Below are 144179 nucleotides of genomic sequence, written 5' to 3' on the forward strand. Positions count from 1 at the left end.
TTTTCTTGTTTGGATTAACTTTATATACCGCACACTCACACGGATACCGAGCGCCTTGGATACCAATTCCTGCATTTTTACACCTACGGATTACCATCCTTCTGGAGTACGCCACTGAAATCGTGATTGGAAATCAAAAGAATCTGTCCGTGACTCTTATTTAACTTTTGTCCTGAACTTTTTTCCTGAACTTATCTTCCCGTACTTTTCCTTCTTTACCTTTCTTCTTCCACCTCCATTCTTCCACTTGTGTCACCACCACTTACACCTACATACACATTCACCACTTCCCAACATGCCTGACTTGCACTCGTTCGTCCAACACCTTCAATCCCTTCTTAGCCGCTTTCTCGCGCCCCCCCCCCTGCAATGCTCACAACCCGCAAAAAAACTTTCTCACTTTTTAAAAAAACTCGCCACTCTAGCCATCTCTCCTTCCTCAGCCGTTGCCTCCGCTATCACGTCACACCCCATGGCTTCCTCTTGAAGTTCCACGCCACCCCCTATTCCTCCCCCTTCATCGAACCCACTCTCGCCGCACTTCCAGCCTCCTCATCCGTGCTACCATCCGTTCCACCCGCTCTCTCCTTCACTCCTTTGACCACCTACTTCCCCAAGCTTACCTCCTTCTCTTCTCCCTCTGCCCTCCACTCTTCACCCAACCTATTCACGCCTCTCGCCCCACTGTGACGAATTCGAGACTCGGACGGACGTCAACCAGTTCCTGCGCCGCCTCAAACTTTGCGCCTTCTTCCACGCATCTCCGCAGCGTCACGACAATCAGGATTGCTTTTTGGAGCTGAGGCGCCGCCCTTCCAACTGGACGCCGCCCCCGGGCCAATTCAGCAGCCTAGATTCGTTTGTGAACGACTGCAACGCACACATACACGTACATACATACACTCACACAAATGAACCCACACATACATCCCTACACACACACGCACGTACAAGCACACACACTAGGTTAAGCAGAGTTACTCGCCACACACCCAAACTCTACGCATACACACACGAACACACTACAAACAACACACACACATGATAAATATACTTACACGCACACACATATACCCCTTTGTTTTTAGACCTGGTTTTGACCTCGCTGGATACAAAAAAGTGCCACTCCTTTATGACAGCTAGCTTGCCATGCCTATTATTCACCATACATACACACACACACACACACGCACGCACGCACAAACACACTTGTCATCCTTGCACACACACACACACACACACGCACCCACGCACATTCCTTGTCTTTGAAACTCTCTTGTTTTTAAAAATCATGATTCGTCTACCTTTCAACTTCTGTTCTTTCAACATGTGATCTCTTGAGCACCACCAGCAAAAATATTTTTTTTCTCTGTCTTCCCTTCTCGGGATCTTTCCTTCTCTTTGTTTCCGACGAAGAGCTCCGCTCGAAACGTTAAACCCTCCTTCCCTTCTTTCCCGAGCGTCAAATAATACTTTAATTGTTCCACGTCCTCGCGTTGGTGTGTTTTTTTCTGTGTTTTCTTGTTTGGATTAACTATATATATGTATATATATATATATATATATATATATATATATATATATATATATATATATATACAACGAATTCTCAGTTTCTGTCTAACAAAATCTTATAAGAACCCTCAAGGGTGATGTGAAACCTGGTTGAGAACCACTTCTCTAAATAATCAAAAAGAAATAATTAATAGGCCTGGAAATAAAATCTCATTCTTTGAGAACAGAATCATCGGTGGGGGTGTCAGATGACATAGTGAGTGAATATTTTATTAGATATTTATTACGAGAAAATATAAAATATCATATACTTTGAAACATTTGGTAAATTTTAATTAAAAGGAACCATAATCAGCATGCAGTCACGCCGTGGTAACCCTAATTTTACTACTATTTAGAATTACGTTATCAAATTCGTTCGTTCTTTATTTAAGACAATAGGGCGTACTTTAAGGGGAATTTGACAGCTATTTCTAGTAGACCGAGCAACTGAAAAGCGCCATAGTTCCCGACCTTTGCACGGCCAATGACACTCGACACATTTTTTTTAATGCCTTGCTCGCGATCCAGGCTTTTTGAAAGGTCTGGCAACACATTAAGCTGGTTTCAATAAATAACAAACTCAAGGCGGCGAGCTGGCAGAAACGTTAGCACTTTCGGGGTCGATAAATTATGTACCAGTTGAGTACTGGAGTCGATGTGATTGACTGTTCTCCTTCCAACAAAATCCAGGCCTTGTGTGTATAGTAGAAAGGATTAAGTAACAAACCCGTTTCCTCGCGTTCATCTCTCGGGCGTGGCTGTATGGTAAGAAATTTGTTACTCAGTCACATGGCTCCGGGGTCACTCCCACTGCATGGTACCTTGAGTAAATATTCCGGGCCGACCAATACACAAGGGAGTGCTGAAAAGATCCTGGCTTTTGGTAAAAGAAAACACAGGCGGGTCAGTTAATTATGATTTTTTTCAACATATTCCCCACTCAAATTTACACACTTATGGCTACGCTCCTTCAGTTTTTCTAAGCCCTGTTAAAAAACTCGGAAGGTTGGGCCTCTAACCAGGTCTTTTCGCTATACTTTTAAAGCCAGGAACTTTTCAGCACCCCTCGTTTATATGTATGTGTATATATATATATATATATATATATATATATATATATATATAGTAGAAATATGTTACAAAAAGAAAATATAAAATACACGTGGAAATGTAAGGGGAAAATATGAAAAATCAACGAAAATGCACATTGTAAATAAAAAAAGAAAAGGCTTTTTATGAAAGGTAACGACAGAAATATACATTTAGATGGACGGAGGTAGTAATAAAAGTCATTATTATGAGATGATTAAAAAGTCAGAAAGAAAAGCATACCATGATTTCGGCAAAGCTATTCATTGCTTTATATATATATCGAATCGGTCATTTGTTCATAAACCCAGGAAAATGCACACTCTAAATGAATCTTTGTGCAATAATATTTATATGTTTATCTCTCACCACAGCTTGACAACCAGTGTTGGCTTGTTTACGTCGTCGTAACTTGACCGTTCGGCAAAAGACACCGACAAAAATAAATACGGAGGTCGATTCATTCAACTAAACACTTCAAGGCGGTGCTGCAGCATGGTCGTAGTCCAATGACTGAAACAAATGAAAGATATACGACAAAAGGTATTTCTAATGGAGTTTTCTCTCTGAAACATCTTACATTTCTTCGTCCTCTCTTCGAGTGGTTGTAGGGTTCGAAATAAGCTTTCGCCGGTAGAGTCAATTTGATTTCTTATTTCCCGCCACTAATATCGTTGACACCTTGATTTTCTCATAAGTGGTAAAGGTAGGGCGGCTTCCTACTACAAGAAAAAAGCTTTTGAAGATTGAAAATCGGGCTGATTGTTGACTAAAATTAAGATATTTTAAAAACTTTGTGCAATACCACGATAACAGGATTACATAGATTCAAATTCTGTCATATTTTCTCATTTATAAAGAGGGACGGCGAGTTAGCAGAATCGTTACCGCGCCGGACAACACTGCTTAGCGGCATTTCTACCGGCTTTTCGTCGTCGAGGTCGTCTTTGCCTTTTGGGATTGGTAAAATAAGTACCAGTTCAGCACCGGTTTCGAGGTAATTGTCTCGACCCCTCCCACAAAATTTCAGACCCAATACTTGTAATTGAAAGAATTAAGCGGGGAGGGCAAGCAATTTTACTAATTTGTTCTTAGAGGAGGGTAAGGAACATTCAATTTCACTTGCATTTCAGTTGTATATGGGATGGGGTGGGGGTATGGAAAGCGGACGCCTCGCATTTATGAGCTTGAAAATCACTGGGATACATCCTTAGGTGTTCCCTCATTAAATGTAAATGTTTTCAACCGAAGTTGGGTAAAAAGAAAAAACCCTAATTGAATTAATATTGAGTTGTCTCCCTTGTACTTTTTTCATCACGTGAACGTTGCTGGCCTCACTTTGGTATTGTGTTGAAAACATGGCGTCGGAGATGTGTTTTAAGCAAATGCCGACTGTTCCTTTTGTTGTAACGCTACCACCGACTCCTGCCACAACCATATCTATGCATCTTGTTAAGTATTTACCACCAGTGAAACCACTTTTCTCTCCTCAAACAGTAGTATCTTCTTTGTTAAATGTTTCGTTGACTACCGCAGCAATTCTCACCTGTGTCGTTTCCTTCTATTACGCTGTCGCCGCCACCGATGTCATCACTACTCCTGCCACCATCACCGGTCAACATTGAAAAGGGACAACATCCAAATATATAATACATACATACTTATATAGATATATATCCTCCATCCATCTATCTGTTTACCACAGCAGAAATTAAACACATACATGCTCTCTTCTACTGATGTCTATCATATGCGCTACTGGTGTACACACTCTGATAGTATCTCACCCGTAACAATTTAAGTAATAATACACATACATATAAAACACACACAAATATATATTTGGGTGCCCCTAAATATATATATATATATATATATATATGCACAAAATATGATATATTTGTATATTGCACTGTCTGTATAAATATATATATATTTATATTGGTTACAAGCTCTCTTCTCACTTAATAACTTGAGTAAAAATATTTGGTTGCACTTCTTAATTTAAATAACTTTAAACTGAAAAAAAAAAGGAAACAGCGTAACTGTTTTTATCTTTCTCGCTCCAATTCACTGTTATATCTTCATTGTTATTACTTTTTTCTATTATTTATTATCCATTCTCCTCCCTTTTCTTTATCACATCTGGAAAGTTCCTTGTTAAAGATTCTTTTTCATTCCCTTAAACAAACAAACAAAAAAACTGCCTCAAGGTAAATTATTCCTTGCCTGCGGAAACTTCTAAATAAAGCGAAAGTTTTGTTTTCCAACCGAAAGCAGCATTCATCCCACCTTTTTATTTTATATTTATATTTGTAGGCGCATGGAAGCGTTTGTCATGTAATTTTTTTTTTAATCTGCTTTCAATCATTGAATTTGTTCGTGTTGTTATTGTTTTCTTGAAGAAAACAAACAAGGGATAAGAAAATCAGTGTATACCTGATAATAACCAAAAGGGGGAAAATACAAAATTATCAAAATTAAATCAACAAGCAGTTTGTTGTTAATACTGCAAGTGATAAACAATTGAAGTCAGTATTTCACTGATAAAAACGATCAAACATGGATCAAGTAAATGAACTCTCAACCCAACCTGACGATAGAGATGAGGGAGGACTCGGTCAGGGAGACGTGTCTCCTCTGGACAGAGAAGCTCACTGTGGGGGCGACGACGACGAAGAAGAGAGTGAACTTGGAACCACACACTGTGGCTTGTCACAGGACTATGGAGAAGACCGCGGAGACGAAGAACACGACAATTATGAAGAGGATTATCGTCGTTGCAATGAAGATGGTTTAGACGAATTCGAGTACGATCAGAAAATGGCCTCGATGCGTCGAGAATTCGAAGAAGCTGACCAAGAGTCCAGCTACTATCAGCCTGGTCACTTGGACTTCATTAACGACGATGAACCGCTGTCATCAGCACTCATCTTCCGACGTGTTGATTCCGACCAAATTGTGTACCGTCGCCGTCGGGCGAAGCACGTCGGCAAGTATTTGATGGGTGATGTTCTGGGAGAGGGCTCTTATGGTAAGGTGAAAGAGGTGTTGGACACTGAAAACCTTTGTCGGAGGGCTGTTAAAATCCTCAAGAAGAAAAAACTTCGGAAGATACCCAGTGGAATTAAGAATGTTAAAAGGTCGGTATACAATTCTATTTGTATTTATGTGTATTATGCATGTACTTCTGTAAAGTATGTAGGTATTTATACATTTATATATTCGGTCTACCCTTGTAAACAAGTCATATTTGGATTTAGGGAATTACTCAAGTGTGTATATGGCAGACGCCATAAAGTTATAAGTGGGGCTAATGCAGTTTCGCAGCCACGTTATAGTGTAAGCTCTATGCGGCCGGGTTCACTTTCTCTTCAATTTCCATTTCTGGTTATAATTCTTTCATTTATCAATGCCGTCTTGAAGAGGTATCGCCTTCGCATTTCCACCTTACCATTCCACATTTCTACCTGCGCACTAAAGCCCTTTTACATATAGGCTAAATCACTTTCCATCGTGGAAATGCTGAAAGAAGTTGACTTGATAAGCATGCATGTAACAAATAAATTTTAAAAGAAAAAAAAAGTATATAACTCCCCCCACAACAATTTATGTATGTTTGATGCTAAATATTTGACCTACCACCAAAAGAAAAAGAAGCCCCAAGTTTAAGATATTTATTTATTGTCCTCTGTAATTCATTTTTTTGAATTATTTTGACATGCTGGACAAAATTTTTTACATATTAAACAAAATATGTATATTCCTAAGGTTCAAAGCCAGATGAAAATCCTTTATTTCAAAAAATGTTTGTTATTGTTCAACTGGCTTATTTATATACCTTTAACCTCTTACTGGTATTGTTACATTGTGTATTGTGTAGATGGCTAGGCCCAAGGAAGCAGTAAACATGAAACTTCGTTTTTACTCGCCCCCTTTTGGGCCTTACACAATTCTGGGGGTCTGTTTGGTGTTTGTTATATTGTTACTTGTGGACAGCTTTATTTTGAATTTGTTTATCCTGAGAAGTGTGTGTCATTGCTTTATCTAGTAAAATGAGAGCTTTTTAACCCCAGGAAATTATATTCTTGTCTTTTTTCTCTGTCTCACACACACACAAAGCAAACTGTTGAGAATTGTCAGAGACAACGAATTTAGAGTAAAAGATTTTAATATCGAATCGATCTCTGGTGTTCGATCTGTTCTTAAATGGCAGCAGAGCGAGTGAAGCAGAGAAGTTACAGCTTTGCAGTTGGTAAAGTGTTAAAGTGATCGAGGGTTTATTAGTAAGGTTAGACTAGCAAGATTAACTCGGTTTTAAATCAGAATGAATTGGGGTTTTTTTTTAATCGACACTTTATCATTTAAGCGCGGATTTTTTTTTTCTTTAAACTTGTAACTTAAAAAAAAATATATATATTAAAAATATATATTAAGCATTTAAAAAAAAGAAACGGTCGTTGGATTTCTCTTCTGAACATTAGGCATTCAGAATTTTTTTTTCTTAAATGTTAAAGGAGCTGGCGTGGCTGTGTGGTAAGAACCCGACCACAGGGTTTGGGGTTCAGCCCCACTGCATGACACTTTGTCTTCTGCTATAGCCCCGAGCTTTATTAGTGGATTTGGTAGACGAAAACGTGAAAGAAGCCCGTCGTGTGTGTGTGTATGTATATATATATATATACACACACACATACCATTATTATGGAGCTGTAAGCGCAGCATGGTTGGGTAGTGAAGGAGTTCACTTTGCAACAATAAGGTCCTGGGTTCATTCTTACTGCTTGGCATTTTAGGGTAAATGTTGCCTTCTGTGACCTTGGATACACCCATACCTTGTAAGTAAAGCAGGATGGATGGAAAAACAGAAGCCTGTTGGGTGGATGGTTCCTATAATTCTATAGGTTAAGCCTCGTATTCATTGTCACACTGATTCACCTGATAATTACGTCAAAGGTGTGTATGGCTTTGGAATGCTCAACCATTTACGCGTTTATTCAGGTGCAGGTTATTCACTTCATTGAATGACTGACTCCTCATCGTCGAATGGAGATCCACCAGCATCACAATGCAGAGCTATAAAATTCAACAATATTTGTTTGTGTTGTTCGTTTCTCCTTTTCACCTGACTGTGAGAGAATTATCACAATTATTTCACTGTTCAGTAATAAATAGTTAGATCTGAAGAAAGAGGTGATGGAGGCATCAGAAACAAGTAATTTGATATAGAGCTAAACAACGATAGGAAAATCTGATGGTGTCCTTATCTAATAATAATGTTCTAAAAAGTATTAATGAGGACCAGAGCTGGATTAAGATCTTTGTAAGTCTCTGGCTGCAGGTATTATGAAGCTCCTAGTGTTGGAGGTCCCTAGGTAATATTGACAAGGATCCTGAAACTTAGTGTCACCTTCCTAAAAAAAAAGCCCTGATCAGTTAGATAATCAGCTGACGTTTAAAAGGATAAAGCATCTTTCTGAGTCATAGACTCATAAGACCAGTTTTCTGGTTTCTGTCGTGTATATATTCCCCCTGGATAGGATGCCAGTTCGTCACAGGATTACGCACTTTTGCCAGCTTAATGGACTGGAGCAACATGAAATAAAGTGTTTTGCTCAAGAACACAATGCATTGCCTCTCCCAATATTAAGTAAACTTTTGATAGATTTCTGCCTCTTCTGGTTTTTACCCTCCCCTTATTTCCCTCTGAGTCATGGTGAAGAATTTATTTACAATAGAGATATGTAATCTTTTAGTTAAAATCCATTTGACTTGGTTAGGCACCAATGGGAAAAACACAAAGGGCTCTTAAGCTTTGATCTAAAGAAAGAAAATGCTATTTCTGAAGTGTCTTTGCATGTTCTTACAGAACATCATAAGCAACATCAACTAACTTATTTGTCCTTCATTACTAACTAAATTCACCCTAACCGCATAATGTTTTTCCTTTTCTTTTCAATATTACCTTGGAACCATTGTCTTATTGTTATCAAAATACTACTTCAGCTAGCAGTACTTACCTATGACTGGCTTCTTAACATAGCACTACTCTGGTTCAATGTTTCTTTCTTTCTTTCTTCCTTTTTGTTGTTATTTATTTATTGATTATTATTATTATTATTGTCATTCCCCTCTCCCCCCTCATTCTAAGCTGCTTCTTTTAGTAAGGTAGTTCTTGAGTGTACTTTTAGCTGTCGTTTTGTGTACATGCATGTGATAAGAAAACTTGTGGTATGCGAGCTGTTCTTCTTTGGTGTCTTACTAATTAGTGAATTTACTGTTTGTTTAAGTAGAAAGGTCACTGACACAGTAAGGAAATTATTTGCTTATGATTTATATGCTGTAGAAATAATTATCCCTGTTCTGATTCATATACCATTGCTTGTAACCGGGTCATAACTTTTATGTCTTGTGTGTGTGTGTATATATATAATATATATATATATACATATATATAATGTGTGTGGTTAAGAAGCTTGCATTCAAACCATGTGGTATCTGGTTCAATCTTGCTGCATGGCACTTTGGGCAAGTTTCTTCTATAATGGTCCCTTGACAACCAAAAAAAGATGTTTTGAGTTAAATTTGGTTTATTTCCTAACATTAACAACCTTGTATTAATTTGATATTAGCAAAATATTATTGGTCACACATACGTAGTGTATGTGTTTTGTTTAAACATTCATTTGCTGCTGGATAACATTCAGGGAAGGGTCCCTACACAACGCTGAGTGTTAAAGAACCGAGTAGGTGAGACAATTTGCCCCTAAATGATCGAGAATGGTAGATATCAAAATTTCGCTTTCATTGTGTCTTATCAAAACCATGTATTCAGATCACCTTGGAATAAAGTGAATTGCTGGTCTGGGGCTCTTGTGCAAATAGAGAGAAGTCTGTTTACTGCCCACTCGGTGTCACGTCAGGAGCTTTCCTTGCATGCTATCCTGCAGCATATTGCATGGCACTTCGGGCAAGTGTCTTCTACTATAGCCTTGGGCCAACCAAAGCCTTGTGAATTAATTTGATAGAGGAAACTGAAAGAAGCCCATTGTGTGTGTGTGTATATATATATATAGTCAATTCAAATAAAGAATTCTGATGAAAATAACGGACGTGAGGCTGTGCACAAGAAATGTTCTAGCTTGACACTCAGTGAAAGGCAGGAGTTCGACGTTTCAGGTATAGCTCTTCATCAGAAAGGAGAAAGGGAAAGGTTCAAAGATGGAGAAGAAATTGCCAATGGCACACGTGTAGTTACATTGCTGAAGTATGTGTGTGTGTGTGATCCCATCATCACTTGACAACTGTTGTTGGTGTGTTTACATCCCCATAACTTAGTGGTTCAACAAATGAGACTGATAGAATAAGTACTAGACTTATAAATAAGTCTTGGGGTTGATTTGTTAGACTAAAACCCTTCAAGGCGGTGCTCCAGCATGGCCACAGTGGAATGACTGACACAAAAGATTACTAGAAGTGCTTTTATTTTATTTGTTTCAGTCATTTGACTGCAGCCATGCTGGAGAACCATCTTTAGTCAAGCAAATTCACCCCAAGACTTATTCTTTATAAGCCTAGTACTTATTCTATCGGTCTCTTTTGCCAAACCGCTAAGTTACGGGAACGTAAACACCAGCAATGGTGGTGGGGGACAAACACACACATATTATATGACAGGCTTCTTCCTGTTTCCATCTACCAAATCCACTCACAAGGCTTTGGTTGGCCCAAGGCTATAGAAGAGACTTTCCCAAGGTGCCACGCAATGGGACTGAACCCGGGACCATGTAGTTGGTAAGCCACTTACTTACCACACAGCCACTCTTGTGCTAATGTTCATAATTTAGTTTTAATATTAGCATTTTTAAAACCAACATAAAGAAAATCAATTTGCAGTTAATTTTTTTTTTTACAGCTTTAGATATATTTTTATAGATAGAATGGATGTAATAAGTAAAAAACAAAAAAAATATTTGACGAAAGTTATATATTCTGGTATGAAGATGTATAATAGTAAGTTTATTTTCAATGTTATGAGTCATGTGATTAAAATGTCGCAGAAAAGAATTGCAAGACAGATTCTTCAATATATGTAATCTGGCAGGAGACCTTGGGGTCGACCAAGAATGAGACAGTTGGATAATATCCGTTGTGTCAGTCGGTCATACTGGGGGATCCAGCTGGAAAGTGTAATGATGGTTGCTTCTGACAGGTCTCTACTCCAACAACCCTCTCAGGAATAGTATGAGAAGAAAATGAATGAATGGAGGAGTCTTTGAAGGACTACATGTTGCTAGTACATTCCATGCCAAAAATGGAACTAGTCCTCCAAATAACTGACACAGATCTTGACTACTCATTTATTCAACCCATACCAGCATGGAAAATGAACAAAAATAATTTGCTTGGGGTTAAAAGTGCAGAGCTTACAGTCTCAATCGGGCACTAGTCAATTTTTTCTCTAGTTTACCCAAAAGCAGTTCTAGCAGGGTTTAAACTGAAGGACATGATCAGACATTCTGATAGATTTGTCTAAGCCAGTTTAACCCTTTTCCATACCAGCCTGTCCCACAAACCACCCTTGGTTCTGTGATACAAACTTCTGTTCTAAAGGTATCTATATTTAAACATTCCATCAGAATATCATACTTATGTTCCAAACACCAGCTTGACACATCTGCCATATGCACCACTGGTGGTACATTTTCATAATTTGAGGAAATATTTTATTTTCTATCTTTGACATGGTTTCAAGGATATTTAAATGACATGAGTAGTAAATATTAAGCTTTAGCCCTTTTGTTATTATATTTCTGTTGAGATGCTCTGTGTTTCTTTCATTTAACTTTAAATATAACAAAGAATTTAGTAAAATAACTTAGTTATCATGAAGCTAGTGATAGGAACATAATGACTAAGGTTTGGAAGATTTTAATTCAGAACTTTTGAAAACAAGACAGTCGTACTACAGAGCCAGAGGCGGTTTCAGGCAGGTTGGTATCAAAAGGGTTGATATGAAATATTGTAAAAATGCAAAAAAGAAAATTACATTTCCTTGTAATTAAATAGTATGCAGTGTGACTGAAAATATGTGGCATCAAGTTCCAATAACAGGCCATGATGCTTAATGTGTTAATAATGACAAGTATAGTTTATTAAATTCTTCATTATTTTCAAAATTAATTGAAACAAAAGCAGTTTATTTTCATGGAAATATGGTAACAACAGGGTTAATATTGACAGTTTTGTTTCTACTGAAAGTTTCATTATTTTCCAAATGAATTGAAACAGTATATTTCAACAAAAATATGATATCAAAAGGGTTAATAATGACATTTATTTTACTAAAATTTTTCATTATTTTCAAAATGAATTCAAACTAAGGGAGTGTGTGTTTCAATATAAACATAGTAACAACAAAAAGGTTGATAATGACATTTTCTAAATTCTTCATTATTTTCAGGATTAATTTCAACAGGAATATGGTAATAAAAGGGTTAACTTCCAATGCCTAAGCTGTGTTTCAGTAGTATTTAGTCTTCTATAAAGTAAACCTCAGTAAAATTTGAACCACACAACTAGATAAGCTCTGAACATGTTATTGACAAGTATCAGATTTTAAGACTGAATCAAGTTTGGATTTTATGTATTGCATTATTATATACCTTTTATTTATTTCAATCATTGGACTGTAGGTATACTCAGCGGCACTTTGAAGGGCTTAGTAAAACAAATTGACCCCGGTATTTATTTTCTTTTTAAAGTTTGGCTTTTATGCTATCAGCTTCTTTTGCTGAACCACTAAGTTACAGGAACATAAACAAACAACACCAGTTGTCATACAGTGAGTGGGGTTAGAGAACAAACACATGCACACATGGATTTGTGTGTCTGTACACACACACATAACAGGTTTCCACACAGTTTCTTTCTACCAAAATCACTCACAAGGCAATGATTCACTTATGGCTATAGTAGATATTTGGCCAAGGTGCTACACTGTAGAGCTGAACCCGAAACCATGTGGTTGTGAGCTCCTTAACCACATAGTCATGCCTTAAGTTAATCAAAGCTATACATTTGTATGTGTGAGGGTAAGAGAATATGTAGTCCATTAAACTGAACTCTAGTACGTCTGGTCTTTGATTTATTGTGGGTTAGGGATAAAGAAGTGCTAAAATTCTGGTTTACCCTTGTGCATTAAAAGCAGAATCATAGTGCAAAAGTTATCTTTTTGTGTAAATTTTATTTAAAAATGTGTAGGCATTTTATGCTCACAAAGTTGAATTGTTTGTTTAGAATCTTACATACATTGATTAGCACTTAGTATTTGTGTGTCACATCATCTTATAATAATTCTGCTTGTCATTCCATTACTTATCCCGTTGGTAACACTTTCACATGATTAAAGAAAGAGAGGGAGAAAGAAGCGTCCATGACGTGATGTAGAGGAAATGTAATTGTAGCGCTTTCATGTGCTTAGTTGAAGGGAAAGAAAGGAGACAGATAAAGAGGAGAGAAAAAGAGGATAAAGCAAAGAGGGAGAGAAAAAAGCAGAGAAGTATCCATGACATGAGGTAGGGGGAATGTAATATTTATTACATGGTTGAAGTTAGTTGAAGGTAAAGACAGAGGAGAAGAGCTTAATATATAATTTTAGCAGAAGGGTGATGTTCTGATGGTGAGGTTAAAGAAAGGTAGAGAGAGAGATGATGACGACAGTTGTGGAGGTGGCAGGGATGATTGGATAGTGAAAAATGTCATTTTGTTATTGAAGTAAGTTTTTTATATCACCTGTCACTTAATGCATGTGCATAAGTGCAATTCCATGAAATATTCATGCTCATTTACGTGGCAGATATATGCAATTTAACTAAAGGTTGTTTCATATGTATGGGATTTTTATGAGTTCTGTGTATTAAGTCTATAAAATTGAGCATAAAGTATATAAAGTGCATTAAGTAATCATTGAATTCCAATTTCTTTCACTTTTCAATGAGTAGCGGATGAGTGATTATCTTTCCATACAGACTCAACACAGGCAACACTTTCAGGTTTTTTGCATAAAGTTTTCAGGAATAACCCAATAGGTTTACCATTAATTCCATGAAATATTCCCAGGTCCTGCTAGTCATCATCATTGTTTTAACATCCACTTTTCCATGCTTGCACAGCTGAGATGGAATTTGCTTTGGCAGACTCTCTATAGCCCAGTGCCATTCCGGTGGTCAACCCTCACCTGTTTCCAAGCAAGGCTATATTTCCTTATGACCTGGCATGTTTTTACAGACTTTTGGAAATGGACACCACTTGTATGACAGTGACACTCATTTACAACTATTGCATAACGTCAAGTAAAGTAGGCACTAGAGCATGCACGCACACACATGGTAGGCTTTTTTCAGTTTCCATCTACCAAATCTGCCCACAAGGTTTTATGTTAGGTGCTATAATAGAAGATATTTGCTCAAGGTGCCACTTTGAGGGAGTGAACCTGAAACCATGTCATTGGGAGGCAAACTTCTTCACTGCACAGCCATGCCTATGTGTGAGGGTATATATACACACATGATTGTGCCATGTACACACTCTTGAGTCTAACAGAAAATCAAAATTCAATTGCATTGTTTTTTGTTTTCTTCCCCTTTTCTCCCTCCCCATTGCTATAAATAGTATTAACCTTTTCAAAATCTACTTTTGCATTGCACAGTTTACATCACAAACTTATTCTGCCTAAAAAGCATGATGGGAATTTGGCACAATAATAATGGGAGAAACAACTGGCCTAGATACTTTGTTAACCTAGCTTGGTATCTCATGTTTCTGTCTTGGTTCTTGCTGGAATCAAAGCTGCAGGGTGAAGTTAATGGAATTGGTAATTATAGCTAGTGTGACTTGAGGGTGATAACAAGGACGTTGCAACTTGCGGCAAGACAGATTGATAATATTCTTTCAGTGAACAATTCCAAGAAGGAAAACGTTGTGCAGTTAGTTATTGTTTAGCCACAGGTGAACCCCAATTGAGCAGACCTATGATCAAGGGCATTTCAGATGTGACCACCCTGTCTTTCTTTTTCATACATGTTGGAGACACTGAACCACATAATCCAACATTTTTTTTTTTTTTAAGATGGTGTGATGTGATTTGAGGGAGATCTGACTGCAACTTCTAACAGGTTGAGTTACCATGTAGATACTCCCTTACTGAATTATCATATATCATAGTTTTTCTTAATTATAGGTTTGCTCTATGACCAAAGGTGTCCCAGTGGTACTTTCTTATTTTTGACTTCCAATTTGATTTTTACTAAAGAAACTAGAAGGCAAAAATGTAAAAATAATTGTTTTGGACAAAAATTCTTTCACAAGAAGAAACAATCACGCAGTTTCTTGCCTTGTTCTTTCTCCATAAGATTGTGATAGCTATTCCAAAAAACCTACTGATAAATTATATAATGGAATGTAATAGTTTATCTGCTAATCTTTTAGTAAATAAAAAATTGTCAATAACAGGAAAGTACTGTTCTAGCTATGACCATTCCATTTTTTTTTTTTTTTGGTAGGCAAAAATGTATCTAAGACTACAAAATTGAATGTGAGTTTTTTTAAAAGGAGTTTTTGCTGCTATTTCTAGCAGATTGAGTGACCACACAACAGTTTACTTCTTAGCTCAAGCTGGTGCATTGAATTGGATGGCAGCAGTATACAGTCAGCAACATCGAGGAATAATTGGTTTAGTCCCAAGTCATCCTTGACTGAACAGGCCTATAGTCAAAAGCATCCTGTCTGTGCCAGGATATCTTGGACTACATTATCTAATGTGTTCATTCCTCTTTTAAAACAATGGGTATGGAAGGAGATTGAGTGTGTTTATTTATATCGGGTTCTCAACCATTTTTTATCTATGGACCCCTTTGATTACTTTTTCATTCTGGTGGACCCCCATAGCCATTCAATGTTTAAAAACTAGTTTTATAGAAACCTCTTTCAGAATTCCTATTTTGTTATTCACACATTAACTTTTGTAGGGTGAACTGTGTAAAATGTTAGAGAAAGAAAAGGGACTTTAAAATACTATTGTGAATCCTCAACTTACTATTTTGCTGTGTGGAGCCCCAAAATTTTTTATATGGACTATAGTGTAAGCCAGTGGTTCTCAACCATAATGAATGCAGGTATGGTTGTGTGATCAGGAAGTTTGCTTGAAAACCATGTGTGTTGGGGCACAGTCCTACTGCATGGCACCCTGGGCAAGTGTCTATTACTATAGCTTCAAACTGACCAAAGCCTTATAAGTGGATTTAGTAAACAGGAATTTAAAGAAGCATCTCTTATATGTGTGTGTGTGTGTGTGTGAGAAAGAGAGAGAGTGAGTTTGTATTTCCCTCATCTTTGTGTATTTGCTGATTGCAAACTATGGCCTCATTGATGGTGTTGTTTGTTTCCCATTCTCTGTGTAAACATGTCTAGATTGTCTGTTTGTTGTTCAATACACAGAGATTATTATTACCTTTCTTGTCAACTTTTGTTTAACCCGGCAAACATGGCAAAATAGATATTAAAACAAGGATGATGATGATTTTTTGTAATTGTATAGAATTGGTGAGTCAACATTTGTATGTCAATCAGATTGGGCTTTTTCTAAAGTATAGGGAAACCCATCTCTGCTACTTACAGCTGTTTTTGTAGCTCAATATCAAGAAAAAAAAATCAACAGCTTTGTTTTGTAAAGGCCCTACTTTATTTGTTCTATGTTTGATTATGGCCCTTAATCATTATTATATCACAGCCTACATATCAAAATTTTCTTGAGTACTCCCTCATTTCCATCATGTGTAATGCTGAGAGCGATCAGGTTCAGGTGAGTAGGAAAGATTGGGGAAGTAGGAGGATGTCTGATAGTACAGAGCTGCAGAATACAAATGGTGATAGAGGAGATGGTGAGGGGTGGGGAAATCAGACATAGCTGTATGGTTAAGAAGTCCACTTAATAGCCATATGAGCCCATGTTCAATCTTGCTGCATAGTACCTTAAGCAAGTATCTCCTACCATATCCTCAGATTGAACCATTGTTTTAATGAAACTTGGTAGATGAAACTTTGTGCTTTTTGTTATATAATGTGTGAACTGGCAATATTGCAAAAATAATTTAGGTGTTGAGTAAAAATATCTTTTGGTTTTAAGTTTCATATTAGTTACTTCACCCCTTTTTTTTTCTTATTGAAATCAATCGTAGACTCACATCCTTGACAACTGTACCCCAGCATGGCTACACTCCAGTATTTGATTAGTTCTTATTTTATTGACCCTCCAGGGAGAGGATAAGCAAAACTGAATGTGATGGGATTTGATCTTGCAAAGTAAGGGGATATGACCAGACACAAGGTATTGCATTGTCTAGAGCTCTACTGACCATTGTCTTCAATTATAATAATCCTCCTTTACTATAGGCACAAGGTTGTTTTTTTTGTTACTTAGGATAGGGAGCTAGTCAATTACATTGACTCCAAAAGAATGAAAAGTATTTGAACTCAAAATATAAAGCAAGGGGAAGGCTACTAAGCATTTTGTCCAGCAAGCTAATGATTCTACCAAACTCACTCTCTTCAATAATAACAATAATCAGTATATAATTACTAATAAATTAGATCATATTTCATCAACCCTGGAAGGATAAAAAAACAATACTTGACCTTCGTGTGATTTGAACTCAAAACTTTGACTCATTGAACTTAATGTATACTAAGCTTGCAACCTGACATTATGTTGTCTCTCTCACCTGTCTTTTCAATCCTTTGATATTGAATATTAAATTTTTGTTCTGTAGACACAAGTAAGTTATTAATAAATATTTAATGATTGCTGTACTATTGTAATCAAAATGCACCTGGCAATTTTGTTAGATTAGTATGGTTATCATCATGATCATCATCATTTAATGCCATCTGAATTTAAATCCTACCTCAGTCAGTTTTACCTATCATCTGTTCAGGGTTCAATAAAATGAGTCGGTGAAGGGGTGGGGCAGTGTTGTCGAGAGGTAGACCCTGAAACGGCGGGCATGACTCCACTTGCTGGCTTTTGGTATGAAGAGTTTTCGACTGGTAAAACTTGCATGGGTGAGTTGTTTGCAAAACATATATTTTCTCCTCAGAAACATATGGGCTTGAGAGAAACTCTTGATGTTCTAACAATGGAAGGTTGGTGGAATCGTTAAAGCATTGAAGTTGGTAGGGAATGATATTTATTCTGGTTCTAAGGTGGCAACTTGGCAGAACTGTTAGCATTGCCAGGCAAAATGCTTAGCATCATTCCATTCATCTTTACATCTTGAATTCAAATTCCACTCAAGTCGACTTTGACTTTTATCCTTTGAAGGTCAATAAAATAAGTACCAACTGAACACTGGGGGGGGGGGCAATGTAATCAAATTACCCCCTCGCCCAAACTTGCTGGTATTGTTTCAAAATCTGAAACCAATATTTGTTTTGGCTCTTTATGTTCTGAGTTCAAATCCTGCCGAGACCAACTTTGCTCTTCATACTTTCAGAGTTGTTAAAATAAATTATCAGCCAAGTACTAAGGTCATTGTATCGACATATCCCCATTATTTAAAACTTTCAGGCTTTGTACTTATGTTAGAAAAATTTAAGTGCAGTAGATTGACAGAATTATTTGAATGTTGGACAAAAAGCCTAGAGGTCTTTGATCAGACTCTTTGTTCTGAGTTCAAGCCTCACCATGGCCAACCTTTGTCTTTCATCCTTCCAAGGTCAATAAGTTAAAATACAAGTCAAGTACTGGGGTTGTTCTAATTGACTAACCCCCATTTTGGATCTTGTGCCTATAGTAGAAAGGATTATTATTAAAAGATTATTGTGTTGTGCAACTCCGTGAAAGAGACTGAACTACATGATGCCTGTTGTTTTTTTTTTATTTAATACAAATTTCTAACCATAATTTGTCCATCTTTCAAGGTCTGTCAGATAACTACAGGCATGGCTGTGTGGTTTTGCCTTACATGGTACTGGGCTCAACCCCACTGTATGGCACCTTGGGCAATTGTCTTCTGTCTTACCCTTGGGATGACTACGTCAGTGGAATATGACAGGTAGAAACTGTTTCGAACTCCTTGTATGTGTGTGCAGTTGCTCATCAGCATCACCACCACCACCATCCGAAAGTCTGTTTATCCATGCTTGCATGGCATTGGTCAGATGGAGTTTATCAAGGCTGATTTTCTGCTGCCCAGTGTCTTTCCTTGTTGCCAACCATCACCAGTTTTCAAGCAATGTTATATTTCCCCAATGGCCCAAACATGTTCTGGCAGAATATTTGAAACGAATGACATTCATTTGCAACAATCATGCAATGGCAAAACAGATAAACATGTGTGCACTCATACACACACACACACAGCTTCTTGCAGTTTCTACCTACCAAATCCACTTACAATGTTTTTGTCTGACTTGGGCGATAGTAGAAGACACTTGCACAAGGTGCTATGCAGTGGAACTGAACCCTTAACCACACACCCATACCTGCACCTATGTTATATAAAAACTGATGCCATGAGTTGTTGTGCTTCAGCTTCCACATGTAATGTGTCCTCAGGAAACTAATCTGCAGTATAGCAGTTTAGAGTGTGGATGTGTAACACTAAATTCATATAGATGCCATAGACGCGTAACTTCTTATTGGGCAACAAGCTCTTGTATTTGTAATGTTAGATGTGACATGATTCAACAACAAAAGGGGGGGGAATGGGGTGAGGTGGGGCAGTAAAGCAGGGGAAATAATTCCCTACTACTTTCGAAGGGAGATAATTGAAAGTATGCTAAATATGATTTGTTGTATTTCTTGTTGGCAAAATTAATATGTAGAAGTATTTAAGAGAGATTATTGTAATGAGTAATTAAATAAAAGATAAAATATTGTTAAAAAAATTAATATACAGTTAATTAAATAGATAAGTAGTTAAACGACTGAATATGTAGATACGTAATTAAATAATTGATTATATGGAATAATGTTAGGGCATAACAATGGAGGTACTCAAAGAGGAAAAGCCTGCAAGATGAGGTTGTGAAGTTGCATGATATCTATACAATTACAAGGTTAAGAATTTCCATGTTATGTCCTCCAGATATGATTTGTACATGAGTGATCTTTGGTTCATTTATATACATGTACTGGTGGCATGTAAAAAGCACTATTCAAGCATGAGTGTTGCCAGTGCTGCCTGACTGGCTCCCATGCTGGTGGCATGAAACAAGCACCATTCAAGCGTGGTCAATGCCAGTACCACGTGACTGGCCCTCGTGCCGGTGGCACATGAAAAGCACCCACGACACTTTTGGAGTGGTTGGTGTTAGGAAGGGCATCCAGCTGTAGAAACTTTGCCAGATCAGATTGGAGCCTGGTGCAGCCTTCTGGCTTGCCAGCCCTCAGTCATACCGTCCAACCCATGCCAGCATGGAAAGCAGACCTTAAATGACGACGATGATGATGATATGGGATTGAAAATGAAACCAACATAATTTGGGGAAAATGCAGAAATAGACATGGATTATCTGAATAAATGAAACAAATGTGTAAGTACTTAAAAGTCTCTTATTTTATGTCATTACTCATTTCTCTTTTAATTACTGAACAGCCTAATTTTTTTGAAGTTACTAGCCAAACATCATAAAAAAAAAGAATATATGTGTGTGTGTATGTATGTGTGTAAGAAGAGAACTGACATCCTAAAACCAAGGTGCCATGCAGAAAGTGCTGTGTCACACACAAAGCATGGGTGCTGGTGCCATGTAAACGGTGCCTAGTACACTCTGTAAACTGGATGGTGTTAAGAAGGGCATCCAGCTGTAGAAACAAAGCCAAACACAATCTATAGAACCTGGTTCAGCTCCTGTCAAGCTGTCCAGTGCATGCTGGCATGGAAATGGGCATTAGATGATGATGATGATATCAAAATTAGTTTTCAGTTTGCAGATACTTTCAAGTATATTTTTTTAATAAGAAAGTGACTTTTAAGCATTTGCTATTCATTTCGCTTGCTCAGGGTAACTAAGTCTGTGTTTATACTTTACCCCAACTGTTTTTATTTTATTATCAATCCCTCTGAAATATGTACCCAAATCCAAAGATTATCCATAATTGTGAGCCCAGACACCAAAGGGGAGGTTTTTGGCAGCTCCTGAACTGCTTAAGAATAGACAGGCAGAGGCTTTCTGCACCATGTATATAGAGTGCTACAATTAAATCTTTCATTATGGGCTTAACAGTTTGGATATGTAAGTATCTACACATTTGGAGACGAAAGTCTTTGAGTGTTCAAACGTAGCCTGGCTGTAAAATGTGACAAGTATGCATGTAGTCTTTTGTTCTGTACTTGTTAGTCAGTCATTGGACTGTGGTCATGCTGGGGCAACACTTTGAGAGGTTTAGTTAAACAAATGAATCCTTGTACTAAATTTTAAATCTGGTACTTTTATTCTCTCTGCCTTTTATGCCGAACCACTAACTTATGGAGACATAAACAACCTAACACCAGTTGTTAAGCAGTGGTGGAGACACACACAATGGGCTTCTACAGAGTTTCTCACTGCTAGATTCACTCCTGGGAATATATGTAGCCCATGGATTCAAGTATATGTTTCAAAGATTTGAAAGTAAAAATATTCTATTCTTCTCTAGGCACAAGGCCCAAAATTTGGTGGGAGGGGGCCAGTCGATTAGATCAACCTCAGTATGCAACTGCTATTTAATTTATCAACCCCGAAAGGATGAAAGGCTAAGTTGACTGTAGCAGGATTTGAACTCAGAAGTAAAGATATTAAGAATCAGATAACTTCACTGTTGCAGCCCTACTGTTGCAGCCCTACATAGTCATCAGTTGAGTATGGACATACAAGCTGTGTCATTTTTTAAAAAATTTTTGTACTCCTCTTTCTGTTAAAACTTTAACAGCCTGTACCTTCAAGCATGCACACACAGCTATTATTTAATTTTACTCACACAAAAATAGTAGAGATCAAAGTTGAACAATGACAAATTTACTGGGAGAGGTTTGGCCTCTGATATATAGGGTCTTGATTGGGTCCTGTGCTATGGGCTTGGAAACAAAATTGTTTTAGTGATGAGCCTCTGTTTTGCCTCTGAATTTCAGTCTAAGTTTTCAGCTTGCTGGCTCAACTAATGGCTCCCCTCTACATTCGATAATACCTATATTATCAATTTATTTTGTTGGTAAGCTGGCAGAATTGTTAACACATCGGACAAAATGTTTAGCAGCATTTCTTCTGTCTTTTTTTACATTCTGAGTTCAAACACTCTCAAGGTTGACTTTGCCTTTTGGAGCTGCTAAAGTACTGTAAAAACTCATGTAATTTGTGCACCTGTGTAATCTACACAGGTGATTTTCAGGATAAAATTTGTTAAAAAAAAAGCTCCTACTCATGTAAAATTCGCACCCAAAAGATTTCAGAATTACCGATATAGGCAGAAGGGAAAGGTTTTCAATTTAGTTGTATTTAGCATAATTTCACTTATTTATGATTACATTTTATTAAATTTTCAGTATATAAAAATAATTTCTATTAAACAGGTATCACATTGAAAGCTTTTGAATTATGAAGTGTTTGTGTTGTTTATGATAAACTTTATTTTACATTTCTTGCCCACAAGAGATGATGTCCAATCTTTAGCATACTTGTGTATGTCTTCTAAAATCACAATCACAGGAAAAATTGTTGATAATTCTTATCAACAAAAATAAAGCTAATATATATGCACAAGTGTTGCAAATTAAGCTTAATTACCAATAAACATCAGCTTGGATGACACTTTACTCAACGAACAGAGAAAGGTGACTGATCAAACTGATTATGTAAACAGAATTCTGATTGGTCAAAAGTGCCTTCTTGTCTCAAGCTCTGATTTTCCACCAAAAGTATCCACCACGGAGTATCAAAATTTTAATCCCTTTCACACTTATAAGATGTCAAGCAAACTTTAAAATTTGTCATTACTGTTTTAGCTGGGAGACCAAAATGATAGTTTGGTAAACTGCTAAAATAAACATTAAAAATTGAAAGGAGAAAATAAACAGCTTTGCAAGTTTAACTCAGTGTTTATTGAACAAGAGAGTGAAGGTTTCTGTAGGAATGCTAAGTCATATTCACTTATTGAGTTTACATACGCAAGGATGAACTATGATGTTGCTGTTGGTGTTAGATGCAGTAAGATATGGCCCAGACCGTGATTACCAGCATGAACGTCAAACTTCAAAAAGTAGTTAACCATTGAATGGTTTAAGTAAATTTATACAGAAAAGTAAGCATTATATGGTCCAGCATAAATAAAAGTTAACTTCATTATATTTTTTCTGTAAAAACCTATTCTGACATTAAATGAGTCAACTTCCAGTACAAATGTTTACATTTGTACATCAGTTTTCAACAAAAAAAAATTTCTAAAAAGTTCTGGAAACAATCTCATATAATTTACACACCCTCTAAAGTTTATTTCTGTTTTAGTGAAAAAAGTGCATAAATTACATGGATTTTTACAGTAAGTGCTAGTGGAGTACTGAGGGTCAAAGTAGTTGACTTCCCCCTTCCCTTAAAATAATTGACCTTGTGCTGAAATTAGATCTGATTATGCTGGTGGGAGTGTGTCTCCTTGCTGTCATTTGCATGAAACTGATCTACTCAGTGGTGTGTCATATTTCATAGCTTTCGGCAGTCTTTGGTTGTGCTTCTGACATCAAATCCTTATCAGATGTTAATTAGTACATTGACAACTTAGTCTAAAATTACCATAGACCAGCCTAAACATAGTAAATTATGACAGGAAAGGTTTTAGGCTATAGAAAATCTACCTCAAGAAATTCCATCTGGCCCATGATGGTTATATATATATATATATATATATATATATACTAGCAGTATCGCCCGGCATTGCTTGGGTTTGTAAGGGAAATAATTATATAAGCATTTTTAGAGAGTTATAGCCCAAAAAATGCATTAAAAATGGAAAAAAAATTTAAGATAAATTTTTTTTTAAAATCGTTGACACATCGTAGATATTTTTAGAGAGTTACTTCCCTTATATAATAGTGAAAAAAATGCATTAAAATGGAAAAATATGATGGTAAATTTTTTTTAAATCGTAGACTCATCGTAGACGCACGCTAATACCCAGAAGGGCTCGATATGAATCACGACTATAAGATACCCGGTTTTGGTTACACTGCACCGCAAAATGTGGGAGTAGTTAGGAATCTAAATCGTAGGAGACAGACACACAACTTCACTTTTATATATAAAGATATAAGCCACGTAGTTATATACACATACTTTGTTATATACACATTCTTAAAAGAAAATGTTATTTTGAACACAACATTTATAAAGAATAAAATATTTTTGGGTTTTTCTTTTAAACGGATGCATACATTTATTAATAACTATATATAAGTGTCGTCTGTTTATACATAAACACTGTTTCATACTGCAAGCTCGGCTCGCCAATTAATACTACCAAAATTAACGACAGAAAGTAAAATAAAAACCAATTTACCTTTTCTGTATTGTTATAGCAATTCGACCGTCCGTGTGTCTTTGCAAATGTGTTGGAATGAGAAGTGAGTTGTGTTTTGGCGCCTTTTTTACTAATAACAAACACACACGTGTTTGTATGTAGTTGTTTGAAACGTTTGTGTTTGTCACTGTCATATATGTATGTGTATGCGTGTGTGTGAGGAATGACACACTCACGCACGCACACATGTACATCAATGCTTTCGGAGTGAAATGTTAAAATATTGAGTTTTCTCGAATTTTGTCTTAATTGGGGGTAAAATTGAAAGAAATTTTGTATGGCATGACCCAATGCAAGTACTTTGAAAAATCATGGGTAAACTCTAATTGAAGAAATTGTGTGAGGAGTAAATCGTTGTGTATTTATTTGTTTCTGTTTGCTGTGTTTTTTTTTTTAGTAGTGGTTTAAGGTACACTTCTCGTTTTATCGAAATAGTTTCACTTTAATCGTGCAAACTTGCAAAGAGAAAGTCGTAGAAATTAGAGTGATAGCGTGAGTGAATCAGATCGCTCCCTTTTTGTGTGTGTGTGTGTGTGCGTGTGCTATAGCCCACACTAAGAAAAGCACTTGACTCACACACCACAATGTGAGTTTTCTCTAAATTTTGCTTAATTGGGGTTGAAATTTTAAAAACTGGACCCGATGCATTCTACTCTTAAAAATGCTAGGTAAATTGTAATTGAAGAAATCCTATATTGTAGATTTCTATAAGAGACAAAGGGAGGCAGATAAAATCTGCCTTTTATAATAAGAGATATATATATATACTAGCAGAATTGCCCGGCGTTGCTCGGGGCTGAATTGCTTGAAAGTACTGTTAATGATTGCGCTGAATGATGATGATTATTCAGGCAAATATTGATATAAGTTTACGCTGGGAGATAAGGACTTAACGATCAAACGTGTGCCATTGCATTGTTTTGGGGGAACCAAATTTCTGATGAGCATTATAGGGGCACCAGCTTTAAGTTTGAGAATGTGTGGTGGTAGTCCGGGGTGCTCAAAGGAATTCAGTACCTCTATTGGATAGTTGATGACGTCCTCTGGGTCAGGAGTTGTATCGATAGACTGATATACATAGACTTCCCCAGGAATGAGTTTTAGCATTTCATCATTAATATGGTGAACAGTTTTATTCCTCGGGGCCAGTATAGCCTTTTTGCCAATCCAATCCATATTCTGATAATTAGCTTGTAGATCTGGGAACACTGCATCTCTGAGATCAGAAGGCATCTTAACAATGGTACAAATGGAATCGATGGCAATATTACCATTTTCATCCCCTGGTATTTTGCTTTCGCCAAGTGCAATGAGGGTGTGAGGAAATGCTGCTGATGTGATATTACGTCGCATATGAGCACGCATATTGGTGTGAAGTTTGAGAGTTACTTCCCTTAATTTTAAAAAAATGCATTAAAATGGGAAAAAATGATGGTAAATTATTTGTAAAATCGTAGACTCATCGTAGACGCGCGCTAATACCCAGAAAGGCTCGATATGAATCACGACTATAAGATACTCGGTTTTGGTTAAACTGCATCACAAAATGTGGGAGTAGTTAGGAATCTAAATCGGAGTAGACAGACACACAACTTTTCTTTTATATATAAAGATTTTCGTCCTAAAAAACTTTGTATGGAGTGAATGGTTACCTCTATGGAAATATATACACACACATTATACATACATGTGTGTATAGATGAATATATAAATACATTTAAATATCTTTATACACTTTTGGACGATCTTTCTGCTTCTTAGAGATAACTTTAGATGTTATTTTGCTTCAGAGCCACATTGTTTCAGATTTGGTACAAGTGGCTGTGTGGTAAGAAGTCTGCTTCCCAACCACATGGTTCCAGGTTCAGTCCCACTGCGTAGCACCTTCGGCAAGTGTCTCCTACTATAGCCTCAGGCCAACTAAAGCCTTGTGAGCAGATTTGGAAATTGAAAGAAGCCCATTGTATATGTGTGTGTCTGTTCCCTCATCACTGCTTGACAACTGGTGTTGGTGTGTTTATGTCCCCCATAACTTAGCAGTTCAGCAAAAGTGACTGATAGAATAAGTACTAGGCTTTAAAAAAAATAAATCCTGGGGTCAATTTGTTTGACTAAAACTCTTTAAGGCAGTGCTCCAGCATAGCCACAGTCAAATGACAGAAACAAGTAAAGGAATGTGTGAAAAGGATAGGAGGTGACGTTCCATTGTCACTGTCACCATCAGGAAGGCAGTGAACCATTGATCAGCCCAAATGACACTATTGTTCACAATTCTGTGATGTAAAACATATAAATAACTCCCATACTGGGTCACTATAATTGATTATTTCTTCTCCCTTTCCCCCTGTCCCTCTCCCACAGAGTTGATCTTGTCTCTAGCAGCCATCGTGCTGTGGTATGACTTTCAGTATTTAGTTCCATCCTCTAACTCTTGTGAGTTCACACACTGTCAGAGTTAACAAGCCAATAGTCATGTGCTGAATTTGGTTCAGTCAACTAACCCCACCCCCACGCTGTCTCTCTCTCTTTCTCTCCTCTTCTTTCTCTTTCTCTGTAATACAACAGTACAGCTTTTTACTTATTGTAAGAATAAATCATTATCAGTAGGAGTGGCTGTGTGGTAAGTAGTTTGCTTACGAACCACATGGTTCCGGGTTCAGTCCCACTGTGTGGCACCTTGGGCAAGTGTCTTCTTCTATAGCCTCGGTCCGACTAAAGCCTTGTGAGTGGATTTGGTAGATGGAAACTGAAAGAAGCCTGTCATATGTATGTTTGTGTATCTGTGTTTGTCCCCTGCCAACATCGCTTGAAAACGTCCCCGTAACTTAGCGGTTCAGAAAAAGAGTCCGATAGAATAAGTACTATGCTTACAAAAAATAAGTCCTGGGGTTGATTTGCTCAACTAAAGGCGGTGCTCCAGCATGGCCACAGTCAAATGGCAGAAGCAAGTGAAAGAAATGAAAGAAAGTACCCTCAATGTGGTGGCGGCAGCAGTGGCAATAAATGGTAGAATGTTAGGTCATGTGGTTAAAATTGTTACTTCCAAACACACAGTTCTAGTTTCAGTCCCACTGTGTAACACCTTTGGCAAGTCTCTTCTGATATAACTCTAGGCTGACCAGAGCCTTGTGAATGGATCTGTTGGATGGAGACTGAAAGAAGCCCATGTGTGTGTGTGTGTGTATATATATATTAATAATATTAATAAGGTTTACTATGAAATAACATATTTTGAATACCTAACTGAGAACAAACCGGTAATCATTTTGGGATAGTCCCTTATGTTATACATACATATATATGTGTGTGTGTGTCACTATCATATAAGCTGTGTCATTTATTCATTCCCAATATTCTGCGAGAACATGTCTGACCATGGAAAAATATTACTTTGCTTGGAAACTGGTGAGGGTTAGCAGCAGGAAAGGCATCTGGCCACGGAAAAAGGCTGTCTTAACTCTGTCCAACTCATGCTGGCATAGAAAAGCAAACATTAAAACCATGAGGATGATGATATGTATGAATTGACTGCTGAGATAGTTAACTGTCTTGATACCAACCAACCAACCCACCTTTGATAGTCACAGGTTCTATGCCATAAACTTGCTGCTCTAATCTTTTAGTATTTAAACCAGCCATGCATGACCAAAATATTCTACTTTTATGTTCAAACTGGCCATATTCAGCCTTTCACACAATCAGTATTCTGATTTGACAGACAAATCAGAATACTAAAGGGTTAACCCTTTTATTACTGTATTTATTTTGAGATGCTCTGTGTTTCTTTCAATTAATTTTGAATATAACAAAGAATTTAGTAAAATAACTTAGTTATCATTCTGCTAGTGTTAGGAACATAAATTGTGACTAAAGTTTGATAGAAGATTTTAATTCAAAACTTATGAAAACAAGATAATTTGTACTCAGAGCCAGAGCTGGTTTCAGCCGGGTTGCTAATGAAAGGGTTAAAGATATCTAAATTGAAATAAACAAAGTAGATCGTTAGAAAATTTCCATAAGAGATGAAAGTAGTAACTATACTGAGAAGTAATGTTTATCACCAACATGGCTGTTCCGTAGGAACTAGCCACTTTCCTTGTTGCAAATTCAGTGACCAGTTGTCACTTACTTTTCAATACATTGCAAGCTGGAGCAAACTACTGCTATCTCTGGCATACAGGTGTCCACTGCTGAGGATGAGCGCAAATAGCTTGAAACCAGATGGTCTGGTAGTCCCATTGTTGCTGGAGGGTTTGCTCCCCTGCTTGCAATATATATCAGGTGCAGATTGCATTGATAATCAGCTACAGGAGGCATCCACCTGGGGTTAAAAACGGGAGTGAAGTCAGTTCCTACAGAATGGCCATACTAAATTGAAATTGTCCATCAAAATTTTATGCTAATTTGCCCTAAACTCCAGTTTAATAGTGATGACAAATTATTTTACTAAATTTTTCATTATTTTAAAAATTAGTTAAAATAAGGTACTGTATTCTTTTCTACTCTAGGCACAAGCATGACTGTGGTTAAGAAGCTCACTTTGCAACCACACTCGGTTTAGGTTTCAGTCCCACTGTGTGGCACTTTAGGTAGGTATCTTGTGCTATAATCCCAGGTCAAACAATAATTTGTGAGTGAATTTGGAAGCTGGAAACTGTTGTGTGTGGAGGATAGGATTTCCTTCAGTCATGAATGACCATGGGATTGCACCTAGAAAGTTGTCTTCCAAGACACAAGTTTGGGCAAGGTTGTTTATGGAAGACCAGCAGTTGCCCATACATACCAGCCTCCCCTTTTCATGCCACTGATGTTATCCAAGGGAAAAGCAAGGGCCAACATAGCTTGGCACCTGTGACATTGCAGCTCATTTCTACAGCTGAGTGAACTGGAGCAACATGAAATAAACTGTCTTGCTTAAGAACACAACAGACAGCCTGATCACAGAATCGAACCCACTACCTCATGATTGTGAGCGCAATGCTCTGACTACTGAGCCATGTGCTTTATATGTATGAATATATGTGCTTGTATGTTTGTCTCCTTGTCTTCACATCATATGATAGTTGTAAATGTGTATCACTGTCCAACAATCATGTAACAGTTTCTTCATTGTCTTTTATCTTTAACTTTTATTTGTTTCAGTCATTAGACTGTGGCCATGCTGGGGCACTGCCTTGGAAAATTTTAGTTGAATGAATTGACCCTGGTACTTATTTTTCTTTCCAAGCTTAGTACTTATTCTATCAGGCTCTTTTCCCAAACTGCTGGGTTATGGGGAGGTAAACACACCAACACCGGTTGTCAAGCAGTGGTTGGGGCTCACACATACACACACACACACACACACATCTATATATATATATATGAGAGAGGATGAGAAAAAAAAATTGACACCAGAAAAACCAAATGTTACGTAATGAACTTCATTAGCTTACAGCTGTTTCTACTATAAGATGTGGTGGATTCTTGGTTTAGTACCAAGATAACATCCTATAGCTTCATCAGAGCCTTGAATATGTAATGCACTTTATTTGGGAAAGTTACATTTTCAGAATAACATTGTGTTCTGGACCATACATATATTGAGTTCTACTCCAGGTTATTAGTTTCACTATTCCTAAGTGAAATATATCATCATCATCATCATTGTTTAATGTCCATCTTCCATGCATGCATGAGTAGGACAATTGATAGGAGCTGGCCAGGTAGGAAAACTACCCTAAGCTACTGTGTCTGTTTTGGCAGGAGTTTTACAGCTGGATGCCCTCCCTAACACCAACCACGTTACAGTGTGGATTGGATGCTTTTAACATGGCACCAGCACTGGCAAGGTAACCAAGGAATTATGAGAGGGGCAGGGGAACTTGTGTCAGAAGATGAAAGGTTAGAGTGTGACAAAGAGACGGGGGGGGGCATTAGAGGAGGTAATCCAGTATCAGATGATGAAAGGTTAGTGTGTGACAGAGAAATAGCGAAGCAGAAATAGGTGTCTTGCTGTAGAGGAGATACATGGTTACCCACTGAGAGAGAGAGGTACAAGAAAGAGGCCAGAAACAAGTGTGCTGGTGTAAAGGAGATACTTGGTTACCTAGTCAGAAGGTGAGAGAAATAGTGACCAAAGGGAAATAGAGAGAGTAGGAAACAGCTAAAGTGTAAGAGAGAGCAGAAGAGAGTTGGTGTAATGCTTCTTTCTGTTTCTATCTACCAAGTAAGATCTTTGGTCAGCCCAAGGCTGTTCTAGATGACACTTACCCAAAGTGTCACACAGTGGGACTGAACCTGGAACGATGTAGTTGGGAAGCAAACTTCTTACCCTGCAGCCATGCCTGCATCTATATTAACTTATTTATTTCAACAGGTGGAAGGTTCTTTTAAGTAACAAGCAATCACAAAGAAAATAGAAAGTAAAAAAAAAAAACAAAGCATTTTTCTTTATAGCCGAAATACATTAAATTGATTTTAATTCGAGTAGCTTAAATCAAACAAGTTGATGAAATTAGCTTTTAGAATTATTCTTGTGTTGATCTTTAACAAGTGGTAAAAATGTTTTAAAACTTGTTTTAAAAATAGCCAGGCTATGGGTTAGTTTATTTTTACTGTTGTTTCCTCTTTAAAGTGTTTCTACTTAAGTTTTATTATCTTGTTAGGTTGCACGCAAGATAATGCTATTGGCAATCACCATAACACTGCTTCAAAGTAACAAAAGTGAGGCAATTAAACAGAATGGAGGGGCGAACTGGCCTATTATTAAAGAAACGAGTGGGAAATACCTATGGTTAATTATTCTTATGATGGTCTTTACTTAACAAAAAAACATTAATTTACTATTTTGTTATTTCGTTTGTGGTTTTTTTTTGTGGGTGGTGGTGGTGGATGTTTTTTATTATTTTATTTTAGTTTATTTTATTAACTTTCATTGTCATTCTGCCAAATACTATTATCTTGTTTTTCCAAAATCTACCTGGAAATTAGCCAGCTGTAGCAGTATTTAAAAAAAGAAAGAAAAGAAAAAAAAAACAACGAATAACGTATTGTGTAAAGAATATTATTAAAATAAAGAATATTCCTGACTATTCTGAAGCGACCCAGTTATAATGGAATGGTTAACAGATCATACAGGCATCAATACTTTATATTACAGTACAGTTTTAGTTAAACAGTCAGATGAAAGGTTTTCTATCTAAAAGAAATTCTTTGTCATCATCACCAATGTCCATTGTTCGATGGGTGCATGGGTTGGACAGAGTTTATCAAGGCAGATTTTTCTATGGTCAAATACCTTTCCTGTTGCCATCCTTTGTCTGTTTCCAAACAAGTTATTTCTCCATGGCTAGACATGGTCTCACAGAATATTTGGAAACGAATTACAATGATACTCATTTACGACTATCACATGATGTCAGAACAAAGAGGCACAAACATATGCGCTCACTCACATGTATACCTATACACACACATGCACACATACACATTCTTTTATTCTTTTACTTGTTTCAGTCATTTGACTGTAGCCATAATGGAGCACTACCTTCACTCAAGTAAATCGACCCCTGGACTTATTCTTGGTAAACCTAGTACTTATTCTATTGAACTCTTTTGCCAAACTGCTAGGTTACGGGGACTTAAAAGCACCAGCATCGGTTGTCAAGCAATGTTGGGGGTGGGTGGACAAACACACACACACACAAACATACACACACAGGCTTCTTTCAGTTTCTGTCTACTAAATCCACTCACATGGCTTTGGTCGGGCCAATGCTATAGTAGAAGACTCTTGCCCAAGGTGCCACGCAGTGGACCTGACCTGGAACCATGTGATTGGTAAGCAAGTTACCACACAGTCACTCTTGCGCATATGTGTATATTATTATTATCAATCTTTTATTCTTTTATTTGCTTCAGTCATTGGATTGTGGCCATGCTGGGGCACTGCCTTGAAGGTCTTTTAGTCAAAGAAATTGCCCCCCAGGACTTATTCTTTGTATGCCGAACCATTATGTTATAGGGATGTAAATGCACCAACATCAGTTGTCAAGCGATGGCAGGGGCACACACACATATATATAATGGGCTTCTTTCAGTTTCCATCTACCAAATTGACTCACAAAGCTTTGGCCGGCCCAAAGCTAGGCTATAACAGAAGACACTTACCCAAAGTGCCACACAGTGGGACTGAACCCGGAACCATGTGGTTGGGAAGCAAGCTTCTTACCACACAGTCTCACCTATATATATATATATATATATATATGTGTGTGTGTGTGTGTGTGTGCGTGTGGGGTAAGGTTCCAGCTTCATCTTGTACAAATGTCTTCTGCTATAGCCTCAGGCCAACCAAAGCCTTGTGAATGGATTTGGCGGAGGGGAACTGAAAACTTGTGTGTGTATCTTTTTGTATGTGTCTGTTCCGCACCACCACTTCATAGCTAGTGTTGGTATGTTCCTGCCCCTGTAAGTAAGCAGTTCAGCAAAAGAGGCAGAATGAATACCAGGCTTTACAAAATAAGTAATGGAGTTAATTCGTTGGACTAAAATTCTTCAAGGCAGTGCCCCAGCATGGCCACTGTCCAATGACTGAAGCAAAAAAAGACATATGTTATAAAAAGACATGCAAAACAAGCATCTTTCAGTTTCCATCTACAGAATCAGCATGGGACTATAGTAGAAGACACCTATCCAAGCTACCATGCAGTTGGACTGAACCCAGAGCCATGTGTTTGGGAAGCAAACTTCTTAACCACACAGCCTAGCCTGGAGCACAACCTTGAAAGGTTTAGTTGCTCAAATGAATCTCAGTATTTATTTTTTGCTGACTTCTAAGTTGCTGAGATGTGAACAAACACCAAGAAACAGGTGGTAAGACAGTTGTGTGCGTGTGTGTGTGTGTGAGTGAGACTATGACATGTATAGGCTTCTGCACAGTTTCTGTCTACCAAATTCACTCCTAAGGCGTTGGTCACTATTGCTTATCTTTAATAATAAATATGAAATTCTGTCTGTCCATCCATCTGGGACCCCTGTATCTCAGTCAACATTTGCCCTACATAGACATATTATACCTTTTTGGATTCAGGATAATCCTAGGATTGAAAATCTGTCTTTCATTTGGTTCTTGAACATCCAGCATTGGGATCAGGTCTGGATGAGGATTTGTTATATGCTAACAGTTGAAAATTCAATTTTTAAAAAAACTCCAAAAATTTGTGACCTTAAAAGTTTTTCATTTAAACTAATTTAAAGTAATACCATATTGGTAGGGCAATACCATATTGACAGGCTACCAATAAATGCTTCATTATTATTGCTCTCTTTAGTTTGGGGCCACAGGCCCAATTAGCCCTCCACAGGAGCTAGCTTAAAAGTCCACACAGAGTGCAGCTTTTAAGCTATTTGTGTATAAATTGATTTGTAAATTAAGCTAATCTTATTCAAAGAATACATGTTATTTCTAACCGTTGCTGAATATCGATGAATGATCAGCACGGACATTGAAGAGCTACCATAGAAACAAAAAGCAGAAAGAAAAACCCCCCACCAAAAAAACCCAACAAAGACGCAATTCTTTAGAAACTGTACAATGCTCGCCTTTAATACTTAAGTATTTTGTCAGCATTTTTATTTTTTGTTTTTCATGTCAGCATAAGTTAGTTTATAGAATTGTTTCTGGCCTTGGCTGCTCTGTTTATTCTTTGTTAATTGTTTGTATGGTATTCTGATTTTCCCTTCTGCTATCTCCAGATTACTTGAGGAGACAACTGGCGAGTCCTCTATATATTGTTGCTTGATCTGCTCGAAATAGAAGCCAAATTTCTCTCAGATCACACTGTATTAGAAAATAAAACGATAATACAGTCTTGGACATAAAAAAAAAAAAAAAAAATGATGGCCAAGGCCAGAAGATATCTCTTTGGTCATACATCTGCTCAATTAGATTGCTTTTGACCATAAACAAGATGCCAAATCTATATGCTTTGTCAATGTGCTAGAAATAACAGCCAAATCTCAGATCATACCTTACTGTCTTAGAAAATAAAATGTATTAGATAATGTAGTCCTGGGCTTACCAAAAAGGCCTGATAACCAAGGTCATAAAACAACAAGGCCCTAAGGTTCCTCTACACTTGGTTTATCTTTTAGAAATAGCAGCCAAATCTCCCTCAAATTGCATCCTACTGTCTCAGAAGGGGAAAACATAATGTTAGACAATGTAGTCTTAGATACATTGTGCTTTTGATGAGGCAGTAAGAGTAGGTTGTATGGTCATGGTTGGAATGCCATGGTTAATGATGACTAATCAGAGTGAAACAACAACAGCTGCTTTGTAAGTTCATAGGTGGCAACTTGGCCAAGTCATTAAAGTGTTGGATTGAATGTTTTGTGCAGTCTGTTCCAACTCTGTTATCTGAGTTCAAACCTTACTGAGGTCAGCTTTATCTTTTATTTTTACTCTTTCTGGGGTCAATAAAGAAGTACCAATCATGAGCAGTGATCTGGCAGAAGTGTTAGGTCTTGCAGTGTCTGTTTTAGTTCTTTGTGTTCTGACACCAACACCGGCTTCAAACTGTATCAGTCCATTTCAGTGGCCTTTCCCTTGGATAAACATTGATGACCATGGAGGAGAGGAACCTTGCATGAATGGGCCACTGCTAGTGTTCCTAAAAAAAAAAAGGGGGGAAGGAAAACATGCTCAGGCTTGTGCATACTTACATACTTTTGACAACAATTCTTATAGGTGCAGGACCTTGCTTTCCAACCACTTCGTTCCAGGTTCAGTCCCACTGCATTGTGCCTTGGGCAAGTGTCTTAAAATCTGCCCTTCATTTGGTTTTTGAACATCCAGCATTGGGATCAGGTCTGGATGAGGATTTGTTTGTTATATGCAAACAGTTGAAATTGCAAATTTTAAAAAATAAAACTCCAAAAATTTGTGAATCTACAAACTTTTCATTTAAACTGAATTAAAGTAATACCATATTGGTAGGGCAATAATATTAGTAGTATACCAATAAACGCTTTATTATTACTGTTGTCTTCAATTTTGGGCCACAGGCCCAATAAGCCCTCTACAGGAGCTAGCTTGAAAGTCCTCACAAAGTGCAGCTTTTAAGCTAGTTGTGTATAAAGAAGCTCGTCGTATATATATATATAGATATGTGTGTGTTTGTCCACCCACCACCATCACCATCCTGATGTTGGTGTTTACATCCCCATAATGTAGCACTCAGGCATAAGAGACTGATGGAATAAGTATTAAGCTTACAAAGAATAAGTCCTGGGGTCGATTTATTTAACTAAAAAACCATTTTAAGGCAGTGCTCCAGCATAGCTGCAGTGAAATGACTGAAACAAATGAAAGATTAAAAGAAAAATGTAGTCAACATTGACCAATTGTATGTAGGCCCCTGCCCTACATTGTATGTTCCATGTCAGTTAGCAGATATCTGGGTTGATTTTTCTGTTGGCACTTAATGAGTTAGAAATATTACATATGTATATGATATGCATCTTCTTGTTTAGTCTTCAGTTTAAAATTCAAACTTCTAATCCTGCCAAGATTTATCCCTTTACAGTAGCTGACCACCAGGGCACACCACATGTTTCCTGTTTTTCCTTCAGTCACAGCACTCTTTGCAATCAATGTCAGTGAGACAGAAGGAAAGGCATGCGTGTCTTGGAGAAGATGCCTAAAATTTCACCAGTTGTCTGTACCTGGTTGCCAAACTTGCTAGAAACAGCTATCAAATATCCCCCAGATCACATTTTCTCATCTTAGAAATGAGAGACATTTTGGATATAATGCAATCTTGTTGTATGTACTGTACCTAGGAAAATGGGAAATTGTTGGAATGCTTTTAAACATAAGTCTAGACCAGGGGTTGGGAAACTCCCGCAAGCCTGTTTCATCCTGCCCATAGGCTGATATACTCATAAGTACAAAATATAGTAAATTTTTCAATTATAAAATTTATACAATATTCGTATGTCTGTTTACGACATAGGTCATGTTTCCACTATGACTTAAAATGGTCAAACGGAAATCGTCTGGTAATTGCCATTTGAATGGAAATTTTGTTTTCATTATAAAACACATGTTGCTATGTTAGTACCACTCCCCTTGAGACCCAACTACACTCTAGCAGAAAAATATAGAATCTCTCATAAGTAATATAAACATCCTAAATTCAGTGGCAGCATGAATGAAGATGTTACGCATTAATTTAATGTGTTAAGTTTATCTATATTAATGTATATTGAATTATACATAGATATATACAAAATCTACACAGATATATGAGTTAGAACCTGTGATCCGCCTGCGAACCCTTTCCTTAGGAAATTTTTGCCTGCCACGCTAAAAAGTTACCCCACCCCTGGCCTAAACAGTCAGGATTGACCTTAGACTAAACATCAAAATATTGATTCAACCTTCAAAAAAATTTTTTAACTTTTGAGCATTAAAAACCAGCCAAATCTGGTCACCATGAAGACAGTGTTTTTAACATAAATTGGCCATATTTAATTCTATTGACACATTATTTTAGGTAGTCGCAAAATCTTTATTAGATTATTTCACAGATGAGAGTAGTAGGGTTTGTTTTAATTTCACATGTTGCTATATCATAACAAGCTTCCCAACCACATTGTGTGGCACCTTTGGTTGGCCAAAACCTTGTGAGTGGATTTGGTAGGTGGAAACTGAAAGAAGCCCATTGTGTGTGTCTCTGTGTTTCACAAAACACACACAGACACTCACAAATTGTAAAAGCGTTGGTAGAAGATCAAACAAGATAGCTTGAAGTATTTGGCGGCATCCTTTTACATTCCTTCTTTTGCAGTCAGTAAGTATTAGACAAAGGGCTGATATAACAGACAAAATCCTCAAAAGATTGCAGCACTCCAGGGATTGAAACTTCTAAAAGGATATCCATGTGGAGATAAATCTTGTCTAGACATGTGCAAATCTGGGCAAGATTTTTTTAAATTGTTTTTTTTTTTCATTTTTAGATACCATGCAAGCAAGTCTCCCCTCTGATATACAGCCTAGCAAAAGTGTTACTATCAGAACACATAAGAGCTGAAATGGATATTGCAAGGCATCTTGCTTGACATTCTAAACAAACCTGGTCTAAAATTACTTTTTCTAATGCTTTAGAACTCTGGCCTCTATTTAGCTTCACTGCAAAACTGGCCTTTTTTCTCATAATTTGGAACTCTGGATTCTGCCACCTCCAGCAGCTGGCTTCACTACCATCACTGACTAATCTACAAAACTGGCCTATTTTAAATGTTTTTTTGTTGTTATCTGTCCAGTTAGTCCATTGACGTGAGTGGCTGCATTCTTTGTTGTCAGATGGACATAATGCATTGCTGGAGTTGGTTTACTGTCAGTGTGCATGAAATAAAACACAGCGCCCTTTGTCTACTTATCAGTTACACTAGTTATACTAACTAGACATTATTGCTTCCTTGGCACTCTTTTTTTTCTATTAACTGAGCAAGGTCACTTTGCTAATAATGCTGTCAGGACTTCTGTTGCTGCAAGCCTGCAAGCAATAATGGAGAAATACTGCAGTCTTATCAGTTCACATATCTTCTTTTCAAATTATTATTATTATTATTATTTTCACCTTGTTTTGGAACATGTAGTTTTGTTTTCATTTCGTGTGTGCGTGTGCTTGCATTGAATAACATATTTGATGGTTTATTTTTAAAACTGTAAGAATCGCATGACAATCTCTTTCATTTTGCTGCAAAATCTAAATAGGACAAAGTTCTTTATCATCCTCATCATCACCATCATCAGCAACTATATTTAAACTGCACCAACATGGGAAAAATGGATATGTTTGGTGAGTCATCATCCTATCATCCATTTTACCAAACTGGAGTGGTCTGTGGTTAAAATAACTTTGCAACACACACACAACAGGAGTTAAGTCTGCCTTCATTTGACATTGTTTATCATGTATGTATAAATTCCAATTTTGTCAGGATTGTTCATATTGCTTAAGTCTTTCTTGAGCTACCATTAACTCACAAAACTTCTTGCCTCAGCATGTACTATCTATTTGTCTTATTTACACACACACAGAAAGAGAGAGAGAGGTGTATTAGTCTAGTTATCTCTTTATCTCTTCTGTATTATGTATATACATTAGTTACTCTTGTTGATGTTCACTTTGTCTAAAAATGCACTCAAGCACTCTCTTTCTCAATGACAATATTACTTTTGAAGTCTCCTATTAACTTGTGAAATGACTGGATGAGGGGTTTTGTGTGTGTGTATGGTATTTTATTGTCCTTGCTAATGAATTATCAGCCATTTATAAAACATTTTTTCTTCTCCCCATTCTTATGGTTTTAATCTTGTAAAAATAAGTTGATTGTCAGAAAATATAAAAAAAAAAATTAGAAATATACAAGAAACCCATCACAAAATTTCCCTGCTGTTGAGTGATAGCAATAGAAAGTTTTTTGGGTCAAATATACTCTTAGAAGCAGTCTTTCTGATTTGTGTGGGTGTATAGAAATCTTTTAAGCTTTTTCTGCTTTTTTTTTATCATTTTTCTTTTGTGAGCGCTGTCTTAATGATCATTGATGTTAGTTTATCATTGCATTCATTGTATATTGTTTTCCTTCCAAAAGTAGATTAATCTAAAGAGAAAAAAGAAGAGGAAAAAAAATAGTCACAGATTATATCTGTTGTTGTATTCTGTAACTGGAACAGCAATTTCTGATGGTATTAAGTTTGATTTGCCATTAGTTGAACTGTAAAATAGGTTGAACTCCCAACTCACCTAGGTGGGAGGTTAAAGGTGCTGCTTTCTATTTCAAGATCACCTGAGGACTGAAAGAAAGAAATTGTTGTGTTTATCTGTTGGATTACCACACTGTCAGATTACTTCATTTAATAATGTAAGGTTTCAGTTTGGAGAAATAAGTGCCTGCAGTGGGGAAAGTGTTATAGAGCAGGTGTTGAGCTCTTGGTTGGAAAATGGCTATATTTTAGATATTTCCAGACAATGCTAGCATGTGTAAAACATGTTAAAGCAATAATATTGATGAAATAAAGTTGTTTTTTTTTTTTTACCTGAGAACACCCCTGGTTCTCTGATAAAAAAGATTCCATGCTTTAAAGTAAAAAGTTAAAAACCTTCCATTAAAATTTCATAATTCTTTATTTTCCAAGCCAAGTGAAATTCTAGTTATGGCCATTGCTAGTGTCATGTAAATGGCACCCATGAAATCGTAATTGTGGCCGTTGCCGGTAGCATGATCTTTGAATGTTGGGCCTCATCAAGGCAATGGCAAGTGATTGAGACCCTTTGCGATATGCTGTACATGAGAAGCTTTATCATGCCAAGTGAAATCATAGTCATGGCTGTTGCCGGTGCCATGTAAATGGCACCCATGCCAGTGGCACATAAACAGCGCCTGTTACACTCTTGGAGTGGTTGGCATTAGAAATCGCATCCAGCCATAGAAACCATGCCAAATCTAACTGGAACCTGATGCAGCTCTTCCAGCTTACCAGTTCCAGTCAAACCATCTGACCCATGCCAGATGCTAAATGATGACGATGAATTCTTTATTTTCAAAACTAATTGAAATAAAGGTAGTATATTCCAAGAGTAATTCTTTTCTACTCTAGGCACAAGGCCCAAAATTTTTGGGGGAGTGGGGCCAGTCAATTAGATCGACCCCAGTATGCAACTGGTACTTAATTTATTGACCTGAAAGGATGAAAGGCAAAGTCAACCTTGGCGGAATTTGAACTCAGAACGTAAAGACAGACGAAATACCGCTAAGCATTTCACCCGGCATGCTAACGTTTCTGCCAGCTTACCACCTTGATCCTAGTTTAATAATGAGAAAGTAATTCTACAAAAGTCTATTCTTGCAATTGATTGAAAACAAAGACAACCTTTTTCGACAGAAATATGATAACAAAAGGGTTAAATCAATTTTGGATTATTGATAAGAAGCAAAAACTGAGTCAATAAACTACTAAAGTGAGGTCTTAGCTCACTGATTATAACTTGATAGCCTACTTATCTAAGATAACTTTCTAATATTTAAACTTGACATTGTAAGCTAAGAAAGCAATTACTAATTTATTACCTATAACTGTGAGCCAATGAGGGAGCAATTACATGATTGCTTGCTTTGCTAGAAATAGTAGCCAAATTGGCCTCATTCATAATGCTCTACTGTTTTATAAACAACAAACACTCATCATGCAATGTAGTCTCTGATATATAAATAGACAGAATGGTCACAGCTGGAATGCTTTTAACCATAGTTCTTTCCAGTGTGAGATGTTGTGAGCCATTTCAGGGTATCTTTCTTTTTCTAAGGATACAGAGGACTGCAGGTGTGTGTTGAATGTCAAGCTGTTGGCCAGTTAGTCAGTCAGTCTGACTCAGTACATTTTATATTTGAGTGATTACCATTGAGAACGATGCTCAACTTAAAAAAAAAAAAAAGACCTGTTTCGAATGCTTTAACAAATGTCCCTTAAATAAGATGGCCAGAATTCAGACATTTGCGATCTTATTGAACCCCAAGGAACTTGTAAAACCTTGATAAAAATAGTTCTTAGATCTTACAAATGCTTCTTTGCTCTGTAAGTTGTACAGTAACCCTCCCCCTTCCCATATTGAATTCTACGAGTTATGGTCACTAATTTCACAATTAGGACAAGGTTGTTTGGGATGTGTGTGTGTGTATCTTGTTTCAGTCATCAGACTGCAACCAAGCTGAGGCACCATCTTGAACAAATCAACCCCAGGAATTTTTTTTTTCTTTCCTACTCTAGTCACAAGGCCCAAAATTTTTGGGGAGGGGGCCAGTCAATTAGATCAACCCCAGTATGCAACTGGTACTTAATTTATTGATCCCGAAAGGATGAAAGGCAAAATCTACCTTGGCAGAATTTGAACTCAGAACAGACAAAATATCGCTAAGCATTTCGCCCGGCATCCTTAAAAAAAAATGTTTCAGCCTGAAGGCTGCGGCCATGCTGGGGCACCACCGCATGCTAACATTTCTGCAAGCTCACTGCCATTTTTTTTTAAAGCCAAGTACTGTCGAACTGCTAAGTTATGGGAATGTAAACATACTAACACCAGTTGTCAAGTGGTGATGGGGAGACAAACCACACAGACATACACACAACGGGCTTCTTTCAGTTTCCATCTGCCAAATCCACTCACAATGCTTTGATTAGCCCAAGGCTTTAGTAGATGATGTGCCATGTATATATGTACACATATATATAATTTCTTATATATCTCTCACATCTTTTTCTTGCTCATTCTGTGTCACAACTTTCCCTTTAGTTGCCTGGAGCTCCAGTGCTCATGCACGTGTGTGTGTAGTGGTGGGGGATGTAACTAGTGATTTTCAACAGCTGCAGAGGAATAGCGTCAGCAACCGACCAGCCTACAGATGTGTGACAAAATATGAGAAAAAATTTTGACACCTGTAGTTGTGATACCAGTGCCAGTGGCACGTAAGAGAACCATCCGTTCGTGGCTGTTGCCAGCCTCGCCTGGCCCTCATGCCGGTGGCACGTAAAAAGCACCATCCGATCATGGCTGTTTGCCAGCCTCGTCTGGCACGTAAAAAGCACCCACTACACTCATGGAGTGGTTGGCGTTAAGATGGGCATCCAGCCGTAGAAACATTGCCAGATCAGATTGGGCCTGGTGCAGCCTTCTGGCTTCCCAGACCCCAGTTGAACCGTCCAACCCATGCTAGCATGGAAACCGGACGCTAAACGATGATGATGATGATGATGATGATTAGCATAACTAACAAAAACAAAAATAAGAGCACTTGGAGAGCACAAACCTCCTCCAAGATAACACTGACGACCTCTCAATGATTGGCCAGAGATGATTTTTAAAATGAGAATATCTGAAATAACCTCAACTGCTCTCACAAATGAGAATACTAAAAATGAACCTGACCACTCTCAAAAATAAAGTAAAAAAAACCAAAAAAAATCCAGAATCTTTGTCCAGTACAGGATCGATCCCAAAATCTAATCAGCTCGTGGCAGTTATGAGGCCAAATATCCCTGAAAGTTTCATTGGAATCCATCCAGCGTTCTTGAGATATCTTATCCATGGACAAACAAACAACTGGAAACAATACCTCTGCTAAGGCAGAGGTAATAAATAGGTATGAATGTGTGTATGTGGCTATTATGAATACAACCCATGATAGACAATTGTTTCAGGTTTAGAATCTCAAATCAAGTCACCAAACAAGTATAACTTTGAAATATGTGCATGTGTTTTGTCTTTTTTTTTATTTGTTTTTGTTTTTTTGTTTCAGCTATTCAATTGTAACGATATATATGTGTGTGTGCGTTTTATAAACGTATATGATACAAATTGCAGGTGATCATAAAAATAATATACATATATAGATAGATAAGTTAGGTAGATAATCTTTTACTTGTTTCAGTCATTAGACTGTGGCCATGCTGGGGCACTGCTTTAGTCATTTGACTGCAGCCGTGCTGGAGCACTACCTTTAGTCAAGCAAATCAACACCAGGGCTTATTCTTTGTAAGCCTAGTACTTATTCTATTGGTCTCTTTTGCCAAACAGCTAAGTTACGGGGATGTAAACACACCAGCATCAGTTGTCAAGTGATGTTGGGGGGACAAACACACACACGTACATATACGATGGGCTTCTTTCAGTTTCCGTCTACCAAATCCATTCACAAGGCTTTGGTTGGCCTGAGACTATAGTAGAAGACACTTGCCCAAGGTGCCATGCAGTGGGACTGAACCTGGGACCATGTGGTTGGTAGGCAAGCTACTTAGCACACAGCCACTTCTGTGCCTATATATATATATATATATATATATATATATATATATATATATATATGATTCTTATTCTATTGGTCTCTTTTGCAGAACTGCTAAGTTACAGGAACGTAAATACACCAACACCAGTTGTCAAGCATTGGGGAGGACAAGCACAGACACACACACACACAACAGGTTTCTTTCAGTTTCCATCTACCAGGTCCACACACAAGGCCTTAGTCAGCCTAAGTCTATAGTAGAAGACACTTGCCGAAGCTGCCATGCAGTAAGACTGAACCCAGAACCATGTGGTTGGGAAGCAAACTACTTACCACACAGCCACACCTGCATTATATATAATTTCTTTTTTTTTTACAAATATTTTGAAGAAAAACGAATGGGAACTTATAACTGATTGTTTTTGCATTTTTTTCTTTGTTATTAAAATTGAATAAAATTGAACTGCAAGTAATTTTGTGTGTGCGCAAAATTGCATTGGACCCCCTGGCCAATAACTGATGAAGAGTTGGTGACCTGTGTCTGTTTGTACCCTTAAGTTTTGTTACCTTTACACATACATATATATATTTATTTATTTCTTTTTCTGTATTTCTAGGGAGATCAGTCTACTTAAACAGCTCCACCATAAGAACATCATTAAATTGATTGATGTTCTTTACAATGAAGAGAAACAGAAAATGTATCCTTCTATTCATTTGCCAGCATCTTGTATGTTTTTCTGTTTTTTCTTTCTTTTCATTTCTTTCTCAACTCTTCTGCCAGCAAGCAGGCTAGTTAAACTATTAGTTAAATCTGAGCTACTTTAATCAATGTAGTGGGCCAAAAAGTTTTTTAATCAGTTAAAGTTACACCCATAACAAAAGAGAAGTTAGTGTTAGTAACAATTTTTGTCAAGAGGGACAAAAGGAGAGAATTCTGAAATTTAAACTGATTAAAAATTAAATGGATTTAAGCAGTTAACTTTAGGTTGTGTCTAATATTCAGAACTATCTGATGATGTCTAAACTTTTCTTTTTATTATTGTCTGATATAAGGCAACAAGCTGGCAGAATCATTAGCACTCCTGGTGAAATGCTTAGTTGTATTTCGTCAGCCAGTATGTTCTGTGTTCAAATTCTGCTGAGGTCGACTTTTCCTTTCATCCTTTTGGGGTTGATGAAATAAGTACCAGTTATGCACTAGGGTTGATATAATCGATGAGCCTACTTCCCCCAAAATTTTCAAAGGCCTTGTGCCTAGATTAGAAATGATTACTGTTTAATATAGTTTTGTTTAGATCATTTTATCAGTGTGAGTTTAAAGATTGAGGGCAACTGACAACTGAAACAAAGAGCCGTGTGTTTTATATTGCAATGAGCTCAATCACTGGTTTACATCATTTATGATGTAAACCAGGCAGGACAAGTGAGCCCAGCCCACTTATGCATGCCTTTCCTCCCTTGGACACAAAGACCTGTTGAGGCAAGCGAAGTCGATATCGAACCTCATCCGACGACAGGCACCCATGCCAACCCCCTTTGCTTGCGAAGACATGTTGGGGCAAGTGAAATCGAAATAATCCTATGACTGGCACCCGGCAGATGCCAGGACCCCTGGACTGGTGGTACATAAAAAGCACTATCCAAATCGTGGCCGATGCCAGCGCCGCCTCGACTGGCTTCTGTGCCGGTGGCACGTAAATTGCACCAATCCAACCGTGGCTGTTGCCAGCCTTGCCTGGCACCTGTGCGGGTGGCACGTAAAAAGCACCCACTACACTCACGGAGTGGTTGGCGTTAGGTAGGGCATCCAGCTGTAGAAACATTGCCAGATAAGACTGGAGCCTGGTGCAGCCTTCTGGCTTCCTAGATCCCTGGTCGAACCGTCCAACCCATGCTAGCATGGAGAACGGACGTTAAACGATGATGATGATGATAACCAAACTGACAAGGGAGTGTGTATAACTCAGTTCCGAACAAATATTTTTAAAAAAAGTAGTAGAATTTCTTTTGCTTTTCTTGTTCAAAATTTACCTCCTTCATTGAAAGATGGGCTTCCTTGTAATTTCCATGTGCCAAGTTCTACTCACAATATATTGGTCAACTCGAAGCTACAGTAGAAGATAATTACCAAAAGGCATCATGCAGTGAGATTGAACCCAGAACTACTTAGTTGAGAACTGAATATCTTAGCCACTTAGCTATGCCTATTTTGTGACATTTTTTTGTATGCTTTGTTCAGATGTCTGAAATGTTTCACATTTGCAAAGGTCAGTGTTAATGAAATTCATAAGGTTCTTGACATCCACAAATTATATTATTACTTTTAATCGCTTTCAGCTGCTTGACTTTATTGTGGTTGTTATTGTTGTTGCTGCAGCTAGCTGCTATTGATTAAATTGTTTATACAAACATTTGATTATTATTAGTATTAAGGCAGTGAGCTGGCAGAATTGTTAGCACACTGGACAAAATGCTTAGCAGTATTTTGCCCCTTTGCTACGTTCTGAGTTCAAATTCTGCCAAGATCAACTTTACCTTTCATCCTTTCTTGGTCAATAAATTAAGTACCAGTTGAGTAATAGGGTCAGTGTAATTGACTATTACCCTCCCCCAAATTTCAGACCTTGTGACTATAATAGAAAAGATTATTATTATTTAGGCAATGAACTAGCAGAACCATTAGCATGCCAGGCAAAATGCATAATGGCATTTTGTCCATCTTCGCATTCTGAATTCAAATTCCGCCAAGGTTGACTGCTTTTCATCCTTTCAGGGTTGATAAAATAAGTACCAGTTGAGTACTGGAGGTTGATGTAATCGATTTATTCCCTCCTTGAAATTGTTGGCCTTGTGCCAGAATTTGAAACCATTATTATTATTATTGCATCATCAATCTAGTCCGATTATTTTATCTGTACATGTAATTGCTTCTAGTCCCTCACAGAGAGTCTACACTAACTTTGAAAAATCCTCCTACTGTCATTACACGATCATGATAACTCTATAAATAACACTCTAACATTTAACTTTTTACTAGATATGTTTCTTGTTTAGGCCTCATCTTCTCTGTTGGATTCATTTTCATCATCTAACATTCATTTTCATCATCTAACATTCATTTTCTATGCAGGCCTGGGTTGGATGATTGGCAAGAGCTGGCAAGCCAGAGATCTGCACCAGGTTCCAGCTGTCTGTTTCAGCAATGTTTCTACCGCTGGATGCCCTTCTTTATGCCAACCACTTTACAGACTGTACTTGGGTGCTTTTATTGTGGCACCAGCACAAAATTCATCTCAAACTCTCCTTCTCTGCTCTGCAGTTGTCTAACACAAAATTTTTTTCACTCCTTCAACCATAACAGGGTTTTTGGTCCTGATGAGGTTCTTTTCATTATCCTCAAGCCAGGGTATGAGATCTCTTGCCACAGCTATTTTGGTACCACTTATTGGGCATTGCTGATTCAACACTAACTTGACATCAGACATTTTAATGTTTCTCTCTCCCTCCCTCTCTTCCTCTCTCTCTCTTCCACCCCTCTCTCTCGCCATCCTTATCTTTCTCAGTCACTCTATCTGTATGTTTATATTTCTGTGCATTCATGTGTGTATGTCTGTTTGCCTACAGTGCCAAAAAGTACTTTCATCAAAACAGGTTGAATGTCCAGTCAGCCATGTCAATCATCAGCATCCTAACAGCTGTACCCAGTTGTCTCATTCTGCTCAATCCATGCTTCAGAGCCTCCTGCTGCTTATTCTCATTAAATTCATCAATCTTTCCCTCCATTGGGATACAGCCAATCTGTCAAACCACTTTACAGTATGATCCATTCTCAAAAAGGGCTCTTTCTCTGACTGACCATTACTGGCTATCTCTATCCCCTCTTCTCTCATTGTTGACAGAAACAGTCTTAAATAAATCATTTTGTCCAACTTCTGTCACTCTCTCTCTCTCTCTCTCTCTCCTTTCTCAGATACAGCTAATATGGTTTCTGCAGGACTGGTTTTAGTAGGGACCTTACCTCCTGAGAATATAGGTGAAAGCAGTGTTGCCCTTCACATGAGTACAACCTTTGATGCTTCTTGGGAACCTCCTGGAATGGTACTGCTACACATACACAAGCATGTAGTTATACTAAAGGGACAGAGGATGTTGAAATATTAAAATTACAGTGATACCTCACCATACAAGATTAATTTCTTCCATGACCAAGCTCATCTTACAATTTATGCGTTTTACAAATCAACTTTCCCCATTGAAATTAACTACAATGTAATTAATCCATTTCAGCCTCCAAAAACCACTCAATAATTTTTTTATGGGTTTTAAAACAGAAAAAGTAAAGTTACAATGTAGTTAAATGGCAATTATAAAAAAGATAATGCAAAAGAAATATGTAAACTGGTTTTATTAACTGAATTACCTTAGAGATGGGACAAATTGTGTACTCATCATACTGTAAGACAAAAATTCACACATGTCTCGGCTCGTACAGCAAATTACTCATACAATGAGACCCTTGTATTGTGAGGTTCTGCTGTATTTGATTCCCCAAAGTCAACTTTGGTCAGGTGTCAAAACATAAGGCATGGGGAAGTGGCAGGCCACTGTTAGGCAGGGGAGAAATTTCTATCATTTTTGAATGTTTGTTCTTTAACTAAGATATCACAGGTATATGGTGATGGAGTTCTGTGTCGGCGAATTGCAAGAGATGCTTGAAAATACTCCAGAGAAAAAGTTTCCAGTTTGGCAGGCCCATGGGTGAGTATGAGGTCATCATCATTTAACGTCCGCTTTCCATGCTAGCATGAGTTGGATGATTTGACTGAGGTCTGGTGAACCAGATGGCTGCACCAGGCTCCAGTCTGACCTGGCAGAGTTTCTACAGCTGGATGCCCTCCCTAACGCCAACTACTCCGAGAGTGTAGTGGGTGCTTTTATGTGCTACCGACACAAGAGCCAGTCAGGTGGTACTGACAATAGCCACACTCAAATGGTACTTTTTATGTGCCACCTGCACAGGAGCCAGTCCAGCGGCACTGGCAGTGACCTCGCTCGAGGTTTTATAATATAGATATTTCTGTTTGCTGTTAAGCTTTCTTTAAAACTGGACCAAAAAGATATTGTAGACTGGAATTCATTTCATATATTCTTTTATTTGTTTCAGTCATTTGAGTGTGGCCATGCTGGAGCACTGCAGTCAAACAAATCAACCCCAGGACTTATTCTTTGTAAGCCTGGTACTTATTCTATCGGTCTATTTCGCCAAACTGCTAAGTTACAGGGACGTAAGCACACCAACAGCAGTTGTTAAGCAATGGTGGTGGTGGGCGGGGGGGCAAACACAGACACACTAACATATATATACATATACATATATATATATATATATACACACACACACACACACGACAGGCTTCTTTCAGTTTCCATTTACCAAATCCACTCACAAGGCTTCGGTCGACCTGAGGCTATAGTAGAAGACAGTTGCCCTAGGTGCTACGCAGTGGGAATGAACTTGGAACCATGTGGTTGGTAAGCAAGCTACTTACCATACAACCACTCGTGCGCCTATACATATATATATATATATATACACACACACACATATATACATATATATATATATACACTCATACACACACATATATACATATATATACACACACACACATGTGTGTGCATGTAGATGTGCATGGCTTAGTGGGTTGCACCAGTGATCATAGAATTGTGGTTTTGATTCCTGGAGCAGGCAATGTTCTTGAGCAAAACACTTCATTTCACATTACTCCCATCCACTCAGCTGGCAAAAGTGAATATTTCTGTGGTAGACTGGCATCCTGTCCAGGGAAGAATATGTATAGGCCACAGAATCCAGTAAACTAACCTTACAAGCCATAGCTTAAAAAAGGTTTTTATCCTTTAGATACAGGTGTGTGTGTATAAACATTGAACAATGAGAATGTGCGTTCACCATCACATGGATGTATAAAATTTCTTTGTGTATTGAGACTACTATTGGTTTCATGTTAAAATATCTTAATATCTTTCTCTCTATATATATGTGTGTGTGTGTATATATATGTATATACATATATATATATATATATATATATATATATATATATATATATATAAAATTCTTTTTCTCTTTGTCTGTCTGTTCCTTATGCATTCTCAAATGACTCCACCAAATCAAATCAAATTTTACAAAGTAATAGTTGTTACACCCCATGAGTGTTGACATGTAATTTTGTATATGAGTGTGTATGTATCTGTGAGTGTATGTGTATTTGTTTGTTCATTGCTTATAAGATAGTAAAGGACATTTTATACCACGACGATGACACATCTCTATCATTCTCTCTTCATTCTGTCTAGCATTTACTGTTGTAACAATGTCTGGTACCAAAAAAATTATTTTAGCTACTTTCATTGTTTACAATCTTCTGTACCAGTGTATTTGTGAACACCAACTCATAGAATGTTAGAAAGGCTAAAAGGTCAAACAAAAACATTGTACCGGTGTATTTGTGTATCAGTAAATAACCATGGGTAAATATTTTGTAAAGAACCTGTTTGTTTAAGACAAGCAGGAGGACCCAGTTTCACTCAGGGGTGAACCTGTTTGTACCTCAGTGTGAAATTATTTTTTTCTACAGGTTTTTTTTTAGTGCATTCAATGTATCTGACCTCCAAACTCACTGCAAGCCACTCTTTTCCCCAAAAAGAATGTGGGGAGGGGTCAAAAAATTATTTCACAGCGAAACATCAGCCGGTCCTTTATCACAAATAGCTGTTACGTGGTAGTAGGGCATGCTACAAATAGCTGCCAAAATCTTTCCTTTTCTGGAGAAAGAATCCGTTTACATGCGATTTTGATGTCACATTCGTTGAAAGCATGCGAAATAACCTGGGAAAGAAAAACAAAGACCTGTGAAACAAAACTCTGTTGGTGGGAAACTCTGAGGTCCCCAACACCCCTACACTCCTTCTTTTCCAGAAAACTGTGGCTTGCAGCAGGTTTGGAGGTCAGATACATTGAATACACTCGAAAAAACTTGTGGAAAAAATTATTATTTCACACCGAGGTACAAACAGGTCCTTTACGAAATATTTACCCCCCGAGTGAAACCAGGTCCTCGTGCTTGTCTTAAATAAACAATTTTTCAACGCAGGAGGGATTGGTTTGGTGAGTTGTGTTCTGTCTTGCCTTCGAGGCGCACTGGAGTCGAACTAGTGACGGCTGATGAAGGGGATTTTTCCTTGTGTGGTTTGTCCTGTACTCTGTTTTTCTGTTGTAAAAAAATGGTTTTTCTGTTTTCGTTTCTCGTTGAGTTCTGCGTCTCTGTTTTTCTGTTGTGAAAAAGTGTTTTTTCTGTTTTCGTTTCTCGTTGAGTTCTGCGTCTAGTTGTGGTGTCCTGTACTCACGTATATGTGTTTATATATGCATGTATATATGCATGTGGATGTGGGTACGTACATGTGTGTTTGTGTGTATGCATATATTTTATTTATTACACTATTGTTTGACAGCGCCCTCGCGTCGGTTCGATTCAATTCGTTCCGTTCTTATTCTCCCAGTACTGTTTTATATATATATGACAAGCTTCTTTCAGTTTCCACCTACCAAATCCACTCACAAGGCTTTGGTTGGCCTGAGGCTATAGTAGAAGGCACTTGCCCAAGGTGCCATGCAGTGGGACTGAACCCAGAACCATGTGGTTAGGAAGCAACCTTCTTACCACACAGCCACACCTGGTGATTGTATTTTATTTAATTTAAAGCAGAAGATTCTTTTCTCTAAATAGTTAGATTAATCTACAAATTATGACATAATTTTTCTTCTTTTTCCTTTTGTGTATGTTACATTACCATTTTTTTTTTTTACATGACTGGCATACATGCTTGTGGATTGCTAAGATTACCATACGAGCATGATCGTTGCCAGAGCAACAAGCTGGCCTCCATGCCGGTGGCATGTAAAAAGCACCATTCAAACGTGATCATTACCTGCATCGCCTTACTGGCACCTGTGCTGGTGATACATGAAAAAACAGTCGAGCAAGGTCATTGCCAGTGCCGGCACACAAAAAGCACCATTTGAGCGTGGCCGTTGCCAGTACTGCCTGACTGGCCCTCGTGCCGGTGGCTTCTGAAAGCACCCACTACACTCTCGGAGTGGTTGGCGTTAGGAAGGGCATCCAGCTGTAGAAACTCTGCCAGATCAAGATTGGAGCCTGGTGCAGCCATCTGGTTTGCCAGACATCAGTCAAATCGTCCAATCCATGCCAGCATGGAAAGTGTACGTTAAACAATGATGATGATGATGAGCACATGGAGGAATGGAGTTCATCTCCGTTTTGGATGAAAACACCCATATATATATAAATGCACAAGTATTTTCAAGCACCAGATGAAAATTCTTAAATGTAATAACGTCAATATTGTTTTCTTTTTTCCTTTATTTCGTTCCATTCATCTCCATTTCATTTCCTTAGAAAATCCGAAGACTTTCTGTATCTGTATATAAATAAATTCCCTCCTTCATTTCTTCTGACTAACCTCATTATTACTAATATACTATTTTGTACACTGCAAAAAATGTTTTACATATATATGTGTTCATCTTGTATTATCATCATCATCATTTCTTGGCTAGGTCGCTTGGTTTAACACAAGAATGTTATAATAGCGCTGCCATCATCATCAACAGCTAGGCTAAGCTAACTCAGCTGAGCTTGTTACATCATCATCACTATAGTCCTCATCTGTTAGCATATCTTTATCACTACAACCATCAAAACTGCACCATCACACCTACTTTTCATGTCAGAGGTAACTTGTGCATTTGCGAAATAAGTTTGTTTATTGTGGAGTGCTTAGATTAACCCTCATGTGGCACATCAGAGTAAATCAGGCTCTTGATTCCTCACAATCTCATTTCCTTTTCTCTGTTAGTCATACGTGTGCTATCACCACTACCACCACCAACTCTCTTACTACTACTACTACCTCTTTCTCATATTTGTGCTGGCCATCTGGTCGAGTTATATTTGTCCATCTTTCTTCTCTCCTCATCATTTCTTTCCTTGTCTTCATGTTGTTTTAATATTTTTGTGCTATATATTTGCAGATACTTTGATCAGTTAATTGATGGTCTTGAATACCTCCACAGCCAACGCATTGCTCATAAAGATATCAAACCAGGCAACTTGTTGCTGACTACTGATGAAACCTTGAAAATATCAGATCTAGGAGTTGCTGAGGTTGAACATTTTTTTCTACTTGAAGTTTGATTGATTAATTTTTCTGTTTCTTTTCCAATCTGATTTTTACTCTTCATTTTATGTTCCACAAAATCAGTAGAATGTTGGAACAACTACCCTTTTTGTAATCTTGATCTCCAACCTAAGATGGAGGTTGTGTTAGAACAGAGAATACTACGTTATTTGCCTTGAGAAGGTCTCTCAAAGACTTGTGGTGCATTAAAGCACTTATAATTATGTCATTGACAGATGAGAATCATCTGCTATGGCTGTTGGAACTGCCAGATCACATGATTTCACCCTGCTATGGGTTCCTCAGTGACAGCTGTCCATCACTGACATAACAGCTGAATCTCCTGTCAACCAAATATAGAATCTCAGTATCTATTCAGGCACTGGTGTTGCAAATATCATCACTATTAATTATTTTTTAATAAACCCACTGGTTATTTGCAGTCTCAATGCCTAAATAGACACTGAGATTCTATATGACTCTGACAAGAGATCCAGCTGTTATGTTGCTGCTGGACAGCTGTCACTGAAGAATGCATAGCAGAGTGAAATCATGTGAACTAGCAGCCCTGGTAACTGTAGCAGACAATTGACATCTGTCAACAATGTAATTACAAGTGCTTTTATGCAACACAAGTCATTAGATAAATAATGCTGTATTCTATGGTCTAACACAACCTCCACTTTAAGTTGGAGACCAAGATTACTTTTTGGAATTAATGCTGTTTCTGTCATGTTTAATTACATATTTTGTACTTAGTTTCCTCGATCAATAATCATCAGTAAAATCATTTTAGTCTGCACAAGTGTGGTAGGCAGGGTGTTTGGTTCAGAAGCTTGCCTCCCAACAGTGTGATCTTGGGTTCAATCTCACTATGCAGCACCATGGGCAAGTGTCTTCTATTATGGCCCCAGGTAGGTCAAAAACTTGTGTCTGGATTTGGTAGAGAGAAGCTAGAAGAAGCCCATTGTATATGTATGTCTTTGACATCACGTGATGGTGTAAATGAACATCACCATCATATATATATATATATACACACACACATACACAAATGTGTGTGTGTGTGTGAAGGCACATGGCTCAGTAGTTAAAGTGTCAGGCTTACAACCATGAGGTAGTAGGTTTGATTCCCAGACCAAGCTGTGTGTTGTGTTCTTGAGCAAGGCACTTTATTTCATGTTGCTCCAGTTCACTGATCTGTAGAAACGAGTTGCAATGTCACTGATGCCAAGCTGTATTGGGCTTTGTTTTTCCTTTGGATAAAATTGATGGGGTGGAGACAGGAAGCTGGTATGCATGGATGACTGCTGGTCTTCCATAAACAACCTTGCTCAGACTTGTGCCTCGGAGGGGAACTTTCTAGGTGCAATCCCATGGTCATTTTTACCCTTCATATATATATATATATATATATATATATATGCATGTGTGTTTGGGTGTACCCTTGTGTAAACATCACAAAATGATTGCAACCGAGCAGCATAAAGTAAATGCCAAACACCAGTTCTTGATTATTTAAAGAAAAATTAAATGAAAAAATTGAGATGTGTATTTTGTTACATGTTTGGTCAAAAAGGATTAAAACGATTTTAACCAGTTTTTTTTTCTTTCTCTTTTCCTATTTAAATTCTTCATAGGCTGTTGGATGGTTTGCCGAAGATGATACTTGTCATGCCAGTCAAGGATCTCCTGCCTTTCAACCACCAGAGATTGCCAATGGACTTGAAAGTTATGCTGGTTTTAAAGTGGATGTCTGGTCAGCAGGAGTGACATTGTAAACTATCTTTATTTATTTATCTATTTATTACTATTACTATCATTATGCTCGTGCATGCTAATTTAGTTATCAGGTGTCTTATCTTGAGGTTTGGTGACAACAAGTCTCCTCAAATCTCGTATTATTATTATGGTGGTAAGCTAGCAGAATTGTTACTATGCTGGGCAAAATGTTTAGCGGTTTATTGTGTCCTTATGTTCTGAGGTCGACTTTGCCTTTCGTCCTTTCAGTGTCGATAAAATAAATGATAGTTGGGCAGTGGGGTCAATTTAATTGACTAGCCCCCCCTCCCACAAAATTTTAGGCCTTGTGCCTATAGTAAAAAGGACAAGGTGGCAAGCTGGCTGAATCATTAGCACACCGGGCAAAATGCTTAGCTGCATTTCATCCTTTCAGGGTCAATAAATTAAGTATGTACTGGGGTCGATGTAATCAACTGGTCCCCTCCCCACAAATTTCAAGCTTTGTGCCTATAGTAGAAATTATTATTATTATTATTATAGGAAGGCGGCGAACTGGCAGAATCATTAGCGTGCTGGACAAAAATGCTTAGCAGTATTTCACCTGCCATTGCATTCCGTGTTCAAATTCCGCCAAAGTCAACTGCCTTTCATCCTTTCAGAGTCAATAAATTAAGTACCAGTGAAAGACTGGGGTCAATGTAATCAACTAGACCCGTCCCCACAAATTTCAGGTCTTGTACCTGTAATAGAAAGGATTATTATTGTTAATAAGGCGGAATCATTGGCACACCAAGTAAAATGCTTAGTGGCATTTTCTCCATCTTTACAATTTGCATTCAAATTCTGCCGAGGTCAACTTTGCCTTTCTTCTTTTTGGGGTTCGATAAAATTAGTAGCAGTGAAACACTGGAGTTGATGTAATCGACTCATCCCCTCCCCCAAAATTGCTGCTCTTGTGGCAAAATTTTAAACCATTATTATTATTGTTGTTATTATTATTACTTCAATATGAAAATAAAGTAAGATATAAAAGACACATAAAATGGATAAGAAAATAAATAAAAGAACAAGTATTATAAAATATGAATATATACAACAAATAAATCAGTTTTGAATGGCCAGTAGATTTAAGCAAAATCAACTTATATATATTCAATAAATTAACCAATCCAATATGATGGAAAACAATCTATGCTTATTAATAGTTATCGCCAAGCTAATATGGCAGTCCATAAATATAGGACGAAAGCTGCCATTGATTAGCTCCAAGAGGCCATCGCTTCTAGCTAGCTAAGTGACACATGAACCTGTGTCCATTATAACCTTCGAACAGAGGAGGTCAGGTATCTGCAGAGTAGCCGAACCCAGTAAGCGTCGCTACTGACCATCTGTTCGAAGGATTATTTACCTAAATTCAGTGGAATACATCCACTAGTTTTCAAAAATAGAAATATTATTTCTAAGTCTCTCTAAAGGAGATAAAGGGCAAATACCCTGAAACTAGTCTGCAGATGCCTGACCAGCAAGGGGAAGTGGCTGACCTCCCCTGTTCAAAGGTTATAATGGGCACAGGTTTGTGTATCACATAGCTAGCTAAAGGCGATGGCCTTTTGGAGCTAATCAACAGCAGCTTTTGTCCTATATTTATGGACTGCCATATTAGCTTGGCAATAACTTATTAATATCCAGTACCGCTGCTGTAGTCTCCTTTAGACTATGCTTATGTTTACCATGTAAATAATACTTCCAATGCCTGCCATGATGTTGATCCTGTTTGCTACAATTTTGTCATGATGTTGAACCTGTTTGCCACAATTTTTACACATTTTCCTTTCTGCATTACTTGGTTATGGATGTAATTTTAGTTTAAAAATGCTACAAGGAAAGGTGTATTTCAAAAATTGTATTTCTTTTTATCTAATTTTTATGTGGATCTGAAATGCTTGGTGGCTTTTACAGCGTGGCATCAATGGCTCTACTTATTTGTGAAATTTTTATTGGTTTGGCTTACACTATAACAAACATCTGAAATACTAATGTCTGTTTTATCTATAGTATAACATTAAAATTTTTCTCACTGTTTTTTTTTTTAACCCTTCAGATTACTCTGTCAAATGTAATGCTTACATTATTTTGAATTAATCAGGCATTATCTCATAGCTTTGAAAATTCAACGATATGTTTGTTTATTCTTAGAATGACATTGTAGGGTAGGTATGAGAAGCCAGATCTGGCCAGTTCGAACATAAAACAGGTAGAATATTTGGACCTGTTATGGGCAGTTTGAATGCTTAAGGGTTAAAAATATCCTGAGAGAGAAAGAGAGCTTTCAAATTAATCTCTGGAACTTGCTGTCAAGCATGTTGAGTGATTTAAAAAAACAAAAAAATTTCACCTAAAGTTGTTTATAACAAATTATCATCATTTAATATCAATGTTCCATGCTAGCATGAGTTGGACAGTCTGACAGGATCCAATGGGTCCAAGAACTGCACCATGCTCCAACATCAGCTTCGGCATGGTTTCTATAGTTAGATGCCTTTCCTAATGCCAACCACATTACAGCATGCCCTGGGTGCTTTGTTTATGACACCAATTTGTTTGAGGGTGCCGGACCAAATACTTATTTTCTGAGTTCAAATTCTGCTGAGGTCAACTTCATTTTTCATCCTTTCGGGGTCAATGAAATAAGTAACATTTGAGCACCGAGGTTGATGTAATCATCTAGCCCCCTTCCCAAAATTTCATGCCTTGCACCCGTAGTAGAAAGGATAATCATTTATTATGAACCCCTTTTGTAAAATATTTGATTTATCACTATGATTAATTTCCACATAACTAAATATGTAAACCAATAAAATACACTTTTATAAGGACAGATTCCATCACAGGTTATCATGAGGTCAGTTATCTGCAATCATTTTAATCACATAAGTTTATTTCTGGATCAGGGAACAACATTATCTCTTGATTGAGGTTTAAGGAGCTTAAGAGGTAGTCTCAACATGTTCACACATTATAAATTATCACAATCTTCATTTTGTGTTAGATCTGGGTTTTTTTTTTCTTTCTCTATACTGACTTGAGTAAAAGAGATTTATAACTCTGAATGCATCAATGCCTTCACCTGTCTCTTTGTTGTTTGTCGCCTTTACTTTATTGATGCATATCATGAGGTACAGGTGTGGCTGTGTGGTTAAGAAGCTTGCTTCCCAACCCTGTGGTCTTCAGTTCAGTCCCAGTGCATGGCATTATCGGTAATGGGTGTCTACTATAGCCCTGGGTTGACCAAAGGCTTGCAAGTTGATGTGCTACATGGAAACTGAAAGAAGCCCATTGTATGTGTGTTAACGTCTCTTTGACTTCATGAGACAGTTGTAAATGAACATCACTGTCATTCAAGTGGTGTCCTTTGCTTCCAATCTCCCATAAAAATGTCTGGTCACGGGAAAATATTACCTTAGTTGGAAACAGGAGAGTTGGTGATAGGAAGAGCATCAAAGTATAGTCTCTAACTCAACAAATTCTGTTTGACTCACGCATGCATGGAAAATTGGACGTTAAACAACAACAATGATGATGATGATGCATGTGTTTGTGTGTCCCTGTCTCAAGACCTCACGTGATTGTTGTAAATGAGCTGGCTATGGGGGGAAATATAACTTTGCTAGGAAACCAGTAAGGGTTGGTGACAGGAAGAGCATCTGACTGTAGATAATTCTGCTTGACATATGCAAGCATGGGAAAATGGGCATTAAATGATGATGATCATCATTGTTACCATACATCACTGATTCGTATATGTTTTTCTTATACCTGCCATGCAACAGCCTTTTACATTACTTATATACATACATACAGATGCACACTGTTACTGATGTAAACTGAGAATTACATACACTGTTCTTTGTTTTTGTTTCAGATATAACATAACGACTGGATTATATCCATTTGAAGGGGACAATATTTACAAGTTGTTTGAAAACATAGGCAAAGGAAAATATGTGATACCTGATGTTCTTTGCCCGAGTTTAACTGACTTAATACAGGGTAAGAAAGAATTGTTTATTTAACCATTTTTTTTTATCATATTTCCATTAAATTATGCTGCTTTTGGTTCATTTGATTTCAAGAATAAGGAAGGATTTGCTAAAATAACCTTGTCGTTTTTAATCTGAAGTTTGGAACTAAATTAACATGAAGTTTTGATGGCAGGTTTTAGTTTAGGTCACTTTAAAACAAGAAATTTGTGTCATAAAATCAAGGGTGGACAAAAGGGTCAACTCTTTTGTTACAATGTTTCTGTTGAGATGCTCTGTGTTTCTTTCAATTAATTTTAAATATAACAAAGAATTTAGTAAAATAACTTAGTTATCATTCAGCTAATGTTAGGAACATAAATTGTGACCAAGATTTTAATTCAAATCTTATGTAAACAAGACGTTTGTACTACAGAGCCAGAGGCGGTTTCAGCCAGGTTGGTATCGAAAGAGTTAAAACATATCACCATCTGCAGTCGTATTTATTTTTTTCCTGAAATGATATTTTAGATGTAGGCATGGTTGAGTGGTTATGATCACTTCACATCCATGTGATTTGAGATTCCAACCCATCGTGTGATAACACAAGCAAGTGGCTTTTGCTATAGTCTTGGGCTGAACCAATAACTTCTGAGGGAAATTTAGTAGACAGAAACTGTGTAGAAGGCGGTGAGCCAGCAGAAATGTTAGCATGCCGGGCGAAATGCTTAGTGGTATTTCGTCTGCCGTTACGTCCTGAGGTCGACTTTGCCTTTCATCCTTTCGGGGTCGATTAAATTAGTACCAGTTACGCACTGGGGTCGATATAATTGACTTACTTCCTTTGTCTGTCCTTGTTTGTCCACTCTATGTTTAGCCCCTTGTGGGCAATAAAGAAATAAACTGTGTAGAAGTCTGTGTGTGTGTACAGGGAGCCCTTAAATTACCTTTACAGGCAACAAGGGTTCCAGTTGATTTCATCAACAGAACAGCGTGCTCATGAAATTAATATGCAAGTGGCTGAGCATTCCACAGACATGTGTACCCTTAACATATTTCTCTGGGATATTCAGCGTAATACAGACTGACAAGGCTGGCCCTTGTGAATTACAGGTGCAACTCATTTTTGCTAACTGAGTGAACTGAAGCTGTGTGAAATAAAGCATCTTGCTCAAGGACACTGTGCATCACAGGGAATTGAACTCAGGTCCTTATACCCTAACTCAGCCAAATACCCTAACCGTGAAGCCACTCACCTTTACCACTACACTGAAAGCTTTAATGGACGATGATATTCTACATGAAGTTTTAAACTCACTTGTTGCAGTTATACATTTATATAATGTGATTTTTGTGTGTGTGGGCACGCAGATGTGGCTGTGTGGTTAAGAAAAGTTTGTTTCCTAACTACATGGATCTGGGTTCAGTCCTACTATTAGTTTACTGGCTCCCTTATTAGTGTGTGAAGTGGTTGTATGGGGAAAAGACTGCAGAAAGAAAATTGACTGTAAAAGATTGTAAAGATTTTAACAAATTGATCTGTCTGTTTATGTCCAAAAACTATTTTATGCAAAGGTATTTTTAAAAGAAATAAATAAATGTAATCTGTTTATTTTTTCCTTATCTGTTGTAGGTATGTTAGAATATGATCCAGAAAAAAGGTTATCTATTCAAAAGATTAGAAAACATGGGTATGTGTGTGTGTATTTCGATTTACTCCTCTCTGTCTGTCTGTCTGTCTGTCTCTCTCTCTCACCTACTGCTTTCCTTTCACTTATGCTTTATCTCTGTTGCCCTCTCTCTTTTCATCACCCTTCCCTTGCTCCTCTCTTCTCATTTTCTCTTCCCTCTCCCCACTCCTTTCATCTCATCTTCCTCTTTCTTTCATTTTCCTGTCTTTCCTCTTTGTTTCTCAAAAATACAAAAATATATCCAGTTTCTTCGTTGGAACTTGTGATGACTTAAAGCAGGTTCAGTAAAGAAGCTTCTCAATGCCATTTGTAAGGGGCTGAAAATAGTGACAACCAGTGTTGTGATGTCTCAGAGTACACACTTGATTGATTTCTCTTTGTAACCATGACACTCAGTGGTTATTATTTGTTTTATTTCATTTATTTCTTCTAGTAGGATATGAAAGAAATGGGAAGTTGCTGTGAGGTTCATTCCTTCCTCTGAAAACCTAAGTGTAAAGGTACAGCTACAGCTGGAAATATAGTACCTACTGTAAATTTGATTTACTGGGATGTTATAGTCAATGATTTCTTGTCGCTGTTTAATGCTTCCCACCTATGTCATCTTGGGGCCAGTTCCACTGCAAAGTATCTCGAGCAAGTGTATTCTATAGCCCCAGGTTGATCAATGCCTTGTGAATGGTCATGTGCACCGTGTAAAAATAAATATCCAAAGAAAGGCATTAGGAAGTTACTTCTGTGTTCCAAAAAAATTCTTTGAGAAGCATGTATTCTCATAGAATTTTCATAGAATTATGGTAACCATGATCATCATCATTTATACCCATTTTTCCATGAATGCATATGAAGGAGAATTTATTGAAGCAAATTTTTCTATGGCCAAATGCTTTCCCCGTCACCAACCTGCATGTTAAGGCAATTACCAGGGACCTATACGTTTCTTTATCATCTGTATCTTCATTTAAGATTCTACAGCTAATTCCATTTATTTCTGTCTGTTTCCCATACAACTCAGTGGATTTAATGGAACCATGCTGGTGCCATGTAAAAATCACCCAGTACACTCTGTACAGTATCCAGCCTTAGAAACCTTACCAAAACAGACAATTTTAGCCTGGTGCAGCTTTCCAGCCTGCCAGCTACTATCAAACCATCCAACCATCCAAATTGGACATTAAGTGATGATGTCATTCTTCTTGGTTTTCTAATATGCATCTTTCTATTATTATTATTATTATTTCATGTTTGACTTTTGCTTTGCATTTGTATAAATTGGCTCCAAGTCTCACCCAGAGACCTCAAGAGACAACAAGTTAGAAGTTCATGTTGGTGTTATGCCTAGGGTGCCATATATTTGGTTTTGTACATATTGTTGTTCTAGAGAATGTTTAAGAAAACATAGGAAAATTGTTTGTTTTAAAATTTGAGATTACATAGACAGTATTTTACGTAGGATATGGGCAGTTCCCATGAGCACTATCATTTGAATTTCTGCCATTTTGGGGTTTCCTGGTATCTGAGCTAGGTAGCAATCAGCCCCTTTTGCTGCTGCTACTGCTATTATTATTATTATTATTATAATAATATATATATATATATATATATATATATATATATATATCAGAACAGATCTTAGTTATTCATTGAGTGTACATCTATATTGAGGGAAGGAAGAGCAGTGGCTATCAATAAATTTTGTTGACCTTCTTAGACTGGGGAGATTGATGCAGTTGATGCTTAAGCTGAACATCTGCAAGAAAAAAACATGTAGATAGGTGCTGGCGTGGACCTGTGGTAAGAAGTTTCTTGCCAGCTACATAATTCCAGATTTTATCCTACAGCATGACACCTTGGGCACCTTCTACTATAGCCTCAAGCTAACCAAAGTGAGTGAAGAGAAAGAAGTCCATTGTGTGTGCATGTGTTACTGTCTCCATGCCCTGGCATCCTGTGATAGTTATGTGGAAGTGTTACTTCATGCTTGCAGCGTCCTCCATTTCCAGTCTTCCATGAACATGTATCTGGTCATGGGGAAATATTTCCTTATTAGGAAGCAGGTGACGGCTGGTGACATGAAAGGCATCCAACCATAGAAAAGCCAATTCAACAAATTCTGTCCAACCCATGCAAGCAGAGAAAAGTGAATGCTAAAATGATGTAAATAACGAAAATTGGAGGTTCTTGTTCATTTATAAAGATGAATGCGTAAAACTAAAACCTTACTGACAACTCCTCCTCTGACATTTTGGACAATTTCATCAGTTTCTATTTTCTGTTTGCAGCTGGGTACAGAAAAATCATCCACAGACCTGTGAACGGGTGTCACTACCTCCAGCCCCAAATGGTGATACTTTACGCAACATGACTGTTTTATTATATCTTGATGTCTTACACAATGAAAAGGCAAACAGTGAAGAGGAGTTTGAAGAGGAAGAGGACGGTGATGTCTTGGATCCCGAAGGTATGTTAGCTTTATATATCTATCCCATATATATATATATATATACTTTTAAGGCAGCAAGCTGGCAGAATTGTTACAGCACAGGACAAAATGCTTAGCAGCATTTCATCCAACGGCTTACGTTTTGAGTTCAAATCCCACCAACGTACATTAAGGTAGTGCTCCAGCATAGTTACAATCAAAAGACAAACAAATAAAAAAAATATCTACTCCATTGATGAATCTCTTGGGTGTTTTTGCATATAATTGAAGTGAAACTATTATTGGTGTATGTCATCCAAGGGTGTTACCATACTTGCCATGCTTGGCAATTCAGGTTGACAAGCCCTTTAGAGGGCTTTTACCTCATGTAGAGGTATATCAGGTCTATTCTTTACTGGGTATATGAGTGGGGTGCTGAAAAGTTCCTAGCTTTGGGTAAAAGAAAATACAGGAGGATCAATTAATTATGATTTTATTCAACATACTCCCCTCTGAGATTCACACATTCATTACAGTAGTCCTTCAGGTTTTTTAAGCCCTATAAAAGAACTCTAAAGGTTGGGCCTTCAACCAGGCCTTTTGCAATACCCTTAAAGCCAGGAACTTTTCAGCACCCCCTCATACACACACATTTAGGACTGTATATATGTCTGTATGCGCACACCAATCTTGAGGGACTGGATTTGATCTTACTATGCAGCACTTTGGACAAGTGGCTTCTGTCACTGCCTTGGGTTGTTGACCCAAGCTTTGTGAGTGAAACAGGTTAAACAGAAACTGTATAGGATAGCTGTACCCCTAATTGAAAGGTCTAGCTGTATAACATAACTCTTGGGTCTACCTGAAAGTTCCAACTATCATACAAGAAGACACACACACACATGATGGGCTTTTTTCAGTTTCCAACTACCAAGTCCATTCACAAGGTTTTGGTTGGCCAAGAGCTCTGGTAGAAATCATTTAGCCAAGTAGCTATGCAGTGGAACTGAACCCAGAGCCATGTGGTCGAAAAACACACTTCTCAACTATTCAGTTATGCCAGCACTTTGTGTGTGTGTGTGTGTGTCACTAGTTTGCAGTTGGCCAAATTTGATGTGTGGCGAGGAGAAAGAGAATCCCTGTAAATGTATTGTACAATGTATGGAAGATAGATTCAAAGTGATTAGCTTTTACAACAACAGGAGCATGTTGTGAGGTTTACAATAGGTGAGAAGCCTACACATAGCAGGATACATTATAGTCAGTGTACAGTGTGAATCTCCGGTTAGAGGATGGGGTTGTATTGGGAATTCGGTAAGGAATGTAAATGAGTTATATTTTCCTTTAGAAAGGAAGTTGATATATTTATGTATGTGTAATAAAACATAGTGATTGTATATATAAATATTGGCATATTGTAAAAATTATATACTAATATGCAATATTCTAGATACCAGCTGACATACCCAGTAATTCTCGGGAAAGCGGGGCTTATCCCTTGGTTCTGTTCTCATAATCGTTTCGCTGATCCAATAACAACAATACAAAGTATGTAGCCCTTAAAATGGTTTTTGTGCATTTACAGAGAATACTGAACTGTCTTACATAGGATATTGTTTTCAGGAATTCCCAATAAGTTATGAATACCCAAAGTGTGAAATCAGTTATGTAATAAAATGAAATTAGTTACCCGATAGTAAGAATTCAAATAAAGTAGCCCTGGAAAGGGCTTTAATGCGTTCACAAAGTATATAAAACAGGAAATACCAATAAGGTATGTATACTAAAATTGTGAAGCATGTTATGTAATACCAAGCTAATCAGTTATGAGATAATTCAAAGTAAATAACTCTGAAAAGGGCTTTTGTGCATTCCCAGAGAATATTACCCTCAGGGGCACTAGTGTTGGTATATGCGTGAATAAGTGACTAACCAAAATATGTGAATCTATTGTTTAGGAAAATACTATTTACTTGTTTAAGGGTTGTACTGGATAAATTGCAAAAATAACTCTAACAGTTCAAATATTAAGAAATAAACATAGTCAATTTCATTTTTACCAAATAATTTAGGAGAATGACTGGGTTATCTCCTTTGGCTATATATAAGGATCCTTTCCAGGGGCCCTATTTTCTCAACATCCTGAGTATGCCATGAGGTTTCCCGACAGGAGTTCTACTCACGTGTCAAGTTCCATCAAAATCGATAAAACGATGTAGGAGTTAGCTAACAACTCCACAAACACACTCACAGACAGAATTTCCCACATATGTAGTAGAATTTGATTGTTTGAATGGTAAAATAGTAATATTAATTTGCAATATAATGCAAAATTGTTTGTATATTTTAAATTAACTCTTTCATTACCATCCTACCTGAAACCATCTTTGGTTCTATTATGCAAATTCATTACTTGAAGTCTCTTCTCCATTCTGACATGGGTCGGATGGTTTGACAGGTGCTGCACCAGGTCCACGTCATCTATCTTGGCATGGTTTCTATGGCCGGATGCCCTTTGTAATGCCAACCACTTTACAGTGTGTACCGAGTGCTTTTATGTGGCGGCACAAGTGCTTTTTATGTGATGCCAGCACAGTTGCATTTTATATGGTGCCTTCTATATGACACTAGCACAGGTATTCTTTATGTAGCGCCAGCATGGATGCTTTTTATGTGGGGCCAGCACAGGTGCCCTTTATAAATTCTGTTTTAAAAGGATCTGAATTAAAACCTATTTCTTTACTACCCACAAGGGGCTAAACACAGAGGGGACAAACAAGGACAGACAAACGGATTAAGTCGATTACATCGACCCCAGTGCGTAACTGGTACTTAATTTATCGACCCTGAAAGGATGAAAGGCAAAGTCGACCTCGGCGGAATTTGAACTCAGAACGTAGCGGCAGACGAAATACAGCTAAGCATTTCGCCCGGCGTGCTAACGTGTCTGCCATCCATCAAAACTTCATGCTAATTTATATTCGATACATGAGCTTAATTATGACAGTTATTTTAATAAATTTCTCATTATTTTCAAATTTAATGGAAACGAGCAATTTCAACAGAAATATCGTAACGTATTTTGCCTTTTTCGGTTTTCCATACATCATGCTCTGATATACCTGGACACATCATCAGTGATGCTTCATGAGGTCATCGAATGTTTCATGTCTTTCAACATCAGACACCTTCACCCAGGTGACCCAGCCAAGGTTAACCGAACCCCACCTTGTGTCCAGTTAGCCCTACCCCTTCCAAAGCTTGCCCCCTTCTGATCCACAGCCACCTTGAAGTAACCTCTGCTACCTCCACAGCCAATGTGATGGTTTTCTATTTGCTGACCCCTGCAATGACAAGCAGGTTCTGGGCTCTACAGAGGGACTGCCCTGCAAACTATACTTTGCTTACCACTCATTGTTTTAGCATGGCTTCACCAACTCCAGAAATCTTTGAAGTGGTGGTTTTTTTTTTTTTTCCAAACTAATATTACAGGTGTGGCTGTGTGGTAAGAAGCTTGTTTCCCAACCACATGGTTCCGGGTTCAGTTCCACTGTGTGGCACTTTGGGCAAGTGTTTTCTATTATAGTCTCAGGCCACCCAAAGCCTTGTGAGTGAATTTGGTAGATGAAAACTGAAAGAAGCCCAGCATGTGTGTTTATGTGTCTGTGTTTGTTCCCCCCCCCATCGCTTGGCACTTGATGTTGGTGTCTTTACATCTGCATAACCTAGCGGTTTGGCAAAAGAGACCAATAGAATAAGTACTAGGCTTACAAAGAATAAGTCCTGTGGGAGTCGATATTTGTTCGACTAAAGGCAGTACTCCAGCATAGCCACAGTGAATTGACTGAGGCCATGCTGGAGCACCGCCTTTAGTCAAGCAAATTGACCCCAGGACTTTGTAAGCCTAGTACTTATTCTATCGGTCTCTTTGGATGAATCGCTAAGTTACGGGGATGTAAACACCAGCATCGGTTGTCAAGCGATGCTGGGGACACACACACACACACAGATATATATATATATATATACGACAGGCTTCTTTCAGTTTCCGTCTACCAAATCCACTCACAAGGCTTTGGTCAGCCTGAGGCTATAGTAAAAGACACTTGCCCAAGGTGCCACGCAGTGGGACTGAACCCAGAACCATGTGATTGGTAAGCAAGCTACTTACCACACAGCCACTCCTGTAATAGAATAAAATGTCCATTAATATTTGTTCTTAGGTAATGGATAGCTGAATGGTATTTCATCTGTCTTTACATTCCAACTTCAAATTCAACCAAGATCAACTTCACTTTTCATCCTTCAAGGATTGATAAAATAAGAACCATCTAAGCATAGGGAGTCAATGAAATCGACCCCCCCACACACACACACACGAAATTGCCGGCCTTGTGTCAAAATTTAAAAGTAATATTTGTTCTGATATTTAATTTAGATTTTTTTTTTTTTTTTTCAAATTATAATTTATATTTTGTCTTTCACAGTTCTTGAGAAAGAAGTTGTCAAAGAAGTACCCGAAGAGAAAGTCTCGAAAAAGAAACGGAAGGGAAAAGTACGGCGCTTTACATTTAATTCTTGCAAGCAATCATGACATTTTGCTCTAGAATCTTTACGGCTACTGTCGTGGAAAACAATTTTATCTCTGTGACTGTCTTGAGCTTTAATCAGCACCTTCAGCTCTTACATTCAAGAAGTATGACTGCAACCCCAGTCACCCCCTTCTTTTATAAGCACGGGGATTCGCACTTCAAAGGCCAGAATACAACCAGTGTAGCTATTCTGCCTGTAGACAGCTTTACTTACTGTATGCCACACTGAGCTCCAATAGTCTTCTAATAATTTATCAGAATCATCTCTAATGTTCTGTTGGTATTTCCTCAGCCATACGACATGCAGGCCAGTGTTAATATATATATATACAAATGATGACTACAATGCATTTTGTATTATATGCTTTACTGGCGGATTGGCAGATTTCTTAGCATTATTTAGTATTGCTATGAAAGAAAGAAAGCGAAAAGCAGATGCACTAAACAGGTAAAAACAAAACAAAAAAATTGTTCAGTAAAATTTGTGTTTTGTCCTTTGTAGCGACATGACTAATGAAGATTCAGTTTGTTTTTTTTTCTTTGGATTTTTTTTTGCTACTTGTGTCAGGAGAGAGGGTGGGTCCCCATGTCTCTTTCTCTCTCTCAGCTTTTAAACGTTTGACCACAATATTTACCTCCCTTGGCTTGAATTTTGGATTTGTATACGAGATATATGACAAACTGTTAGGAAGAAGATCAAATTTAAAGCAAAAAAAAAACAACACAAAAAGGTGATGAAAATATTTAAAAAAAAAAACGTACATAAGATTTTTACGTTAATTAGGACTCAGAACCCTTTCTCCTCCTAATATTGACAGTAAAGTTGATCTTATTTTTTCTGCCCTCCCTTCCTCCCTCACCTGTTTGTAAATAGAAGTGTCTTTTTTTTTGTTATTTAGGTATTTCTGTAATTTTTTTTTGTTTTTTTATGTCTTGCTCCCTCCCGCAATCTCCCTATTAGAGAAACCAGCTTATTTTAATTTATTTTTTCTTACTCTAATTTTTTACAAATGTTTTTCTTTTAAAGTCACGCCTCCTGCATTCCCCTTCCTTCATCAACTGTATAGTGCCATTAATTAACTAATTAATTACATAAAATACTGCTTAGAATGGCTTGTAATGCTACTCCTATGGGCCATCTTGAATATGAAAAATGTAACTTTTTCCCCTGGCTCCCAACCATTTCCTGTCATATCTTGGTGGTGACTAATGATTTTTTTTCTTTTTTTTGTTGAATTTTCTTTACTTTTACAAGACTTTTTCCTCCCTACAGCCATTGTAGATGTCTTGTATATATATATATTTTTTTGCTTTGTTTGAGATCTCTGCCATGGGCTCTCCATTAATTCCAATATTAGTTGGACAAATTCCTGTCAGTTTTTTTTTTTGTTTTATATATATATATATATATATATATATATATATGTGACACATACACACATGTATGTGTCATTTACAAGAAGTTACATTTTTTTATTATATTTTTACTCATTGATTGGCCATTTGATGCCTGTTGTTATTTAACTGATCTCCTCCTTCCTCAAGCAGCAGCAACAGCAATTAGTACATATGAAAAAAAAAAAACTTAATTACTTTTCATTCATTCATTCATTCAAAAAAAAAAAACTTTTGCTATCTTGAACTGGGCAGAGTTTCTGCAATTTCAGTTCCAAAATCACAATGTATCACTGTAATCTGTACAATGTATCAATACAGTTTGGATATGAATTTAACATTGACATACTTTTTTGTCCCCCTCCCACTCTCTACTTATTAACAACAAAAACATATTGCAACATGATAATGACTAAGAAGTGTGTATGTATAAGTATGTATGCATGTATGTGTGGTATATGTATTGTATGTGTGTGTTTGTTTGTTTGTATGTATGTATGTATATCTATACATATATGTGTGTGTGTGTGTGTGGACATACATTTAGTGCAGATGCGTATATTGTGTTTATGTGGTTTTAAAGTTTTGTGTATGTGTACATATGCTAGACCTTTTTATAATATCTGTATATATATACCAATGTAAGATAAGATACTTTTTGTTTATTGTTTTATATGACTATACCAATATTTTTGCTTGACAAGTATGACATACATGTACAAAGACATTGTGCGTTAATGTGAATGTACCTGATGCGTTGCACATAATTACATGTATATATGCACACACATGCACATAAATATATATATATATATATATATATATATATATATATATATATATATATATATATATATATGGAGTCTGTATTTATATTCATTGTATGCAATTAAGCTTAATTAAACTTTAAAAAAATTAAGAAAAAAACATGACACATAAAGACCCTACTATTCTTTTGAGATTTCACGAACAATTGCTTTTTAATTCTTCTAAAAGAAAGAAAAAAACAAAGTGCACCAAACTTTTTGCCTGACAACATTGAGATAATGTAAAAAGAAAAAAGAAAGAAAAATATAAAAGTTTTAAAAACAAATGAGGTTTCTACTTTTTTCCACGTTACCATCAGATTTATTCCAACTACTTAACAATGTGTATAAAGTGATAATTTAAATGATTTAAGGGTAGTTTTGTCTTCACTGATTATTATTATTATTATTGCTTTCATTGGTCTGAAACCCCCTAATTTATTTAGTAAAAGGGCTATTACAAAATATTTCTGGGCTTATAGCAATTTATAAAATACATTTTTTTTATTGGCTTTAAACTGTAGCCCTTATTGGGTGGGGCCACACAGTTTTCTAAGGTGTTGTTAATTACATCTTTCCCCAGCATTTTATTATGTATCAACTTCAGAACGATGAAAGACAAAGTAGAACCAGACAGAATTTGAACTCAGAACCTAAAGGGAAGTAACCATCAAATACTATGTGCTGTTTTATCTGATGCTTTACAGATTCTGCCCTCAGCCCATCTTTGTCTCTTTCTCTCTCTCATGCACATACACACACACACACACACACACACATACATTGATCCTCGACATTTTTCTTAAAAGTTTCTATAACAAGCTTTCATGTGGAATATTTTACAGTATTGTAAAAAAAAAAAAACTTGTCTATATACAACTTGTTTTTTTCTGTAACAGTATTTTAAAGAATTACTTTTTAAGATTCCCACCTAAAGTGTCTTGTTTTTTTGTCAGTGTAGAAATTTTGTGGCAAAATTGAGGGTTGGTCTGAATATGATTGCATATTTCTGTTGAGAATTTGGAGAGTGATTTGTTGGAAACAGTTGGCTGATAAACTAACTTTACAAACATTTTGCTTGACAAATAAAGTTATTTTTACTTTGGAAAGTCTAAAGTTAAGATGGCCTTTGGCATTTTCTCAACAGCTTTGACTTCAAAATAAAAATTTTTTTAATATATCAACTTACACAATTTTTGAAATTCACTTTGGCTGCTCTTTTACTTATATATAGAATCTCTGGATTCCATTATGTTTTTTTTTTTTATGACAGCAAAATTTTGGATTTTAAACTGATTTAAGGCTCTCTCTCTCTCTCTCTCTGGCAACCTTTTTTGTGCAATTGATTGTATGTATATTTCCTTGTCGAACATGTGGACAGTATGATACTGTGCCTCTGGACTTTGTTACCTCTTTAATGAATGAACTGGAATTTAAAATGTTCTTGTTGCTGCTAAACTTGGAATTATTTCATTGTTATTACTCATTCAGTTTTCTGCTATTCTCAATAAAAAGGGATCAGTGTTTATTCAGCTATTATCATTATTATTTCATATCATTGTTGCCATCCATAATGATTTTCCTTTTCCCAAGAATTCTAGGTAATGTACACCGAAACTTATAAACATTTGTTTATGCAACATGGTGTGTATTAACTGATTACATTAAAACAATACAAAGGTGCAGGCATAGCTGTGTAGTAGGAAGATTGCTTCCAACCACATTGTTCTGGGTTCAGTTCCACTTTGTAGCACCTTGGGCAAGTGTCTACCATACTCTTGGGCCAACCAAAGCCTTGAGTGGATTTGGTAGATGGAAACTGAAAGAAGCCCATTGTGTGTGTATGTATATATATATATATATATATGTGTGTTTGTCCCACCAACATCGCGTGACAACCGATTCTGGTGTGTTTACACTCCTATAACTTAGCAGTTCGGCAAAAGTGACTGATAGAATAAGTACTAGGCTTACAAAGAATAAGTCCTGGGGTTCATTTGCTTGATTAAAGGCCGTGTTCCAGCATGGCTGCAGTCAAAATAACAAACAAATAAAATATATGTGGCTGTTTCCACCACTACTGTTTGACAACCAGTGTTGGTGTGTTTACATCCTCATACCTTAGAGGTTCAGCAAAAGACACCAATAAAATAAATACTGGGCTTTAAAAAAAAATAAACAATTGGGTTCAATTCATTTGATTAGAAAATTCTTCAAGGCAGTGCTCCAGCATGGCCACAGACAAATATAAAAGATAAGGATTATTATTAATGTAGGCTTGGGAGGGGCTGTGTGGTTAAGAAATTTGCTTTCAAACCACATGGTTCCAGGTTCAGTTTCATTGTGTGGCACATTGCCCAAGTGTCTTCTACTATAGCCTCAAACCAACCAAAGCATTGAGTGGATTTGATAGATGGAAACTGAAAGAAGCCCATCATATGTGAGTGAATGTTTGTGCTCCCTTGCCGTGACATTGCATGATTATTGTAAATGAATGTCATTGATTTTTAATATTCTGACCCATGAAAAAATGGATGTGAAACCAATGATGCAAATGTTAAAAATCATCACCATTGGAATTATTATTATGGTGATGGTGGCAAGCTGGCAGAATTGTTAGCACGCTAAACAAAATTTACATTCCGAGTTCAAATTCTGCCAAAGTCAACTTTGCCTCTCATTCTTTCAGGGTTGATAAAATAAGTACCAGTTGAGTTGTGGGGGACTGATATATTTGACTAGCTCGCTCCTCCAAAATTGCTGGCCTTGTGCCAAAATTTGAAACAATTATTATCATCATGGTGAGTTGGTAGAACTGTTGGCGCACAGCAGAGAAAATGCTTATCAGCATTTCTTCTGGATCTGTAGAGTCCGAGTTCAAATCTCACTGAGGCCAACTTTACCTTTTTATCTTTTCAGGGTTGATAAAATAAAGTACCAGTTATGCACTGGGCTTGAAATAATCAACTTGTCCTTTCTCACTGAATTTACCAACTTTGTGCCAAACTTTGAAACTATCCTTATTAGTAAGTTGGAGGGAGATAGTGGCTAAATCATTGGTGCGTCAGACAAAACAGTTAACAGCATTTCTTCTAGCTCATACCCTAAGTTCAAATTCTGCCAAGGCCAACTTAGCCATTTGATCATTTCAGAATTGCTAGCCTTGTGCCAACATTTGAAACTGCCAGGGTTGACTCTGCCTTTCGTTCTTTCGAGGTTGAGCACTGGAGTGTGAAAAAGCGGTGAGCTGGCAGAATTGATAGCTTACTGGGCAAAATGCTTGGTAGCATTTTGTCAGTCTATACATTCTGAGTTCAAATTCCACAAAGTTTGAAATCGTTAAGTCAATGAGCTAGCAGATTCGTTAGCATGATAAACAAATTGCTTTGTAGTGTTTCATTTTGCTCAAATCTCAGCAAGGTCAATTTTGCTTTTCACCAAAAAAGGAGGGAAAAAAAAAGACCAATCAAATACTGGGGGGTGGGGGTAATTAGTTTGCCTTTCTCCTCAAAAGTTATTGGTCCTGTGCCAAAATCAGAATTATTTTCTTTCACTTGCTAAAATATTAGTTTTTGTTGATGCACAGAAAAAGACCCAACCAAAAGCATTGCTTATTCAAAGTGAATTATTTGCTCTTTTCTTTACTGTCTTTCTTAACCCTTTCGATACCAATCAGGCTGAAACTGGCTCTGAGTACAAATGTCTTGTTGCCATAAGTTTTCGATTAAAATCTTCCACCAAACTTTAGTCAAAATTTACGTTCCTAACACTAGCTTAATGATAACTAAGTTATTTTACTAACTTCTTTGTTATATTTAAAATCAATTGAAAGAAACATAGAACATCTCAAAATAAATACAGTAACAAAAGGGTTAAACACTTGGTCTCTTGTCATTAAGCTTGTTTTGTAATAATTAAACATAACCTTGCCATTGGCATTTATAAACAAACTTTTAAGCCATTCCTAAGAAGAACAGTGACTAACAGCAATTAATTGTTCTCAAATTTATACAGACTTCCTTTCAGATTCCTTGGAGTTAATTATCTACTAACGATTAACATTTATTATTCCAATTTAGATAGACATTGATATCGTAGTATCATTTTTTTCTTTGCTTTTGTTAGTGTTGAAGACATCTCGTAGTTCATTGATTATAGGTACAAGTGTGATTGTGTTGTTAGAGAAGTTTGCTTCCCAGCCACATGGTTTCAGGTTCTTATCCACGGCATAACTGACACCTTGGAAAAGTGTCTTCAAGTGTAACCCCAGGCTGACTAAAGCTTGATGAGTGGGTTTCATTGACAGAACTTGAAAGAAGCTTGTGCTGAGGATGATATACTGTTACTTGTTTCAGTTATTTGTCCATGCTGGGGCACCGCCTTTAGTCGAACAAATCAACCCCAGGACTTATTCTTTGTAAGCTTAGTACTTATTCTATCGGTATCTTTTTACTTAACCGGTAAGTTACAGGAACGTAAACACACCAATATCAGTTGCCAAGCGATGGGGTGGGAGACACACACATATATACAACGGGCTTCTTTCAGTTTCTGTCTAACAAATCCACTCACAAGGCTTTAGTAGAAGACACTTGCCTAAGGTGCCATGCTGTGGGACTGAACCTGGAATCATGTGGTTGGTAAGCAAGCTACTTACCACACAACCACTCCTACACCTATATAATATTGGTATTTGTTTCTTATGCAAGCAAGAAGGTGAAATTTGCTCCTGGTTCACATGGTTTTAACTTCAGCCCTACTGCATGGTGCCTTGGGCAAGTATCTTCTTTTATAGTCCGTGTGTGTGTATATATTACTTACTTTTAACTCACTATTGTGTATGTTGATTTTTACTGTTGTATACATTTGGGCACATGGCATATTCAATTCACATTTGTAAGGTCATGAGTTCAATTTCCGGCAATGTGTTTGTGTCCTTGAGCAAGACACTTTATTTCACATTGCTCCTGTCCACTCAACTGCCTTGGCCAAGTATCTTAACCCAATTGGATCCAGTTAAACCAACCAACTTGTGCCAGCATGGAATATGAATGTTCAATGATGATGATGATTTGAAAAATTTGTGCGAAGTGCACCTTATCGACCTGCACTTCCTTAAAACATATTGTAGCTCTTACTTAACTTAATTATGGCTTCCAAGTTAAAGTTGGGGAGAGTTAAAAAAAAAAACAAAGTACCATTATTTTCATTTTCTACTTTCCTATGCCTGCAGGAGTCAGACAATTTTGTTGAGGTAGATTATACTACATCAAGCAGCTCTTCCTGTCATCAGCACTTGTTTCCAAGCAAGTAAATATTTCCCCATGCCCAAACAGGTTTTCACCGAGAACTGGAAATGAACGACACTGCCTGTACAACAGTGATACTTGTTTACAACTATCCAGTGATGAAATGGACTCCATTCAATTTCCATCAACCAAATCCTTGGTTTGTCAGAGGCTATACTAAAAGACAAACTTGCCCAAGGTGCCACACAGGGGACTGAACTAAAAACCACACAGTTGGAAGACACACTTCTTAACCACACAGCCAGTATCATCCCTCTGGAATTCTCTCCTTACAACTTTGGAAGGGAAATAGTACACTCATTCATCTCCCCAGTTTCAGAAGGCATCCGATGGCCACATGCACAATGCCTTCCTTCTTTGAAACCAATCAAAAGAAAGCAAAAAATTCATAATCAAAATAGTTTAAAGAACTGCAGTGGTTAACTGCTAGGTTTTAATCGAGTACATACATCACTTGCTTTCTCTTTTGAATTTTCTAGTTTCGCTATGCGGGATCCAAACTGAATGGCTCTTTTAGGCTGCACAGCAGTCTTAGTGAAACCAAGTTTAAACGAGCATAACCGTAGCAATAACTTTTCACCAATACCTCGCAGCAGAGTCAGGTCCACCTGGAGAGAAAGAGCAGAGGAAAAAAAAATATATATATATTTGCTATAAATATATAAATAGGTGCAGGAGTGGCTGTGTGGTAAGTAGCTTGCTTACCAACCACATGGTCCCAGGTTCAGTCCCACTGCATGGCACCTTGGGCAAGTGTCTTCTACTATAGCCTTAGGCCAACCAAAGCCTTGTGAGTGGATTTGGTAGACGGAAACTGCAAGAAGCCTGTCGTATATGCATACGTATGTGTGTGTCTGTTTGTCCCCCCCAACATCGCTTGACAACTGATGCTGGTGTCTTTACGTCCCAGTAACTTAGCAGTTCAGTAAAAGCGACCTTACAAAGAATAAGCTCTGGGGTCATTTTGCTCAACTAAAGGCGGTGCTCCAGCATGGCCGCAGTCAAATGACAAACAAGTAAAAGAGATAAATAGATATAATAAATATATATTATATCTATTGAAAAAATAATGAGAATATTTTATTTTTTTTACTTTTTCCTTATTCTCTCTCTCTACTCACCCTCTTGTACCTTGAGGGTATATCCTGATGCATCATCACCTCAATCCTTCCTTCCTTTCCTGCTCAGGTAGCCATGTATCTCCTCAACAGCAAGACACCTATTCCTGTTTCTCTTTCCCACTTTAGCCTCTAACACCTGGCACAAAGCTACCTCCCTAAATATTGCACCCCCCCACCACTTTGTGAAGTGGTCTTGTGCTGCATGTTACTTGGTGACTCCTCTAGTGCTGGTGCCACAAAAAAGCACACAGTGTACTGCAAAGTAGTTGGCATCCAACTGTTGAAACCTTGCCAAAGCAGACAATAGAGACCAACATACCCCAGGTTAGTAGGATCCTGTCAAACTGTCCAATCCAAGCCAGCATAGAACAAGGACATTAAACAATGGACCCATGGAAATTCCACAGATCAAAAATGATTAAGGGAAGTTATTTGAGAAAGAAAGGATGATTTGCATTTTATTTTGCTAAGTTATTTCACTTCCAGTCACAATAATGTATTTACAATTTTGAAATTTCCCTCTGCTAAGCACTTTATATTTCTCTATACCTCTTCAACAAACTTTTTAACTGTAATTCCCCTCTTTCTTTCATTTTTCTTTTATTTGTTTTAGTCATTTGACTGTGGCCATGCTAGAGCACCGCCTTTAGTCGAGCAAATTGACCCCAGGACTTATTCTTTGTAAGCCTAGTACTTATTCTATCCGTCTCTTTTGCCATGCTACTAAGTTACGGGGACTTAAACACACCAGCATCGGTTGTCAAGCGATGTTGGGGGGACAAACACAGACACACAAATATATATACATATATACGACGGGCTTCTTTCAGTTTCCATCTACCAAATCCACTCACAAGGCTTTGGTCAGCCTGAGACTATAGTAGAAGACACTTGCCCAAGGTGCCATGTAATGGGACTGAACCTGAAACCATGTGGTTCGTAAGCAAGCTACTTACCATACAGCCACTCCTATGCCTATCTATCTTTCTTTAACCTCACCACCCAGAACATCCCCCTCTGCCAAATATTATATCCTAATCATATCTCTTTCTCTTTACCCTTTCCTTCTCCACCCTACTGCATGTTGTTAACACTTCTCTCACCCTCTTTTCTCTCGTTTTTTGCCTCTTCCTTCAACCAACCACATAATGCATTTGGCCTTAGTATATTATTACACTCCTCTCTTCTTTCTTCTCTGCTCACATTCCTCCCTCTCTCTCTCTCATTTTTACTCCACCTCCACAACTGGAGTATAACAGGCGTATGAACAAGCAAATTATTATATAGATATTAATACATCTCTTTCAGAGGCTTAAATATCTTTTTACGGGCTTAACTAAAAGGTAAGCACACACACACACACAACAGGGATTTCAGGCTACCAAATTTTACTCCAATGGCATTGGTCAAGCAGCGGTGTTGATTGAAGAAACTTCTTAACTATATTCATATTCATGATGTGTAATATATTTGACTTGTCCTTTTATTGTGTTTGGAAATTTAGTATAGCTAAGGTGCTCTTTAAACCAAGATCTTTGGGCACAGTTAAAATTGATTTTGCTAACATTAATAGTGTTTTATTTTATCAATTCCCAGAAGGATGAAAGTCAACTTAACCAAGTTTCAAATGCAGAATGCGTGTCACCAGACTTGATGCTTTAATGGTCAACCTGTACAACTTAGAAACCAGAGAAAGCAGCAAGAACCAAATTGATGCAATAGATTCTCAAATAAAATGCTTTTAAATCTTTCTGTTTAATTCTATGAAAGAGAGAGAGGAACACACACAATGGTCATGAATGTAATAAGGTACAGCACGTATTTACTGACCACAGGGTGATGAGATTGCACCTTATTCATCATAACCATTGCGTTGTCCTTGTAGGTAAGGTATAATATAACTTTTACATGTCTCAGTTGGAGTTTTTTTTCTTGATTAGGTTCAATACTATGCAAATTATTCCTTTTGATATTAAACAAATATTGGTTTTTATATACCCCAGCTGGAAAGGGTCAGGAACAGGTGCCTTGCTGTAAAGGAGATTACATGGCTATCCCAGCTGGAAAGGGAGAAAAGGATGGTGGAAATGAGGTAATACCTTCAAGGCCCCATAGAGGTAGACAGAATGTGAATAGGGGTAGCAAACTGAAGGTGGGTAGATGGATGGGTCTGAGAGTTTGGAAAAAAAATCCACTTATATTTTTAATATGGGTAAAACTGATGTCAAAAGTCCTAGATGGGGGATATAGTTCAAATTGTGTGTGTATATATATATATATACCTCAATCTATCTACAGCAATGGTTCACAACCATTTTTTACCTATGGACCCCCTTTGAATCCTAGTCTATTCTACTGGAGCCCCATAACCATTTGATGTTTAAACAAAATCCTTTTATATTTTTATAATATTATTAGGAATTGCATAAAAAAATTAAAGTATCTTATTGTTTGTAGAACCAATTTATAGCACATAAACTTTAGCAACAAAATCATGTGGACCGCCAAGGGTCATATGAACCTCAGATGATAACCACTGATCTAGGTAAACACATACATATAGCCATATATCTTCTCTACAGAAAGACACATGTTTGTGTCCCTTTATCATATTTCAGCCTCTGAGTATGAGGCATAAAGCCATCCCCTTTCAATACTATACCTCCTCCTACTTAGTTTCAAGGTCTTGTTTTTGTGAGCTGTTTGGTGACTTCACTTGTGCCAGTGTCATGCAACAAACAAACACCCTGTACACACTGTAAGGTAGTTGGTATTAAGAAGGGCATCGAAAGTAGACATTAGAGTTCAATGCAGTCATGTAGCTTGCCAGCAGAGAAGACAAATGTGAAATGATGATGATATACATCAACATCATTTAATGTCCATTGTCCATGCTGGCATGGGTTGGACGGTTTGACCAGAGCTGGGAAGTGGCACGAGGCTCCAATCTGATTTGACATGGTTTCTATAGCCAGATGCCCTCCCTAATACCAACCACTCTACAGAGTGTGCAAGGTACTTTTACATGACACCAAACAGGCACTTTATAGATATATATATATAGGGGTAGCTTATCCTGTTCAGGCTATATTATTAGCATTATCCTGCATTTGAGAATTTAAAAAATCACTTCTTTAATTTTCTAAGACATCTCAACGCTTCTAAAGCAAACTTCGTTTGTTTGTTTACGTTCATTGTAATTTGAATTTATATATATATACATACATCATCGGAAATGCCCATATTCCATGCTACCATGGGTTGGACATGGATCCAGCAAATTGTACATTCACCCGTGTGACAGCTATGGTTTTTATGTTTCTGTATAATATAAATATACTAGTGCATGCATATACAGCTGCGTGCATGCGCACATACATGCGAGTACTGTCCAAATCTCCGACCAATCACATTCAGCTAGCTGGCATTCAATTGGCATATCAAGTTTCGGGCATTTTGATTGGGTTTTGGATAGAAAATTCACAAAAAAGTCACTTCTATTGATTGTTTAATGGCTTTGCGTGGTGACTGGGGAAATGTAAAGATGTGCACGACCACCCTTGGACGGTTTTGAATGACCATAGAAAGTGCGAGCCCGCTAACTGAAAAATTGTGGATTTGTGTAAAGGATACGCGCACGCATACAGACATTTTGCCGTTTATATATATAAGAATTTTTTGCGTAATAAGATAAAAAACCAAGGCTGTGTAGATATTAGAGCATTTATATATAGAAGGTCTTACAGCTGTTTCTAGGATATTTATTATATCCCTTCATCGGAGACGGTGTGTGTGTATGTATATATATATATATATATATATATATATATATAAACACCAGTGTCTTTGAAAGGCTTATTTCTACAAACAAAATAATCCCATTTGATGCATTTAAATCCTTAATCTAGTATTCAGTAGACATGCTTTGTGCAGCTTTTAATGATTTACCACCTGTTTGGGCATCATACAAATGAGTCGTGTCTGCACAGATAAAGCAGTATAATGAGGGGTGTCTATTTACTTTTCAGTTGTCTGTGAATGTATATATAGGTTCAAAATTCACAACAGCTGTTTCTGCATGGTTGTTGATGAACTAGTCACCTATTTCTACCCGACCTGTTTATCTGCTTAAAATTTACCTGATGATGGCATGTTTTTGCCATGATGTAATTTAAGAATGCATCAATAAAATGCTACTGAAACAGATGAGAATTTTTAACCCCACTTGTGTTCTTTTACACATACACTACATTTGGAATTATCCCTAGGTGAGATATACAGCTTATATTGGATTGGGTACTTATGTGTATACCTATGTCATCATCATCATCTAACGTCCACTTTACGTACTGGCATGGGTTAGACAGTTTGACTGGAGATGATAATGGCTGCACCAGGTTCCAATCTGATTTGGCATGGTCTCTACACCTGGATGCCCTTCCTAATGCCAATCTCTCCAAGAGTATAATGAGTGCTTTTATGTGCCAATTACATGACAACGGCATCGGCCACGACTACAATTTCACTTGACATGACGAGTCTTCTCAAGCACAACGTATTACCAAAAGTCTCAGTCACTTGTCGTTGCCTCTGTGAGGCCCAGATAAATGTGTGTATTTATATAGGCAGTTTAATACTTACAGTTTAATACCAATGAATGACAACTATAAGGAGTTGTGCTTCAATGTACTTTTGACTCAATTCTAAGTATTTAACCAATCCTGGTGTTCCACATGATATATCTAGATTCTAATGAATCCTGCAAATGATCTATATGTGTATATATATATATATATATGCACAGGAGTGGCTGTGTGGTAAGTAGCTTGCTTACCAACCACATGGTTCCAGGTTCATTCCCACTGCGTGGCACCTTGGGCAAGTGTCTTCTACTATAGCCTCGGGCCGACCAAAGCCTTGTGAGTGGATTTGGTAGACGGAAATTGAAAGAAGCCCATTGTAACTTAGCCGTTCGGCAAAAGAGACCAATAGAATAAGTACTAGGATGACAAAGAATAAGTTCTGGGGTCGATTTGCTCGACTAAAGGTGGTGCTCCAGCATGGCCACAGTCAAATGACTGAAACAAGTAAAAGAATAAAAAAGAAAAAGATATATAAAATCTCTGCTCATGGAAAGCCATTAACGTTACAAGAAATGGTTCCAACTGAGAATCAAAATCAGAGCACTGGATTAACTTGCAACCAAATCCACAGAATTAATCACCTTAACAAAGGTCTAGAGCAATGGTTCTCAACCATTTTTTACCTATGGACCCCTTTGATTACTCTTTTATTCTGGTGGACCCCCATAGCCATTCAATGTTTAAAAACTAGTTTTATAGAAACCTCTTGTAAAATTCCTATTTTGTTTTACATACATTAACTATGTAAATTGTTAGAGAATGAAACCGAGCTGTTCTTGCAGTACATACCAATACATCTAAAGCAAAACTTTTTTAGAGGCCTTTAAAATACTATTGCGGGTCCCGAATTTACTATTTCATTGTGTAGATCCCTAAAAATCTTATATGGACCCCAGGTGAGAACCACTGGGCTAGACAAAGGCTTAAAGCAAAACAAAAATACTGTCAGCAAACTTACCTTTTTATAAGCAGGTATTTCAGCAACGAAGTTGATAAATTTTTCATCCAAATAAGGAAAACGTGCTTCTCTGCCATGGTCTGATATAACACTGTAAAGTTAATGATGACTGCTACAATAATACATATATAAAACACACACACATATTTTTCTTTTATTAAAGCTTGATCACAGGGACATGAAACTCTGAGTCACAGTTTTTTGTGATGTTTTTGCAGCTTTAATAATATTACTCTACCTTCGGTATTCGAGTACTATTTTTCCCACCTTGTTTTGCATTTATGTACTTACTCGTGTATCATCAGTATCAACATCATCCTCATTTAACGTCTGCTTTCTATGCTAGCATGGGTTGGGTGATTTGACTGAGGACTGGTGAACCAAATGGCTGCACCAGGCTCCAATCTGATCGGGCAGAGTTTCTACAGCGGGATGCCCTTCCTAACACCAACCACTCTGAGAGTGTAGTGGGTGCTTTTACGTGCCACCAGCACGAGGGCCAGTCAGGCAGTACTGGCAACGGCCACACTCAAATGGTGTTTTTTACGTGCCACCTACACAGGAGCCAATCCAATGGCACTGGCAACGACCTCCTCGAATGTTTTTTTCATGTGCCAGTAAGGCGATGCTAGTAACGATCACACTCAAATGGTGCTTTTTACGTGCCACCGGCACAGAAGCCAGTCAGTTGCTCTGGGAACAATCACGCTCGGATGGTGCTCTTAGTGCTCCAATAGCATGGATGCCAGTCATCAAATTTAATTTCGATTTCACTTGCTTCACCAGGTCTTCGCAAGCAGAGTTTAGCGTCCAATGAAGAAAAGGTACGCAGAAGTGGGTTAGGCAATAACAGAGGAATTCAAAACAGGATGCCCCTGAGAGCTCCGCTATGCTGATGACCTGGTTCTCATAGTAGAATCACTACTGGAACTAGGAAAGAAATTTCGGATGTGGAAGCAAGGGTTAGAATCAAAGGGCCTTAGAGTAAATGTAGCAAAGACCAAAGTTATAGTAAGCAGAAAGGCGAACTCAGCACACACACCCTCGGGCAGGTGGCCCTGCTCGATCTGTAGGAAAGGTGTAGGTAGAAACTCCATAAGATACACCCAATGTAAGCTATGGACGCATAAGAGGTACAGCAACATCAAAGGGAAATTAACTGATAAGATAGCTTTCATGTGCGGCAGATGCACAGGGACAATAGACACCACAGATACTCAGAAAACAGATTCCATCACACTCCAGGGGTAGAAACTAGAAGTAGTTGATAGTTTCCGCTACCTGGGTGACCAAGTTAGTAGTGGAGGTGGATGCTCAGAGAGTGTCACCATTAGAATACGAATAGCCTGGGCAAAGTTCAGAAAGCTCCTACCCCTACTGGCGACAAAGGGTATCTCGCTCAAAGTGAAAGGTAGATTGTATGACGCATGTGTGCGAACTGCCATGCTTCACGGTAGTGAAACATGGGCTGTGACTGCAGAGGACATGCGTAGACTTGAAAGGAATGAAGCTAGCATGATCCGCTGGATGTGTAATGTTAGTGTGCACGCACGACAGAGTGTAAGCACCCTGAGAGAAATGCTGGACATAAGAAGCATCAGATGTGGTGTGCAAGAACGACGCTTGTGATGGTATGGTCATGTACTGCGGATGGATGAGGAGAGATGTGTGAAGAAGTGCCACTCCCAAACAGTTGAAGGTATCAGGGGGAGAGGTAGACCCAGGAAGACATGGGATGAGGTAGTCAAGCATGACTTTAGAGCGTTGGGCCTCACTGAGGCAATGGCGAAGGACCAAGATCTCTGGAAATATGCTGTGACTGCAAAGACCCGGGCTGCTTCCTGCACCAGTTCCGCATAGCCCCTGCTCATTCAAAGTACCTTGGATTCCAGAACATCCCGCTGTACTTGAGGAGACCTGTTGAGTCAAGTACATGAACATCGAAATAAATATCAATGGAAATAGTAGTTGTGATACCTGTGCTGGTGGCACATAAATAGCACCATCCAAACGTGGCTGATGTCAGTGCTGCCTTGACTGGCTTCTGTGACGGTGGCACATAAAAAGCACCATCCGAACGTGGCTGATGCCAGCGCTGCCTCGACTGGCTCCAGTGCCGGTGACACATAAAAAGCACCATCTGAACGTGGCCGATGCCAGCGCTGGCTTCCATGCCGGTGGCACGTTAAAACACCAACCGATTGTGGCCGATGCCGGACCCCCCTGGCACCTGTGCAGGTGGCACGTAAAAAGCACCAACTACACTCGCGGAGTGGTTGGTGTTAGGAAGGGCATCCAGCAGTAGAAACTCTGCCAGATCAGATTGGAGCCTTGTGCAGCCACTGGCTTCCCAGACCCTGGTGGAACCGTCCAACCCGTGCTAGCACAGAAAACGGACATTAAACGATGATGATGATATTGTTATGAATGGTTAAATTTAAGGACAGTTGGTTGCGACCTACTTTTGGAATAAATCCATTGTCCTGTCAGATTCAGGTGGACTGATTAGCTCTGGGGAGACCTGCGACCCTTACAGGTGAAAGAAAGTTCGTTGAAATACACCCCTTAAAAAGGAGGAACTGTGAGCTGTAAACAGTCGGCCGGCAGCTCTACACAGTTGGGGACAGAGCGAGTTAGTGACAGGTAGTTTCTGCGATGACAGAGAGTATTACAGAGCTAAGAGAGAGGGACTACGGTATGAGGGCACTTGGCTGTTGTTGATGGTATGTGTTTAATTATGTTTTGATATGTGAAAAAAAGAAGGAAAAAGAATGTGTTGGAAAAAAAAGAGAATGAAGGAGAGGAAAAAGAAAGAACTGTTAGAGAAAGAAGGAGAAAGACTCTAATGTATTGAACTGTATCGTTAATGTGAACGTTATTTGTTTTAATTGGATTTGAACTATTGTCTCTGAACTGTATATTGCATCTGCATGCTGTTGATTCTGTTGCTTGTATTTACTTTGATGTACCTGATGTATCACATTGTATTTGTTGTAATATTTGTATAAACTGTTGTTAAATGTAGCCAATTGCCTTCCGCCGTCTCTCCTTGTGTCTGTATCTCTTGCTGTTGTTGTTGTTGTCATATCTCCGGTCGTCGGTTGTCGTGCTCGCCGCTGCCATCCCCACCGAGTCCTCTCTGTGTGGCGAATTCTCCGTTCAACTGAGCGAGAGTGGTCCGTAACAATATATATACACAATCACACATACATGCATACACACATATACATTTATATATACATTTACAGATGTACACACACATATATAAATACATATATGGGCGCTTCTAAACAGTCATTCAATCTGTTAGAAATAGCAACCAAATTTCCCTAAGATTTTCCATCATGAAAAACCTTTAGTTACATTTTGTTTCAAATACCTGGTCAATAACATAGTTATTTTACTAAATCCTTCCAACTTCTTGAATATTGTCTATATTATTTGAACCACATAGAGATTTCCAACAGAAATATGGCTATGAAAGGGCTAAAGCATCAAGGAAAATGGTAACTTACCGATCATCACGCCCAAGGTTCCGTGCAGATATACGATTTACTTCAGTTTGCAATTCTTGTATAAGACCCTGCCAGCCATCTTTACTGAACAAAGAACAAATTTTATAATCAGAAGATTAATTAAGTAATTAATAAGAATGTAACTTTGGAACAAAAATCAAAGTTAGAAAATTACTATTTTTAAATCTCATAATGAGAAATATTCAGAAACAGTACTTTGGAGTAAAGATTGTCCTAAACCAGGACTGCTAAAGTACTGTTGTGGAATATCTCTCATTGTGAGATTTAAAAATAGTAATTTTCTAATTTATAGATCAGTGACAAGTCACTTTGAAAACTATATATTTTGAACGGGAATTTGGCAGCACCACCTCTGGCCAAACAATTATTCTGTGCTGATGAAGGGAAATAACACGGAAATATCAGTACACAGATATTGTTTTGAGCTGAGTGGGGGTGCAAGATTCCCTTGTTCGAAAATATAAGGACACAGATCATGTAATATAGCCAGCTGGAGACAATGTCTTCTGGGGCTAAATTACAGCAACATTTGTCCTAAACCAGGACTGCCATGTTATGTTGGCAAACAATCTTTACTCCAAAAATTAAAGTAGTAAGCAGTTGATATATGATTAAATAACAAAAAATAAATGGTCCATTGTTATTTCAAAATAATTCATTGGAGAGATGAAGGATACAGGCGTAGTTACAAGGTTAAAAAGTTTGCTTCCCAACTATGGAGTTTCAGGTTCAGTCCCACTGTGTGGCACCTAGGGCAAGCATCTACTACTCTAGCCCTGGGTCTTGCGAATTTATTTGGGAGAAAGAAGCCTGAAAGTTGCCCGTCATATATGTGTATGTATATCTATCTAGCTATCTATCTCCACACACATGTATATATATGGTTCAAAATTGTACAAAAGCACAAGATAGAGACAGGTGAGGAACCAATAAATAAGGTGTATTAATTTGGTAATCAGGAAAAATGGAAGAAACTTTGATGTTTTGAGCCTATACTCTTCTACAGAAAGTAATGAGAAAAGAAAATGGATGGAGAGCAGGAAAAAAATAAAGGAAATTGAGGAGAGAAAATAAATTAATATGTATGGATTAACAGTTTCACACACTGAACTGACCAGAAGGAAAGAACTAGTTGATGGCAAATGAGACAACCAATAATTTATAGAGGCAAATCAATAATGAAGACAAGAAAAGACCAAGGTACATTCACAGTGAAAATTATTAGTGTGACACTCAAAGAAAAAAGCAACAGAGTAAAAGTTAAGATTAAAAGCATGATGTTTCAAGCCTAGGCTTTTTGTTGGATATACTGGAAAATAGCTCCAGAGAAGAGGAAAAAGAAGGATGTTGTGCATTTGTCTTCCCATGTTGTGGTATTGTTTACATACTTAAAGCATAAAACAAAATAATATTTCAATGATTGACGATGCTTATATCTGCTGTAAAAATATGCCCAACTTTGAATTAATTGTCATATAAAAGTCTAAGGGAGTAAATACCTTCCTGGAAAACAAGTAAAAGTTGCAGTTCTATATTTAAGAGATGAGGAATTATGTACATTATTTACATTCGACAGATATCTGTCCAGGTGTCTTGGGGAAATTTCGAACCTGGGTTCTCATTCCTAAGGTATTTTTCGATGTTATTATTATTATTATTATTATTGTTCAGGTCACTGCTTGGAATCGAATTCGGAATCTTGGGGTTAGTAGCCCACGCTCTTAACCATTACGCCATATGCCCGCGGACAATTATGGAGTGAATATTAGGGTTTATAAATCTAATATTTTTCTATCCTTCTACTTTCTACCAAGTACAGGTTGGTATCAGGAAAAGCATCTTGCCACAGAACACTGCTTCAATAGTTTCTCATCCAGACCATGGAAAAAAACTGGACAAATGTAAATACCAACAAATGAAAACATTAAACACATAACAATTTCTGATACGAACCTGAATGAGGATCTATGTCTTGAATAACCAGCAAATAACTCATCTGCTCCCATTCCACATAAAATTACCTGAAGAAAGATGGAAGAGTCAATGAAAAACAAGAGGAAAGTCAGGCTTAACAAACTTCATTTTATTGAGTCACATAAACAAGGATTATCTTCGTATTTTTTTTATTTATTCATCTATATTTACTCAGTGCAGGCATGGCTTCCCAACCATGTGGTTTTGGGTTCAGTCCCAAGTCCCACTGTGTGGCACCTTGAAAATGTATCTTCTATTGTAGCCTCCGATTAACTGAAGCCCTGTGAGTGGATTTGGTAGATAGAAACTGAAAGAAGCCCATCGTATGTGTTTTTTGTGTGGATATGTGTGTGTCCCCCTTTGTGAAAGCACACGGCTTAGTGGTTAGGGTATTTAACTCACAATTGTAAAGTGATGGGTTCGATTCTTAACAGCACGTTGTGTCTTTCAGCAAGATACTTTATTTCACATTGCTCCAGTCCCCTCAGCTGGCAAAAATGAGTTGCACATGTCATTCAAAGGGCCAGCCTCGTCACACTTTGTATCACATTGTATCTCCCTATGAACTACATTAAGGGTATGTGTGTCTGTGGAGCACTCAGCCACTTGCACATTAATTTCATGAGCAGGCTGTTCTGTTGGTCAGATTAACTGGAAGACTCATCATAGCTGATAGAATGCCAGTTTCTTATTTTTTTACTGCCCACAATGGGGCTACACACAGAGGGGACAGACAAACAGATTAAGTCGATTATATCGACCCCAGTGCACAACTGGTACTTATTTAATCGACCCCGAAAGGATGAAAGGCAAAGTCGACCTCAGCGGAGTTTGAACTCAGAACGTGACGGCAGACGAAATACCTATTTCTTTACTACCCACAAGGGGCTAAACACAGAGGGGACAAACAAGGACAGACAAACGGATTAAGTCGATTACATCAACCCCAGTGTGTAACTGGCAAAGCCGACCTCAGCAGAATTTGAACTCAGAACGTAACATCGGACAAAATACCGTGAAGCATTTAGCCCGACGTGCTAACGATTCTGCCAGCTCACCGATAGAATGCCAGTTTCTGTCTCCTTGTCTGACTTCATGTGATGGTTGTATATGAGTATCACTGTCATACAAGCAGTGTCTTTCATTTCAAGTTTTTCCTTGAAAATATGTTAGACTATGGAGAAATATTACCTTACTTGAAAACACGTGAGGGTTGGTGATAGGAATGGCATCCAGCCATAGAAAATCTGTCTCAGTGAATTCCATGTGACCCACGCAAGCATAGAAAAGTAGATGTTAAACCAGTGACGATGATGATAACAACAGCAATGCCCCTGATGGAATAAATGAAGGGAAGAGTGTGTGCATGCATTTTTGTGTTTGTTCATTAATTCAGGGTCACAAAATATTTCTGTATTGAATGAAAATACCTCATGGTATACCTATCTGTGTTGACTGCCTCTCTTTGGCATGAGTGGTGTGGCTTTTGTCCTTCACTGACAGAGGTCATTGAGAAAATAAGTACATCATCATCATCATTTAACATCCGTTTTCCATGCTAGCATGGGTTGGATGGGAAAATATATTATTTGCGACCACAATGAGACTCGAACTCGCAATCTTCTGATTTGAAGTCAGACACCTTATCCATTAGGCCATGCGGCCATACCAGGGATTAAAAACTGTTTGTAGACAATGCCTCAGCATGGCTACATTCCAATGATTGAAACTAATGAAAAAATAAATAAATAAAAGAATAATGTTCAACAAATTACCTTAGCTCGACTGTAAAACAGCTTTCCTTTATTGGGGCCATTTCCCAGAATTCCAAGGCCTCGACTTGCAAACCATATGGCACATCCAATGCTGTCATCTAATACAGAGCACAATGGATAGAGCAAATGGGACACACGTTTCTGCCTGAAAATAATATTTCATACACATGAAGAAGATTTATAAACTTTGTAAAGTGGTTGGCATTAGGAAGGGAACCCAGCTGTAAAATCCATGCCAAAACAGACAGTGGAGCTTCGTGCAGTCCTCTGGTTTGCCAGCTCCTATCAAACCATCCAACCCATGCTAGCATGGAAGATGAACATTAATGATGATGATGATGATGATGATGTGTGAAGTAAAAAAGCTATGGATCGAGTTGTTGACACTAACCCGTCTGAGACTGTCTCTGGTCTTTTGGACATAGAATTTACCTGTTCTAAAGTGTGCATTGCTTTGTGGATGGATTTTGTAGATATCTAATTCAAAGCTTTTCATAACTTTATGTAAGAACCTGTTGCTAAGTTATATTCTAAACAGCAGTTTCACAAAGAAATAAAAGTAAAAATGAATTTCTAAAAATACTCCAAATTTTTTATTAATTTTCAAATTGAAGCAAATTCAAAGTCTTACAGAGCCAGTCATCACCTGAAATAAATATGACTTGGTGACATGTACCATGCTTTCACTAATTGTTTTAGGTGCCTGTGCAGTCACAAGCAGACATAGAGAGTCTCTTGACTCTCCCATCCTTTTTGACCCAGCTGCACATTGAAGGTGTGACAGCTGGTGGGAAAGAAAAGTTGTACCAGCACTCAGCTGGTACTCAGTTCAACTGAGTAGATTGGAGCAATGTGAAATGAAGTGTCTTGCTCAAGAACACAATGCCACAATTCAATCTAGAAATTGAACTCACAACAGTGTGCATGTATATTTTCAAGCATGTAGGAATGTATATATGTATGTGTTCATTCATTCCTTAAACATCCATTTTTCCATGCTAACATGGGTTTGAATGTTAAGTTATTTGAAGCAGGATTTTACAGCCAAAATCTCTTCCTGTCATCATGTATGACATACATACATGATGACAGGAAGAGATTGTGTACATGTATGTATGTATGTATGTATGTATGTGTGTGTGTGTGTGTATGTGTATATGTATATATATATATATATATATATATATATATATATATATATATATATGTATATGAGCAAAACGCCCCCCTGTTCAATGGATGGTGCTGAGTTGTCAAACATTTAAACCAAATTTTCTCAAAACAACTTGTCAGACCGTCCCTTTGAGAAACACTGATTTAACCTAAATTTGAGACACCATGCATTTTTCTCGCGTACGCGTAGTATCGATTGCAACAGCTGATGTACTTGTGTGTACAAATGCATGTTCCCACGGCTTTATCGATCGCATTCTCACCTGAAATCGATTTTTGTAATTTTTTTAAAGACTTATACATGCCCTGATACCGTCGGTATCTACATATCAAATTTGAGCACAATCGGATGGAGGATGCCTGAGATCCTAGAAGACACACACAGACAGAATGGATTTTATATAACAGATATACAATACTGCTGGTATAAAAAAAAAGCATCTAGTATAAGCTGTAAAGTGGTTGATGTTAGGAAGGGCATCCAGCCATAGAAAGCATGCCAAAGCTGACGCTAGAACACAATGCAGTCTCCAAATCCATTGGATCCTGTCATACCATCCAAGCCTGCCAACATGGAACATTAATATTAAATGACGATGATGATGATGATTACATATGTATGTATATATATATATCATCACCATCATCTAATGATCATTTCCCATGCTGGTATGGGTTGGACAGTTTGATAGGAGGTGGCAAGACCAGAGAGCTAGGCCATGCTCCTCTGTCTGTTTTGGCATGGTATCTATTGCTGGTTGCGTTTCCCATGAGTACATTTTTACATGGTACCAGCACTGACAGGATCACCAAGTAACTTGAAAGACAAAAAATAAAATAAAAATTATGTAACACTGGATTAAGATATCATCGTCATGGCACTCTGTCGGTTATGACAACAAGGGTTCCAGTTGATCCAATCAACGGAATAGCCTGCTTGTGAAGTTAACATATAAGTGGCTGAGCACTCCACAGACATGTGTACCCTTAATATAGTTCTCAGGGAGATTCAGCATTACACAGAGTGTGACAAGGCTGACCCTTTGAAATACAAGTAGAATAGAAACAGGAAGAAAGAGTGAGAGAAAGTTGTGGTGAAAGAGTACAGCAGGGATCACCACCATCCCCTGCCGGAGCCTCGTGGAGCTTTAGGTGTTTTCGCTCAATAAACACTCACAACGCCCGGTCTGGGAATCGAAACCATGATGCCACGACTGAGTCCACTGCCCTAACTACTGGGCCATTGAACCTCCATGGATTAAGATAGATATATATAACATGAAGTAGAGATAAAAAGAAGTCAGTGTCATACCTGATTTCTTGCAGCTCGTCTTTGGTTACATTAATCTACCAAAAAATTAAAAAAATATGTTTAATTGTTGTGATTCTTAACTTCATCTTTAAAGGTGAAAGATTTTTTCTACTGATTAAAAGAGATTATAAATATAACAATCATGATCTAGTGAGTTCAATTCCTGGACTGGGCTGTATGTTGTGTTCTTGAGCAAGACACTTTGTGTTTCACGTTGCTCCAGTTCACTCAGCTGTAGAAACGAGTTGCAGCGTCAATGGTGCTGAGGTGTATTGGCCCCCTTGCCTTTCCCTTGGATAACATTGATGGTGTGGAAAGAGGGGAGGCTGCTTGCTCGGACTTGTGCCTTGGAGGGGAACTTTCTAGGTGTAATCCCATTCCTGACCAAAATGGGGTCATCTTCTAAATGTAAATGTGGAGAAAACTACTTTGTAGGAGTGGCTGTGTGGTAAGTAGCTTGCTTACCAACCATATGGTTCCGGGTTCAGTCCCACTGCAAGGCACCATAGCAAGTGTCTTCCACTATAGCCTTGTGAGTGGATTTGGTAGATGGAAACTGAAAGTAGCCCATCGTATATATATATATATGAGTGTGTGTGTGTTTATATGTTTGTGTGTCTGTGTTTGTCCCCCCATCATCGCTTGACAACCAATGCTGGTGTGTTTACGTCCCCGTAACTTAGTGTTTTGGCAAAAGAGACTGATAGAATAAGTACTAGGCTTACAAAGTCCTGGTGTCGATTTGCTCGACTAAAGGTGGTGCTCCAGCATGGCCACAGTCAAATGACTGAAACAAGTAAAAGAGTAAAAGAGTGTAAAGAGAGTATGAAATTAAGGTTAATGGTTGGGAGAAATATGTTCTTATTAACAGCAACACTTAATGAAGAGAATTGGAGGGATCTCCATCTATTGACAAAGATGATTCAGTTATTCAATCAACCATATTACCTGCTCACTGGATTAACATGTAAGCATGGCTGAGCATTCACAGAGCAGGAGAGAGAGGGGGGAAGAGAGATTGAGATACATAAAGACAAAGTGAAAACAGGGAGCATTTCTAGTAACTTACCTCAATAAAGTTCCATTTTCTACGAGGGTTAAGTTCTTCAAGGGCAGTGTAACCAGTCAATCGATCAGGGACTAAGAAAGGGTTTTTATCAGCAGATGTTGTATGATCATCTCCTAATCTTAAGATAAAAAGGAAAGAAAAAATATATCACTGTTTTTAGTTTGCATTATCATAAAGAAAGGAAGTAAAATAGAATAAAAAGGAGGCACAGATTAACAAATTAATGAAATTATAAAATTCTAAATTTTACAGTTGTTGTTGTTTAGCCTCAGCTCAGGCCTGATCAACTGTAAAATATGACCAATCTTTCTTCCACACAATGTTGGTTTCAAAATTTGGCACAAGGCTAGCAGTTTCAATTACATCAACCCCAGTGATAAACTGGTACTTATTTTATAAACCCCATGAGGATGAAAGGCAAAGTCAATCTTGGTAGAGTTTGAACTCAGAACATAAAGACAAATGAAAGGCCACTAAGCAGGTTGCTCGGTGTGCTAATGATTCTGCCAGCTCACTGCCTTCTTCCCCATAATGTTGACCTTCTGGAACTCCCATCCTGCTCATTGTGTCTTTTCTGCAGGTGTTTAATTTGTAGTAGTTTACGCAAAATATTAATGGCATCAATTTTGCCAATCTCAGAGGGCCTGTAAAAGCCATGGGTACTGCCCCTTACTCCAGACCCAACAAGTAAAATAGGAAATAATGCCCAGAAAATAAAAAAAAAAAAACAGCCCAAGTTTTGACTCAATCCATTCTACTATAGGCACAAGGCCTGAAGTTTGGGGGAGGGGGATAGTCGATTATATCGACTCCAGTACACAACTGGTACTTCATATATCAATCTCGAAAGGATGAAAGGCAAAGTCGACCTCGGCAGAATTTGAACTCAGAACGTAGCAGTAAATGAAATACCAATAAGCATTTTCCCTGGCATGCTAACGATTCTTTTTTTTACTCTAGGTACAAGGCCCGAAATTTTTGGGGTGGGAACCAGTCAATGAGATCAACTCCAGTACGCAACTGGTACTTAATTTATCGATCTCGAAAGGATGAAAGGCAAAGTCGACTTCAGCGGAACTTGAACTCAGAACGTAAACACAGACGAAATACTGCTAAGCATTTCGCCCGGTGGGCTAATGATTCTTATTTCTTTATTACCCACAAGGGACTAAACATAGAGGGGACAAACAAGGACAGACAAAAGGATTAAGTCGATTACATCGACCCCAGTGCATAACTGCTACTTAATTTATCAACCCCAAAAGGATGAAAGGCAAAATCGACCTCAGCAAAATTTGAACTCAGAACGTAAAGACAGACAAAATACCACTAAGCATTTCACCCAGCATGCTAATGATTCTGCCAGCTCACCACCTAAGACTGAGGCTAAACAATAACCTGGGATTGAATAATTACTCTATTACTATTTTACTTGTTTCAGTCATTTGACTGCGGCCATGCTGGAGCACCGCCTTTAGTCGAGCAAATAGACCCCAGGACTTATTCTTTGCAAGCGTAGTACTTATTCTATTAGTCTCTTTTGCCGAATCACTAAGTAACAGGGACGCAAACATGCCAGCATCGGTTGTCAAGTGATGTTGCGGGGAGAAACACAGACATACAAACACACACACATATATATACACATGACAGGTTTCTTTCAGTTTCCGTCTACCAAATCCACTCACAAGGCTTTGGTCGGCCCAAAGCTATAGTAGAAGACACTTGCACAAAGTGCCTTGCAGTGGGACTGAACCTGGAACCATGTGGTTGGTAAGCAGGCTACTTACCACACAGCCACTCCTGCGCCTATAAGAACAGCAACAAAAGATTTTTTAAAATGATGTAAAAAAGAAAATAAGAAGCAGTTAGAGAATCATCTTACCCATTGTTTCTTTTATCTTTTTTTTTCTTCTTCTGTTGTTGTTGTTGTTCTGAACCAGGTGAAGCAAATGCAACATTGAGTAAATCAATAGATTTTTCTGGATCTACATATCTGTAATGAAATTATATAGACCTATAATAAAATATGCGTATGTGGTGCATACACACAAACATATAAATATACACACATTTTCATATATGTGTGTATAAATATATAGTTGTATATATTTAGTTTTACTTGTATCAATCATTAGACTGTGGCCATGCTGGGGCACCACCCAGAAAAATTTTTAGGTGAATCAACCCGTGTACTTATTTTTTTCTTTTTATAAGCTTGTTACTTATTTTATTGACCTCTGGTTTGATGATGTTGGATCACAAGTGAGATCACATTAAGGACACTGGTGGTGAAGTGCTCCCCTATGTGCCATCAAGCACATGATAGACTGAACAAGTGATTGACTAAATTAAAATAGAAACAATCATTCCATTGCTATATTGCCTGCCAACATCATCATCACCACCACCATCATCATTAGCATCACTGTCAGCATTGCTATCATCATTTTCATCATCTCCTCCCTCCTCATCATCATACACAAAAAGAAGAGGGCATCTGCTTGATCACTGGACCTTTTAGAAACAGCAGTAAATTTCTCTTAAATCACATCCCTACCTCCTTGAAAACAAAAAAAGGATACTTTGGACAAAACAGCTGCTGATATACGAAAAAGACACAATGGTCATGGTTAGAATGTTTTTCACCGTAGGTCTAGTCAATCAGCAACATCATTATTTTACCATGTTGTCATTGATTAGGTGTGGTTGTGTGGTAAGTAGCTTGCTTACGAACCACATGGTTCCAGGTTCAGTCCCACTACGTGGCACCATGGACGGGTGTCTTCTTGTGAGTGGATTTAGTAGACGGAAATTGAAAGAAGCCCATTGTACATATGTATATACATATGTATGTGTGTGTATATGTTTGTCTCCCCCCAACATTGCTTGACAACCGATGCTGGTGTGTTTACGCACCCATAACTTAGTGGTTCAGCAAAAGAGACCAATAGAATAAGTATTAGGCATACAAAAAAATAAGTCCTGGGGTCAATTTGCTTGACAAAAGGTGGTGCTCCAGCATGGCCACAGTCACATGACTAAAACAAGTAAAAGAGTATATCAGACAGATTTCACTGCTCCAAAGATTTTCTATTCCAGATGCCCTTCCTGTCACCAACCCTCACCTGTTTCAAAGCAAGGTATTACTTGCCCATGGTTGCACAATATGCTTTCAAAGAATGGAAGTGAAGGACACTATTTGCAAGAGAACAATCCTCGTTTACCACTATCACACATTGTCAAGACAATAAGATTCACAGACATATACAAACACACACACAGAGTTTCATAGAAACTGAAACTGAGCATTGTCTTACAACTTGGGTTTAATGCAAGAACTATTACAATTTTATTGAAAATCACAATGGCATGAAACTTGTGCCATGAGAAAACTTCTCATTTTCCATTTCAATCACAAAACCATACCTTCTATGACAGGTATTGAATACTTCTCTCTTGTTCATTCAACATAACCAACATCTGTGTGTGTGTGTACATCACATGCTTTTTTAAGTTTCTGGTGACCAAATTCACTCACAAGGCTTAGGTCAGCTTAGGGATTATAGCAGAAGACCCTTGCCCAATGTACCACACAGTGGGACTGAACCTGAAACCATAAAGCTGGTAAGCAAACTACTTAACCACATAGCCATAACTACCCAAACTCAAAATGCAAAGAATGAAAAATGTTGCCAACAAATTAAGAAAAACAATTTGGTACAGGGATGCTGTGTGGTAAGAAGCTTGCTTCCCAACCACATGGTTCCATGTCCAGTCCCACTACATGGCACCTTGGGTAAGTGTCTTCTAGTATATACTCAAGCCAACCAAAGTCTTGTGAGTGGATTTGGTAGACAGAAACTGAAAGAAACCCATTGTGTGTGTGTGTATATATATATATATATAAATGTATGTGTGCATGTTTGTGTCTATGTGTGTGTGTTTGCACCCCCACCTCATCACTTGATAACTGGTCTTGGTGTGTTTATGTCTCTGTAACTTAGCGCTTCAGCAAAGAGACTGACAGAATAAGTACTAGGCTTAAAAGTAAGACCTGCGGTCTAATTGTTCAATAAAAACACTTCAAGGCGGTGATCCAGCATGGCCACAGTCAAATGATTGAAACAAATAATAAGAAAAAAAAATAGAAACTAAAATCACAAATCATTTCTTTACCGATCAGCAAGAGCTGCAATAACAGCGGCGTCAAGACCACCAGAGAACAGAATGGCAACATTAGCATCTCCTAAGTAAATTGTCGGTTTGTGAAGATCAATTACTTTGGTCTCAGATGAAATATGTTCGGAATCACAGCTATTATTCTCCTGCAATGGCAGCGATTCTTCAGAAACAACCAGATGGTCTGGATTCGATTCTTCAATTGAATGTAATTGTGAAACGGAATCAGTTCCACAATGCAAATTAGAAAATGGTTCCATTACATCTCCAGAAGAGCATGTCTTGTATGAAATGTTATATTTCGACAAAGTATTAAAAGATAAATTTTTGCTACTTAATAGAGAATTTGGGATTTGATTTAAGATACGAGTATTTACAGATTGTCCTAAAAAGTCAATTAGTTTCTCAGCTTCAGTTTGGAGGCCCAAGTCTGATTTCAACAAAAAGTCTAAATAAGAAACATCTAATTTATCTGTTGGTGGATGCTCATAGTTTGAAGATGGCATGTCTTTACAAATTGAAGGTAAGAATGTGTTTGTTGTTGGTGAAGAAATTTCTAATATTTCTGGGTGTAGTCCAGAGATAATGTTTGGATTTGATTGTAAGACATCGTCAAGGTTTTCCCCAGTCATTGGCCAAACAGCTTCTTTCCAAGGATGAAGAATTAATTGGTATGGTAAGGTCTTCAAATTCAAATTTTCAAATTTCATACGGAAAATTCCTACAGCTGGAATTTCTGTGTATTTCTACCAAAAAAAGAAACAAAAAGTATAAACAAAATTATATCAATCAATATTGCTGTAAGGTGGATGATAGTGGTGAGCATGGTCTGAGTAAACGGACCTGCTCTGGGCATGCACTTGCAAATTAGAGAAAGGACAATAGGGTGAGGGTACTTTGCCTTAGTCGTCAGGGTAATGATGGTTTTGTAGGGTTCCTACAATTACCCCTTAGACATTTCACCAACTCCTTCAAAGAAATTTTCTTTGTTTCATTTTTTGCCTTTTGTTTTTCTTATTGCCCATCTTTACATATTTTTATTATGTAATCTCACACTGTATCATACAGTACCATCCTCAGTCTTCTTATACATGTGTGTGTGTGTGTGTGTGTGTATATATATATATATATATCTATCTCTATATATAAAACTGAAATGCGTTTTTACCGCTTGGATCACTTTCAATGCCACTACGACCCGTCCGATTCGCTCCAAAATTTACAGGGACATGTAGAATGAGGTGACGATGCCAGTGGGCTACCTTAGAAATCCCTATCTTAAAAAGTGTGGTTGCTAGGGGCCATCTTCCTCACTCACGTTATTTCCTATATTACCCTCTCACTCCCCTTCATTCCACTCCCGTTATTTAATGTAAGAACATTTTCACTCACTCTATCTCTTAGCTTCCCATAATTTTTACTCATGTATCTCTATACAGAGAAATAAATATTCCATCGCCATCGCATTCTATTGTCTACCTGTCAACGCGCCCATCGACCAAATACAAACAGAACACACCAACGAGCATTTATATACATGTGTGTGTGTTCTATATATAAATATGTATATATAATGTATATATACAAAGTGTATATATCTGTATTTATGTATATTAAACTTTTTAATACTTTTTGATAGTTACGTAAAGGGAACTGGTTGCTTCTTTACATTTTTTGGGTGCAACTTGAGTGCGAGACAGATAATTTTCTCTGTTAATTACGTGACCAACAGGGGTCTAACAGGGGGAAATTATGCCTACACATGAGCGCAGCGCATGTGAACATCCGACGTGCTTTGAGTCGGGAGAAGAATTGAGCTGACGCAGACGTGTTGCAAAACAAGGGAGTACACGTGCAGAACAGAGGTGCATGAGTGCAATAGGGCTTGCTAGGCTGAAATACAGTGTACAGTATTGAATATCCCAGTGATTAATGCGGTAAGGCTGAGGCTGCCAGCCAGTGCTTGAGCTATTATATGCCTCGGTCATGCAGGAACAAAAGTGTGGCATGCTGGCGCGTTGTAAGGGACAAACAACTTTCTCTATGTATGCGTGACCGACCTAGGGCCTTACAGAGATGAGTTGTGTTTACAAGGGCACATTGAGCATGGAAAACAAGCGAGAAAGGCATGTGTAGCGTATGAATGTGACAGAGATAGCATTTGTGTGTGTATTAACTATGTGTGTTCGTGTGTGCGACAGAAGTACAAACCAAGTGTATGCGGGCAAAACAAAATACAGCGCATAGGAAAAGTCTCTCAGGCTATTTCAGACAAGATGGAGTTAATTTACCAGTTCGTAGTAAAGTACATAATAGCAGTTCGTAGTAAAGTACATAATAGCAGTTCGTTCTGTAACAGGATATTCGGATCACAAGTGCAGATGCCGGTTGAACACATGTCGTGTAGTGGTTGTGGCTTCAATGCTGTGCCAGGTTACATTGGTACAGAAGATCTCGCAGGTAGTGCTGTGCTGTTAACCTCGGTGAAAATCATAACAGCGTGAAAGCTACACCTGAATGAGTGCTATGTACATATTAGTGTTGCTGGAGATGAAGGCGACGGAGATGGAGACGACGTGAAGGTGAAGGACGACGATGGTGATGGCGACGTTGAGATGAAGGCGTCGGTGGCGTTGCTGGTGTATGTTAGTGTCGTCATTGGCTGGAGCAGGAACATGACTGGATGGTCTGGTCGTCTGTCGCTGGAACTGGAACATGGTTGAGTAAGCTCTGTGTGGATGAAGACTGCGGCAGATTGATTGGTTCAGACTAGGTAGAAACTAGATTTTAGCTAAGTGTTCTATGGTCTATGACCAGAACTCGGGAAACTTGCTTGAGTGTTCTATGGACTATGATCAGAACTCGGGAAACTTGCTTGAGTGTTCTATGGTCTATGACCAGAACTTGGGAAACTTGCTTGAGTGTTCTATGGTCTATGACCAGAACTCGGGAAACTTGCTTGAGTGTTCTATGGTCTATGATCAGAACTCGGGAAACTTGGTTGAGTGTTCTATGGTCTATGACCAGAGCTCGGGAAACTTGGTTGAGTGTTCTATGGTCTATGACCAGAGCTCGGGAAACTTGGTTGAGTGTTCTATGGTCTATGACCAGAACTCGGAAAACTTGGTTGAGTCCTCATCTTATAAAATGTGGCCTCAGTAGACCCAAATGAAATCGGGTTATATTAACCAAAATGTGAAAAGGGGTCTAAATAGGGCTGGAAGGGGATTAAAATTTAAAGGAGCGGGTGTTTAGCAATTCTCTGTTACATCAAGCTAAAAAATTTGCGCCAGCCTTTTAATCGTCAATGTGTTGCCGTCCATGATGAAGAAGTTTTGAATGCTTGCCATCGTGAGTCTACTGTCGTGAGAAAGAATCAATTCAAAACTTGGTTTTTAGGGATTTTCTTTTACATCAAGTTCATAATTTTACGCCAGCCGTTGAACTGTCAATACGTTGCTGTCCGTCGTTAAGAAATGCCAGCCATGGTGACTCTACTATCCTCAAATTCTATTCCTTCAAACTTTGGTTTCCAATATTTTATTATTTTTATTCAGCTCGCAAGTTCGTCTGTCCTTTTAAATGTTAGTGTTTTGCTCTCTGCCTTGAAGCAGACCTTTCCGTTGTTACTGCCTGATATTCATGATTGATCTTTCTAAATATTTTATTTCTCAACTTACTCAAGATCTTTTGTTGTTTATAAATGGGAGAGAGATAGATAAAGATAGAGAGTAAGAGAAAGCGAGGGAGAGTCCGAGAGAAAGGAAGAGTAAGAGAGTGGGAAAGTGAGAGAGAAACAAAGAGGGAGAATCATCATCATCATCGTTTAACGTCCGTTTTCTGTGCTAGCACGGGTTGGACAGTTTGACAGGGATCTGGGAAGCCAGGAGGCTGCACCAGGCTCCAGTCTGATCTGGCAGTGTTTCTACCGGTGAATGCCCTTCCTAACGCCAACCACTCTGTGAGAGTAGTGGGTGCTTTATCGTGCCGCCAGCACAGGTGCCAGGGGGGATGGCAGCGGCCACGATCGGTTGGTGCTTTTTACGTGCCACCAGCACAGAAGCCAGTCAAGGCAGCGATGCATTCCACCACGTTCGGATGGTGCTTTTTACGTGCTGAAAGGAAGCAACAACCATACTCTTACCCGCGCGTAGAGCGGGTCACCTTCAGCTAGTATATATATATATATATATATATATATATATATATATGGTGTTACAAAGGACATCCAGTCACAGAAACCATGCTAAAACAGAGAATGGAGAACCTGGTGCAACTCCAGGCCTTGTCATCCAATGCATGCCAACATGGAAAACAGACATTAAATGATGATGATGTTGTTGATGAATGTATGAATATTGCAATCTTCCATGAAATCATGTCCAGCTATTGTCCTGTTCATGTGTTCAGAAAACTAGGGGAAATTTTACCTTACATGGAAACAGATAAAAGTTGGTGACAGGAAGAGGACCTAACAAAATTTCATCTGACTCAAATCATCATCATCATCATTTAGCATCCGCTTTCCATGCTGGCATGGGTTGGACGGTGCAACTGGGGTCTGGCAAGCCAGAAGGCTGCACCAGGCATAGTCTGATCTGGCAATGTTTCTACGGCTGGATGCCCTTCTTATTGCCAACCACTCCATGAGTGTAGTGGGTGCTTTTTACGTGCCACCGGCACAGGTGCCGGACAAGGCTGGCTATGGACATGATCGGATGGTGCTTTTTACATGCCACCGGCACGGAAGCCAGTCGGGGCGGCGCTGGCAACAGCCACATTCGGATCGTTCACTTATGTGCTACCGGCACTAGTATCACAGCTACAATTTCCATTGATGTTGATTGATTTTGATTTTGATTTTTGATTTTCACTTGCCTCAACAGGTCTTCACAAGTAGAGTTTTGTGTTTCAAGAAGGAAAGGTATGCATAAGTGGACTGAGGCCATGGGTTATGGTCTCACTTGTCCTGCTGGGTCTTCTCACGCACAGCATACTTCCAAAGGTCTCGGTCTCTAGTCATTTCCTTGGCGAGACCTAAAGTTCGAAGGTTGTGCTTCACCACCTCATCCCAGGTTTTCCTGGGTCTACCTCTTCCACAGGTTCCCTCAACCGCTAGGGTGTTGCACTTTTTCACACAGCTGTCTTCATCCATTCTCACCACATGACCATACCAGCGCAAACGTCTCTCTTGCACACCACAACTGATGCTTCTTAGGGTCTTTCCCTGTCTTCATGCTTCTAATTGCCTTAACTACCAAGGAACTGTCAACTCGGATAGCTGGTCCCTCAGTTGGGTCGACAGTTAGACCTTCCCTTGACGTTGCTGCACCTCTTATGTGTCCATAGCTTACACTTGGTGCATCTTATAGAGTTTCTACCTATGCCTTTTCTACAAGAATGAAAATAGAAAAGTGAATGTTAAAAAGATTATTATTATTATTAAAAAGTTTGTACTGGGTACAAAAAAAAATGACTCAGTACACAGAGTAAAGTGGCTGGCATTAAAAAGGCATCCAGCTGTAGAAAACATGTCTAGCAAACATTGGAATACAATGTGGTTCTTAGACCTGTCAGTTCCTGATAACCCTTTGAACTGGGCTGAAACCGGCTCTGAGTACAAATGTCTTGTTTTGAATTAAAATCTTCCACCAAACCTTAGTCACAATTTATGTTCCTAACACTAGCTGAATGATAACTAAGTTATTTTACTAAACTGTTTGTTATCTTTAAAATTAATTGAAAGAAACACAGAGCATCTCAACAGAAATATGGTAACAAAAGGGTTAAAATATATAATAGAGAAACAATTCTTAACCCTTTTGTTACCAACCCGGCTGAAACCGGCTCTGGCTCTTTAGTAGAGATGTCTTGTTTTCATAAGTTTTGAATTAAAATCTTCCACCAAACCTTAGCCACAATTTATGTTCCTAACACAAGCTGAATGATAACTAAATTATTTTACTAAATTCTTTGTTATATTTAAAGTAATTGAAAGAAACACAGAGCATCTCAAAATTAAAACAGTAACGAAAGGATTAAACTGTCCAACACATACTTGCATGGAACATGGACTTTAGACGGTGATGATGATGATGACAACGATGATAATTATCATGATGATGATGGTGACAGACAGATAAAATGTGTGAGTGTATAGATGAGGAATAGCTAAACAAAATTATCTTATACGATTTGGCTTCAGTTATATTCCTTTATGCTTGGATGGACTTAGTCATTCATTTCTAATAAAATCTAAAAACTAAGAACCAGAAAAATTACTGGTGGAATTGATATAATTGACTGAATTCTTTGTAAACCAGTGCAAGAATAAGAAAAATATCATATGTAACTTACATGCGAACCAGCTTTGATAGAACTTAAGATGAAAAAATCCTCCAAAGATTCCGGGAGATGCCACAAAAGACTTCTTCGTCCTAAAACATCACGTCCGAACCACAGTTGCTTTCTTTCAACCTTACAAAATAAGGAATCATTAAAAATAATTGAGTAGAAAATATTAAGCTTTGAAAAACAGTGAATCAATTTACATCGTTTCTTTTTTTTTTATCATAACTTTTAGCATCCAATTTTTCATGCTTGCATGGGTCAGTTAAAGCAGATTTTCTACAGCTGGATGCCCTTCTTGTCACCAGCCCTCACCTGGTTCCAAGTAAGATAAACATTACTCTATGGCCAGACATGTTTTCACAGAATTTGAAAGGTATAACTTGTACGAGAGTGACACAGGTGTGTATGTGTGTGTGTATGGGGGGGGGGGTAGGAAGAGCATCCAGCCACAAAAACCATACCAAAACAGACACTGAAACCTGGTGCAGTCTTCTGTCAAACCATCTAACCCATGCCAACATGGAAGGCAGATGTTAAATGATGATGATGATGATGACTGGTGTTTTTCAATTACCATCCACCAAAGTTATTGTAGAAGTCATTCGCCCAAGGTGCAACACAGTGGGATGGAGGGAGGGAGGAAGGTGCTATTGTTGCTTATAACAAACAGAAACAAATACTAACTTGCCAATAAATAAAAGCCCAAGGGCCCTGTAGATGTGAGAGCACAGACAAGATCTCCTCATCGGTGTGACAGTGTGACAGGGCTGTTAGCAATGCTTCAGTGTCATTGTCATCTTCTTGTAACTGAAAAGGAAAAAAACGATGACATAACAGCAATTATCACAGCAGTTATTTCTCTCTCCATCTTTCTCCCACCCCTTCCTTTATTTTGTCTTACAGTTTCTCTTTCATATATTTAGAGTAGGTGGCTGAACTAACAGTCAAGTCAGTTCATTACTTCAGTACATGATTGCCCTTAGAGATGGTGTGAGCACTGACTGAGCTATAAGGTGGGGGAGGGGGGCTGGCAGAATCGTTAGCACATTGGACAGAATGCTTAGCAGCATTTCATCCATCTTTACATTTTGGGTTCAAATTCAGCCAAGTTGCCTTTCATCCTTTCAGAGTTGATAAAATAAGTACCTGTTGAGCCTTAGAACTGATGAAATCAGCTACCCTCCCACTCTTCCAAAATTTCAGGCTTTATGTCTATAGTAGATATTATTATTAGTTTCAGCTATATCAAATTAGTTCTCTTGGCTAACTACAGGTCCCTTTTATATTCCTTAAGAAAATCAACCTTTGGTACAACACTGGTACACATTTTCTGGTGCTTGAAAAATTAATGGCAAAGATTACTCAGACGAGGAGAATTTAGCTGCTCTTTCTTGTAGACTGATTGAATGACCACATAGAGGCTCCTGTGTTAGTGTAACAAACCAATGAACCAAAAGTGAGTGGTATCATGAAAGAGAAACAATGAAATAGTAAGGTAAGGTATGGCATAGTACATAGTATTACGTGCTACATAACACAGTGGGGTTCATAGTAGAATTATTTCTTTCTGGACTCTCCTCTCATAAAAGACAGATAAGGGTTCTGCAATTTCTTGCTGAACAGCCTAAACAAATCATTTGCTTATAGTGATGAAATTTTTGAGCTGTACATTAGTTCATTCTCTCCATTGAATTGACATTACCTGTACAGACACCTGGTATGCATCAAAGTGACTGTAGAGCAATGCGAAGTGAAGCGTTTTGCTCAAGAACACAATGCACCACCTGGTCCAGGAATTGAAACCACAATCTTGTGATTATTAGTGCAACACCCTAACCACAAAGCTGCACACCTTCAATTCATGCCAAACATAGTATAATGGAATATAACAACTCACCTCTGGTAAACCATCAAATATCTCTCCATTCCATAACAGTATGTTACCATTTTGGTCGGTCAGTGGTTGCATGGTTAGCTGACCCCTTAGATGAAGAACAAAGCCATACAGGGTTGCACTGATTTCCTCAGACACACTGAACGATGTCCAGTTGGAAGCATCTGGACCACGGTGACTAATGTGTGATTCCAAAACCAAATTCTACCAAAAGAATTAAAAATATATATAATAGTGTGTGTGTGTCTATATATATATAAAATCATCATCATCATCATCATTTAATGTCCAATTTCCATGCTGGCATGGGTTAAATAGTTTGACCAGAGCTGGTAAGCTGGCGAGTTGCACCAGGCTCCAGTCATCTATTTTGGAATGGTTTTTATGACTGGATGCCCTTCCCAACTCTAACCACTCTACAAAGTGCACTGGGTGTCTTCTACATGGGTGCCTTTTACATGTCGCTGGCATGGGTGTCTTTCATGTGTCACCAGCACTGGCCACAGCCACGATTTTACATCTTCATTTGATTCAAAAACTAAATATTGCCAGAAGAAACATAAATATATAAAATTATGTATAAGTACAACCAATATGTCGTGGATGACATTAGGACAAGGTATGTATGTTTGCATGTACATACATAGTCATACATACATATGGACATTTTCAATCTACCAACTTCATTCACATGGTATTGGTCACATACGTACGTATGTGTGTGTATATGCAAGTGTGTGCACATGCTCATTAAGTTCTATCTTTACATTGAAACTACTTGGGAGTCAGTGATGTTATGTTTAGGTCCCTCATAAACAACACATCCTGTAGGTTGGTAGTTTTAGTGGTTTCAATGTGATACACAAGTGAAATAAAAATACTTTATTTGCAATATAGGATAGAGTTAGTGACAAGGGCATCCAGCCATAGAATACTACCTCAGCACTTCCCAAACTTCTTAGTCATGGCTTGGTGAATGATAAAGAGGAGGTGGCATAACACCAATCCCTGGTGGATCCCTAACAGTATACATTGCTGACTCACTGCTCAATGACTATCTCAAGCTATAACGCTAGGAACATTAATAAAACAATAACAAATTTTTATTGATGAAAGGGCTCAATACTCAAGATAGAGTCAAATTTATCCCCAAATAAATGATTGATTGTGAATTCAAATTTTGCCTGTTTCAAGACTTGTTCGCATAAAATTTTTCACATTTCTTATTTGTACCTGTATGGTTAAGGAATTTATTTTAGAACTATGTGGTTATGCTTATTGTCCGATCCCCATATACTGCATTAATATTCCTCACACTTTCTGTTGCGTTGTTGCCTCTATTGAACTCATAAAGCAAAATATGCCGAATATGCTCCTTTGTCACTTCCATTATATAAAATCGAAATCGATCAACAACAATGGAAATTGTAGCTGTGATACCAGTGCCAGTGACACGAAAGAGAACCATCCGAACGTGGCTGTTGCCAGCGCCGCTCCGACTGGCCTCCGTGCCAGTGGCATGTAAAAAGCACCATCCGATCGTGGCCGTTTGCCAGCCTCGTCTGGCACCTGTGCCGGCGGCACGTAAAAAGCACCCACTACACTCACGTAGTGGTTGGCGTTAGGAAGGGCATCCAGCTGTAGAAACACTGCCAGATCAGACTGTGCCTGGTGCAGCCTTCTGGCTTCCCAGATCCCAGTTGAACCGTCCAAACTGCACTTTTCAAAGCTTGTACTAAGAATAAGTACAACATAAAATTACTACCTGCTTTTATAGCAAGTTGATGCAAGTAGTTTATCCTGTATGCCGCCGACCTTTAGTTCATGCAATTGAGAAAAAAAACGCATTATTTATGGAATGACCCAATATATATTATGGAAAACAGGTAACAGCTGGTGACAGGAAGATGTCCCCATTATAAAAATTCGACCTCAGTTACTTCCCTTCTAAGTCATGCTAACACGGAAAAACAGGTATTAAATTAAACAAACAATATATACACATATATATTGGTTTCAAATTTTGGCATAAGGCCAGCAATTTCATAGAGACATTTGCTTACAGTTCACCACAAAAGCATGTCCAGGCTTCTTGACATGTTGTGCGATCTTTATAAACAAAAGACTCACCATTTGTGCAAACAACATCATTTGCTTCAATTTCTCAGCATAAGCGTGTCTGGGTTGTACATTGTTCAACAGACTGGAGTATTATCACCTTGCTTATAAACAGGTAAAAGTTGGTACCAGGAAGAGCATATGGCCGTAGGAAACTCTGCCCAACGTAATCTTATATGACCCACGCAAGCATGGGGAAGCAGATAACGTAATGATAAAAATAGTGCTCTTAAGAGGAGCTATATGACGAAACAAAAAGGAATTAAATAATACGATAGTTGTCTTACATTTTCCTTGCGAGAAATAATGAATGATAATATATATTCTTTTTATCAACAATATACATTTACCTTATCGTGTTGTTCAATTTTTTCCTTAGGTCCAAGAATGCAACAGATTCCACACATGGTACTCTGGTTCACTGCATTACAACAAATGGAAATTGCTAAAAATAAAATATTTTCTTAACATTGGCATAAAACTTCAAACTTATACAATGAAAAGAATAAAACTAAATTGAGTTTTCATGCATTTCCGAAAGACTTTATATTAAGTCAAATTGACTTCGGCTGGGTCACAGATCAGACTTGCCAAGACTATCATCAGCACCTTCGTTTTGTTGGTTATCGTTTAGCCCTGGGTCAAATCCGATCGAGTAAACCTATGATCAAAGGTGTTTCTGCAAAGACCAATGGTCTGCTCGTTCTCAGTCCTGGTATGGATGGAACAAGTAACAAACCAGAGAGATCTAGTTCTTTACTTGATTAGCCTCTGGTCAACTTCATCAAAGAGACCAATGACCAACAGTGTTTCAGCTACAACCATCCCACCCTTTCCCCCGCCCCCGGGATAAGTGTATACAAGGTGTCCTTCATTTAATTAAAATTGCATGGTGTGATTTAATAGTTGTTTACTGTTTCTAGCAGGACGAATAACTATGTACAGGCTCTTTTGTTAGATTTATCTGCCATACAGTATATCACCAATCTCCATCATTCTGTCTATGAATCCCCAATTCCTGAGCTCTAACATCTTGTTTATATTCCTGTAGCTGCATATATATAAATATGTATATATTGATAAAAATGGTAAGACAACAAAAGAAAGAGACCTCGATATTATATAAATACGGGAATTTATCTGTAAATGTAATAAGTAACAATTATTCGGTAGCCATGATAAAATTCCGAGTTTTATCAGGGCTACCGAATATTTGTCACATATTACATTTACAGATATATATATATATATATATATGTGTGTGTGTGTGTGTACACGTACAAATTAGAAGAACCGTATAATTAGAAATTAAGCCTTCTTAGTCGTTTCGGTTTTTAATTTTACTTCTGATGAATTTCGACATGTTATTAAAAGAGGAAATAACCCAGAGTCCGTCACACACCAGACCACTGTGACTCCTTGCTGGAAGGACACTGAGCGGAATTCTGGTTTAAGCACCCTATATAACAATTCACAATGGTACAAACACTCGTATGTAAGGAACAAATTCGCAAAAATTTTCTAAAAATTTCAAAAAGTAAAAAAGTTATCAAGTTATATGGGGTGCTTAATCCGGAATTCTGCGGGGCAACGAGGGTAACGCAAAAATGAAAGTTAAGTAAGGCTTACAAAGTTCGATCACATATGGATTTGCGTTTGTTGAAATTCGTAAATCTATTTAAGAATAATTGATAAAAAATTCAAATGGTGTTTATCAACAATAATCTTTATACGTGTAAAATACAGTCGGAATACTTGCTCTCTCTCTCTCTCTCTCTCTCTCTCTCTCTCTTAAATCCACATGTACGGCCGGTGTAAATGTTTTTGTAGACGGTGTTCTATGTGATTAAGTTCCTAATCAAATAAATAACATTTGATATTTCGTATTTGAATAAGTAATCTCATATACAGACAAAGCTCAATTGAAATCGTTTCGAGTTAAGCGGGGTATTTTTTTTTAAAGAAATTAACGAAAACAAATTAAACTTCGGTTTCAGTCGATTTATCCCCTTTATCTCAATATAATATAAGCATTTAATTTTTTTTTTAAATACAATAATTCCTCGTTTTACAATTTTTTGTTTTACGAGACCCCGGGTTTACAAGTTTTATTTTTCAAGCACAAGCTGGCAGAAACATTAGCACACCAGGCAAAATACTTATCAGTATTTCGTCTGCCTTTACATTCTGAGTTCAAATTCCACTGAGGTTAACTTTGGCTTTCTTCCTTCCAGGGTTGATAAATTAAGTACCAGTTGCATACTGGGTTGATCTAATCTACAGAGGCCCCTCTCCCAAAATTTTAGGCCTTGTACCTAGAGTATAAAAGAAAAGAATAGTATTTTGGGTGCAATTGTTCAATTGTATGATTTCAAACACAAATTTTCGTGAGTTTATTTCATTAGGTCCAAGAATGCAACAGATTCCACACATTGTACCAAGCTCTTGTAGGCAGAAATTCAAAGATCCCAGAGAAGATAGTCAAATGGAATTGTTTAGTTGAAGACTTGACCTCAGGTAAAAAAAAAAAAAAAAAGAATCACTTTGTCTCAAATGAACACAACAGTCTCACTTCTCTAAGCACATACATAAGACACTCTTAATTCTCCTCTCTCACTCCATGCAAAGATGTAACAATCTAATTTGTAGCCAACATACATAACTTATGGCTTACTCTTGGTAACAAATTTTTGTATCATCATCATCATCATCATTTAGCATCTGCTTTCCATGCTGGCATGGGCTAAACAGTTTTATTGAAACTGGTAAGCTGTCAGTCTACACCTGGTTCCAATCTAATTTGGTTTCTACAGCTGGATGCCCTTTCTAACACCAACCATTCCAAGAGTGTAACTGGAGCACTTATCATGCCACTGGCACAGGTGCCAGTTATGTGACACCAGCATCAGCCATGACTACAATTTCACTTAGCTTGACGGGTCTTCTCGAGCACGGCATATCACCAAAGGTCTCGGTCCCTTATCATTGCCTCCATGAAGCCCAATGTTCGAAGGGTGTTTTTCACATGTCACCAGCACATTCATTGAAAACATCAAATGGAATCAATTTAGCATGGGTAGCAACATGCAACCTAAACCAGCCACCCCAAACATCCATCTAACCAGTTCTAAACTTCTATTCTTTTTGTTATATGTTTTGAATTTTGCCCAATATTTTCATGTTGAATTTTCAATTACTTTTTAGTTTGGTTTACTCCTTTCTTAATAGCAAAAATTGGATCATTGATTCCTTTTGACATTGCTTACCGTAAATCCTCGAGTATAGTCCGACCTTGAGTATAATACACAGGGGATTTGTAGGGGGCTGTACCTCTGAAAAAGCTAAACCTTGTGTATAATGCACACCCCTTCTCTAACTTGAGTCAAGGAGGTCTATATAACGTCCTTGGTTTGTAAAACTGTATACAGTAATGTCCTTTATTATTATTGTATATATAACATAATACAAACGTGTTGCTTTTTTGTGCATTTTGTTTGCAGAAAATATAGAAATAACAGTAATAACGTTTAATAAATGTTGCTTATTGCAAGTTATGGATGATTCTTTTATGATTTCATTGCTTTCAGGCTTAGCTTGAGGTATTTTCGAGCCCGACATCACAAAATGTGCCTGAATAAACATTGCCGGACAGCAAATAGAGACTCGGACATTGCTTAGAAAACAATTTTCATTTTTAACCTCGTATATAGTATGCACTAGGGATTTTGACTTTTAAATTTTTGGGGAAAAAATGCGAATTATACTTGAGGATTTACAGTACTCTTAATTATCACCACTACCACTACCATCACCACCATCACCATCATTATCACAGCTATTTGACCAGGTGGAAATAGGATCCAAATTTCTCTTAAGTCATACCATGCTGTCTTTAGAAAAAGACAAATATTTAGTAAATGTGACCCTAGATCTACACAAAGGGACAGGGTTGCAACATCATGCCTGGAATTCTGTTTACTAAGGGTCTGTTCAAACAGAGATGATATGGAGTTAAACATGACCATCACCATCACCACCTTTTGTTCAATGTTAATTTAAGCCACATAAGCCAGAGTTAGAAATGGATTTCAATGTAGCATCTATTGCATGTTGTGCTATCTAAACAAACTCTAATTTCCTGAACACCTCATCTAAAGGTTTCTCTGGTCCCCTCAGAAAACCTTCCACAATACCTTTACATCCAGTTTACATTTCACCTTATAAATGTTACAAATTGTCAGTGCATCAAATAGTATACCTCATGGTGTTTTTTTCTGGTTCTCTGTAAGCTGGCAGAATCATTAGCAAGTCAGGCAAAAAGCTTGAACAGCATTTCTTCTGACTCTTTATGTTCTGAGTTCAAATCTTGCTGAGGTCATCTTTGATCTTTATCCTTTTGGGGTTGATAAAACTAGCACTAGTTAATCACTGGGATTGATGTTATCAACTAACCCCTTCTTTTCAGAATTGGCCTTTTGCTAAAGATTGAAACCATCATTATTATTATTATTATTATTTCATGGAAACTCTCAGCTTATTCTGCTGGGTATGATGGAAAATTTCAGCCAGCAGACTAAGGTGACACTTGTTTACTGATCATGTTTCAAAACCCCTGTGGAGAATTCAGATACTTTCAAGCATGCCAATCACTATTGTTATCATGTCCACTCCCTTCATCACCCACAACCTGTGTATTTCTCACTTCAATTTATTATTATTATTATTATTATTATTATTAAAAGCAGTGAGCTGGCAGAATCATTAGCACGTTGGGCAAAATGCTAGGAGGCATTTGTCTGTCTTTACATTATAAGTTCAAATGCTACTGAGGTCGACTTTGCCTTTGATCCTTTCAGGTTTGATAAAATAAGTACTGGGGTCAATGAAATCAATTTATCCCTCCTCCTAAGTTGCTGGCATAGTGCCAAATTTTGAAACCATTATTATTTACATTTTGACGGATTTTGACCTCATCTTGTTTGTTGTTAACACGTTTCGGCTGATATACCCTTCAGCCTTCTTCAGGTGTCTTGGGGAAATTTCATACCTAGGTTCTCATAACTAAGGTATTTTTCGATGTTGTTGTTCTTGTTATTATTATTATTATTATTATTCAGGTCACTGCCTGGAATTGAACTCGGAATCTTGGGGTTAGTAGCCCGCACTCTCAACCACTACGCCATATGCCCATCAAAATGTGAATAATGTACATAATTCCTCATCTCTTAAATATAGAACTGCATTATTATTATAATATTAAGAGGCAAACTGGCAGAATTGTCAGCACAAGTTTTTCTTACGTACATTGGCTTAGAGCAGTTCAAGCTAAACCTCAACCACATCAACATGACCATTGTAGGAAGGACTGGAAATGTCATGGATACAATATCCTTCTTTCTGACTCATACACAATATCTTGTTCATCCTTTGTTTCCAAAGATGATCAAGACTCCACCTCTTATTCACCAGCAACAACAGAAGACGCAGTCAATCAGAGATACGTAACTGCTTCCACTTACACTTCACCTTACACAAGATGCAACTTATGGAAGGAGCAGTACTTCATTGCGAGTCACATGTGATACCCTGATTGATACAATAAAAGGTCTGTTGGTGGATTCCTGACTTGTTTTGAACTTGGATTAGTGAAGGAGGCCTGATTATTCTAATGAGGAACATTTATACCAGAGAATCCAGGAAACCGACACTGTGAGTCCGTATGGCTCAGGATGGATCTTTATCTTGTACTGGACAATCAACCTCACACTCTCATCTGTGATTTCTTGGTTTAGTGGTAAAGTGAGTTAAGTCCATCAAAGATGACCAGGATAACCTACATATAATTCTCAATGTGCTCTGAGGTAGGTGGCCCACAGAAATGCTGATGTTCCAAGAGTGATGCACACAAAGTTTCCATTAACTGTGACAGTTTTTAGGACTGTTGAGTAATAAAGTTCATGTCAGGCCACCTCACATCTTTCCACAGGGTCTTAGAATTAAACACTGCTGGATAGACTGGAGTGTTGGAAACAGTTATTAACCCTTTAGCATTCAGATTACTCTCTCATATGTAATGCTTATTTATTCACATTGTTTTTAATTAATCATATATTATCTTGTGGTGTTGAGATTTCAATGATGTGATTATTTATTTTTCGAATGATATTGTAAGGTATGTGTGAGAGGCCAGATCGGGTTAGTTTGAACATAAAATTGGTAGAATATTTGGGCCAGATATGTCCATGCTTAAAGGGTTAATAAAATATGCAGTGGAAGGCCATTTGTGTTTCAACAAAACTCAGCATCTTCTCACAAAGCCCACATAACCCAAGGATGGAGGTCAGACAATCTATGGTCAAACTTGTAACTTCCAAACTAGGACATTTAGAGCATTGTTGAAGGGGAGACATTGTCCTGCTGAAATATTGCTTCAGTTAATTTTCAAAATAATCTTTTACTTGTTTCAGTCATTGGATTGCGACCATACTGGGGCATCACCTAGAAGGGTTTAGTTGAACAAACCAACCCCAGCATTTATTTTCTTTCTAAACCTGGTATTTATTTTATTGGAAATATGTTACCATATTTCTCTTGAAATACACTGCCATTGTTTCAACTATTTAATAAAATAACTTTGTTGTTAAAAAAAAAATGATGTTTGGAATGTAAATTAACATAAAATTTTGAAGGAAGGTTGTGATTAAATCACAACCTTCCTTCAAAATAGGAAGTTTGTATCAGAGAATCAGAAGCCAGATGGAATCACAGGCAGGTTAGGTTAAGAAGCTTCTGATAGAGAAATAAACAAAGAAAAACAACAAAACAAAAATAACAACATTTCAGGTATAAAACACAAATTATATAATTTATCTTTATTTGTTATAAACATTGATTTTCAAAAAGGAAAACCAACGAATAGAACTCATTTCTCCAAGAACTTAACACTAATCCTTTGAAAAAAAAAAAAAAAATTAGAACTATCTTAATCCTTTCAGCATCATTCTAAATCTTCAGCCAATTTCTTTGCTTGAATTCTTTCGGCACGCATCTTTAACCGTTTTTCTCGTTCGTATTCTTTCATTCGAAGTACAAAGCTGAAAATATAAACAGAAATGAAATATAAAAAAAACAAAAAACAATCACATATCAATGGACAAATATTGATTTCAAATTTTGGTACAAGGCCAGAAATTTCGGGGAGTGGATAAAATTCTTGAAAACCCCCACCCATCCACATTCTTAGTTCCTTTGTCCCCACTCACATCTACTCACCTGGTACTTATTTCATTGACCCCACAAAAGGATGAAAAATAAACTCGACCTCAGTGGAATTTGAACCCAGAATGTAAAGACAGACAAAATGTTGTTAAGCCCTTTGCCCGGATTGCTAACAATTCTACCATCTCACTGCCTTCAGTGAAGGAATATTGATTGATTTATCATTAGCTTAATATCATCATCATCATTCAACATCCATGTTCCATGGATGGTTTTGACAGGACCCACTGGGTCCAGGGAGTGCATCATGGTCCAGTGTCTGCTTTGGTATGGTTTCTATGGCCAGAGACATAAAATGCAATACAAGGAGACACAAAAATGCACACACACATATATGTATATAGGATGGGTTTCATTCAGTTTCTGTCTACTAAATCTACGCACAAGGTTTAGTTTGGCCTGAGGCTATAGTAGAAGACACTTGTCCAAAATGCCCTGCAGTGGGACTGAACCTGGAACCATGTGGTTGGTAAGCATGCTACTTACCACACAGCCACTCCTGTGCCTGTATAGGCTTTTCTCATTGTTGATGCCATTCCCTATATAGGCATAAATGTAATTTTTTTCCCAAATAAACTGCACTTCACATTCAAGTTTCCAGTGACGCTATAAGGTGTTATTGAGGCACTTGACTATGAGTCCACTGCACCTCATAGCAGAAACAACTGTAAGCTAATGAAGTTGAGAAGATAATCATTTATTCCTTTCTCATCTCTCTTTCAACCACGAAATGCCTATGTCAGTGAAAGTGAGAGACGGTAAGTCGCTGAAGATAGTTGGAAATTTCAAATACCTTAGTGCATGGACGCAAAGTACTGAAAAGGACATCATAGCAAGGAAAGCTCTTGCCTGGAGTGTATGCCATAAACTGAGAAAGGTATGAAGTTCAAAGTTAGCAAGGAAATTGAAAGTGAGGTTGTTTCTGACAACAGTAGAGTCTGTTCTTCTATACGGGGCTGAAACATGGACGCTCACTAAAGCATTGAAGAAGCTGTTGGATGGTTGTTATACGAGGATGCTAAGAATGGCACTCAATGTCTCCTGGAAGAGTCATGCAACAAACGCCGACTTATACCAGGGACTACCAAAAGTAACATTGAAGATACAGCATAGAAGGATGAGTTTAGCTGGATCAGATACACCAATGAAATTACTAAACTTCCATTGGTTGCTCTGGCAACCAATCGAAGGAAGAACAGAAGAAGAGGAAGACAACCTATATCAACAACTTGTTGGCAGAAGGGGTATAGGAGTTGAGGACGATTATGGAAGATTGAGATGAATGGGGAAAACGTGCGGAAACAGTCTTGTGGGATGACCTAGACAGACAGATCTCTCTTTCTTAAATAGAAAATACTCAATACTTACTCATCGTATTCACACTGTTCGTAATCATGTTTTTCATGATGACATCTCTGGCATAATGGGTAATTTTGTTGACGACATTTCAGCCATTTTACATATAGATGAGCACAATAGTCACGTTTCTCTAGTGGGATGCTCAGCTCATTTAACTCCTCTTGTGTTGCAATCATTACTAGAAGGAAAAAAACACAGAATAAACAAAAACATCCAAAATATAATGTCATGACAAAGCAGATAAGTAATAGCATGTAAATATTAATTTCAAATTTTGGCACAAGGCCAGCAATTCTGGGGAGGGGTAAGTCAATTATATCGATCCCAGGGCTTAACTGCTACTTATTTTATTGACCCTGAAAGAATGAAAGGCAAAGTGGACCTTGGCAGGATTTGAACTTACAAAATAAAGATGAATGAGATGCTGCTAAGTATTCTATTTGGCATGGTAATAATTCTGCCAGCTCACTGCTATAATAATAATAATCCTTTCTACTAAAGCACAAAGCTTGAAGTAAGGGGGAAGGGGACTAGTCAATTACATCGGCTCCAGGGTTTCAATGGTACTTATTTTTACCAACCCCAAAAGGATGAAAGACAAAGTCAACCTCAGCAGAATTTGAACTCAGAACATAACGACAGGTGACATGCCTGATGTGCTAATGGTTCTGCCAGATCACCACCACAATAATAATAATAATGATGATGATAATGGTTTCCAATTTTGACAGAAGGTCAGCAATTTGGTGGGGGCGGAGCAGAAGTCGATTACATCAATCCCCATGTGCTTCAGTGGTTCTTATTTTATCAATCCCAAAATGACAGAAGGCAAAGTCTCTATCATGTGAACTCGACAGAAGTGGACATACTTGTGGACAGAAGTATGGTAGATAAGATAATTAAAAACATGGAAACCGGAAAGGCCCTGGTCCATCCGGAATCATGGCTGAGGTGCTCAAAATATCTGGTATGGTAAGATATGGGCTGGTCACCCACATAGTTAATCAGGTCATTCAGGCAGGTGTAATACCCAGTAACTGGCATAGCAGCATAATTGTTAGCTGCTACAAGGGTAAGGGTGATGCTTAGACAGAAGCAGTTATAGAGGACTCAAACTCCTGGATCAGGTGATGAAAATCATGGAGAGAGTTACAGCCCAATTAATTAGGAGCAGAATTTTTTTTAACTCATTAATTACATGCTATTTTGTTGTGTCTAGGGAGAATCATCATACCAATGTAATTAACACACACACACTGGTTTGATTCCACACAGTGACCATTGTTATAGAGGCTGTGTTTGTTTGTTTGTTTGCTTGAGATTTTGCTGTGTAAGTGCATGCCCCTATAATGGACTAAATGGTCATTGTGAAGGTTGCAAAAAGCAACAAGAGCTTTGACAAACAAAAACAAAACAATCAGATATTTAGTAAATGAGTGGAATTGAACCAGTGTGTGTGTGTGTTAAATATATTGGCATGACAACTCTCCCTAGATATAACAAAATTTGTTTCAATACACAAATTCAAATAAAGAATCTTGCAAACCAGATACAAAAACGAAATTACATGATGTTGTTTATGGCTTAATCTAAGGCAGCAAGCCGACAGAACTGTTGGCACACCGGGAAAAATGCTTAGCGGCATCTCGTCCCATCTCTATGTTCTGAGATCAAATTCCGGATTTTGATATCTATGGAATGGATTTCCTCTACAGACCAATCAAGTATCCCAACTGTTGGGATCAGCACTGGTACTGCAAATGCATTGTGGGATATTGTTTTCTGCCATATTTTCCTATGTATGTGTATATATCTATATATCTAAAACTGTAGTTGTGTGAGTGTCTGTCCCCTTCAATTTAGATTCCTAACTACTCCCACATTTTGCGGTGCAGTTTAACCAAATTCGGGTACCTTATAGTCGTGATTAATATCGAGCCCGTCTGAGTATTAGTGCGCGTCTACGATGAGTCTACGATTTTAAAAATAATTTAACATCATTTTTTATTCCATTTTAATGCATAATTTTTCGTGTCGATGGCGGCGGAGTTGGCGTCCATGGTCAAACCTGCACCTGTTTGCTTCTCCCCCTTCTTCCCTCTCTCGTGAAGCTGTGAGGAAGGGAGTGTAAGGAAATCAACGTCGTAAAGCGTTGTCAAGGAGACCAGCGTTCTTTTAGAACAACGACTTCATGGCTTGAAGACACCAAAACAGAAATGGCTAAGAAAGCCCGAATCGGCATCTATAAGGGAAGTAACTCTCTAAAAATGCTTATATAGTTATTTCCCTTACAAACCCGAGCAACGCCAGGCGATACTGCTAGTATATCTATATATATAAAACTGGTTGTGTGAGTGTCTGTCCCCTTCGATTTAGATTCCTAACTACTCCCACATTTTGCGGTACAGTTTAACCAAATTCGGGTATCTTATAGTCGTGATTCATATCGAACCCTTCTGGGTATTAGCGCGCGTCTACGATGAGTCTACGATTTTAAAAATAATTTAACATCATTTTTTATTCCATTTTAATGCATAATTTTTCGTGTGTCGATGGCGGCGGAGTTGGCGACCACGCTCACACCTGTGTTGGTTCTCCCCCTTCTTCCCTCCCTCGTGAAGCTGTGGGGAAGGGAGTGTAAGGAAATCAACGTCGTAAAGCATTGTCAAGGAGACCAGCGTTCTTTTAGAACAACGACTTCATGGCTTGAAGACACCAAAATTACCATCATTTTTTATTCCATTTTTAATGCATTTTTTGCTATAACTCACTAAAATGCTTATATAGTTATTTCCCTTACAAACCCGAGCAACGCCGGGCGATACTGCTAGTATATATATATAGGGAGAGAGAGAGAGAGAGAGATTAACCATAACCCAAACGCACAAAGCCAAAAGACAGATGAGCATCGAACCATGTCTCCGTTCAGATTCAAAAACCCACTGGAATTATTCTGCCTTTCACGTTTTTCTGCTTTTTTTTTTAAATGGGCAATGAAATATTTACCAGTAGTATACTTAGGAACAATCAGTTAGGTATATTTGCTGTTCAAACATTGGATTAAACCTATATCCAACCTTTATGTTTTCGCTCTACAAAAATATTTAATAAATGCATAAGTCAACGTTTGGACAATAAAAAGAAAAGAAAATAAACACACGCAAGCTCGTAGAATTATACGCACGCGCTAAAGTTAGAGCCTCTACGTAGGCATTGGACCTGCTAGAAATATCAATCAATGCTCCCTCAATATACATTCTATTGTTCTGAGAGAAAGCAAAAGGAGAAGGAAGGAAGGCACGTTGGACAGTGCAGTCATAGATGCGAAATGATTGAGATGGAAGGAACGTGGTGATGAGAATTTCAATGCCTTTGATCAGATGCTTGCTCCGTTAGGGCGGTTGACTCGGGGATAACCGAACAATAACAACAATAGCCATAATTATCAAAGAGAAACATTCGTAAAAATAGACAGATGGTTTCATAAAATTATCCTTTGTCCACTCCTTCCTTCGACCACATTTATAGATATAAAACTCATGTACACAATTAACTCGCAAAGGTAAACAGACGAAGGAATGATCTCAGTGACAAATAAAGTGGAGAAGGTCATTGGAAGCAGTGGTTTTAAGCAGAAAAAATAACGAGTACATACCTCGCTCTTTGCGTCCATTAAGAAATCCTAAGTTTGGATCGAAAGTCGGAGGGTTTTTATGGTCCGGGGCGAGTTCTGGATGCATAAATTCAAAGACAACATGACCAGCAGCATTTCCCATACTGACAGAGCCGAGGTCACAATTGCAACACGAAGGCAAGAACGGGAGAGCTTCACAACTAAAGGGAGACAATTAACTAACACGAAAGGCTTATTTTGGGATTATATCCCTTTAACCGATTCTCTTGTGAACCAAGTTTGATAGTCTTTAATTCTAATGTTTTATACTGACAATTCTTTATTTTATAACATTGAAGAGTTACATAATCACTTTTCGAAATGCAATTCATGGTGTCTGATTATATTGTGAGTTTTCTCTTGTAAATCAATTTCTGGGAACCCGTGAATAGATAAAAAATTCGTGTTGTTTATGAATATGTGGTTGTGGTGTATGCGAGAGATTCGAAATAAAGGCACCTACCTTCTCTTCGCTCAGATGGAGATCCTTCAACGGTAATGGATCCTTCAACACAACCCGACCCGAACGCTAGAAATAGCAGCCGCTTCTCCCAACTTTAACAACGTGCTGACCCCGTCTTACTCGCTCGGCGACCTCCGTCGAAGAAAGGCAGAATCCTGCTCTACCTGCGCGCGTGTTACTGCTGCCCCTTCCGGTCAGCTCCCCAGCTGCTGACGTCATCCCACACGCCACCCTGATCTTAAAGATCACAATCTCTCTACTCCATGTCGTAGTCCACCATCCAACCGGGAGAGCACCTTGAGCGTCGAGATCTTCTCAAGCTAGGCACCTCGTTCGGTAAAATTACAGATTAACACCCGCACGATTTTCACTAAGAAAAAAAAAAAAAACTCGGATTTTTTGCGTGGAATCAAGTACCCTGACCTCCTAATATGCTGCAAATCCCATATTTTGGTCCGGAATTGCTCCGGAAGGGGGGGGGGGGTAACCCCCCCCCGAATTTTCACAAGGGAAAAAAAAACCCCCTCAGATTTCTTGCGTGGAATCAAGTACCCTGACCTCCTAATATGCTGCAAATCCCATATTTTGGTCCGGAAAGGGGGGGGTATCACCCCCCCCCCGGAATTTTCACATGGAAAAAAAAATCAGATTTTTTGCGTGGAATCAAGTAACCTGACCTCAAAAACAAAAAAAAAACCCGAATTTTTTAGATACCTTTCTGCTTTTTAAGACAATAAAGTGTTATTGGAGGGAAATCTGGCTGCTATTTCTAGCTGCCTGAATGACAACATAGCGATTTACAGATAAATGAATTAATTACTATTTTAATGAATTAATTACTATTTTAATGAATTAATTATATAAATTAAATAATTCTTGAAAATTAATTAATATTAATAATATTTTTTGAACAAAGTAAATAATTTTTAAAACTTGAATAATAATTTTTTTTTACACAAACGCGAACGTATATAACGCGCAAAATTATTCCGTAGAATTTATCAAATTAAAAAACGCAAAATTAATATATTTTTTGAAATTGCAAATTATTTAGAATATAAAAATATACAAAAATAAAACAAATGAAGTTAAGTTTAAAAATAAATGTGATACCTATGCTCTGTAAGTTGCTTCTTTTGTCCAATTAATATAATATATCAATAATTTGTTCACACTTCAATTTACTATTTTCTAGAATTTATATAATTAATTCATTAAAATAGTAATTAATTCATTTATCTGTAAATCGCTATGTTGTCATTCAGGCAGCTAGAAATAGCAGCCAGATTTCCCTCCAATAACACTTTATTGTCTTAAAAAGCAGAAAGGTATCTAAAAAATTCGGTTTTTTTTTTTGTTTTTGAGGTCAGGTTACTTGATTCCACGCAAAAAATCTGATTTTTTTTTCCATGTGAAAATTCCGGGGGGGGGGGGGTTGCCCCCCCCCTTTCCGGACCAAAATATGGGATTTGCAGCATATTAGGAGGTCAGGGTACTTGATTCCACGCAAAAAATCCGAGTTTTTTTTTTTTTTCTTAGTGAAAATCGTGCGGGTGTTAATCTGTAATTTTACCTCTCATTCTCCCCCTCTCCACAATCGTCGTCCGTCGAAGTGACAATCCTGCGAAGGTCCAAGACGTGTCGTGGCATTCCATCCACAGAGACGTTGTTTCTGGAATTGACCGCCGTCACCGTTCCTCTACACCATTGAGACGTACAGCGCGCCTTTGGTGGCTTAACCCAGACTTCCTCCCCTATTTTCACGCAAGCGAGTCCCTTCTCTTCCTCGTGGACCTCCGGCGCTTTACTCGGGTACCTCCATTCATATTTAAATACAGCTCTCTGCGGCACAGATTCTTCAGCTTCTACCAAAAAACTGCTTCAAGCGGCGAAATGTGCCCTCTTTCCGCTATGGCCTTGACTGTCCGATGGTGCCTCTCTACGATCACGTTACCGCTCGGCCTATACGCTGCTCTGAACAAGCGACGCACCTTCCACCGGTCAAGCATATTCCTCAATGCTTCCGAACGAAACGCCACCCCGTTGTCCATTAGCAGTTCTTCCACGGGACCTCTCTCTAAAAATATCCCGTTCAAGATCTGCGCAATCTCGTCAGCAATGCCTGTTCTCAACTCCCTCCAAATGGCCAGCCGGCCCGGCCCGCAGTCGACCATGGAGAGATACATTCCCTGATGGTAGTGCGTCACATCCACAGCTAGCCTTTTCCAGTTATGCTCCACCGGAAGGTTTCCCTGATCATGCCCACATGGAGCAGGGTCAATGGACTGACACCTGTCGCAGCTTCTGACCACTTTCCGGATGCTTCTCCTAGTGACGTCAGCATCAATTTTCTTCGCCAGATAGCATGCAATCTCTTCAGTTCAGAGTCATCCAACCGACACGCCGCAGCTATCCCTTTCCGGGCCTCCACCGGTTCCTCCAACCACGCCCTTTTCACCCTGGTCAGTGCGTCCGTCCTGTTTTTCTCCGAAGGCACGAAAACCACGTTCAGCTTCAGTCCGAAACTCAGCAATCAATTCTCCTATAACTCCTAGACGGCGCTTCACCAATATCGTGGCACCTTTCGTCCGAATTCTCCTTTCACCGGTGATCACCGATCCTACCCAGCCAAGCGCAGTGGCCGAATCCGTCCGGATTTCAATTGTGCGCAGCCCCCATTTCAGGGCCAAGTTCACCCCTTTTCAGCACCGCGTCTAATTCGGTGACATTGATGTGTTTGAAGTTGTAGTGATACTATAACGGTGCGCGCGCGCACACCGTCCATTTTCTATTTCACGCGTGTTGGTGCCTTCACCAAGGCACAGAAAGGAAGGGCCCTCTCGCGCATGCGCGAACCACCAGAAGCACGACCCTTTTGCCTACCTGGTGGTTAGCCAAGGTAAGGGGGTCGTAGAACGTTTGACCGCTGGCAGCAGCAGCGGCGACTTGGGACAGCAGCGATTGAAGGAGACGGTCACGCATATTTTCTCTCCGTTCGAACTTGCTTCTAGCAGTCCTTACCAAAAGGCCTTTAACCTGGATTGTTGCAGACATCATCTTCTTCCTCCGGACGCCATTTTGACCCTTTCTGTTTTGGCGGCTGAACATTGTAAATATTACAATCGATTAACTTTCAGCCTTGCGCGCCCCGAACCAAGGACATCAGATAACTACTTATTGTTATTGTTACCAAGAAAGAGAATAAAGTAGTATATATATATATTTTACGTCTGCGTCTTGTTTCTGACTAGTAGAATTCTGGATTATTAAAGCAACGAAAAGTGATTGCTTTCTTGTACCCCGAAAGTACAAGAGAAGATATTCACTCACACTAAGTTCGTTACAAAGTCATCTGCTTTCCAAAGCCAGGCCGCGTCCTCCACCGCAGCGCCTTCGATCGCCAACACAACCCCTATTGCTATACTGCCAGCATCACACCAGACGGTCCCGCATTCCGTCTTGGGCACGTACCAGTTCTCCCTGACCGGGTCTTCCGCTCTCGTCCTCTCTAGGATTTCCTGCATCATCGCCACCGTCCCTTCTCCCACCTTGTTGCCCCAACTCTCCCCCTCCGCTCGTCTCTTGGTGTAACTGCACGCCGTGCGCAGCCATCAAGCGATCAGGTAGTGACCGACCAACTTCCCACACACCGAGAACAGCTCTCTCCTGCTGACGCTGAAACTCAGCTCTGGGATTTCATTCCCTCTCCGGAACACCAACTCACCCGATCTATCTCTTCGCAGCTTCAGCCCCAGTGCGGCTCCCCCTTCCATCGACTCCGGTGGCTTCGCAATCAGTCGGAACTTCTCCAGATGTCTACCTCGTTGGCTGGCACTAGTGCTGTCCACCAAAATGTCGTCAATGTAGGAGCTGGTGGCCTCTCTAATCTTGCCGTCTTTCCCTAGGACGGACTTAAGCAGTGCCGCCATGATCTTCGGAGCGGAATTCAGTCAGAAACCCAGCCTGGTTAAACAGTACGTCCGGCCTTTTACTGCACCAGCTGATATCGCCACAGTTTGTCGCTCACATGGAGCTGCAAGTATGCCGATTTCAAGTCGTTAATCGTCGCTGCCTTGGTCGACTGTCTCCACGCACGTAACGTCTCGCCACAAACGTCTGTCGCCTCCCCTCCCGTGTGACACGATATATGCTGGTCTAGCTCCCTGAAGTCCAGCACCGGTCTGACTTTTCCCTTCGTAGGCTGCACCACCACCATCAGGGGTAGCACTCCGCCTGCTACCCCCTCCTCCCAAGGGACAAGGACCCCTTCCTCGATCCACCTCTCCACCTCGTCTTCAAACTCGACCCTGGCGTGGCCTTTCAGGGTGTGCTGGTAGCAGCTCACTCTGTTTTTCAGCATCGGAGGCTCGTCCTTCCATCGCCACTCTATCGTCCACCGCTGACCATCGAACGCCACCTGAAAATCTTTATCCTCGATGGTGTAAGCGGTGCAGTCCCTCGCGGGGCTCTGCTCTCTCTGGCGATCCTGACTCGCAGTGCACGACGCCCCCACGCTTCCGAACGTGACCTCTTCTCCCACAATACTGACGCCACCGAGGCGGTTGATGGCATCCATCACCACATCAACCCCATCTATCACGCGTTCGGCCACAATTACCTGCAGCCTTAGCGTGGCGCCGCGCACCACTATCTCTACCTTGCTGCTGCCTTTGCAACGGATTTCGCTGCCGTCGACCGCCCGGACGCTACTTGCCCCGTTCCATTTCTTCGTCACCCTTGAAGTCACAAGGGTGGTCGTGCAGCCCGTGCCACGAGGGCCTTGAACGTCTTCCCCTCGGCCTCCACATCAATTAATGGCAGCGTCTCCAAAAGCGCCTCTACTCGTTTGCGGGAAAAGTTCGAGAGGCAGCAACTTCCCCGCGGTCGTTTCCCTGGTCGCAATCACGGGCGATGTGCCCTGTCTGCCAGCATCGATAGCAAACGTGCCCCGGTTGCGTATACTCCCTCGCCATGTGCGACCCCTGACATCTAAAACACCGACTTGAGAACGGCCGCTGTCGTTGCACGGTGGGCTTCTGCACGTCTTTCTCCATCCGTCGTCCGTCTTTACGTACCTCCGTTACCGCCATCGCTATCGCCTTCCACCCAGAGTGCCGCGTCAACACGCGGGCTTGAGTCACAAGTTCGCTCAGCGCCATCTTTTTACTCTCGGGCAATTGTTGTAGGTGAATCCCTACATCGTCGGGGAACCCATTTACGAACGCCAGTCGCGCTGCTCTCTCCAGCCCTTCTCCTGTAAACCCAACCAGCGTCGCTAACCTTCGAACTTCTGCCGCGTATTCGTCCACCTGTCCTCCTGTCCATCTAATCGTACCCAGCTTAGCAAAAGCTGTGTACTCACACTCTGTGTAGGCATCCCTCAGACGTTGCTCTATCTTTTCCGCGCTCAGACGTTCTTCCTCGTCCATCTCGTCCATATAGCGTCAACGCGCTCCCTTCCAAATACAGCGTCATAAGACTTGCCACATCGCTTATACCTTGCAGTCTTGCCACCAGCCTGATTTTACACATCCAGGCCACTACATCGCCTTCACCATTAAAGGGTCTGATGATGTCGCTGGCGATCCTGATTTTCGCTGCCATCGTGGTGACGTCTTATATGGAGCGCCGAAATATCTTGAGGTGTATGCGAGAGATTCGAAATTAAGGCACCTACCTTCTCTTCGCTCAGATGGAGACCTTTCAACAGTAATGGATCCTTCAACACAGCCCGACCCGAACGCTAGAAATAGCAGCTGCTTCTCCCAACCTTAACAACGTGCTGACCCCGTCTTACTCTCTCGGTGACCTCCGTCGAAGAAAGGCAGAATCCTGCCCTACCTGCGTGCGCGTCACTGCTGCCCCTTCCGGTCAGCTCCCCAGCTGTTGACGTCATCCCACAGAATATGAGTTCTGTCGTGGAACCAATGCATCCCAGACAGCTCAAAACATAAATGAGGTGTTTGGTGAAGATGTGGCGAACGAGCGCACTGTACATCGATGGTTTGAGAAGTTCCGGTCTGGTGACTTTACTCTTGAAAATTAGCCCTGTGGTAGAGCTGAGACCAAGGTGGATAATGATGAGCTGGAAACTGGGCAATCTTTTGTTTCCAAGTAGAACAATTAGAGAAGAAGTGTATATCAGGTCATTTAGAATGAAATGTCTGATTTTGAACTGAAAGTTTAATTTACTTTATCTCAACAAAAAGCAATGCAGTGCACCTAAATTATCAGCATAATTTTTACTATTTTTATCGGTAGCTTATACACACTTGTCCAGTTCCTTTACCTTGTCGATTTGTTTCATATATGGTCCAATACAGTTGGAATCGAAACATCAAGCCTTGTTGCTAACTCACGCGTATTTTGAGATATATCCATTTCCGCTACAGTTTCCGGTTTAGTCAATGCCATGAGGACAATTTCAGACAAGCCGTGAAGGTGGTGGCCATTTTATTTATTTTATTTTCAATTGTAATGTTCAGTATGTACCCTTCTCTCCCCCCTTCTCCTCATCATCAGCAACAGCAACAGCAGCATCCTCATCATCATCGCCGTCGTCATTCTCATCATCATCATCTCCCCCATTACCACCATCATCATTACCACCACCACCACCACTGTCAATCGCCTTCACTGCCGATACCACCACCACCACCATTATCATCATCATCATCATCATCAGCAGCAGCAGCAGCAGCGATGACAACAACAATGATGCTGCTGACGACGATGACAATGATGATGATGCAACTTGTTGATCCCTGTGTAGGAATACGACCGTATGTGAGGAGGTTGGTGACATAGGTTTCCTTTGTAAGCCACACGGTCGCATCCCTAACAAAATAAGATAAGCCATTATACAACTTATACAACAGTGCCAACAGAATATAAATGAATGACAAGCCGTTCCACTGTTTGAGAGAAAATAAGATTTTATTTACAAGGTGTTAAGGTTAGAGGGTTGTGAGTGCTTGCCAGTGTTGTGTATGTGTGCATGCATCAAGTGTTTGTGTATGTGTATTCGTGTGTGTTATAAGAGTGAACTTAGAGAACAAATAGAAATGTCCAGACACAAGATAGAGATAAATACCAGTTCGTAAGGTACACAATAGTAGTTCGTTCTGTGTCAATGAAGTTGGGGGAAAGAGGAGAGCAGTTACTACGCGTGTAGAAGTTGGGGCTTCAATCCATTTGTCAGGTTACATCGGTACAGAACATTTCGCCGGTAGAGTTGTGCTGTTAACCTTGGTGTGTATACACGAACAGCGTGTAAGCTAAACTTGAGCGAGTTGCTGTGTACATATCGTTGAGGTCGACGGTGGTGAAGGCGACGGTAGAGAACGGTGACAGTGGTGGAGACGTCCTGCGTTGCTGGTGTATGTTGGCATCGTCGCTGGCTGTAGCAGGAACATGGCTGGTGTGGTCGTCGCTGGAACTGGCTGCTCTGTGGTGGTGTGGTCAATGGCCGAAGACCAAAGACCCGGAATGATAAATTCTGAGGCATTTTAAAGCATTCTAGAGGCTCCCGAAGAACATCCAAAAGACTGTGTCATGTGACCTTATCCTAAGGCCGTGATTAGTTGGCTTTGGGCAGTGGCGCGAAATAAAGTAGAGACAAACGGCGTCACATGTCAACCAATCAGATCAGTGGACACAACAGGAACAACCCAGCCAAAGATGGCTGTAATCTCAAACGAGATCATTCCTGTTGTGTCTCTCAAACAGTGAGGATATCAGCTACCGCTACACTTGCAATTATGTCTGGAATTTGATTTTGATGAGAGGAAGCAGAATATACCTTACACAACTATTCCAGTTTATTCTGGTCCTCAACAGTCATGTTTGAAATATTTCTCTTTATCATCATCACCACCATGATGATGATGATGATCATTATTATTGAAGCTAGCATGATCCACTGGATGTGTGATGTCAGTGTCCATGCACGACAGTGTAAGCGCCCTGAGAGAAATGTTGGACATAAGAAGCATGTGACGTGCAGGAGATTCGTTTGCGTTGGTATGGTCATGTACTACGGATGGATGAGGAGAGATGTGTGAAGAAGTTCCACTCCCAGACTGTTGAAGGAATCCGGGGTAGAGGTAGACTCAGGAAGATATGGGATGAGGTGGTCAAGCATGACCTTCGTACGTTGGGCCTCACAGAGGCTATGACGAAAGACCAAGACCTCTGGAGATATGCTGTGACTTCGAAGACCTGACAAATGAAGTGAGTTTATGGCTCGCAGGACGGCCTGCTGTGCTAACCTTGGATCGTAGGGTGACCCGCTGTGCTTGAGGACCTATTGAGTCAAGTACGTCAGCACCAACATCAAAAGAAAAATCAAATGGAAATTGTAGTTAATATACCCTTGCCAGTGGCACGAAAAAAGCATCACCCGAACGTGACTGATGCCAGCGCCGCGTGACTGACATCCGTGTTGGTGGCACATAAAAAGCAACCTCCAATCATGGCCGATGCCAACTCCTCTGGTCCCTGTGCTGGTGGCATGTAAAAAGCACCCACTACACTCTTGGAATGGTTGGCATTAGGAAGGGCATCCAGCTGTAGAAACACTGCCAGATCAGACTGGAGCCTAGCGCAGCCTCCTGGCTTCCCAGACCCCAGTCGAACCGTCCAACCCATGCTAGCATGGAAAACAGACGTTAAACGATTATTATTATTATTATTATTATTATTTCTTCTCGAGCGGACGGATGTGTCTCCAGAAGCTGCATAAGTTTTGCACCATTTCTGTTGGAAATTTGTTTAAAAGTGTAAATATTTTTGGACTAACTTCTTGTGGAGCTAGTTGGCTAGGCAAAATTTTACCCCATTGGGGGTAAAATTTTCGTTTGAAATATTGACTTTTTAAAATTACATTCACATACATATTGAAAAAATGTCGTTAAAAAGAACAGTTGGCTGTTCCCTTCTTGGAACACCACCACCTCCACAAGAAAAAATTGATTTGAACATTTCTCCAAACCGCCCATTTCATGCCTTAAAAGGCAAACAAAATTTTTCAAGGGAACGTGTCATTCCAAAAAATGAAAATGAAAACGTTCCAAAAAATGAAAATGAAAACGAAGGCGTCACTTTTGACGTCATCGAAGATTTCCCTCCTCTTCCCTCCACCAATACTCCGGTACCAGAAAAAGAGGGAAGAAAGAGCGTCCCAAAGAGAAACGACAACGATGGCATCACCTTTGATGTCAACGAAGATTTTCCTTCTCTTCCCTCCACCAGTGCGCCATCACCGAAAAAGGAAGGAAGAAAGGACATTGACACAATAAACACCAGCACAAAAACAATGGAAACCCATCGTAACAATTTCGCCTTAGCTACAAAGCAGATCTCTGAGGAAATAAAAGTTACGATGGAGGAGATTAAAAATTCAAAGGTTTTGTTGAGAAAAGAGGGAAATAGTGTTTTCTTAAAGACTCCCCAAGAACTCAATAAAGAAACACAAAAAAAGACAATAATTTACAAAATTTTCGAAACAAAACAAAAAAAACTCACAAATGCCACACCTCAGCAACTCAAAATAGCTCTAAAGCCCATATGGGGGCAAAAGAACTATGTGACAAAAGGCAAGCGGTATGGAACCGTGGGGGTGAGATTCCCAACAGAGGAAGAGGCAAGGAAGAATGCCATTTCGCCCTTGCAAACGGACGGTTTGTTACTCGTGCCAACGTATCTCGGGCAAAGAGTAATAAAAATCCGCATCGACCTTGCCCCCCACTGAACTAAATATTCCTTGGCTAGTGGCAGCTGTCCTCTATGACATAGAGGACAACACCACTATTCTCCAAGTCCACAGGCATAGAGAAAAAATCTGGTCAGGTATGGGAGTTCAACTGCTGGTACAAATCCAGCAGGAAAACATTAATGCCATACCTGACTCGGTAAATTTGCCGGACGGAACCAGGCTGCACGTTGCTGTGGAGGGGCGAAAGCCAAAATGTTACCTCTGCAGCAGCGAAAGCCACCTAAAAAGGGACTGCCCCATTCACAAAAAAAGAATGGAGGCAGCCGGCAAGAAGCAGCAACAACAACAACAACAACAGCAAGAAACGCCAAAGGCTGCCACACCACCAACACCATCACCACCACCAAGACGAACGACACCACCTCCAACCACCAACCCCAGCACCAAGAAAAACAACAACAAAAAAAAGGAAGAAGAATCACCGACACCGTCACCATCACCAACAGACACAGCAATACCACCGCTACCAGCAGAACCAACAATTTTTCGCCCTGCTGCTGAAGCGGACCCGACAGCCATCCCCTTTCCGGATCAGGACAGCTCGGATTGTGCGAGCACTGATACCGAGAAAGATGAATGGCTCACAGTGCCTCCGAAGAAGAAGAGGAGGAAGAAACAAAAAGACACACAGGGGAAGCACGAACAAATAGTGCTTCCCAATATCAACAACAACAAACAACAACACTTTCGACATCACTACTGCCACTGCCACACACTCCAACACACACAGACACGATTGCAGCCATAAACACAAAAAATGAAAAACTCGTTTCATATATAAAAGACAACACAAGTACAAACATTACAGATACCTACTCACAACACACCACCAGCACACATTCTCACAATCAAAATTAATCAAAAAACATATAGTGACATAAAACAAATATTCCCTAACGATGTCGGATCGCTAGGGAGAAGTTTCTCAAAGAAACTTTATAAAAATATTGTAGAAACACCCGTGCAAAAGCACAAGGGAGCCACCCCCACCACCAACAACAGTAAGTAGAGCCTTTTTCTTCTTTTATTTTTCGTCACCTTTGAAACATGGCAAAACTTAGAATCGGTTGCTTGAATGTGAGAGGCCTCGGGTCACCTTGGAAACAGGGTCACCTGTTAAACGACCTGAGGTTTCATGATGTGGATGTAGCAGCCATTAGTGAAAGCAGGCTCTCCGACCCGCAGGAACTCGCAGCCATTTTTGGCGGATACGAGATCTTTCTATCTCCGTGTCGGCCGGGAGCGGGCGGTGGTGGTACTGCGGTGTTGTTTCGGAAGGGCCTGGACTTGAAAATAAGGACAGTCTTCCTGGATCCGGAAGGTAAGTTGGTGGTCTTCGACGTAGACGGTAGTGACGGCGATGCTTTCAGACTGCTGGCTGCCTACGCTCCGACAGGAGCAGGGCAGTCGAATTATTTCAAATGTCTGGAAGTTTTCCTGGGAACGTCACGCACTCTAGTGCTTGTTGGGGATTGGAACGCTGTCTTAGACGAACGTTTCGATCGGGTGGGCAGGGGAGCATCTGATAGGAGAGAAGGGTGCAAGAGCCTCGCCAATCTACTCGGACGCTCTCAGCTGTCCGACAGATTTCGACTAGACAACCCAATGTGGACTTGGACCAATCGCATCGGGTAGTCTAGATCGTACTTAGATAGAGTGTTTTGTAAGCCAGCGGATAAGGACAGCATAGGGTGTCCACAATTCCACCTAGTCGACTACACAGACCACAAATTCGTAATCTGTACGGTCGACTTAGATAGGCTACATAGACAGGGACCTGGCTACTGGAAGCTGAACGCGTCGTTAACGGCGTGCAAAGCTTACAGAGACCGGATTAGTTTACTAGTTAAGCGGGCGCTCATGGGGGCAATCATCAACAACAACTGGTGGTTTGCCCTCAAGAGAGCAATTAGAGTAGAGTCAATTAGGTTTAGCAAGACTCTAGCTATTGAACGTAGGAAGAGAGAGCAGGATTTAGTTAAGAAACTAGACGAGGCTCTTGACTCTGGCATCGCGACTGACGTGTTGGCGGCAAGGTTGGTCCTCGACCAACACTTTGACACCAAACACGAAGGCTGCGTTGTCAGAGCTGAGGCACGTTCACTAAGCGAGGAGGAGACTAGAGCCGCTCGATGGGCCCGCGTGGTGGAGGCGAAGCGAGGCAACAAAGCAACCATTCGGTCTTTGGTGGACCAGAACGGGCATGAGGTTACCGAACCGAAGCAGATGTGTGCGGTGTTTCAGCGGCACTTTGCTCAACTGTTTGGGACGAGCGGTGGAACGGACAACGGTACAGACTTCGGTGTGTACCTGGACGGCCTACCGCAACTCTCGGACAGCGAGGCAGAGTGCTGCGAAGGACCGATATCTGCCTGGGAAGTGGAGGAAGCGATGAAGAGTTGCACGAGAGGTAGATCGCCGGGTTTGGATGCCAGACTTGTTTGCGGGCCTGTTGGCAAACGTCTACTGCAACTGGCAGCAAAACGAGAGAATTCCTGCTTTTGTCTGTCGAGGGGTGGTGGCTTTGCTAAAAGAGGACCCAAACAAGGGGGACATTATAGGGAATTTTCGGCCCATCACTCTGCTCAATGCAGAGTTGAAGATTTTGGCCAAGGTGCTAGCCAAGAGATTGGCGCTTGTCGTGGACAAGCTGGTTGGCAAGACGCAGACATGCGCCGTGCCAACCAGGTTTATACACGACAACCTCCATCTCATGCGCTACATCATAGAGAGGGTGGGCAACGATGCTGGCGCGGGTGGGGCTTTGATCAATTTAGATCAGAGTAAAGCCTTCGATAGGGTCGCCCATCGGTACCTGGCAGCTGGCTTCGGTCCAGTCATCTGCGGGTGGATCGCTGCTTTATACAGCAACATCTGCTCAGTGATACGGGTGAACGGTCACCTTTCGGAACCGTTTGACATCTTGCGTTCGGTCCGCCAAGGATGCCCTCTCTCCTCCCTCTTGAACATATTGACTCTCGAGCCATTACTGCGCAAGTTGGAGGCTTTGAGGGGTATCCCGCACGATCTAGGAGGTGGAAACAGCGTGTCTGCCTATGCCGACGACGTCACCGTGATGGTGTCGAGTCACAGGCACATTGACCTGATTGGCGAGACACTAAACGAGTACGAAGCGGTGACAGGGGCAAAGATTAATGCGGAAAAGTCTGTGGGCTTGCAACTGGGCACCTGGAGAGGCAAGCCCATGCCGTCCAACAGCGTCGTAGGGCGCTGGACAGACAGACCCGTTAAACTGCTCGGGGTCTGGTTCGGTCCGGACCTCCAGGTGGATAAAAACTGGGAAGAAGTGACGAGCAGAGTGGCACGTCTCACCCAGAAATGGGCCGAGAGGAAGCTGTCTCTGAAAGGTCGAGCGGAGGTGGCGAATGCGTACATCGCATCCGTCATCTATTACCGCTTGATCGTCGTCCCTTGTCCCGACCGCTGGTTGGCCAAGCTGGTACGCCTGCTCTTCGACTTTTTGTGGAAGGGTCAGGTGCCACTGGTCAGGCGGTCCATCTGCTGTCAACAACCGCTGAACGGAGGCCTTGGAATGCCGTGGTTACTGATGCGCAGACATGCGTTCAGGCTGCGACATCTCAAGCGATTCCTAGACGGTGAACAGGTGTGGTCGTCTTTTGTCAGACGTGACTTTCCGCAGCCCGTCTCTTTGACAGAGCTGCAGACCTGGATCAAACGTAGACCGAGAAAGGGCGTTTGGCACCTCGAGTGCCGTCAAACTCTCTCCGCCCTCCACCAGGCGGGCAATGCGATCGGTTTTAGTTCCACTCTAGCGTTCTGTAGAGGGTTAGTGGAGGAAAAATGCGACGACATTCTCAGGGAAACTCTAGGCATTGATGATAACGAGCTGAGCGGTCTGTTCGGAAGGACTTTCGGGCCGGAGCCAATGGATAATTTCCAGAGGTCGCTCGCCTGGCAGTGCTACCGAGGAGCTCTGCCTGTTTGGGATAAACTCTACCGGCACGGAAGTGCCGTCAGCCGGGCCTGCCTGAGGTGTTGCCAGGACAACGAAACCGTTCTGCACGCACTCGTCCAGTGCCCGAGTATTGCTGAACTATGGGTTTATGTCGAACAGCTACTGTCACGTATAGGACGGATCCGGCTATCAGCTGAATCCATAGTGAAGATTGCCCCACCGACCTCCTTTAACAAGGAGGGTGAAGCCGTATTCCTGTGCCTAGTGGCTGTGGGGAAAGAGGTTGTATGGTGGACCTGTTTGAAAGGGCTGAAGTCAGACACTTTCCTCTTTGGTCAAGGCCTCATCAACTTTTTCAAGTTTCACTTGGAAAGGAAGATGAGGTTAGAGAGGAGAGTGCTGTCTGATAGCAAGTTTTCTGAAAGGTGGGTGAATTGTGCAAGAATGGCCAGTGTAAATGGACCAATTCCCAGGTTTCGCCTGTGATTGAAAAAGGTTTTATAAAAGGAGAAAGGGGCTCTCTACCCCCCTTTTTGACAAGGCTCCCGTTGGCTTTTATGGGTTTTTCCTCCAGGAACCTTTCGAAGCGCCTCCCCCTATTGAGAGTTTTTCATTGTTAAATATTTTCGTTGTTACACTGTTTTTTACACGGATTTTTACAAACGGACAAAACCCTTTGTAACCTTTCGTCTTGTTTTGTCCCTTTATGTTTTCTAATCATGTGTGTCAGCCCTTGTGGCCAATAAAAAGAATTAATTATCATTATTATTATTATTATTATTATTATTATTATTATTATTCTATGTTTGACTTTTGCTTTATATTTGTACAAGTTGGCTCCAAGTCTCACCCAGAGACCTCAAGAGACAACAGGTTGGAAGTTCATGTTGTTGTTATGCCTAGTGTGCCATATATTTTTTTTTGGGGGGGGGAGTTTTTGGTGTTGAATGTCTAAAAAAAAAAATAATAATTTTTTTTTTTTTTTAAACCGAAAATTATGTTTGTTTTAAACCTTGAGATTACATAGAAAGTATTTTGCGTAGGATATGAGCAGTTCCCATGAGCACTATCTTTTGAATTTCTGCCATTTTTGGGTTTCCTGGTATCTGAGTTAGGTAGCTATCAGCCCCTTTTGCTATCATTCCCAGGGCACCTATGACAACAGGTATTGTTTTAGTCTTCAGGTTCCACATTTTGCTGATTTCTATTTCAAGATCTTTATATTTGCTCAGTTTTTGGTAGGTCTTGACAGATACGTTTATATCAATTGGGACAGTCATATCAATGAGGAGGCATGTTCTTTGTTTGAAGTCTTTCAATATGATGTCTGGCCTATTTGCATCTATCTTCCTGTCAGTTTGAATGGTGAAGTTCCAGAGGAGTGAGATGTGGTCATTTTCAAGCACTGGGGGTGGTTTGTGTTCCCACCAGTTTTTTTCATGGGGCAAATCCAGGTTTTTACAGATTACCCAGTGAATATATTGTGCAGCTCTATCGTGCCTGTTGAGATACTCTGTAGGCGCTAGAAGACTGCACTTGGAGACCACATGGTCAATGGTTTCATTTTGTTGCTTGCATACACGACACGTTGGACTGCTTCTGATCTTTAATATGTTGGCCTGGTAGTTTCTTGTTGGTAGGCATTGATCTTGAGCTGCTATGATAAACCCCTCTGTTTCAGATTTTAAGCCAGAGGCCATTAGCCATTGATGGGTCAGGGCTTTGTTAACATCTGCATTATTTGCTCTCTTTGGGTATTTGCCATAGAGAGGTTTTTCTTGCCATTTATCATTCAGAATATCTAAGGCCGCAGATTTAGCACGGGTTTTCATGCGCTTAGCCTTTTCTGTGCCTGTTTCTTGTATGTCTATCTCTAATTCCGAAATTTGTTGTATTCAGAATTCACTTAGATATTCCTTTGCCTGTTTTGTTACTGAGTATGATGCTTTCTTGTTTTCATGTTTTGAGACAAGTTTTAACATCCAGTCCTCAGAGTTTTTCAGGTAGGTGTCTAGGCCAATTGTAGCAATCTTCATTGTTATTGCCAGTTGCAAAAGTCCACGGCCTCCCTCTTTTCTTGGCAGATAAAGTCATTCTGTATCTGCCTTAGGGTGGTGCATTCTATGCATTGTCAACAGTTTTCGAATTTTTCTGTCAAGATTACATATTTCAGTAATTGACCAGTTAACGATATTGAAACTGTAAGTCACAACTGGTATAGCTAATGCATTGATCGCTTCGATCCTGTTTCTTGCATTCAGCTCTGTCTTGAGTATTGCTCTTACTCTGCGATAACATTCTCTCCTGATCCTTTCCTTCATCTCTGAATGCCTTATTCCTTCTCCTTCAATTACCCCTAGATACTTGTAGTTCTCTGCTGGGTCTAATTATTTTATGACATTCTGCTGGTCAAGGTTAACGTTAGATGTTTCTGTCATTTTTCCTTTGATAAAGGTAGCTTTTGCACACTTATCGAGGCCAAATTGCATTCTGATGTCATCACTGAATTGTTTGACAATCGCTAGTAAGCCCTTGAGTTGTTGGTCATTTTTTGCAAAGAGCTTTAAATCATCCATGTAAATAAGATGATTTATATTTTTATCAAACATTTTATACCCGTACTGCGCGTCATTGAGCAGTTTTGAGAGAGGTATTAAGGCTAAACAGAAGAGGAGTGGTGATAGTTAGTCACCCTGGAAAATGCCACATGAAATTTTTACATCACCAGCATTTAGAGATTCATTGTCACTGTTCAGAGTTAGTGTGGTTCTCCATGATCTCATACTTACAGACAAAAAGTTTCGTAGAGCAGGTGCTATCTTATACATTTCTAGGCATTTCTTAATCCAGCTATGTGGTAGGCTATCAAAAGCCTTTTTATAGTCTATCCAGGCTATTGATAAGTTTTTATGTCGTTTGTGACAATCTTCTAAGATCATCTTATTGATGAGTAGTTGATCTTTACAACCGTAGGATCCACGTTTACATCCTTTCTGTTCATTAGGGAATATGCTGCTGTCTGTCAAAAAACTATAGGTATATTCCGTCAGGACAGATGTTAGTGTTTTATACATAGTTGTTAAGCAGGTTATGGGTCTATAGTTTTTTGGTTCATTTGTTTCTTCACTTTTTGGAAGCAGGAATGTTAACCCATTAACTAGCCAAGGAGGCATCCTACTAGGGTGTTGCAAAATATCATTGTAAAGTTCTGTTAGCAGTTCATGGCTCTCTGGGAAGGCATTCAACCAAAAGTTAGGGATTTTATCCTTTCCTGGAGACTTCCATTTGCTTGACCTCCTGAGAGCATATCTTATATCTTCTACCTTGACACCCTCCCACTTTTGCTCTTCTAAGGAGTCCAGTTCTTTAGATATTCTATCAATCCAGGGGGCCTTTTCGCTGAGTGATTTTTCTTCCGCCCAAATTTTATTCCAAAATCCCTGCACTTCTTCTTCTTCTTCTTCTTCTTCTTCTTCTTCTTCTTCTTCTTCTTCTCTTCTTCTTCTTCTTCTTCTTTCTTCTTCTTCTTCTTATTATTATTATTATTATTATTATTATTATTATTATTATTATCATCATTATTATCATTATTAATATGGCAAGCTGACAGAATTGTTAGTACGCAGGGCAAAATGCTTAGCAGTATTTCGTCTGCTGCTATATTCTGAGTTCAAATTCCGCTAAGGTCGACTTTGCTTTTCATCCTTTTCGGGTCAATTAAATAAGTACCAGTTATGCACCGGGGTCGATGTAATCAACTTAATTCCCCTCCCCCAAGCTGCCCTTGTGGTAAAAATTTGAAATCATTATTATTAGTAGTAGCAGCAAGGCAGAGAGCTGACAGAATCGTTAGCATGCCGTGTGAAATGCTTAGTGGCATTTCATCTGTCTTTACATTGTGCGTTAAAATTCTACTGGGGTCGATAAAATAAGTACCATTTGAGTACTGGGGTCGATGTAATTGACTATCCCCTTTCCACCAAATTTCAGGCCTTGTGCCTATAGTAGAAAGGATTATTATTATTATTATTATTATTATATTATTATTATTATTATTATTATTATTATATTTTCCTTCTTTGTTCAAATTTTCTTCCATTTCTCGCCTAGTGTTTCCTGTACACCTAGGGCAGAGAAGCTCATTGTATGCATTCCCAGATTTCACATGCAAATTCACAGGTAAAACATGTATTTAAAAAATTAATAAATAAATAAATTCATGAACGGATGGTGTTGTTGTTATTATTATCATTATTATTATTATTATTATTATTATTATTATTATTATTATTATTCTGTTTGACTTTTGCTTTATATTTGTACAAGTTGGCTCCAAGTCTCACCCAGAGACCTCAAGAGACAACAGGGTTGGAAGTTCATGTTGTTGTTATGCCTAGTGTGCCATATATTTGGGGGGTGGGGATGTTGTACTAATGAATGTCTAAAAAAAAGGTTTTTTTTTTTTTTTTTTTAAAACCGAAAATTATGTTTGTTTTAAACCTTGAGATTACATAGAGAGTATTTTGCGTAGGATATGAGCAGTTCCCATGAGCACTATCTTTTGAATTTCTGCCATTTTTGGGTTTCCTGGTATCTGAGTTAGGTAGCTATCAGCCCCTTTTGCTATCATTCCCAGGGCACCTATGACAACAGGTATTGTTTTAGTCTTCAGGTTCCACATTTTGCTGATTTCTATTTCAAGACCTTTATATTTGCTCAGTTTTTGGTAGGTCTTGACAGATACGTTTATATCGATTGGGACAGTCATATCAATGAGGAGGCATGTTCTTTGTTTGAAGTCTTTCAATATGATGTCTGGCCTATTTGCATCTATCTTCCTGTCAGTTTGAATGGTGAAGTTCCAGAGGAGTGAGATGTGGTCATTTTCAAGCACTGGGGGTGGTTTGTGTTCCCACCAGTTTTTTTCATGGGGCAAATCCAGGTTTTTACAGATTACCCAGTGAATATATTGTGCAGCTCTATCGTGCCTGTTGAGATACTCTGTAGGCGCTAGAAGACTGCACTTGGAGACCACATGGTCAATGGTTTCATTTTGTTGCTTGCATACACGACACGTTGGACTGCTTCTGATCTTTAATATGTTGGCCTGGTAGTTTCTTGTTGGTAGGCATTGATCTTGAGCTGCTATGATAAACCCCTCTGTTTCAGATTTTAAGCCAGAGGCCATTAGCCATTGATGGGTCAGGGCTTTGTCGATATCTGCATTATTCGCTCTCTTTGGGTATTTGCCATAGAGAGGTTTTTCTTGCCATTTATTATTCAGAATATCTAAGGCCGCAGTTTTGGCACGGGTTTTCATGCGCCTAGCTTTTTCTGTGCTTGTTTCTTGTATATCTATCTCTAATTCCGAAATTGGTTGTATTCGGAATTCACTTAGATATTCCTTTGCCTGTTTTGTGACTGAGTATGATGCTTTCTTGTTTTCATGTTTTGAGACAAGTTTTAACATCCAGTCCTCAGAGTTTTTCAGGTAGGTGTCTAGGCCAATTGTAGCAATCTTCATTGTTATTGCCAGTTGCAAAAGACCACGGCCTCCCTTTTTCTTGGCAGATAGAGTCGTTCTGTATCTGCCTTAGGGTGGTGCATTCTATGCATTGTCAACAGTTTCCTTATTTTTCTGTCGAGCTGACATATTTCAGTAATTGACCAGTTAACAATATTGAAACTGTAAGTCACGACTGGTATAGCTAATGCATTGATTGCTTCGATCCTGTTTCTTGCATTCAGCTCTGTCTTGAGTATTGCTCTCACTCTTCGATAGCATTCTCTCCTGATCCTTTCCTTCATCTCTGAATGCCTTATTCCGTTCCCTTCAATTACCCCTAGGTACTTGTAGCTCTCCGCTGGGTCTAGTTCTTTTATGACATTCTGTTGGTCAAGGTTAACGTTAGATGTTTCTGTCATTTTTCCTTTGATAAAGGTAGCCTTTGCACATTTATCGAGGCCGAATTGCATTCTGATGTCGTCACTGGATTGTTTGACTATCGCTAGTAAGCCCTTGAGTTGTTGATCATTTTTTGCAAAAAGCTTTAAATCATCCATGTAAACGAGATGATTTATATTTTTATCAAACATTTTATACCCGTACTGCGCGTCATTGAGCAGCTTTGAGAGAGGTATTAAGGATAAACAAAAGAGGAGTGGTGACAGTGAGTCACCCTGGAAAATGCCACATGAAATTTTTACATCACCAGCATTTAAGGATTCACTGTCACTGTTCAGAGTTAGTGTGGTTCTCCATGATCTCATACTTACAGTCAAGAAGTTTCGCAGAGTTGGTGCTATCTTATACATTTCAAGGCATTTCCTAATCCAGCTATGTGGTAGGCTATCAAAAGCCTTTTTATAGTCTATCCAGGCTATTGATAAGTTTTTGTGTCGTTTGTGACAATCTTCTAAGATCATCTTATTGATGAGTAGTTGGTCTTTACAGCCGTAGGATCCATGTTTACATCCTTTCTGTTCATTAGGGAATATGCTGCTGTCTGTTAAAAAACTATAGGTATATTCTGTCAGGACAGATGTTAGTGTTTTGTACATAGTTGTTAAGCAGGTTATGGGTCTATAGTTTTTTGGTTCATTTGTTTCTTCACTTTTTGGAAGCAGGAATGTTAACCCATTAACTAGCCAAGGAGGCATCCTACTAGGGTGTTGCAAAACATCATTGTAAAGTTCTGTTAGCAGTTCATGGCTCTCTGGGAAGGCATTCAGCCAGAAGTTAGGAATTTTATCCTTTCCTGGAGACTTCCATTTGCTTGACCTCCTGAGAGCAGATCTTATATCTTCTACCTTGACACCCTCCCACTTTTGCTCTTCTAAGGGGTCCAGTTCTGTAGATATTCTGTCAATCCAGGGGGCCTTTTCATTGTGTGTTTTTTCTTCTGCCCAGATTTTATTCCAAAATCTCTGCACTTCTTCTTTTGATGGTATAGACCCTGCAGTAAACGCTGTTTTTCCTATCTTCCTGTAAAAATTCTTGGTGTTATTTTTTAACATGTTGTTGTCCTTGAAAAATCTAACACGCTTTTCATACCTCGCTATGCGGGCAGCTTTGGCAGATACCTTTTGTTTGATGGTTTCTATGGTGGCATCAATATCAAGTATAGTTTTCATATTGTATTTTTTCAGTAATTTTTGGGTTTTTGTAGGTTTGGTAGTCTTGTGAGCCTTAAGGTTTTTCAAATATTCAATGTCAGATCTAAATATTTTAATTTGTTGTTGCAGACACTCTTGCCAAGAAGGCTTTTTGTGGGACTGTTGCCGTTTTCTAATCTTTACACCAGATAGGATCGTTGAGATTTTCGCGGATGCATAGTATAGGTGGTTGAGGTTTGTGATATCAACATCATTAACTGAAATTATATCCTTAAGTGCAAGCCGGATTTTACCAATTATTTTCATGTTTTGGTTAGAGTTGCGGATTTTAGGAAGTGTATCACGCTCATCCATGCTGGTTTCTTTAATTTTCAGCCATTCAATCATGATTTGATTTTTTAGCTCATGTAGTTCTGTTGGGTCAGTATTTATGTGACTTTCTTTATCTATTTGATGCTCATCTGTCTTAGTGTTTATGATTGTTTCAGGGCGTATTTCACTTTGCCTATCACTTATACTAACTCTTTCAATCCTCTCTTCGTTTTTATCCGCCCTGGGCTGGTCTATAATCATTTCCTCTGTATTATCTTCTCTAGCTGCAGCTTCGTTCATCTTATCCGATATTGCTTGTCTAACCTGATCAATCTCTACTTCAGTCAGTAATTTCTTTTTTATAATGTTTCTTCTAACATTGGCAAGCTTGTTACTGTCTATGTAGGGTCTTACTTCAGGGTGTTTCTGTCTCCAGTTTAAGTATGCTTGTACAGTGCTAGACTTATCTGTGGGGAAATATATGGCATGGTAGAAGGCCTCAAGAACTTCTTTATTATCTTCCCTAGACCATTTTTCCTTCTTTTTCTTTTGATTATTTGGTGATGAGCATGGATGGCCATCTGTTGGAATATTCCGGTTGTGGGGTTCGTCCAGCTCCTGTGTGTTGGGAAGATTTGATCCAGTAACTGATTTTTCAATCAGGATTTGGTTCAATTTTATTATTATTATTATTATTATTATTATTATTATTATTATTATCATCATCATTATTATTATTATTATTATTATTATTAATGTATAAAGGATTGAGGTAACTCTTCCAGAAGATATAGTCAAAATTAAAAGAAGAGTGCCATTGTCATCTAGTGAACGATATTTCGACATTTTGTGTGTCATCAACATCATCATCATCATCATTGTTTAGCCTCCGCTTTCCATGCTAGCATGGGTTGGACGGTTCAACTGGGATCTGGAAAGCCAGATGGCAGCACCAGGCCCAGTCTGATCTGGCAGTGTTTCTACAGCTGGATGCCCTTCCTAACGCCAACCACTCCATGAGTGTAGTGGGTGCTTTTTACCTGCCACCAGCACAGGTGCCAGACGAGGCTGGCAAACGGCCACGATCGGATGGTGCTTTTTACGTGCCACCGACACGGAGGCCAGTCAGGGCGGCGCTGGCAACGGCTACATTCGGATGGTTCTCTTACGTGCCACCGGCACTGGTATCACAGCTGCAATTTCCATTGATGTTGATCGATTTCGATTCTCACTTGCCTCAACAGGTCTTCACAAGTCGAGTTTTGTGTCCCAAGAAGGAAAGGTATGCATAAGTGGACTGGCTACATCCCGTGTAGAGGCCACTGGTTATGGTCTCACTTGTCCTGCCAGGTCTTCTCACGCACAGCATAATTCCAAAGGTCTCGGTCTCTAGTCATTTCCTCGGTGAGACCTAAAGTTCGAAGGTCGTGCTTCACCACCTCATCCCAGGTTTTCCTGGGTCTACCTCTTCCACAGGTTCCCTCAACCATTAGGGTGTGGGACTTTTTTGCACAACTATCTTCATCCATTCTCGCCACATGACCATACCAGTACAAACGTCTCTTTTGCACACCACAACTGATGCTTCTTAGGTCCAACTTTTCTCTCAAGGTACTTACACTCTGTTGAGTATAAACACTGACATTACACATCCATCGGAGCATACTGGCTTCATTTCTTGCGAGCTTACCCATATCCTCAGCAGTCACGGCCCATGTTTCACTGCCATGTAGCATGGCTGTTCGTACACATGTATCATACAGTCTGCCTTTTACTCTGAGCGAGAGGCCTTTTGTCACCAGCAGAGGTAAGAGCTCTCTGAACTTTGCCCAAGCTATTCTTACTCTAGCAGTTACACTTTCAGCACACCCGCCCCCGCTACTGACTTGGTCACCTAGATAACGGAAGCTATCAACTATTTCTAGTTTTTCTCCCTGGAATGTGGCGGAAGTTGGTCTCTGCGCATTTTCAGTGTTTATTGCTCCTGAGCATCTGCCACATACAAAAGCTATCTTCCTAGTTAGCCTTCCTTCGACATTGCTGCACCTCTTATGTGTCCATAGCTTACACTTAGTGCATCTTATAGAGTTTCTACCTACGCCTTTTCTGCAGATCGAGCAGGGCCATCTACCTGAATGCGTTTGTGATTTGTCTACCTTCCTACTTATTAGGACTTTGGTTTTAGCTAGGTTGACTCTAAGGCCCTTCGATTCTTATCCTTGCTTCCACACCTGAAACTTCTCCAGTTCTGATAGTGACTCTGCAATTAGAGCAAGGTCATCAGCATAGAGGATCTCCCAGGGGCATCCTGTCTTGAATTCCTCCGTTATTGCCTGGAGGACTATGATAAATAGGAGGGGGCTGAGGACTGAACCTTGGTGGACCCCAACCTCTACCCGGAATTTTTCACTGTACTCATTGCCAACCATCACCTTACTAGCAGCGTCCCTGTACATGGCTCGCAGAGCTCTCACTAACCATTCATCTATCCCTAGTTTCCTCATTGACCACCAGATAAGGGATCGGGGGACCCTGTCGAAGGCTTTCTCCATGTCAATGAAAGCCAGGTACAGGGTCTTATCTTTGGCTAGATATTTCTCCTGCAGCTGTCTTACCAGGAATATAGCATCAGTGGTACTTTTCCCTGGCACGAACCCAAACTGCATCTCATCTAAACTAACTCTCTCTCTAATTAGTTGGGCTATGACCCTCTCCGTAACCTTCATTACCTGATCCACAACATGATACCTCTGTAAGTATTTGTATCTAGGGCGTCACCTTTACCTTTGTAGCAGTTGACTATTATGCTGCTACACCAGTCATTGGCTATGACTCCTTCGTGTATCACCTGGTTAACTATACGGGTGACTAGGCTATAGCCAACACTACCAGATATTTTGAGCATCTCTGCAGTGATTCCTGATAGGCCTGGGGCTTTCCCTGTCTCCATGCTTTCTAATTGCCTTAACTACCAAGGAACTGTCAACTCGGATAGCTGGTCCCTCTGTTGGGTCGACATTCGGCAGACTCTTTATCCCATTCATTTTCTTTATTCAGCAACCTTTCAGAGTTGCGTCTCCAAACCTCTCTCTTTGCTTCCTCATTTAGCGCAAGTGTACCATCCATGCGAACACATTTCTCTCCTACCACATCATGATTCTCTCTCACACACTGTTTTGCAACACGAAATACCTCAAGTCTTTGGTCCTCACAGCGTAGAACATTGGCAAATTTTTTCTTATTTCCTTCCCCTCTAGCTAAACAAACCCGTCTTGTAGCTTCTCTTTTGGCAGTCTGATACAATTTCCTGCTACCACCATCTTTTCTCTAATAGCCCTGTCTACAACATTGCTCCACCACCACATTATTTTGGGTCGAGAGGGGACTTTGCACCACCCACAGATCTGGTCAGTGGCTCTCAGCAGGTTGTCCTGTAGAAACCTCCAGTTGTCTTCTACACTATGTGAATCTATATCCTCATCTATTTCGTCAAAGGCTTCGAGTAATATGTTTCTAAATCTCTGTCCATTCGCAGGATCTTTAAGCTTCCAGACCCTTCTTTTCCATGTTGGTTGTCTTCTGGGCGACCACTTAGTCCTGATCCTAAAGTCACTAAATACTAGTCTATGTTGTGGGGTACATTCTTCACCTGGGAAGGTTTTGGCATTTATAAGCAGCCATCTTTCCCTTTTTCTGGCAAGGATGTAGTCAATCTGGCTAGTATGTCGGCCTGATTGGTAGGTGACTAGGTGACTGGTAGGTTTCCTGAAGTTAGTATTGCAAGCCATAAGTTCATTTGCATCGCAGAACTCCAGCG

The 144179-nt window shown here is 39.1% G+C and overlaps 3 protein-coding genes across 10 annotated transcripts; 1 reads left to right on the plus strand and 2 right to left on the minus strand.

Moving 5' to 3' along the window:
- Window positions 1–3963: 3963 nt before the first annotated feature.
- On the plus strand, window positions 3964–77211 carry LOC115218499 (serine/threonine-protein kinase STK11). Of its 3 annotated transcripts, none has more exons than XM_029788357.2 (10): window positions 3964–5789; window positions 43702–43785; window positions 47756–47845; window positions 52221–52353; window positions 54007–54143; window positions 58032–58159; window positions 59762–59819; window positions 62102–62280; window positions 66729–66796; window positions 77061–77211. In XM_029788357.2, exons 1-10 carry the CDS (start codon window positions 5209–5211, stop codon window positions 77124–77126), a joined length of 1524 nt encoding a protein of 507 aa, XP_029644217.2. In that variant the 5' UTR covers window positions 3964–5208; the 3' UTR covers window positions 77127–77211. The 3 variants fall into 3 exon arrangements, with proteins under 3 accessions (XP_029644217.2, XP_036364106.1, XP_036364107.1); XM_036508213.1 differs by having other exon boundaries at window positions 66732–66796; XM_036508214.1 differs by lacking the exon at window positions 77061–77211 and having other exon boundaries at window positions 4556–5789; window positions 66732–67590.
- On the minus strand, window positions 74742–108287 carry LOC115218641 (asparagine synthetase domain-containing protein 1). Of its 6 annotated transcripts, none has more exons than XM_036508209.1 (14): window positions 108231–108287; window positions 106800–106870; window positions 104335–104535; window positions 103122–103244; window positions 102444–102563; window positions 96084–96832; window positions 93790–93900; window positions 91905–92022; window positions 90836–90870; window positions 88351–88495; window positions 86555–86622; window positions 84581–84664; window positions 81066–81156; window positions 74742–74951 (listed from the first exon to the last, which is right to left on the minus strand). In XM_036508209.1, coding segments are annotated over exons 1-14 (2106 nt in total). In that variant the 5' UTR covers window positions 108232–108287; the 3' UTR covers window positions 74742–74762. The 6 variants fall into 6 exon arrangements, with proteins under 6 accessions (XP_036364102.1, XP_029644419.1, XP_036364101.1 ...); XM_029788559.2 differs by having other exon boundaries at window positions 108079–108257; XM_036508208.1 differs by having other exon boundaries at window positions 108209–108255.
- A 5019-nt stretch (window positions 108288–113306) lies between these two features.
- On the minus strand, window positions 113307–121059 carry LOC115218536 (NADH dehydrogenase [ubiquinone] 1 beta subcomplex subunit 7). Its single transcript, XM_029788411.2, has 5 exons — window positions 120813–121059; window positions 119508–119556; window positions 118742–118912; window positions 115096–115264; window positions 113307–113543 (listed from the first exon to the last, which is right to left on the minus strand). The coding sequence occupies exons 1-5, from the start codon at window positions 120870–120872 to the stop codon at window positions 113447–113449; spliced, it is 546 nt and encodes a 181-aa protein (XP_029644271.2). The 5' UTR covers window positions 120873–121059; the 3' UTR covers window positions 113307–113446.
- Window positions 121060–144179: the final 23120 nt, after the last annotated feature.

The sequence above is a fragment of the Octopus sinensis genome, linkage group LG13 (genome assembly GCF_006345805.1).
Source record: "Octopus sinensis linkage group LG13, ASM634580v1, whole genome shotgun sequence".
In the NCBI taxonomy this organism is placed as follows: domain Eukaryota; kingdom Metazoa; phylum Mollusca; class Cephalopoda; order Octopoda; family Octopodidae; genus Octopus; species Octopus sinensis.

Bases quoted from the DNA above. Each gene is read 5' to 3' on its own strand.
- LOC115218641 (XM_036508209.1), bottom strand. The intron at 103,245-104,334 runs GTGAGTTGTTAT...TTTCCTTTTCAG, and splicing joins TATTTGATGGTTTACCAGAG to TTACAAGAAGATGACAATGA. The intron at 86,623-88,350 runs GTAATTTGTTGA...ATCTTTCTTCAG, and splicing joins TGTTTTACAGTCGAGCTAAG to GTAATTTTATGTGGAATGGG.
- LOC115218536 (XM_029788411.2), bottom strand. From the start codon at position 120,872: ATGCCACGACACGTCTTGGACCTTCGCAGGATTGTCACTTCGACGGAC. The intron at 118,913-119,507 runs GTTGGATGGTGG...TTAGTTGTGAAG, and splicing joins ACGCTCAAGGTGCTCTCCCG to CTCTCCCGTTCTTGCCTTCG. The intron at 113,544-115,095 runs GTAAGTATTGAG...TTATATTTTCAG, and splicing joins GAACAGTGTGAATACGATGA to CTTTGTACTTCGAATGAAAG.
- LOC115218499 (XM_029788357.2), top strand. From the start codon at position 5,209: ATGGATCAAGTAAATGAACTCTCAACCCAACCTGACGATAGAGATGAG. The intron at 52,354-54,006 runs GTTGAACATTTT...AATTCTTCATAG, and splicing joins CAGATCTAGGAGTTGCTGAG to GCTGTTGGATGGTTTGCCGA. The intron at 59,820-62,101 runs GTATGTGTGTGT...TTCTGTTTGCAG, and splicing joins CAAAAGATTAGAAAACATGG to CTGGGTACAGAAAAATCATC.